Source organism: Pinus tabuliformis, chromosome J (assembly GCF_031772625.1).
Source record: "Pinus tabuliformis cultivar Carrire ecotype Pingquan chromosome J, CPIR1, whole genome shotgun sequence".
Lineage (NCBI taxonomy): Eukaryota > Viridiplantae > Streptophyta > Pinopsida > Pinales > Pinaceae > Pinus > Pinus tabuliformis.
Genome location: NC_142295.1, coordinates 1,483,129,061 through 1,483,273,239, shown reverse-complemented (window position 1 = coordinate 1,483,273,239; position 144,179 = coordinate 1,483,129,061). Strand labels below are relative to the sequence as shown.

Here is a 144,179-nt window from a genome sequence, read left to right as displayed (position 1 = left end):
GACAAAGGACATAACGCCAATGGTTCTCGCTGATGGTTACTTGGACAAGATTGGGGACAGAATTCAGGAAGCAACAATAGGATCATGGAATAAATTAGAATATTTCTACACCACACTTCTAACAGGTGCCAAGGAGCACATTGCAGAACTGAAGATATTGGCACAGACAGTCAGACATATAGTGTAGGTAGAGGAAAATCTTGGAGAAGAAATACCAATAGAGCTTACACTTGTGCAGATAACGCTGATACTTGTCGGATCCCTCTAGTTTGACTCCACCGAGGTATAGTAGCAGGCCAAAGAGTGGAGGTATGTGAACATGAAACTCACATCTTTACCACTTCAAGAATTACAAAAGATGCATATAGAGATCATAGATGAGTTGAAGTTATGTGAATAGCACACTTCACAGTTAAACATTCAGGTAGAGAGAGAGCAAGCTTCACTACAGCAGAAGCTCGACCAGGTGATGGAGGAGAGGGATCAAGCAGTACAACAACAACAAAAGATGGAGGTGTTTGAAGCAACATGCTACAAGATTTCAGACATTGAGGTTCAAGAAGAGGAACCAGTGGAGGATAAGGTCATGAATCTCAACCTTGAAGTAAAAGGGTACAAGGATAAGATTGTGGACATGTAATTTACATATGAGATGAAAATCAGTGAGCTTTAGATGGAGCTATAGCCAATGACACCAAAGAAAGTGCAAGAGTAGAGGGAGGCTAACTTGAAGGCTGCAATGGTCAACATCTCCACAGCAGTGGTAGATTGTGCAAAGCTGTTGGATGAGAGCTTACAGATTTGGTATTCTCTGCAGGAATGTCCAAATATCGAGAAACTACAAGAGGATATTTAGCATAAGCAACACAACTGGAGGAGATTCAGGCAACTATGAAGACCTTACTAATCTCACAGAAGATCGCAAAGATCAATGACGAAAATTCCCTCCACAAGAAGATAGAGAAGCTGAGGAAGGAAGAGTAGACTCTGGCAGAGAGAAATTGACCATGGAAGGATGAGGCTCTCCAGCTATCCCAAGCAATATATGAGAAGCTTCGACAGAGAGATAACATTGATGCAGAAGGCTATGGAACTAGTGATATAAGCACTGTTGGAGGAAGTGTGGAGCAAAGAGAAGCAAGTCACAGACATTCTGCAACAGTTCAATAGCACCTACAACAACATTGTACTGAATATTAGAGGCAAATCGGCTGTGTGAATTGGGACGCGTGACATATGAGCGTTGGGGGCTTGCTGGGCACAACGCAACTTGTCCTAGATTTTGGCAAAGTTTCCTTATTTTTTGGGGTGGAGCACACAATGAAGCGCGAAGATGATCACGCAGTAGAGAATTTTGAATATAGTGCGCGGTGTTGTAACTCAACCCAAGATGTTATAGGGCTTCCAGAGCATTTTTCCAACTAGGGCTTCGAGGACTAGTAACTCAACCCAAGCCGTTACAGGGCTTCCAGAGCGTTTGTCCAACCAAGGATTCCTGGAACTAACAACTTGTTGTAGCGGCTATAGCCACCCTCCAAAATTTCGCTTTAGCTTCATTTTAGAGCCTCCCTACAAACCTTTCACAACATCATGTCTTGCTTCATCAAGTACACAAGCTTCACTGATTTTCTTACAAAAAGACAACTCGTTGATCAAATCTTGTTGTGTTTCCCTCACAGGTTGTTTCTCCAGACTTGGTCTAGCTGCAGGCTGAGCAACTTCCCCAAGAAATTGCATAATTCTGGAGGGAAACCAACCTTCCCTCCAACAATTGCACAATTTCGTCTGGCAGCCTACTGGGCTCCAGAATTTGGCAAATCTACTAATCAAGCTTTATTTAGAAAATTACACAATTCCTCCCAGCATGACTGCTCATCCTAGGAATTGCACAATCTTGGGCAGCAGTCAGCTGCTTTGCCTAGAAATTGTGCAAATATCTTGGGCAACAGACCCATATCCCTTCCATAAATGCATTTTTTTCCAACAGTTGAGCAGGCTCTTGCGTGTGCATTTGGGCTGACCAGTTCCACCCGGGACCAAGGAAACTTGACTTGCATGCATGGCCTGCCTTTTTTTAGAATACAAAAAGGAAATATGTAAAAAGAATCCCTTGATTTAGGGAGGTATTTTTGGAAATTGGAGGTTAGATGCAAAGATCATTTTAGAATCTTTCCCCTAAGTGTCTCTCTTTCCTATATTTGTGGCATGTGCGTCATGAGCTTCAAACTTATTTATTCGACGCTTCAAAGCTCATTTCTTCACATCGATCTTGTAAATCTGACATCCCACAACACATCCAAGACTCCTCGACACATCCATATCAACTATTCATGAGTAAGTGGTCTCAACTTGTCTTTTGCAGCATTTCTGTTTCTTTTTGTGTTTTCTCTTGTGTGAGAGTTGTTTTCTTCACTTGTGAGTGTGGGATCACATGTGCGTGCACCACAACATCCATACTCTTGAATACATGTGCATGGGAAGCTTGTAGACTAGTGAGTGTTTTCGCTTGTGTGAGTGTTGCTTGCTTGACTTCAGTTTTTGTTAGCATCTCATTGTTGTCGCATGCATGAAACTACTTTGCACGAACAGTCGCTGATTCGACGACTCGCTTCACCCACATGAAAGTTGTTCCATTGTCTCAGTCTTTCATTCATTGTTTGCATGAACGATCATTTGCTTCTGCTTACACTCAGTATCAACATGTATTCACATTCACATTTGCTTTCAGTTTCCCATCAGTAGGTCTGGGCAACCTTGGCCTAGACTCTGCCTCACCAAGATAGCATTACGCAATCCTAAGAGGAAAGGCTCTATCTTCCTCTCAGGAAATGTGCATTTTCTACCTAGGAGATGTCCTTCAATATTGCATTGCGTAATTCAGAGGCACAATGATTGTTGGTCCAGAAAATTGCGCAATACAGTCACTGAGCCCGCACCCATTTCCAGTTGAAATTGCACATTGCGCAATTCTAGCTATCAACAGTCAACCTAGATTGCACATTGTGAAATTCCAATAGCTAGTCATGCCTCCCAGACAACCCATACTACTTTTTTGTAGATCTGGAAGCCAGATTCCCAGCCTCCCAAAATAAATTGCGCAATCCTTGCCAGTCAATCCCCAGGTATGTCTTATGTCGTTCCCGAATTTGCTTTGGTTTTCCCTGACAGATTTCTTTCCATGCATGTCACTTTATCTCTAGATCTAGGAGGTTTTCTTCCACCTCTTAGTAGTTCAGGATCAATGGCCTCTAAGAGAGCAGGATCAAAGAACATTGATGAAAGTTCAACTAGAGAAGCAATTGAGCGAGTGTCCACAAGTCTACTGATCTATGAAGATACCAAGCTAATTCTAGCTAAGGACATCAAGATGAAATGGCAGGAGGCCAATGATGCATTTGTAGGCAAATTTTGGGAAGACTTCGAAGACTGCCAAGTATACGTGAACGAGTGATCATGTCTGACGTGCGCAAACATCCAACAGCCTTGGCAAATGCTATTAGAGCATATTCCAAAGCCACTAGCTCAAGTTTCCGCTTTCTGATAGTTGAGAATGAGCGAATGGCTAAGGAGCTATAGACAGCCAAGCAAGGAGGAGATTTTTTGATAGGGTCTGCCCGAGAAGAACTGAAGAAGGCAATACTGGATGAAGTATTGTCCTTGACACAGTTATGTGGGCGTTGTATTCCAAGTTTTGTACCATGCATAAGGAAGTCGTCCATCTCAACAAATGGCAGCAACAATGTGCTAGAAGAGCACATATCTTGTTGAACGTACATGGTGTTGTTAATTACATGCAAACATGGATGATGAGATACAAGGGAGCCCCACTTCACTTGCCTAAGATGATGAAGGACAAAGCGGTCGACTTGAAGGCACACATCCGGAGATATATCTGGAACTGTGAAGAGATCCTGTCGTTCATCAGTAGTCTACAAGCTTCCCATGCACGTGTATTCAAGAGTATAGATGTTGTGGTGCGTGCACATGTGATCCCATCTATTGGGACTCTCACCCAGGCGAAGACAAAGCCATAGGTCTGACTAGAGCTTGAATCATACTTTGACGAGTTGATGTGCATATCCACCATCCCAAAGTAGCCAATTAGTGCAAACACCATGCACAAGTATGTTGTTGGTCTGGTTGCGTTGAAGGCAATGATGTGCATGCCTTCAGACGAGTTGGACAGAGGAGCCCAAGCAGTGCACCCGGATGCTATGGAGGCAAGAGTCAAGTTCTAGAAAGATGTCACCTTGGAGTACACAGGCACCATCACGGACTACCGATCTTGGCATCAGTTTACTACTATTGATCATCACAAGGATGTTGAAGGGTTGGGCTTCCCATGGTCGTCTGAGTCATAGTGATGTCTTGCATGGCTTGCTCAAGCCATTTTGTCTCACGTGGGTACATATGGATTATAATGTAGCATCTTGTCAAGTGTAAGTTCAAGTGTCAATAGTTGGATATAACAGTCATAGATTAGATGAAGAGTCATGAGGGTAGATGAATTGTCACAAAGGGGAATGTCAAGGGTCACCCCACCCTTTTCTATAAATAGTCCCTCATAACTCATTGTGTATGATTTTGGTCAGCCAAGCTTCCGATAGGACTATCTTAGAGAGAGCTTGGATAGTATTGTAATGAGTGTTGGCTTCTCCACTGTGTAGAGCTAGTACATCTCTTTGGAGGAGCAGGTAGTTGTGGCTATAACGTTCCACTGTCGGAACTAGTTGTTGGACATGGATGTATTGTATGATTGGAACTTACACTTCTTAATATAACAAGAGCCAACAATTTTCATGCATATGTTGTATTGTATTTCAGCTATCTTTTTACTCTAAATGATATATGTATTTGTTTGCTTACGCATGCATGTATAGCTATTTCTGTGTATGTATGTATGAATCTTTCTGAAATGCGTTGTTGGTTTAACCATCACTTTTGATTACTAGCTAACTTGCCTTCCATGTTTTGATGCATCCTTGCTCGTGTGTTCCCTTCTTAACTCTGTCCTATCACAGGTTTCCAAGGGGAGCACTCATCTCAACCCCCATGTGTTAGAACTGCTCATGAACTTTCCTTGGCTTACCACATATGTCACACCCTTGCTACCAACAGAGTTATCTTACTTGCCTCTGTGCGAAATCATGGTCAAGTCATTACCGTACAACCCACTGCTGGGACTCCTACACCAAATGGTCTAAGGTCTAATTGGGACTTTTTACCGGGGAGATCCCCTGACATGTGGGCGGGTTCAGCACCATCAACATAAATCAACCCAAGCTATGGAAACATGAGAACCAACTAGAAACAAAGAAAATAAACCCACAACACCATGGCTATCTAGAAAATGGAAAGGCTAGGCAAATCCACTATCAATAAAGGAAATCCTCCATGCCAATGAAAAATCATGACCAAGAAATCACATGCATATTCCATGCATGCAAAAGCTAGTGAAGAAATCATACATGCAACTCGATACTTGCAAGAAAATGTGATGTAGTTGTTGATCTCGATGCCCTCTTACGCTTTCCTTCTCTTACTTTTTGTTCTTTCTCAAAAAATCCAAGTATGCCACACCCTCCAAGAGTGCTCCAAGAAAACTCTTTGTCTCCAAGAGTATGAGAGAGAGAGAGAACTCCAACACTGAACTGACCAAGTCCTTTAACACTGACTAAGCTTGCATACTAATCCTCATAACCCTTTTTATTAAATGAGGTCTCTATTTTCTTCAGTTTCCATTATTTTCCTTCATTTTACTCCTCACATGCAACCTATGACCTTTCACCTTCCATTTCTCCTAATTCCCATTATTTTTATAAATAAATGTGCCACAATACCTTTTTTCCTCTTTAATTCCTTAGCCATTGCCTTTTCCAATTCCCTTAGCCATAAACAACTAAATGAACACCGACTAGGATGTCCTTCCCACCATTCATCTTGGAATATGTGTACCATCACCGTGGCCTTATATATCTTTACATGGAATTTTCACAAGGGTTGTTACCTTTTCATAATTTAATTTGATACAAAGAAAGATATGGAGTATGTTGTAAATGAAGGGCCATGGTTTTGGGATAGAGTTGGGACATTAATTACTCCATGGTTCCTAAACTTTGATGGTACTAATATGGTGGTCCAATTTATGCTAGTATGGGTGAGACTCCCAAATCTCCTTTTTCCTTTCAGGCACTATAAGGTTCTAAGGGATGTTGGAAATACTTAGGGAAAATTCAAAAAGATGAACCTAGAAAGAACTAAGAGAAATGTATATTTTCCTTTGCCAGAATATGTGTGGCGATAGACTGCAACAAAGGTATACCTAATCACATTCAGCTTAAACACAAAAACGTTTAGTGGAACCAAGTTTTATATTATGACAATATGACATTCATATGATGAACACGCTTTCAAAAAGGACATTTTCAAAACACATGCCCTTATGCAAAAAAGAATCCAAAAAATATAAATAGGCAGGATCATAAGACAAAAGGATGGAACATGTCATATCCTCACTTCTAAGAAGATGAAGAAGAACAAACCATGAAGATTCAACCAATCCATGTAGAAGCATATGTATAGAAACGACAAGGCAACCAAATAGAAGGGGGCACTAAGGAATGATATGAAAATGCAACCTACACATATAAGGGAACCGACTCAGTTGATATCTAAGGATTTAATGGGACAGTGGGCACAAAAGGAGCACATGTATATGAGAGTTCATACTCAGAAAAAGAAACCTCACAACAGAACCGAAAGAGAATTGACAATGGTTCTCTTTGAACCAAACACGAAGGGATGGCATAAAGTTCAAAAAAAGGAAAAGAAAACAAAAGAGGTTTAGTGATTATTTCCACATTTAATTCCAATATGTTTTCATTGTTCTCCAAAATGTGTCCATTATATGCAAAATGTAATTTTGTTCTTTATTTCATGATGAATAAAATTACAAGTGCCTTTTCCTTGGAATATATATATATATGACATCTTAATAAAACATGGTTAGCTATGATTGGTATTGATTGATTATGATTAAAAATTGTTGACGAAAATTGACCGTGATTAATAATGGTTAACTACGGTAGGTGATGGGTTCTTGATGGTTAACTAGGTTTCAAAAAAGTTAACCAAATTAACATCAATTGAAAATGTTTACTATAACTGATATTTTTTTAAATCACCTTGATCACAACCTAGTAGAGTTTGATAACCCCGTTTTTCATCCGTGATATGGATACATATCTTTTGAAAATAGTAAAATCAATAATCATCTAAATTACTTAGTAATAAATATATAAGTTGTAGAATTCATTTGAAAAAATTAAAAGCAGCCTAGATCTATGTTAACTCTCTTTTCATTACGAATTTTGGCTTACAAATTCAACTTTGTTTTAATATTAATATTAATATTTAAATCAATTTATGATTTAAAATATCATTGGTTTAAGTTATAAAATTTTATTATTGTAAATATTTTTTTAATTGCTATGATTACAATTCGATGGAGTTTGATATCTCTTTTTTAATTTGGGATATGGATATATATTTTTTAATACACTAAAATAGGCACACTCATATCAATAAATTAGTTGAAATATATAGATTAATCTAGGACATTTTGGGATAACATGGTTAACTATGATCCATATTGTTTGATTATGATTAAAAATTGTTGACAAGAATTGACTATTATTGATAATGGTTAAACATGGTAGTTGAGGAGTGGTTTATGGTTAAATAGGTTTCAAAAGCGTTAACCAAATTAACATCAATTGACAAAGTTGACTATATTTGATCTTTTTAAATCACCTTGATCACAACTTTTTAGAGTTTGATAACCCTGTTTTTCATCCGGGATATGGATACACATATTTTGAAAATAGTAAAATTAGTAATCATCTAAATTACTTAGTATTAATCATATAAGTTGCATAATTCATTTGAAATAAGTAAAACCATCCTAGATACATCTTAACTATAGATATACCAAGCACCGAGGGGGATTAAATCTCTTGGGGTGCAAACCTCTTTTAGGGTGAAAAGAGCTTTGATCCCCCTGAGCACTTAGTATATATGGATTTAAGATGGACCTAGAATGGTTCTGCCTTCATCTCAATATGTATAATAATTAGATTAGATCCATTTTAACTCCAGATCTATCAAGTTTTGAGAGACACCAAATTCCTTTTGCACTAAAAAAAAGGTTCGTATGTTGAAAGATTTGATCCCTCTAGATGCTTGATAAATTCAGAGTTAAGATGGATCTAGGCATAGGTATCAAAATTAGAATAATATTTGATCCGACAAGTAATTTAGAAAGAGAATATTTAATATTATGCAAAATCAATAGAAAAATGATATTTCCTTTCTACATGATACATTCACAATTATTTCCTTCTTCGTGTATCAAAATTTACTTATTGGAAATGTTTCTTAAATATTAAATTTTTTTCTTAGTTTGTATCAATTTCTATGAGGATGTGGGAAGCATAATAAAAAACACCCATATTTCACCCCATTTAAATACCAAATCATACCAAATTTATCTTCTCTGTTATGACTAATATGGAATATTAATAAAAAGGCTTATATATTGAGAGATTTGGTCCCTCTTAGTGATTGATAGATTTAGATTTAACATGGAACTATATTGGTTAATAAACTAAATTTCAATATAACTAGCCTAGATTCATATTAACTATAGATCTACTAAGGTCGAGAGGGATAAAATCTCTTTACACTATGAAAAATGTTTGCATCTCAAGAGATTTGATCCTCTCAACACTTTGATACATCTGAAGTTAAGATGGATCTAGATTTGTTTAATTATTAATTATAATTATAATTATAATTATTAATTTTATGTTATTTTTTTTTCTTAGTTTATGTAATTTGACCGAGTCAAAATGTTAAATAGGAAAATACAACATCTCTACCATACTAAACTAGAAACAGACTCTCATCCCAATAAATTTAATCGATATATATATATATATATATATATATATATATATATATATATATATATATATTATTTTTATTATTATATTTCATTATTTTTTATAAAAAAATTATTTATTTTTAATTGAAAAAAATTATATTTTGTTATTATTATTTTTGAATTTAACTATTTATTGAAATATCTCATTCATCTTAGTCATAGTTTGGAGAAATTCTCACTCATACCCTGTAAAGCATCTCTCCACACAAATAGTCAATTACCTAGTTGGTGCAATAAAAAACAATTCAATGATAAAAAACCACCAAAATTCTATTACGAAAAGTAGTTTACATATGCATCATAGTCATATTTAGATATGTCATATCTCATCTATGGTATATCAGGACATAACTATGCGTCTATGTAAAAATATTGTCATATCTTTATCTAAATATACACATTAGTTTATCTTTGTCCTCTTCTACATTCAAAAATATACATATCAACTATACCATGCATATACATGAGGTAGTCTATAGTCTTCCCTCATCCCCTAATTAAGAAAAAATACATTTTTCTAATATGTCACAAAAAAACTTCTTAAAAAATTGCCACACTATGCAATGTACATTTTCCCAGATCTTTATAAAGAATCATTGAGATTTTCTGAGAATTTTTTCTCCCTTGACAATTTTTTATAGACCTCCTTTGATCATGCATCAACAACATTATTCTTCTCCCCGTAAATATGAGAAAAAGTCATATCTTGAAAATAATTAATTAACAATTTTATATGTTTCATCCAGTTTAGGAGCTTCGACGGATCAAAATAAGATCACATCTTCACCCATTCTATGACCACTTTAGAGTCTCCATAGATATCCATGGACTCTATGGACAGCCACTTTGCACAATATAAGATCCCCAAAAGGTAGATGATCTCTACTCAGTTGTTGGAGCCAAAACCATTATTCTGACATATGTGATATGATGTGCCAGGCTCTAAAATAATATATGTTCCACTTACATATGCATAGTTACATGTTGCCCCATCAAATAAACCTACAAGATATCTAGACCAAATATCTAAGGAAGAATATTCCTCGTAGAAACCTTATTGGTAATAGGCCCAATTTCATTAAAATAGGCAACAATCTTCAAACTGGTGTTATGAATTTCTGTGGGTAGATCATAAAAATTAGAATATTTCAACATCTCCAAATGCCCCAGAAGACATAAAAAGGGAGTGAGTGATATTGCATATATTTGGAAATCCATTCCATTAAACATGCCTTAATTGAATTATGATTCCAATCACCTGATATATGTAAAAATTTCATAACAATAATCCCGATAAAGATCACAAAAGGAAAAACAAGAAAAAGATGTTCCACGCTTTCAAGCCCCAATTCGCACATAACGCATCTCCGAGGAACACTAAATTATTTTTTGTACAAATTATCCCATGTTAGAATATTGTTCTACCACAACAACCAAATGATGTATTTGAGTTTATTGGGATGATTCCACATCCAAATTTTATGATGCGAACTACAATCTACTATAGAATGACGCATATGAGATACGAAGATATATTATGTCTCCTTAACTAAAATATGTCCTCGGAAATTCTTGCCACCGTATGAGAAGACATCTTCAGAATCTATGAGAGAGACCTCTGCCATATGTAAATTGTGGGTATATTTATCCCATTCATTAGGCAACACTCCATTTATGCCAAGCTCCCCTTCTTGAACCACAGATTGAGTCACTACATCTTATGAAATATATAATTGATATACATAATAGAGCCCTTTGCCATGAATATGACTAATAAGTGCTTCAGAAAAAGTGTGATCCCCGGTGAACCCTTTTATGGGATCTAAATAGATCTCCACTTTTGTTCCTAAGGCTATCTCCCAACTTAGATTCCCTATTCCAGATATTTATAAGGAACCATTGAAAATTTCTGATAAAGTGATCTCCCTCGACAATTTTTTATAGACCTCCTTTGATAATGCATCAACAACATTATTCTTTTCCCCATAAATATGAGAAAAAGTCAGATCTTGAAAATAATCAATTAACAGATTTGTGTTTCATCCAGTTTATGAGCTTCGATGTATCAAAAGAATATCACATCTTTACCCATTCTATGGCCACTTTAGAGTCTCCATATACATCCATGAACTCTATTAACAACTAGTTTGCACAATATAAGAGCCTCCAAAGGTAAATGTTCTCTACTTGGTTGGTGGAGCCAAAACCATTATTCCAACAGAAATGATATGATGTGTTAGGCTCTAAAACAATATATGCTCCACTTACACATGCATAGTTACATGATGCTCCATAGAATAAACCAACCAGATATCTAGACCAAATATGTACACGAAGAATATGCCTTGTAGAAACCTTATGGGGGACAGGACCAATTTCATTCAAATATGCAACAATATTCAAATTTGTGTTACAAAGTTATACAGGTAGATCATAAAAAATTAGAATAATTTTGACATCTCAAAATGCCCCAAAAGACATAAAAAGGGAGTGAACGATATTGCATATATTTGGAAATCCATTCCATTAAACATGACTTAATTGAATTATGACTCCAATCAACTAATAGAGGGGAAATTTTCATAACAAAAATCTCGATAAAGATCACAAAAGGACAAACAAGAAAAAGATGGTCCACACTTTCAAGCCCCAATTTATACATGACGCATCTCCCAGGAACACTAAATCCTCTTTTGTATAAATTATCCCATGTTAGAATTTTGTTCTGCCACACCAACCAAATGCAGTACTTGAGCTTATTGGGATGATTTCATGTCCAAATTTTATGATACGAAGTGCAATCTACTATAGAATGATGTGTATGTGATATGAAGATATATTATGTCTCCTTGACCAAAATTTGTCCTTGGAAATCCTTGCCACTGCATGAGAAGACATCTTCGAAATCTATAAGAGAGACGTATGCCATATGCAAATTGTGTGTATACTTATCCCATTCATTAGCCAACACTCAATTTATGTCAAGCTCCCTTGCTTGAACCCAAGATGGAGTCGCTGCATCTTGTGAAATATATAATTGATATAAATAATATAGCCCTTTGCCATGAATGTCACTGATAAGTGCTTCAAAAAAAGTGTGATCCCTAGTGAACCCTCTTATGGGATCTAAACTAATCTCCACTTTTGTGCCTAAGGCTATCTCCCAACTTAGATTCCCTATTCTATATATTTGTAAGGAATCATTGAAAATTTTTGAGAAAGTGATCTCCCCCGACAATTTTTTATAGACCTCCTTTGATAATGCATCAACAAAATTATTCTTCTCCCCGTAAATATGAGAAAAATCCGAATCTTGAAAATAATCAATTAATGAGTTTATATGTTTCATCGATTTTATGATTTTTGGCATATCAAAAGTAGATCACATCTTCACCCATTCTATGACTGCTTTAGAGTCTCCATAGACATCCACAAGCTCTATGGACAACTAATTTGCACAATATAAGAGTCCCCAAAGGTAAATGATCTCTACCTGGTTGTTGGAGCCAAAACCATTATTCCAACAGAAATGATATGATGTGCCAATCTCTAAAACAATATATGCTCCACTTACACATGCATAGTTACATGATGCCCCATCAAATAAACCTACAAGATATCTAAACCAAATATCTACGTGAAGAATATGCCTCGTAGAAACCTTATTGGGAATAGACCCAATTTCATTAAAATATGCAACAATCTTCAAACTGGTGTTATGAATCTCTGCAGGTAGATCATAAAAAATTAGAATATTTTGACATCTCCAAATGCCCCAAAAGATATAAAAAGGGAGTGAGTAATATTACATATATTTGGAAATCCATTCCATTAAAATTTCTTAATTGAATTATGATTCCAATCGGCTGATATATGTAAAATTTGCATAGCAACAATCTTGATAAAGATCACAAAAGGACAAACACAAAAAATATGTTGCATGCTTTCAAGCCACAATTTGCACATGACGCATCTCTTAGGAGCACTAAATCGTCTTTTGTACAAATTATCCCATGTTAGAATATTTTTCTACCACACCAACCAAATGAAGTATTTGAGCTTATTGGGATGATTCCACATCCAAAATTTTAGATGCAAACTGCAATCTGTTGTAGAATGACGCATATGAGATATGAAGATATATTATGTCTCCTTAACTGAAATCTATCATTGGAAATCCTTGCCACCGCATGAGAAGACATCTTCAGAATCTATAAGAGAGGCGTCTGCAATATGTAAATTGTGGGTATACTTATCCTATTCATTAACCAACACTTCATTTATGCCAAGCTCCCCTACTTGAACCCAAGATGGAGTCACTGCATCTTGTGAAATATATAATTGATATAAATAATAGAGCCCTTTTCTATGAATGTGACTATTAAGTGCTTCAAAAAAAGTGTGATCCCCGATGAACCATTTTATGGGATCTAAACTAATCTACACTTTTGTGCCTAAGCCTATCTCCCAACTTAAATTCCCTATTACCTAGTCATTGATTTTCATCATGCTATTTTAGATATATGAAACTGAAAAAAAGCACCAATCCCCTTTCTTAATGTATGATATTAAAGACTTGTTCCACAAATATTTTTCTCTACCGATCATCTTTCATATACTTATACCATTTTTCATATACTTATACCATTTAAAGCCTTCCCCAAGCTCTTTATCAACCATGCCCACCTAAATTTCTTTTTTTTTAATCGAGACTCCCCTACTTCCTTCGCTAAAAGCCTTCCCCAAGCTATTTATCAACGATGCCCACCTAAATTTCTCTTTTTTTTAATTCTCAAATCCCCTACTTCCTTCGCTAAAGAAATTTCTTCAAGTCGCACGAGATGTATCTTTTTGTCTTCGATTGTTCTTAACCATAAAAATCTAGAAATATATGCATTAAACCTTTCGTACTTTTTGGCATGATGTATAATTTAATTTAAGTAGTAATTTTTTAATTATAGAATCAAAATATATGGTATCGTTCAAACAGACAAATCATTTCAATGCGCATTAAGTAGGACTTGTCGATACTGAAGAGAAAATTTGCAAAGAATCGAAAGTTACTGCCATGAAAACCATACCTGCGAAATTTATGGGTCGAAAGTTACTTTCATGAAAACTATACCAGCGATGGGTGAGCGGGCAGCACATTGTTTGCGATGCTTATAATAAAAGCAAATGAAATACCATGATTGTATAAGTTATTTATGGGTATGGCCGACCGGCCGGGAGATAAGGCGTAGTGCGAGTTATCGTGGACTTGACCAGTGTGATGCTGGACTAAATACTCTTTGTCGACCGATTCGCCGAATGGTTGGACCGTGAAGCGTTTCACATTTACTCTGTCAGCAGTACACCACTTAGGATTCACATATTCTAGGGTATACATTATGTACGGATTTGCCAAAAAGTAGCTGGAATTTATGGAAAAGATTTTCAAAAAAATTTATAGAGGTAATGTTTGAATAGTATTTTTGATGGTGAAAATGGATTCAGCATCATCAAAAATAGCTAGAACATTTAAAATTTTGAATTTTAACAACTATAACTTGAATTTACAAAAATCTTTACAGGATTTTCTCTAAATATAACCGAAACTTCCATAATTTTCCAAACAACTTCACCTGGTTAGACTAAACACATTATGTATCTCTTGGGATTTACATATTCTAGATATACAGATGTTCAGTGGTAATATATAATATATAACTTTATATCCATTAAGTCTAGTTTTACTAGATTACTTCATATTCCACTTCACATGGAATCTGGACACCATCACATATCATTTCAACCTCAATCTAATCTTTAACTAGAACATACAAATAATTTCATTCCACAGCGACTAGGGTTTGTCGACAGTGAAGAGAAATTCTGCCAAGAGTCCGAAGTTGATATGATGCAGATCCCCGTGACAACTATTCCAGCAACATCTAAGGACGGCAAGTGGCAGATGGTTTTCAATAATGATTATAAAACTAGCATTTGCACCTTATGTTGCAAAGGAAACGCCGTAAGGCATAGAGTGGTAAGGCATAGAGTGGGGAAGAATAGCGACATGTGAATGGGCATTGTTGAAAGCAAGGGTGGACGATAATGTGTATTTTGAAAATGGATATTTTGTTATGGTCAACCTAATGCATTCATTAATTAGATGACAACAAAAAAGTTTCGAGCCCAGGTTGAACCAACACAAATCTTTTCTACAAGACTGAAATTGCCTAAATGATTCCTCAATTAATGGAAATAACCATTTCCCTCCTCTAATACCTAAAATACATTGTAGGAGACCGATTTTTCAAGTAACTTAATATAACTAGCAATTGCCCCAAAAAGTGCAAAGAGAGGTCGATTACAAACAAGTTTTTTTTTGTATAAAGTGTTGAGAATGGAGGATCTCGGATTAGACTTTAGTTGGACTCTGTTGGTTTGGGAGATGTATCATGTGTTACCATTTGTGCATATTATGGGCATAAAGTTGGTTATGATGATGGAGATTATTTTCAACCAATTGTGTGTTGGCAACAACTTTTGTGAATTCCTTGGGTAAGATTCGATCTTCTGGATAACGGAAATTCCAGTGTCCATTTAGTCTATACTAGAGTACAATGATTGTTGGCAAAGCTAAAGAAACTGCCATCAATGTATAGAGCCAATGTAACTAGTAGTCATCATTTTTATCCATACAGGGCTATGATTATAGGTACCAACCATTTGAGCAGGCAGGGGGTGTATTTGCTAAATAGGGATCATGTTATCCTCGTGGAGTTATTGGTTGCACTTAGAAAATATAAAGTAGGATTGAGCATCGACTATTTGGCTGGATGGAATTTTTGATAAGCGCTGGCCAATTTTATCTATTGTGTAATCATTTCCCTGATTTAAAGGCTGCTCTGAGTTACTAATAGAGACGGTTCTAAAAGATAAGGCTTCGAGAACCTTACTTTAGTTGGTGGAGGCTTAGTACATTTTCTTCTGAAGCTTTGGCCTCAAACTCGAAAGCTACTTGTAAAGCATTCTCCAAAGAATTTATACTAAGCAGGTCCATTTTTCTTTGGATATTTTGGTTGAGAGTCCTCTGAGAAGTGAGTCGAGGAACTTCCAATTCGTCACCATGGACTTGAAGCCATCAAAAATATTGTTTGATGCCTTTGACTAGGTACTTGCCTTACATGAATCCACTACTTCATGATTTCCTCTGCTTTCCCCTTTAGGTATAACCTATCTTGTATTTCTTGCTTGAAGCATATCAAAGTTTGTGTAGGAGGTGAATTTGAGTTGACTAAGTCTCGTACAAGAGCCCACCGCCATGTTAAGGGTTGGTCGCTCCATACTGACTTCTTTTAGTATCAACTTCTATGCATCATTCAGTTGTTATATTTGAAAGAAGGCTTCTCGTACAAGAGCCCACCACCATGTTATGGGTTGGTCACTCCATACGGACTTCTATTAGCATCAACTTATGTGCATCATCCAATTGTTACATTTGAAAGAAGACTTCTAGGCTTTGTAATGAAGCATCCATCACTTATATTTTAGGATTAAAAGCTTGATATATAGTTCATATATCAGTGATGTTATTGTCCCATAATACCATAAGACTGAAAGATTCATATCTGGTTGGAATTTCGATGATAATGACGGCCTCACATTCTGCTAGACTCCACATTTTCTGAAAGGCCGTGAACATATTTTTCATTTTAGATGCAATTGTTGGTTGTCAAATATGTCTTATACGTTATTTTTATTGGACTTCATGCCTGTAGAGATATTTACTCTTGGCTACTTCCCCAGCCATGATAGAGAAAAGGAGCCCAAACACTTGTGAAGCTTCTTCCTCTGCATAGGTGGTGTGTCAAAATGGGTTCTCTTTTTGGCAGACATTTGAGTAACGGTCTTCCGCCAATATAAGATTCTGGTATGCAAGTATAATTTCAACATAGAATTGCCTACATGAACTTAGACCTGAACATTGCCTGAGAATAGAGACTTCAAAGCTAGTTCTTCAAGCGCATGTAATGTAGATTCATTTAGAAAAAGGATGCGTGAAGACAATTGTAATGTTGAAGACAGACTTTGATCACCATATTGAGGAACTAACATTGTGCCCGAGCCCTACTGGCTTGAGAGTTTTGACAGGGTTTGTGTTCGACTAATATAGTCAACCAAGGTGAGTATTGAATAGGTTCTGATTGGACCACAAAACCATGATGAGTCTCAATGATTCCTCAGCAAGGCATCAACCAAAACAAAGCAGGAATTACACAAGCCTTTCGGGATGCTCTCTAAAGAAGCATGAAACTTCTCATTGTGTTCAGCAACATTTCTATTGAAGGTCAAGTTGGCTCATGTAAAGCAAGGGAAGTTTTGCATCTTCCACAACTTCACATTGTCAAAGATAGTCGTATTCTCTTGTCCAATGTAAGAAGAGAGAACACTTACAATGCAATATATTCATAAAAACATACTAAGAAATGATAGTTATCAAGATAGAATTTGAATTCAAATGTGGATACCGTACAATACAGAAAACAATTGGCCCACAAAACTACAGTTCAGAAAATTTTAGGAGTACTCAGTATACATATTATTAAAGCAAAAACATGCACTTCTTCAAATTTATTGAAAAAAATAGGCATGTGGATAGTCCAGACTAATTTTATCAAAAATTTTAATGATTGTATAACATAAACCCCTACAAAAATGCTCAAAGGTCTGTTGAGCCTTCTGATGCAATCCCTTCAAGAAATGTATTTCCTTATGATACACTATAAACTGTACGAAACCCAACAAAAACTAGAGTAGCAGGTCTTCTCTAAAGAACATTAGATTTATTATTGAGATTATTACAAGTTTGATTTAAAAAAGTTGATAGCCATCACACTATTTTCTTGTGCTTGGTGGGTGTATGTATTTGTTTGCGTGTGTTGTGATTCTACTTTTGATAATGCAAATGATGTAACCTATTCTAGGTGTTCTGGAAGTAAGAAGGATATGCACAGACATTAGGTACACCCTTTCAAGTTGAAAAATAAAAAATAAATAAGCACATATCAAACAGAGAATATATGACTAAATACCTAGTGGAAGCTACTTATTTAGTATGTTGGCTCGGTTGGCATGCTTCATTTGAATGTAACTTTGTTTATGAAGGTCTAAGCAGGCCTTTAAGGTGCAGGCAACAGTGTCCCAACTACAAATGCAGTCTCCTCGAGACTTCACACATGAACAAAATAGACAAACCTCTCTAGGCATCAGCAGCAGCATAGTCTTCTGAAATCTCCCATGGCTAGCTCCTAAAACGTCGTTAAACCATGCACTGAATCATTGTAAACGCTCACTGTATCTTAAAAAATTATTATTACTTGTAAAATTTGTCATTGAAAACAGAATTTTTGTGCGACAGGATAAACAAATTAGTGCAGCACGGACAATCAAGTGAGGATCCGCAGGTTGTTAAAAGGCGAGCCCGTTCGAAAATGCACCTCCCCTTTGAACTTTCTCATTAAATAATTTTAGGTCGAGGGGACCCATGTGAAGGCTTCATAGCAGCACGGATTAAGAGCATATGGATGCTGGTTATATGGATCTTTCAATTTTTGTAACATGTCAAAGGCTGTACTTGAATGGAGTGGTGTTCATTTTTTATGAAATGAAATAAAGTGCGAGGTTGAACTGCAGGGAAAATGGACACCATTTTTTCCAATAGAATTAATTTAGATTTATTTTAAATATAAATCTAACATGAGTTTAGAGGGATTTAATTTATTTAACAAATATTATTTTAATGTTTTGTGTGGTTATTTTTTTTATTTTTGTTTTTGTAAAGTTTTATTTTTTATTTTATTTTGGTGGATATGAGCAAAATTTCAACTTTGATGATGGAGGGACACCCTTACACATCATACTCGATCGGTTTAATGAGACAAGTAAGAAACTTGCAAACTAATGACACTAAGTAAGTTAAAAGACAGGAGAATGGAAAAAAGGGATGCATGGAAGGTGTTGAGTATGAAATGATATAGCCACTCTATTTTAATTTATTTAGGCTTATTATTCTTAATGAGGTTGGACAAGTCCCTATATGGTTACACTTCACTAGAAGGAGGATATAACCACAAAAATGAAATAATGCAACAAGTATAAGTTCCAAGCATCATGATTCATTTCCAACTTCAACCCACAATCTTTACATCCCAATATACTAAATGAAAAATATTCTTATGAATAAATGACTAATGTACCTCATGCGTGTTGAGTCTCCATCATTGGATGAGTACACTTATTTCAAAAAATGACCTGAGCATATGAGAAAGATGCATCACAAGAGTTGTGTATGTGGATAATGTCAATTATTATTTCTATAATGTGAATCATGGAGGGATGATGATTATTATCTCATGATGCCCATGGCTTCTTTCAGCCTGCCCTTCACCAGGTATCACCGCGGGGACTCCCAAACGAATGGCAGAACGAAGATGCAATACACGGCCGAGGGGATCGAACCCGCGACGTACATATATCTCCAGTTGCTGGAAAAGTAGGACAGAGCCGGCAGCACTGCTATGCCGAGAGAAAAGAAGTAGAAAGTCGACATGCCAACCGGTGCTCTCTTGGACGGTCCGACGGCTTCCGTCGCCAAGACAAACGACGACAACCCCAGGCCACCATTGCTAATTCCCGTCAATAGACGGAGAATTAAATAAACCCAGAAATGCGGCGACATTGCCGTCAAGAAACCAAAAAATGGCATTGCAGATGCAGACCAACTTCAGGACACCCTCACGCCCCAGCGAAGAATCCGATAGATGCCCAGATATCCCTGCACCTGTATCAAAAAATAAATCAGAAACTGAAAGAAAATCTTAATGGCGATAAGCCGTCAGATATAAAAGCGCACAGGAGCTGAAAATATCAATTACCGAGCAAACACCCGACAAAGAACGCAGACTGCAAAAACCCAACTTTGTATTTCTGGCCGCAGACGAGATCCCATCCGCAGACCGTCGAAACCCCGGGGCCTCCGTCCCAGTCCCATGAGGCCGGGTCCATGGAGCATATAGATCCCGTCGGGCTGCAGGATTCGAACCTTGGCTTCACGGAAAGGAAATCCTCTGGAGTTTTCCCTCCATTGCAATGCCAATGGGGTTCATAGTCGGCGAAAATCATGACCATTGTAGGAAAGGCCTCCAGTGTCCGTGCGAGGCTCGACAGCAAGAAATGCTTAATCTGCCACCGCCCGAACAATAACTCAGAAGACACAGAGGCCATTGGGTTGGGAGACAAAAGGACAGTGTGAGGATCAACGACCAAACTTCCTTCAATCGTCTAACACCACAAATCTACGGTCAACAATAAGACACGACATCGGCTGGGGCAATTCATTTCAAAGGGAAATGCCTTACGGCGTAATGAATTGAATTTTGTATCCCAAACTCGGTCAACAATAAGACACGGCATCGGCTGGGGCAATTCATTTCAAAGGGAAACGCCTTACGGCGTAATGAATTGAATTTTGTATCCCAAACTGTTTTCGAAATTATATCCATATGGATTAACTGTTAATAGTTGTTGTGAAGATCTATGATAAACACTTCACTGTTTTTGTGGAGATCTATGATAAAGATCTATGATAAACACTTCACTGTTTTTGTGGAGATCTATGATAAACACTTGCACTAGTGGATCACTTTGAAGAATACCTGCAACCAGGGCAAAGCCATGTCCAAATGACTTGGTCAGCTAGCCAAATAATGCTAGAACATAAATTATAAACTAATGAATATATTCTCTATTCTCAGGAATCCTCTACTTTTTATATTCGGATCATATAGATAATGAGATCAACATATATGAATCAGAATAAGTGATTAATAAACCAACACAAATCCACAATACAACGAAAGTCACCTTCCTGATCTTAAAATGACCTTGCATTCTGCCACCAACCAACATTTTCTATTAATTAATTTAACAAGAGTTCTCTCTTGTTTATTTAAACTGCATGACTCCATTCCATTAGGCCTGCACAAAATTTAATTTGAATATTATTAAATGCAGGCCCGCTAATGGTGATGGAGTAGTTGATGGCCACCATTTCCAAATCTTATATTAAGTCGTAGAGATGGAAATCGTGCTATAAATATATATATATATATAGTTAGTCACATTAGCAATTATAATTCAATGGTGCTCACAGGACCAGAAAGTCAGGGATTAGTGAATATGAGACAGAGGAGGAATCCTTACAGATGAGGACTAACGAAAACATGTTAGTGAATAGAAGCTTGAGTCAAAAGTACAGTCCCAAGTCTTTCGAGGAACTGGTTGGGCAGAGCATTATTGCTCAAGCTCTTTCCAGTGCAATTAACAAAGATAAGATTGCACCCTCTTATCTTTTTCATGGGCCCAGAGGTACAGGGAAGACATCTGCTGCAAGAATATTTGGTTTTTCTTTGAATTGCATGGCTGATTGCAATGCAAAGCCCTGTGGAAATTGCAACGGGGGAAAGAATAAGAATAAAGAATAAGAAAGCTTTCGCCAACAGAGAACGAGAATGCCGAGGAGCCCTGAAATGAGTGACCACAAAGTAGAGCGATCAAGTGAAGAACTGGTGTGAACTGGTGTGAATATTCGGCTCACTGTGTACCATGGGTTTTCTGTCACCTTCTTCACCGCCGAATGGATGGACGGCTCTCCTCACCACACCCTGCCATCTTCGTCAAGGGACATGATCCGCTTCATAGAGCTCCCTGATGTTCAGATCGAAGGGGATCGAGGCGCCTCAGATTGCTGTCCTCTCTCATCCATCCACAGACGCTTGGCCTCTCTTCGGTGACGCTTGGTTTCTAAAAAGGCCGATGATCTAATGGTTGGAGTTTATTCCATCGTCTAACAATCGATCTAAGGGCCCATAACCAGACACCGCGGCACGGAGGGGAGTTCCTCTCAGAGGGAACGCCTTACGGCGTAATTACGGTATTCCAACCACTATTTTCTGCCATTTTGGCTCCGAAAAATGACATTTCCTAAATTTAAGATCAATTTTCTTTCCTGATTAAAAAATTGAATGATATAAATCAAGTACATTGTTGTAATAATTATTTGCCATTGGTATAAATTTAAATAGTCTAAAAGGTTTGGAGACTAATTGAATCCTATGAACTTGGAGTTTGACTATTAAAGATAACACATGAATGAACTGCCAATGAACTGTGTTCAGAATCTTCCTTTTAACCTCTGAAAAGTAAAGAAACTTTACACTGCCAGGAAACAACACGGGTCCCAAGAGATTTCGAAATTTCCAAAAAGAATAAAATGATAACTCTATAATATGACATTTGGCTGTCAGCGACCTGAAGTTGAAAAAAAAATGTTATTTAAAATGCATTTATGTTACAAATATCCATCAAAGACGCTAAGCGAGATGAATATGCTAACATTACAGATAAAATTAACAAGATCCAACCATCCGCCAAAATGTAGAGAGACCAAAAATACAATTCTCAATATTTTAGTATATATTTCAGTTGTGCTGTAGGGATCTCCCCTCAATACATAAAGAACCAGCCCAGAGATGCTGCATAAAGCTACACTCGCTTAACAAGTTGATATTCCAGATTCTCCTGTAATGTACACTTTTGAGAAAAGCACAGCCTTTCTCTAAAATCTATATACAGCTTCTAGCCATCACAACTTGACGACATGGCTCTCTAAAACTGATAAACTGAGATCTTCTCTTGATTGTGATCGTCGACTCTGCAACCGCATTTGACCTCTGTGAGGCGTCCACAAGGGTCCAGTATCAGTTTGTATTTGCCCCAAATTGCTTGGAAAACACAATCCAACTGACACAGTCGACTGGTGCTTGAGAGAATCAGCATGTTGCACACTTCCACCCGCAAGGCTTTGCGCAAGTCCAAATGGTTGCTGACACCCTGAATTTGAAGGGCTAAGTGGTATCTTTGCTCTTCCATCCCCTGAAAATAATGAAGAAAAATAATTCCAGTTACATTACAGAATATGATGCTTGGGAAAACACAGACAGAAATCATATACAATTTGCAACATCATGATTCATAACTGTTTTAATTTCATTTCAAGGAAGAATAAACAACATTATTAGAATTACATGACAAATGAATTTGGAAGGTTTCCTGTGATGAGATCAATAAAGTAGATACAAAATCCTTCTTGTAAAGTAAAACTAAACAATAGAAATCTTAATGGCGACCACATGAATTTCTATCCCATCCAATCAGGATTAGTAGACTGAGCATGTTATTAAAAGAAGCAAAGCTTCTCCCCCGAACCACTTATAGGGAAGGCAGTTTCACAACACATGAGACAGAATAAAATGGGGGAAACTAGTTGAAGGATCAAAGCACCAAAGACAATAGAAACAGATCTACAAACTGTAGTCCTGGACTTAAATTTCAGTTCAATGATAATACATGAGAAGAGTAGAACATGCAGCCTACCTCCTACAATGGATGTCAGCCCATCCCCTAGAATTGCCTTATTTGATCCTTTTTTAGTTTTTTATAGTAGCTTCAACCACACCAGTTAGCAATTCTGGAAATGAGTTCAAACAACTTTAGGAAAATGGAAAAGAAGAGATGAAATTCCTCATTGTAAATAAATGTCAGTTGCATCAGAACCAAGCCCATAAAAAAAGAAATCCAATCAGATCCAAAACGTATCCATGTTTACAGTATGTGTAAACAAAGCTAAAGCTTTTGGAGAGATGCAAAAGTGGTGAACTTCTATTCGATCCTTGCTAATTCTGTCCATGATATGAACAACTTCCCCATATAACTCCGTTTGTCAAGAATAACTTAGAGCAATGCCTTTGGAGAAAAAAGGAAATGATAAGCAAATAATGAGCATGTAAGAGGTTGGGGAAAGTTAAGCCTAGATCACACGGGAAACACATTCAACTTGAGTTTGTCACCATGTTGATGGTTATCCCCTGGATTAACTACCTACGAAGGTGCACTGTCTTCGATATCTCTTGCATGTAAAATTTTCCCTCAATTTCCAGGATCGAAGAAGTATGCATTGTATTAAATTATAACCAAAATTGGAATCAAACTATTCTAATGTTAAAAACTTCTTCTGAATGTCACTCATCAGAAAAGGAATGCATTGCCATGGATCAGTGGCCAATGAAGAGGAGCATAAAAAAAATAGTGACAAGCATGATCTGCAATGTTACAATTGATGTTATAGCTCAGATCTTTTTGACACATTTCACAAGCAGGGAACAAGGAAAGAATCCTGAGCATATGACCAGAAACAAGGGTCAACTAAGATGCCCTAAGGCACATGCCAAGAAACGTGTTGGTGTGAAAACAGAACTAGAGAGGACACTCCTTTGTGACCAGATGCTGAAAAGAGTCATGGCTATGCAGGTTAGCCCAGTAGCAAATTTAGGCACTATGGATCTGGTCTTGAATAGAAAAAACGAAATAACTAATTGCTAGATTCCTGTTTGCATATTAAATACAAGGGGTGAAAAACATATCATTAATAATTTCTCAGTACTACAAGGTACCTCCAGGGAAATACACTTGCTGTTTCTTCAATTTGGTCGCTTCTTTAACATAGTTACGACACATACTAATGACCACACAACATTTCAAATTCAAGTTAGCCTCTTTTCCTAAATGACTATCTCGTCCGTAGAAAAGATCAGCTCTATAAACTCTATTATAAGGTTTATTAAGGAACACACACATGGTATGACTTCTACATTTGAGAAATATATGTGTTTTATAATTAAACAAGCTTTGGGAAGTATCCTGTGTACAGTGTTAAATCTTTTATATTTGCTTTAAGGAAGGCATGCTTTTTGAAATTCATGGAATCTCCAAATGTTTCATTGTCCACTTTGACTGTTTGACATAATCCAACAACGTCAACAATATCATGTAGAATGTCATCGAGTATCCCATTCTTCATATCCACAGTTCTTGACTCACGCAAATGGTGCATCAAAGGCACTTGGTTTCATCCTTGTGAACAAAGCATCCAGGAAGGGAGGCACCTCAGCTCACTTGGAATCCCAGAAACCTGATTATGAGGAAACATTAGATGCAGCCACAATGCCACATTATAATATACCCATTTTCCACACAATACTGCCATAGGTGTTCCCAATCATCTGAAACACTTCATAGACTTTAAACCTGTTCTGCATTTAATTGTGTAGTAATCACAAAAATGAAAAATGTGGAACAACAATAGCCAAACATATCAAGAGCCCATGAGCTTTTAGTCTTGAACAGCTCATGACCTGAGGATGCCTCTTCTGTGGTTTTACCCTTGTTGAGATTAGTGGAACATGAGAAAATTAATTGACATCCTCAACGGGAGTGAGCTGACTTTATTCCACATACTACAGGTTCACATGTACAGATCCTTTGTTGTGTGTTATTTTTTCATGGAACAAATCATCATCATGAGTATAGTTACAGAAATTATAAACTATTGCTAATACTCAGCTGAGCACTAGTCCAAACTAATCGTATTAATCTTCTCAAAACCTTTGGCAAACCAAAGACAACCAAGCATGGCACTCAAGCAACAAACACTTGTAAATTCAATAAGAAACTTAAGTGAAAATTTTATGCAAAAACAGGGGAATCAACATTTCTGTAACCACGGAGGTTAAAAACTTGACATAAGCATAAGATGCAGCGAAGAGTAATAAATGCATAGCCTCTGAAAGAAAAGAGAATTAAAAGGCAACATAAACACAAACATATAGAGGCAGATTGTCAAGTGAGTGAAGGAAAAGAAAAATGATCAATTAAGATTATTCAATTGGTAAAATAAGTTTTTTCTGAGTTAAGGATTCTGTGATGTGAATAACTTTGATTAATTTTTTTTGGATCCATCACACTGAGTTTTTTGAGTTGATATTTGGAGGCTTCGAGCCAGCAAGTGTTTTTTGAGTCCTGATGGTGAGCCACTCTGGCTGGATCAAAATGTCAACTCAAAAAACTCACTGTGATGGATCTGGAAGAATTTAATCAAAATGGCAAAAAAACTGTTGAAGATGAATAATTTAAAGTTTCAGTTACAGAGCTTACCAGAACGACTTGGAGAAATTCCATTACCGATGGAACAATGCAGCACCTAAAGTCCAAGTAATGCTACCAGACCCCACAACTACTTGTTGCTCCTTCAATTGCAAACCATCTCTCAGGAGTGATACTATATATGGAGCACGAAAACAATATTGTTCTATAAAAGGCTGTGGAACAACACTCCGCTCAGCATCTTGCCAAGTTTTAGTGCAGAACTCCCGACCCTTCTCTAGAACATCATTAAATGAAGCAGCAGCAGATAGATTAAAAAACTTGAACACAACAAAGAAACCTGACATAGCATAGAATTGCCCTTGAGATTGTTGCTGCTGATCACTGATAGCACAAGGATGTTGTTTGCAGTCTGTCCCTGCCCCCGAATGTGACCATTCAGAGGCATTTATGGTTGATTTCGCTAGAGCTTCACATTCTTCCCAGTTGGGCTCACCAATCAACTCAAGCCCTACTCGAGATTCTTCTTTACTTATGTCTCTTCCACCAACCAGAGGACTTCCATTCTGGAGTAAGAAAGAACACTGAGAACATGAGTATTGCTGTCTATAACCAGCATGTATGCAAGGATGATTGAGATGCAACTGACCACCAGAGAATTTCCCACTGTCAGTTTTTAAATTTTTTCTGAGTAGAAGTACAACGGACTTTTCAAAGGCATCATTTAGGCCATAACCTGTAAGAGAATATGCATTTAGATGGCGTTCCATTGTTCCAATGGTCAGATTCAAGCCATATTTAGATTCAAATGTCACCTGTAATGAGGAACCCCCTAAGTCAAGTGCACCAAACGTCTCCAGAATCGGCATATTCTGCAATCTACCCATCATATAATTAAGAGCTACCCATCCATAGTAAGCCTCTTCTACCCCAGTAATTATCCTAACCCAGTTTCTTCGACACATAAATGGAGATTCTTCTAGAATTGACCATGCCTTGTCCAGGATCCATTCTGAATCTGAACTTGGCATCCTGCGAAGCCCTGCTGTGGCCAAAAGGAAAAGAGGGCTATTTTTATGAGCATGAGCCGGTATTTGCTTTTCAGCCCACTGGAGCAGTGGTTCCATGGCTGACCTCAACCCTGATTCATTGTGTAAAAGTTTATCAAAACCAGGTTCAGTTTCCATGCGATGATAAGCTCGACCATTCTGTTGCCTTGACTTGCCATCAGTACCTTCAGGAAATGGGCGCAGCACCATTGGAAGACTCCCTTGATGCTTGCCATCATTCCGCACCCACTCATACACATAAACTCGGGTACCAGTGCTCCCACAGTCCAAAACTATAGAAAAATGTGATGCCTCTGTACTCCGATAAAATTTTAACCAACCAAATCCCGCAATGATCAGAATTAAAAGCATTAAGAGAAGTAAAAACCCAACAGCCACCTTTAACCAGCATTGTTTTCTCAATGGTGTTGAAGGTAGGCCCTTCTCCTTTGAAAAGCTAGTGCCTCCTCCTGTGCCCTCCCTTATCGATGAAGGTTTTGTTCGAAGAATACCAGCACCGCTCAAGGCTAAATCCCCTTCTTCAGAACCAACCTTGCGGTATGTTGAGAAGTCTTGGAGAGACGATGAAAGCCACAGGCCACCTGTCTTTCCATAACCTGCCCATGCAGACCTGAAGGGTGAAGCTAAGGGCGGCAATGCAGAAGATGAAACAGAAGAGCCAGAAGCTGATGAAGATGCAGAGAAATGACTCGCCGATGATCTAATGGTTGGAGTTTATTTCATCGTCTAACAATCGATCTAAGGGCCCATAACGAGACACCGCGGCACGGAGGGGAGTTCCTCTCAGAGGGAACGCCTTACGGCGTAATTACAATAAAATATCAAGAAGCAATGCTGATTATAAAATTAAAATAAAATATCATGAAGTATAAGAGCATGGATCAGAGTAGGGCTAACCAACATCCTTATATCCCGGGATAAGACATAAGTGCGCGTCATCATGGACTTGGCCATCTTTGTCGGCCCATTGGTTTGAATTATGTTTGTTGTTTGAAGTTGGTTTGAATTATGTTTGTTGTTTGAAGTTTTGTTGTATATTCGATATAAAAAATATTGAATAAGATTTGTATGAGTGGAGATTTATTTTTGTTTATTATGAATATTTTTAATTTATACGTTTTGTTATAATATTATGGGTCAATATTACATTATTATGTGTTAAAAACTATAATTTTAACATTTGTTTATATTATATTTTTTAATTAATTAATTTAATTAAATGACAAAAAAATATTCTACAAATATTAAAATACTACTATTCATCTTATAATTATTAAAAATAAACTAAAATTTTAAAAACGCGTCAAAATAAATACATCTATCTACATAATTATATAATTTAAGTTAATTTTATTTTATATAAATTAATTTTTTAAATGGTATTTTCTTTTTCTTTTTTTGTATTTTCAATCATTATAGATACTATTAAATTTTAGTAACATTTATTTATATCTTTTCTTAATGTAAAGCAATGTTCCAGGCCGTGTGGACTTTATGTGCAAAAATTAGTTTTGAATAGTTATAGTTACCATTAAATTTTTTGTGGCATTTATGCAATATATATATAAAGCAATGTTTTAGGACGTGTGGATTTTATGTGCAAAATGTTTTGTGCTAATTTGTTTGTATGGTTGAACCCTTTTACTAGACACGTAATTTTGTGAGGTGTTGTAGAAGATGAGATTGTGTTATGTGATAATATAGATATTGTATAATGTTTATGGAAAATTTTAGTGGTGAATATTTATAGATGGGCTAATTTTTTATGTTTTTTTCTAAAAAAGAGATTTTCCAATTTTTTATTTTTTCTAAAAATTATTTTACATTAAAAATCACCCAAATTTTATAGACTATATAAAATTATTATAAATTTGAATATTTTTTAGAAATATTGCCAAACTTTTTATAGTTTGCACATTAGGAACTAGTAAGATTCACAATGTTTCTAAACTTTAAGATAAATTTCCATCCTTCAAAATTTTTTAGACAATGTTGCTTTTGCTAATGTAAGTCCATTTTCTTTTTATGTCTTATTGAACACGATAATAATAAAATGGATAATATTTGCAGGAAAAAAATTTAGTGATGGATGACATTATTTGAATGGAAAATTATAGTAGGGAAAAGTTTTGGTGAAGGATGGTATGTTTTTGTTAATGTGATGAATATGAGAAGTTATGTGCCTTATATAGTAAGGTAGCTATTTTGATAAGTGCATTAAAGATGCTTATATATTTAATGAAATAGGGACATGATTTTCATGAACTATCATATATTGGTTGAGATGGGTAATAGAATTATTTACATTGGACATGATCTTCATAAAATATTATGAATTTACTAGGATGGATGACAACATTATCTCATATTGGATAGTGAATTGTTAAGGTATGCTTGAATAAGTTTCCTATAGTTGGGTGGCGATGATGTAGCATCACTTGCGATGTCATGAGGATTATAACTTGGGTTCCATTAGCACATGTCCATTAAGGGTATTCCATGTGTAGATAAAAGGAGAGTATAATTATTTTTTTTAATTAAAGTATTTATTGATAGAAAATCAAAATGTAATTGATATCATCTTGGTTCGCCTTGGTTTTCCACTAGGAAAGCCAACCAATGGAAAAACCTTAAATTTTCCAAAATACATATATGAGTGTTCAAAAACCATGAATATGCACTTAAAGTTTCAAGCTAATCCCTTTGCTACTTATCCTAGGACCTATGGTAGCCAACTTCACATAACATCTAGAGATGAAACCAAAATTTAACTAGCAAATCATGTCGAAGGATAAGAGTCAAAGGGGGGAATTTCAATGTGATCCTTGCCTCTCTTTGGATAATATATTTAGTTTAGAGTGAGGTGTAGCTGATATTCAATGTGCTATATATGATGATCCATGGATTTCATTGATAGAATAATTTCATCTAACACTAAAACACTTTCCTCCTTCACTTCATTGTAGTCCAATAGAACTATGTCTACCAATGTCTTCATTTGATAGTACAACTCAATCATTTAAATATATTATTTATGTTTACATTGGGAGTTCACTATATGAGGGACCCAAGTAGCCACTTCACGCACTACATCTATGGATAATAAACAATTATGATGAACTCTTACTTTTCTCTCTACCTCCTCTATATTCACTTCCCTACAAGCTTAACAATCATCATTGATACCACTTTGTCACAGACCCAATTCCCTCATTGACTTCTAGAAGTTATGAGGAACCCACTCTTTTTTTTTTGTTTTAGTATATTGACAATAAGCTATGATACAACTTTGTCACATATCCCTACTAAATTTATCCAAACCACACTTGCAAAAACTTCATTTGCATCTATAAATAGTTTTTATATAAACCTTTCTTTTAATATTTTGTATGCAACCAATTAAGTAGTCTTTTTCTTGAAAGCATTTTGTGAAGCATGTTGTATGAAATGAAATAAGAAATATTTCTATGATTCCACTTGTAATATACAAATTGAAATACACCACTCAATTATGCAACTTTTGATTTTTGTCTTTGAGGTATTTTATCAAATAGTTTGTATGCAAATTGTAATAAAACACATTTAAAACATTTCTTCAAATTTATTTCATAAAAATAGGAAAATATGAGCTACAATAGTATTATCATAAAAAATTCTATCATACAAAAATATTATCCCTACCCACAAAACAACATTTTCATTGGGGGTTTCATAAAAAAAATTGTATGCAATGAACCATTAAACCATATAAGCATTTCTTCAAACACTTTGCATACAAACTTATCTAGAAACTTCCTCAAGGAATATATCCTAAATTAGAGAAGTCCAAGTTCTGAAAATTGAGCCAAATGATGAATGATGTTTTCCCTCACTATGGTCCAAATTTCAACTTCTGGAACCTCCCATAAGAAACATTATAGTCGAAATTCCACACGGCATGTTTGATGCATGATTTTATGATCGTCAAGAAAGCTCGATGTCCTCTAATCATATATCCTAAAATATTCTGACCCATGATTTGAAATTTAGTCTAGATGATTAGCAAGATTTCCCCTCACTATGGTCCAAGTTTCAGCTTCTAAAAACCCGGAGGAAAAAATGACAAAAAGAAGTTATAATAAAACTTCCAACATGGCCTATTTTATGCATGATTTTAGGAGCTTCAAGTGAGTTTGAATTCCTTCGATCATATATCCTAAAATATCATGACCCAATATCCGAAAGTTGGATGAGATTATCAATGGGCTTTCCCCTTACTATGATCCAAGTTTTGGCCTCTAAAACCTCCCAATACAAAAGTTAAAGTAGAAATTCCAACATGGCCTATTTAAATATTAATTTAGGAAGCCCAACTTCCTATACATATTTCCTAAAAGATTTTGACCCAAGATAAAAAAATAAAAAAATAAATAAGTAATAAAAAATAAAAAATAAAAAAAAAATTGGACAAAAGGATTAACAAAATTTCCCCTCACTATGACCCAAGTTTCAACTTTTGGACCCTCCAAGAATAAAAGTTATAGAAAAAATGGAAACATGAACTATCTAAAGAAGAATTGAGGAATCCTATCTTCCTCAACCAGTGTTGTTACAAGAATTTAATACATACAAAAAGCTACAACAAAATAGTATAACATCTACAACCATGATATATTCGTTGAATGGCAAATGCATGTACACATAAACGTTTTCAAAAGAGTAATTAAATAATCATGCATATCACTAGCCCATGTATTCCAAAAATATCATTAACATGTAAAAAAATATTTATCTATTGTTGAAAATTGGCAATAAGAAATTGCTAAAAATAGAAGTTCTAAAAATAGCAGTTTGGGCATCAGTGCTGGATTGGGCAATAGGGAATGAAAAATGGAAGTGTTAAAAATAGAAGTTCTATTTTTAGAAGTTTAAGTTGGATTCTTATTTTTAGACAGTCCCTGGTCTAAAATAGGAAGTAAAATTCGAATTTGGTCTTACCAGTAGTTTGAATATTAATTAATTAATTCTCCATGAGTTAATTAGTTAAGAAAAATCAAACTTGCAGTCTTTGTGAGAACATGAAATAATTTCTCCACTAATTGGGGAATGTGTCCTTGATTTGCTCCACTCATTGAGGAATTAAGGATGAGTTCTATATTAATAGGACCAATTGGCTTAGTTTAACATAGTCAAGTTCAGTTAGATTAATTTAACAAGTTGTTAAATTAATGAGATACAATTTGTTAATGCTTGCATGCATGTGACAATTGTTATTTTCAGATAACTATGTATTCACTCATGGATAACTGATGCATGTCAGTTCAGACAGAGACCAAGTTGAGATTAGAGAAGGGACAGTGTACTATCAGTTGGATGAATATTTTTCCTATAAAGGAAGCTCATCTATGATGAGGATTTATCTCCTTCAAGTTTGTGCAGTTAGATCAGAGGCTAGTGAGTGTGTGAAGAGGCCAATTCACATAGGTGGCAGCATTGGACGCCAAGGAAACTTCACAAGGAATAAGGGGGCTTGGAGGGCAGAGGAGAATGTTTGTGAGAAGCCTTTGGCTGTCTATGAGCAGTAGAGGGATTGTACTGAGAGCTAGATAGCTTCCAAGCTAAGGCTTTGTGTAATCCGGACTATATTTCCACTTGTATGATAATACAAAGATGGGATTTTAGGCAGGTGCTTTCCCCAGGTAAATTCTTTTGTGTTATGTGTGATTGATTCCTTCTTATCAGTTATACGTGTTCTTATTGATGATGCTCATGGTTGATTAAGCTTTCTCTAAATTGTTTGTAGAAGTATATCAAGTGTTTTGCTATAGTACATTGCATTACCAAGTTGATCTACAGGTGGGAAATGTCTACATGGTATCAGAGCTAGTTGATTTGTAGAAAAGTTTATACATGGTATCAAAGCTAGCTGATTTGTAGGAAAAATTCTACAAAATTCTACATGGTATCGGAGCATAGGTGATCAAGGAAGAACAATATACTGAGAGGAGATTTTGAAAGTTTTGAGTTTTGGGCCGAGAGTTTGCAGACAAGATCTGAAAATTTTTGTACAAAATTTTCAGAAATAAATAGCAGCTTTGGATTCCTTGCGGAAAAATACCCAAAATCAAAAATATTTTTCAAAGTTCAATATTTTGATAAATTTTAGAAGATGCATGCAAAGCCTTGAGGAGCAAGGCAAAGGTTAGAGACTTGGTGGTTGAGAGGGAGAGTATATTACCTCTCAACATGCAGCACCAGAAGAAGTCTCAGAAAATTGTGGAGGAGCCACGATTGGTCCAGAAGCTTCAGTAGGTTGTGGAGCAACCACAACAAGGGAAGATGAGAGGAGATTGAGTAGAGACATCTACTCATGCAGAGACCTCCAGTAGGGGGAAACTTCAAGCCAGGTCGGTAGAGGGATCACATGCAGCCATACCTCTAGGTAGGAGGTGGGGCGATTGTTTAGTCAATTTAGTGTTGTCTAAATTGCTATCATAAATTGTCAACCCGAGGCTCGTAAGATGATGAAGTGAAGTGTACAATATATACTTAAGCAGCCTTTCCTAGTTCTTTTTGTCGTTTTTAGTTTGTGTTTGACTTATCTTTCTAATATGATGTGATGAAGTTATAAACAAGTGAGTGAATGTGTGTGTATGTGGTGATTTCTAAATGCTTCTTGAACTTTTTAAAGAGAAATCTTGAAAAGTGACTTGCAATGGAATTGAAAGTTCAAATGAAAGCAAAGCATTAAACAAAGTGACTAATGGCACTAGTCCACTATCTATGCTGCTGATAAGAACAAAAATAGCATCTATGTTAACTCAATGGAAAGTGAAAAACACTACTTTAACTGCAAAACTTAAATGACAAATCATAACACTTCATTTTTCCTTAACATTCTGCCTCTAGCTGAAATTGTTCATGTGAAAAATAGTTAAGAAGGAATCAGTAATATGAGTCCAAAAGCTAATCAAACCAAGCTGCCACTCAATGATATTTTGGTCCAATAAAGGTTAGTCAATTATGATGAGAAGACCATCAAAAGGTTAGTAAGCAACTTGTCAAAAACTTGATAAAGTAAACTAGCAATGAAACTAAGTAAGCAAGGTAAAAATCAGCAGCTAAGACAAGACAACTTCAAATACCATCAGTGATAAAAAGAAATAAAAACACACTATCCCGGGCTCCTAACACACCTGCATAAACAAACTGATCAGTTTTGAAAAGTGCTGGAAATGTAAAGGCATGAAATCAAACTGTACATTATTATACATGTGAAAATGAAAACAAAGAAAGGCAGGAAAATAAAGTTAAATGCTACTGTACATAGGTTGTGGCAGATGGGGGCCTTCCATCCACTCAACCAGCTAAAGATTAGCTACGTAGAGATGAACAGGAACAATCTTCTTATATTAAATCAGCATGTCAAAATACAGTGAAAAAGTGCTGTAAAAACAGTCTTTAAAACAGAGTTTGGTAACCAAAATAATTACAGCAATTACAATATTAAAAAGCTAATCTCTAAGCGTTGGCAAACGCTTTATTTATAGGTACAGGGACAAACTGTCCTCTGCGTAAACTAAGCAACTACAGTCTTGACTAATTAACTATGCAGCAACACGCAGGCAACTCCGTGCACGTTTGGAGGAAACGGTCATCATGGGGAGTAAATCTATGGTTAGATCCTGTCCCTTGCTGTCTTCGTGGCGTGGAGGAAGTGCCAGCTGTGGTTCCGTGTCTCATTTGCTCATGCAGAGCCGTGCCACCATTTGGAACTTTGCTGTTTGACCGTGGTTACATCTGCATTGACCTGGGGTATATATGAGCGAGTTGGCGTAGCTGATAGCACACGAACCATGTACACAGTCATACCAACTTGCCCATGTGGCCCTTTCCTTTGGAGGACACGTGGAACATAGCAAACAAGAAAATGGCTGCGGAATCTCTGATCAGCTGCGGAAACGCTGTATTAGCTGCGGAATTGCAGCACTTGTACCAAAATTATAAACCAACTGTCAATCATTAGCACAGTCAACAAATCATGTTAAAAAGACATATAATGCAATGAATTGAACAAGTTGATGGAGGAAATGATGACAGAAGAGAGGAGTAGGAAAAAGCTGTTGGGAGGATAGGTAAATGAGTGCAGGTTTGAGGCTCAACAGCGATGTGGAGTGATCGTCCAATGGAGGAGGGGTAGGATCCTTGAGGTACCCAACCTCTTGGATGAGACCTTTCTACGGGAGCCCTGATGTGGAGTAGGAGGAACTGACTGATTGTGTAGAGACAGATGCGGATGGAGCGGTAGAGAGAGCTACAGTGCAGGGAATCCGAGGATAACGCAGAGCATGCAGGTTGCAGCAATGTGAGAGGCACAAGTGTGTTGCACTGTGCAGGGCAACACAGAGAAGGGTTCAACGGTGCGATATGCATGGAGATGTTGCAGTAGCGCAGAGATTAGAGAGGGAGCACATGTCAGTAGCAGTTAGAGCTTCAGCATCAGAGTATATTTTTAGCCCAACAGAGTGGTTAGTTGGGAGTTTTCTTGTTCCGAGAGTTGCTGGAGCAACCACACTTGGTAGATGTGTTGCATGCAGAACATTCCAAAGGTACAAAATCAATTTTGAGAGGAAGCCTTTCTTGTTGAGAAGGAGTGTTGAAAATTGGCAACAATAAATTGCTAAAAATAGAAGTTCTAAAAATAGCACTGCTAAAAATAGCAATTTGGGCATCAGTGCTGGATTGGGCAATAGGGAATGAAAAATGGAAGTGCTAAAAATAGAAGTTCTATTTTTAGCAGTTCAAGTTGGATTCCTATTTTTAGAAAGTCCGTAGTCTAAAATAGGAAGTAAAATTCGAATTTGGTCTTACCAGCAGTTTGAATATTAATTAATTAATTCTCCATGAGCTAATTAGTTAAGGAAAATCAAACTTGAAGTATTTGTGATAACATGCAATAATTTCTCCACTGATTGGAGAATGTGTCCTTGATTTACTCCACTGATTGAGGAATTAAGGATGAGTTCTATATTGAGAGAATCAGCTGACTTAGTTTAACTTAGTCAAGTTCAGTTAGATTAATTTAACAAGTTGTTAAATTAATGAGATACAGTTTGCTAATGCTTGCATGCATGTGACAACTATTATTTTCAGATAACTGTGTATTCACTCATGGATAACTGATGCATGTCAGTATAAATAGAGACCCATTTGAGATTAGAGAAGGGATAGTGTACTATCAGTTGGATGAATATTTTTCCTATAAAGGAAGCTCATCCATGATGAGGATCTCCTTCAAGTTTGTGCAGTTAGATCAGAGGTTAGTGAGTGTGTGAAGAGGCCAATTCACATAGGTGGCAACACTGGACCCCAAGGAAACTGCACAAGGAAATAGGAGGTTTGGAGGGCAAAGGAGAAGGTTTGTGAGAAGTCTCTAACTTTCTATGAGCAATAGAGGGATTGAACTGAGAGCTGGATAGCTTCTGAGCTAAGGCTTTTTGTAATCCAGACTATATTTCCACTTGTATGATAATACAGAGATGGGGTTTTAGGCAGGTGCTTTCCCCGGGTAAATTCTTCTATGTTATGTATGATTGATTCCTTCTTATCAATTATGTGTGTTCTTATTGATGTTGCTCATGGTTGATTAAGATTCCGCTAAATTGTTTGTAGAAGTAGATCAAGTGTTTTGCTTTAGTACATAGCATTACTAGGTTGATCTACAAGTGGGAAATTTCTACATGGTATCTGAGCTAGCTAATTTGTAGAAAAAGTTCTACATGGTATCAAAGCTAGCTGATGTGTAGGAAAAATTCTACAAAATTTCTACATGGTTTGTGAGAAGCCTTTGACTCTCTATGAGCAGTAGAGGGATTGTACTGAGAGCTGGATAGCTTTCGAGCCAAGGCTTTGTGTAATCCGGATTATATCTCCACTTGTATGATAATACAGAGATGGGGTTTTAGGTAGGTGCTTTCCCCGGGTAAATTCTTCTATGTTATGTGTGATTGATTCCTTCTTATCAGTTATATGTGTTCTTATTGATGATGCTCATGGTTGATTAAGCTTCCGCTAAATTGTTTGTAGAAGTAGATCAAGTATTTTTCTTTAGTACATTGCATTACTAGGTTGATCTATAGGTGGGATATTTCTACATGGTATCCGACCTAGCTGATTTGTAGAAAAAATTCTACATGGTATCAAAGCTAGTTGATTTGTAGGAAAAATTCTACAAAATTCTACATCTATTACTAGAAAGAAAGAAAAATAAAAAAACATCTACAACCATGATATATTCATTGAATGGCAAATGCACGTACACATAAACTTTTTGAAAAGAGTAATTAAATAACCATGCATATCACTAAGCCATGTATTCCAAAAATATGATTAACACATATTTTTTTTTTTAATCTATTATTGAAGAAAAAAAGAAAAAGAAATAAATAAATAAATAAATAATGGGAATTAAGGTATGGTAAGCCATGTTCCTCCCCACCATATGGTTAGTTGTGCTACAATTTTCCTCATACCTGACCACCTATTTTAGTAGCTACAACAACCCTAAATTGGTTCTCACAGGAGCCAAATTTAAGGTAACCTAAGAAATTTATGCAACCTAGGCCCTACAACCATTATTCAACCCTAGAGCAGAAATGCATGTCAATAGCATAACTTGGAAAATTTATGAAATATGAAGGGCACATCACATTTTTGCATTGAATCGCATCACAAACCTTTAGAACATCACAACCTTGTATCACAAATTTCCATCAAAAACATGTTGAGAAATCTAGGGCACGAGGAGTTAAAAGATTTTTCTTCTTGATAATTCCTTGTGATATACTTTTACTTCTTATCTTATAGTCTTCTCTTTGTTATATTATTATTATGTTCTTTTCATCAAGGCAATTACCAATGTGCATAATAGAAGGCAAGTGACACAGTATGTAGGTTAGTGAGGCAGGGCCAAAACCTCTCACCTCTTGAGAGGAAAACCTGATCAATATTATTCTTATAGGTATTCAATTAACGAATACCAATAAAATGGCAAAGACCCTTGAATATAGTATCCTCCCAAGAACCTTGTCACTAACCTTGATGTTCTGCCTCTTCTCTTCCTTGACCTCCTTCTAGATGTCAAACTAATCTCCCCAACTTCTAGAGAAACTAGGTGTCTTTCCTTCACACTGCCTCTTCTCAGCACCCCCTAAAGAAACTTGGTCTCTAGGATTTTACTAGTCTCTTCTAGAGAATATTGGTCTCTATCTCAGTCACCTAGAGAATCTCGGTCTCTTAGGTTTACCCTAGAACAAAAACCCTAGTCACCTTAATGCATCAATAAGTTCTTCCTGTGATCTTCTTGTGATGTCTTCATCTCTTATTTCTTCGCATGAGAGAAAGTATATAACCCAAGACAAGTCCTAGAAGAATCCTTCATTAATTGATCCCATAAGAATCATGTCTTTGATATCCCTATAATAATCCTTTCTTCGTTATCCTAGAAGAATCCTTTCTTTGCTATCCCTGGAAGAAACCTTCTTTGCACTTCTTGTTGCTTGACTCTACTTTGCACTTCTTCTTGATCGAATTCTTGTTGAGTTTGTTGCCTCTAAGTGAGGCCAAGTTTGGCTACTTATACACCTCTTCTCCTATCCCTTCGCTGACATGATCTTAAGTAGGTAGGCCGACATCTTCTAGCAAGTTCTTCCTTCGTTGTAGGCAGAATTGAAGAGAATAAGTGAGAAGGTCTTGGAGGATACTTTACATAGACAAATTTGACCTTTTACAATGTGTAACATGACTTCATTATATGAGAATGACTCTGTTATTTTATGACTAGATGACAAATAATTCCTAAAGACTCTCAATGGGAGTCTTGACTCAAAAATGAAATCTCTTGCTTATGAAACCCATGAAGCAAGAAATATGATAATTTTTATTTTTCTTATTTACATCTCATTACATAAAATCATAATTACATGTCATTATGAAGACCGAACATATTTACACTTTTCAACACTCCCTCTTAACTAGAGAGGTATTCATAATGGTACTTGGACATTCTCAGTCTGAAGAATTTCTGATAAGAATAATTTGGATTGGTAACTCATTTGTATAGCATCATATCAACCAACATTGTGAAATAGAAAGGCCTTGACTAAAAGATCCATCTCTCCACAATATCTGGGCTCAATGATGGCGAGACCAATGATTTATAGACACTCTCATCATTGTCTCTCTCAGAAAATCCCCTACCCGAGTACTCAGGGTGTGTTCCATGAGGACTATTCCTATTTTGGACTCCCCAATCCTCAAACAATATCGGTCCTCCATGATTGTTGTTCTATTGGATGCCCTATCTCATCCTCAAAGAGTATCAAATGCCAAATAATTACCCAATCCTCCATTCTGTCTTCCCAGGTGAAGAACTGAATGATGTGTCTATCTCTCCCTCTCAGATAGGGCGGACATATTCCAATAAAGGAATGTATTCATTCCTATAAAAGAAATGTACCTAAGCTCCCTCTTGGCTTACGAATTTCCAATTTTCTTCCAAGTAAGAAACTTCTTTCCAGGCTCCCTTATAACTAGGGAACTACAACAACTCCTCATGTGGAGATCATGGAACAACCAACCTCTTGAAGATCTCCTTCCCTTGATGTCATGAATTTAATCTTCATCATGGAGTCATCATCTTTTGGGACTTCTTCATAGGGTATAGACTATCCATCACTTTCATTCACGACCCAGTCATGTCTTCATTACTTTCATCAGAAAGTGATTCATCCTTTTTTCCATATGGATTTGCTTCATGTCATGTTTCTTTCTTTATGCCATATTTTCAGGAAGGATCCTACACCCTTCTATATTGTTTCTTTGGAAGTCATCCACAGATATCCCCTTTTCCAGTCTCATATAATCCCATACATATATTAGTTTGAACTGAACAATTGAATTAAAATTACCTTTGTGATGGTCTCTTATCATGACATCTTCCTGTAGGTATCAACATCTTGCATGCATGTTGACACATCTCATAAAGATATTCATTGTTAAGGATTTCTATCTTTTTCTAACTCTTATTAGAGTCTTCATATCATTCGGGGAGATATTCCAGTCAACTCTTCTCGGTCTTTGATGTTGAATTCCTTCTACCTTTGTTGCATATTTTACAATCTCTTCCTTTCTTTTCACACACTTCGTTCCAGGAGCTTCCAATCAGAGTTCCTTAAATGTAGTCAACTTCCTCATGATTCATATATTATGTTGATTTCATCTAGCGTGACTTATGCTTTTCTACAATCTTTTGGAGGAGGATATACCTTTTTTTTTATCATGTTTCCCAAGATGGAAATAGTGATCCATATTATCTGCAACCATATGAGATGACTTTCATAATAGTATATGTAAGCATACATAGTTCGTCTTTCCTTTGGGTCATCCAGACTTCCTGCAATAGCTTCCTTTGAGTGAAGGATCTTTATCCTATAGACCTGCTTCATTGTTATTTCATCATACAACCATCCCTTGAATCCCACGAGTTGGAATTCTTGATGAAACATTTTCTTCCTTTCTAGATCGGTGAATCCTTTGATAAGGATTCCATCAAAGAAACATGAGGATCTTTCATATCCTCACCCATCATATGTTTCCTTATTGACTATAGTATGATGATCCCAATCGATGATGGCCTCTACTTCTTTCTATAAGTATCATTAAGATTTCAATGAGGTTTTCAAGAGCGCTTATTCAATATAATTTATTCCAAATATTCTTTTTTCCTTCCCACTATTGAGTCATGAAATGGGTATGTAATTACTATTAATATCATCATTCTTTTCCTTTATTATTATCTTTTCTATATCCTAATGTGTTAATATATTAAAGAATTATGGTAAGAAATGAAGGAATTATTTGCAGTTACGACTTAGCTAATTATTACCCTTCTTTATGCAGGAAAACAACAGAAGGGACAAATGTTGTTCCCTAATGAAGGAACAACGAAAATCAACAAGCCAAGGAAGGAAACTGACAGTTACGGTCAAGGCTAAAGACGAATCAAGGAGATTAGCGCGAGAAAGGGAAGGATGTCCAAAGTTGGAAATTAGTTGTGAATCCCTCAGGGTCGGGAGATCATGAGGGATCGCATTTACCATTTATCTTTTACCCTTTCTGATTATAAAAGGAGACAATTGTAAAAAGAAAGGGGAAGCTCTGTTGTTATTGAATTTGTAATTTTAATTATAGACTCTCACTGTTGAGAGAACACAGTCATATTGTAATGCTACTTACATTTGATGATTAATACATAAGTGTTTTTGTTGTTCCCTCGAGCTATCTGAAGTAACTTAACAGTATTCGTTGGCGGCTAAGGGCCTGACCTCTGTTGGATTCAACTGCTTTCTTTGTATCATGCATTTCCAATTCTCGCAAGCGTGATGGTTTGATAGTATTATTTCTTTCTGTGATTTTATTTCCTTCGTTGTTTATTATTTTCGTGTGTTGATAGAATATCTCTGCTTTATACGATTTACAACATTATCATTTAATTCAGTTCATCTTTAGATTGCGTTACTTAGATAAATATTCAGCTTGATGTAACCAACTGTAAAGAGTTTAGCTATCGCTGCCGGACTCTCAGATTGATACTATTGCTATTTGGATTATTTACAAGAGATTTGGTTTTGATTTAGATTAAATCAATTAAGAAGAGAAGAGTTATTACTATTGTACTCTCAGCTGATCCCATTTCGAATTTCTTGAGTCAGGATTGATTACACTTTCGGTAGAAGTTTGAAGTTCAGTTGTTATATTCCCTTTAATAATTGCTATTAGAAGTTATTAGATGCATCCATTTACTCTTGTATTTAAAGACCTATACTACAATTTAGGAAACATTACTCTCTGAACTAAATAGCAGCCACATATTGTGTACACTCTTGAAAGAAGAAGACTTTCCTGGGTTGATAATTAATGTGAGGATAATTAGGAGTTTTAAAAGGCATCTGTTATCACCCAACATTTTGGCGTTGTTTCCGGGGAGAGTGTAGCCATTTCTAAAGAATGATGTACATTTGATGCTTGTCTGTTGAGAGAGAACTTGGTATTAAAAATGGAAGGTAAGAACCTGCGTACAGAGCACGTAAAATGCATGCTCCCCCGCCCACTTTCTAGCAAAATTGTTAGGAACTTAGGGTAGAGATAAACATTTGAATTGTTTGCACGAATGACTAAGAAGAAAAGACCCAAAAACAATCCAATTCCACTACCCAAACCTGAAAAATCTAAGGGGTCGGTGGACCTTGGACGATCAACTTTCATAGACGACATCTTAAAGAAAGCTGAATCTCAGCCATCAGTAGGTCCTCGAACAGTTGCTTCCAGACAACCTACTATCTCCCTTCAGGCCACAGGCTCACCATCTGTAGCCTACACTGAGGTCCATAGTAAAACAGAAGGAACTGAGCAGAGTTTTCAAGATATTGAAAATTTGCGCCCAGGTCCCTCACAAGAAGGGAATTCTTGTAATATTCGTGAAGGAGGAGGAGAAACAGGGGAAATAGAGGAACCAAGATCCCCTCAAAGAATAATTGAACAAGGAACACTCAGTATCCCAGATCGAGGGAGTGTTGTTAAGATCAATCCCACCCCTAGTCACCCTAGGAATAACTCTCCAGAGATTCCAGAAGGGTACTAGCATATATTTGATCAAATGGCCAACCACCCACAAGCACCCCAGATCTCTACATTATAGTATCCCATTGTTGACACAATTGTCAACGCACCCATGAAAGCTATTCCTCTCCAAAATATTCCTACCCTTCATGGACTTACATCAAAGGATCTAGATGCATTTCTATTTGAATTTGATGTATTATGTCAGGGTTATGATTATACCACCGACCCCCAGAAACTAAAATTGTTTCCCTCTATGTTAAAAGGAGCAGCCCTGCATTGGTTTATGGGGCTAGGTTGGGGTATAATAAATGATTGAGATCAAATGAAAACCACTTTCGTTAAAAAATATCAGGACTATTACAGATCTAGGGAATTGAAAGAAGAAATATTCCAAATGGTAGCAAGACCTATGAAACATTGGAAGAATATGTGGAACATTTTCAATATAACCTCCAGCGGTCTCCCTATGCAACTCTACCTTTGCCTGATAATGTGTTAAAAACTACATTGATTAAAGGAATAAAAGACCACTAGGTAGAGACGTTAAACATTATGGGTAAAGGTGATATGTATCAGGAAGATTATGCTAATATTATTAATTTGTGTATTAGGTCCTCAAGAGGCAGTACAAGATTGAAACCAGCAGAACGCGACATGACCACCAGGGACATCAAAATCTCTAGCGGGAACATTACTCGTGCAGAAATTGGAAACCTACTAGAGGATTTCAAAACAGATATCGTGGGAACTTTGACGACACAATTGGACATCATGCAAGCCAAGTAGAAGCAGGCTGAAGCATAATGAAACTTGGTGATATTTTTTCCTAGACATAGGAAAAATCATAGTCATAAAGAGTGTCAGCTGGATATGCTACAAACTTGTGCCATATGTACCAAAGATCATGCAACAGAAATCTTCCCATCACTCCCAGGGTTAAAAGCAGTCTATAAGGAGGCATAAGAAGAAACATAACCATTCTACCTACTAAATCATCGTTGCCAATGGCAACCACGATAAATAGGTACGCCTACTGAACCATCTTCTTTCTTGCAATCCTCGCAATTCAATTCACAACAATACCGAGGATCTATGTGGCATAACCAACCATGTTTTCCCAATTGGTCACAGCAACCATTCCCTATGCCACCTTGGGCCAACCTATCAAATCAAAACAACAATTGGCCAAATTCCTCTTACTTTCCACCATTCTGGCAAAATAATGCATATCCATCTCAATGGCCACCCTCCACCTCACAAAACCATAGTTAGTAGTCAAGCTGGCAAAAACCTACAAACCAGCCAGCAAGAACAATCACCCTACCTCAACCTACACTGCCAGCACCCTACACATTGCAACAGAACCCTTAGACCAACCTACGCCCATAGCTCCGAGCCTAGCCCAACCCGAACCCCAATAATAGACCAGTCCACTCTATGCAACTTATTGAAGGACCGGAGCTAGAAATTGAGTTGAGGGAGTGTAATGAGCTTAAATTAAGGTATGGACGGATAATAGAGTCAGAGGGGGATAAAAATATACAAATTGAAGATCTGTTACTTGTAGAACAAGTACCACAAGTGGAGAATACGGTTAAACAGAAAACTCACGATCAAACTATCACCTCTTCTCCACCATTCCCAAAGAGGTTAATTATACCCCACTCAATCGAATATCCCGATTTTGATCTTCTGGGAGAATTGAAAAATTTGTGTGTAAAAATACCTCTCCCCCAGGCTATTCAAGACATTCCAATTTATGCAAAAACTATTAAGGAATTGTGTACGAAAAAGCCGAAGAGGAAAATAAAAACTACCCCAACTATCCATGTAGTCGGTACTTTGTCTGATTTATTATCAGGCAGAGAAACACCGGTAAAATATGAGGACCGAGGAAATCCTATAGTCATGGCACAAATAAATGGATGCTCCTTCCCCAATGCATTAGTTGACCTACGAGAAGCCATCAATCTTCTTACAACAACGACCTGTCAAAAACTTGGCATTACATCCTTGGATCCAACCACAACCTTGCTGGAACTGGCTGACCGATTGGTCGACAAACTGAAAGGCACATTACAGGATGTAATGGTGTCTGTAGATTCCTAGGAATACCCAGCAGATTGTTTGATCATCAATCCTAGAAAATGGCTAGACGGACACCCCCTAATTCTAGGAATACCTTGGTTAGCACCAACAGATGCTTACATAAGCTATTGAATAGGCAACATGACTATAGCAAGAGGAAGTAATGTGAAGAATTTAGACTTATGTCCTCCAACTCAGCCAAGTTTAACAATAATAAAAACTAGAAGACAACTTGTATCATATCTAATTGAAAACATTAGATCACCACTAACTATAGAAGATGCTCTCAAATTCAAGGATCAACTAGAAGATGACATCATTAACACTTACATTAACCAACCAGATGTCGTATCCCATCCAAAATGTCACATGATCGAAGCAGCCCTGGATAACGAAATTGAAAAAGATCCCTTAAAGGATATTAATGACTAGTCAATACCAACAACTTATGTTTATAATAGAAAAACCATAGAAACTAAGCCAAGGAAAACCTTAAATATCATCAAAAACCTAACCAATGATCAGGAGCAAAGGCTTGTTCAACTTCTAAGAAAATATAAAGAGGTCTTCGCATCGATTTACCCAGACATGAAAGGGATTGATCCCCAATTATGCATGCACCAAATCTATACAGAGAAAGATGCCAGGCCCATTCGACAACCTCAACGGAGGTTAAACCCTCACCTTAAAGATATTGTTAAAGATGAACTACAAAAATTGTTAGATGTAAATTTCATCTATCCCATATCTGATAGCAAATGGGTTTCTCCATTAGTAGTGGTGCGGAAAAAGAATGGAAAGTGGTGTATATGTGTTGACTATAGAAAGCTTAATAAAGCAACCCAAAAAGACCATTTTCCCCTTCCGTTCATTGACTAGGTCTTAAACACATTGGCAGAAAGAAGTTATTTTCTTTCCTAGACGGCTTCAGAGGCTACAATCAAAATCAAATTTCCCCTGAAGACTAGGATAAGATGACCTTTACCTGCCCTTAGGGAACATTTGCCTATAGGGTCTTACCTTTTGGACTATGCAACGCACCTGCCACATTCCAGAGGGCTATACTCAACATGTTTTCAGACTTGATAAATGAGGGGCTCGAAGTGTATATGGATGACTTTACACCTTACGGAGATGACTTCGAGCCAGCATTACAAACGCTAGAGAAAGTTCTGCAAAGATGCATTGCCACCAGGCTCTGTTTAAGCCATGAAAAATGCCACATGATGATGACTGAGGGCCTCATCCTGGGTCACTACATCTCAACAACTAGAATTCAAGTAGATCCAACAAAAATTTAGATCATTCTTTTAATACCTACCCCTTCCACACAAATTGAGGAACATAGTTTCTTGGGATTTTTTGGTTACTATAGAAGATTTATAAAGAATTTCTCTCAAATTGTTGCACCATTATATTCATTAACAGGAAATATCGATTTCATGTGGACTGAAAAATGTGACACTACTTTTGAAAATTTAAAGCGACTAGTATCAATAGCCATAGTATTACGGGGCCCAAATTGGGATTTTCCATTCCAGACTTCATCTGATGCATCAGATACGACCATTGGAGTAGTTCTCGGCTAGGAGGAAGATAAAAAACCGTATGCAATATATTATATCAGAAAGAATCTGTCTCTGACTAAGTTGAGCTACACTCTAACCAAAAAGGAGTTTTTGGCCATAATCTATGCTATTAATAAATTTGGATATTATATAACAGGATACCCTATGGTTTTGTTCATTCATCAATATGCTATTCAATATCTAGCTAATAAATCTGTTACAAATGGGAGAGTGACTAGATGGTTGATCCTTTTGCAGGAATTCGACATAACAATCAAAGATCGACTAGGAAAGGAAAATCCAGTAATAGAATTCCTTTCACGTATGCCAAAGATAGATAACTCGGCAGTAGTAGAAGACCAGTTTCCTGATGAACGCTTATTTGTTGTCACCGTGAAGACACCATGATACATGGATGTCGCAAACTACCTAGCAGTGGGAAAATAACCCAAGCACCTGATGCCCCATGAAAGAAAACAAATAGCATAATGTAGCACTTGGCTCTCTTGGATCGGAGGATATTTATTTCATACAGGAGCCAATATGCACATTCAAATATGTGTCAGGGAAGACGAAGTCTTCGACGTCCTGAAATCTTGCCATGATGGGCCTTGCGGTGGACATTTTGCAGACCGCAGAACTGGTCACAAAGTCTTACATATGTGCTATTATTGGCCCACCATTTTTAAAGATACCAAGAAGTTTGTCCAGGCATGTGATAGTTAAGAATGGGATGCCCCAGGCAGTCTAATGAGATGTCCCTCCATCCGCGGTTAGTCATTCAACCTTTTGTGTGATGGGCGCTAGATTTCATTGGTCTAATAAACCCATCATTTAATAAAAAGATGTACATACTAGTTGCAATAGAATATGTGACTAAATGGGTGGAGGCAGAAGCGTTACCGAGGGCAACGGAAGACTCAGTAATCCACTTTCTTTTCCAATTGTTTGTGTGATATGGCTTGCCTAGAGAAATAATCACAGATGGAGGGCCACAATTTATAGGCCATAAGATCGCTACAACATTTAAAAATCATCATACCAGGCACAAAATCATAACTTCATACCACCCGCAGGCAAATGGCCAGGTAAAAAGCACCAATAAAGTAATCGAGGCAATACTCACAAAAATAGTCGCACCGCATAGACGTGATTGGGCTACCTGATTGCCAAAAGCCTTGTGGGCATACCGCATTACATGGAGAAATACCATGGGATATTCCCCATATCAGCTAGTGTTTGGCAAAGAACCTATCTTCCCAATCAAATTTGAAATTCAGACATTGAGGATAGCATAGGAGGTAGGCTTGGACTTAAATGAAGCACAAATTAATAAGCTACATCAAATCAATGAATTGGATGAAATCCAGCTATCAGCTCTTCAGCATACTGCAATGATCCAACAACAAAGAGCGAAATGGCATGATGCCCTTATCAAGAAGAAGATCTTTCATGAAGGTGATTGAGCACTTCTTTATGATTCTAAGTTCTAGGATTTCTTGGGAAAACTCTAGACAAGATGGTTAGGCCCCTAGGAGATACAAGAGGTGCATGATAACGACACCCTCACATTAGCCACCATTGATGGATCTGGCTACTCTTTTAAAGCGAATGGACATCGAGTATGCCTCTATCATAAACAGCTTACCAGGGAGTCATTTTGCCAACAGTTATGGGAAGATTCCACTATACAAATTCTTGTTATGGAGGGAAACCCATCCACAACATCGGTCCACTGAAGAATTTATTTGTTACTGAAAATTGTACATAACTTTCCCTTTCTGTTTGATTGAAATTCCTGTATATAAGTTTGTTTTCTTTCTCTATTTTTCCTTTGTTGTTCCCTCTAAGGAACAACTGTTGTTCCCTCTAAGGAATAGCAATGTTCGTATGGATATTATTTTTGTTGTTCCCTCTAAGGAACAACAATTACAAGTAATATTTTTTACTTCTTGTTTCCCTCTAAGGAACAGCAATCTCGTGTGCAAAATTTTTCGTTCTTTTTCTTCTTGTTGTTCCCTCTAAGGAACAACCATTGTTCCCTCTAAGGAACATCAATTTCATGTGCAAAATTTTTCGTTTGTTTCTTCTTGTTGTTCCCTTTAAGGAACAACTGTTGTCCCTTCTAAGGAACAGTCGCTGTTCCCTCTGAGGAACAACAATTTCGTGTCCACTATTTCATTTATTTTTCTTCTTGTTTTTCCCTCTAAGGAACAGCCACTGTTCCCTCTAAGGAACAAGAATTTCGTGTGCAATTTTTTTTTCCTTGTTGTTCCCTTTAAAGAACAGTTGTTGTTCCCTCTAAGGAACAGCTGATGTCCCCTTTAAGGAACAACTGTTGTTCCCTCTAAGGAACAACAATTTCACATCCAATTTTTTCTTTTTTTGTTGTTCCCTCTAAGGAACAGTCGTTGTTCCCTCTAAGGAACAGTCGTTGTTCCCTCTAAGGAACAACAATTTCGGTATGTAATTTTTTTTTCTTCACGTTGTTTCCTACAAGGAACAACTGTTATTCCCTCTAAGGGACAGCTATTGTTCCCTCTAAGGATGTTATAGCTCTAATACCACTTATTATAGATCTGATATACAAATATATGATAATGCAAATAAACCCAAGAAAAACAAGATCCGAATATAGAAATGCTTCTTTATTAATATCAAACCCTTAAGGTAGGGCAATACCATACATTCACTCCTTAAGGAAGGAGAACACTCCACAAGCCATATGCCTGTTCATATAATAATCCTTGACCTCTCTCAATGGGGAGTCTCTAGCCTCTATATAGGCCTCATACACACAATACCATGGGTCATTACCATGGTTCCCTTAATACCATCTATCTAATACCATGGGCCCATTACATTATTACTAACTACTTGTGGTCCCTTACATGATACAGGTTAAGCACCTTATTTATTACTATGGCCCATCCCATTATTACATTATTCCCTTGGGTACCTCCATTTGTACCCCATATTATCCCTCCTAGATATACTACATTCCACCCCCCCTTAACATGTTTCATCCCCGAAACATGGGAAGAACTAAAATAATAAGATCTACTCAAAAGAGTAGTCCACTGGTACCATGCACGTGCATCTAGCCATCCAAGAGAAAGGTGAACCCTCGATCTCGTTGGTGCCTCGCTCGCTTGAGATGGAAGTTGACCTTGGCAACTCTTCGGTGTTGATGTGTAGTAGGTGTATCTTTGCTCCTCTCTATCTGTCATGCAGGGGTTGTTGTCCTTGTGGCTAATTCGTTGCCATCTTTTTGGTTGTTTTCTTGCGGGGTGATGTGGGTGGTGTTATGTTGAAGTGTTAACCAACAATGTATCTTTATTTAATTCACTACCTAATGGAACCTGATGGGTATCTGGTACCTGTTGTTGTTTCTTATCTTTCAATATTACTTCAACCACTGAGTCCCTCTCTGATGTAACATTTTCTGCTTTAGCCTCTACCTGTTTTTCTGGTACCTGGTTTGATGTTTGTGTGTGGTTGTTGACCATCAATGGCTAATCATCTGATATGTCAGTCCTTGGAACATCTTCTTTCTTCAGCCTTCGTGGACTCTACCTGTTTATTGATGGAAATATCCTGTAATGTAGTTTTCTTCTTTTTATACCAGAGCTTCAGGAATTTCTTCGGCACATTAATATTGATAGTACCCACGGATTCCATCCAAGGATATCCCAAAACAACATCCATGTTATCCAGATCTGAAGTATAAAAATCACCATGCAACACATACTTATCCATATAAATCTTCAAATCCTTATAAACTTGAACATCCTCATCATCAACCTGTGTGTTTTCAATGTGTTTTGCTGGAACTTGCAATTTTTTTGCCAAATTAACATTGATAAAATTATGCTGACAACTAGGATTTATAGGCACAACAATCTTCTCCTTCTGAATGAATCCATGAAGCTGCAATAATGATATACCAGTATAAAATAACCCCTTACGTGTCTCATTCTTCTGTTTTCTAGCATGAGACCATTTGTCTAAAATGACTCTTTCAAATTCTTCATCTGACAGTTTGGTCCACTGCTTGTTGTCAAATGAACACAACCATTTGGATGCCTCATCTTGGAAATTAAGCGGTACCATATCCCTCCAAAATTTCCCATATTTGAACTTTTGTCTCTGTATGAATTCTTCAATAGTAGGGCTATCATCTTTTCCTATAAAATATAGCATCTCCATGAAGAGGGTTTGGGAAAAACTCACTTACTTGGAGAAATTGTAAATGGCCATAATTCCATCAATATTGCTCAGAATCCCTATTATGACCTGTTTTTGGAAATGGAACAACCATTCTGCATCTTCCCATGTGGTAGAAATCCTGATCTAGGTACTGGAATTTCAGATCCACGCTGCAACTATCCCACCATCACAAAAAATTTCTGAAAAAAAGAGTTGATTTTAAATCAGCGATATCTCCCTCATCCGGACTCTGATTTGACTAATTTTTTTTCTTTTTTAACTTGGATATTTTTTCACAAACAATCCAGATCTGCAATTATATTCTGCAGATTTTGCACCAGAACGTACAGATCTGCTCTGTAAACTCGCTGCCCTGAAAAATTTCTGCCACCCAACTGATTTTTAAATCAACAATATCTCCCTCATCTGGACTCCGATTTGGGCCGATTTTTTTTTCAAACTGTGCATTTTTTCACCAAAAACCCAGATCTGCAATTAGATTTCACATATTTTTGACCAAAACGTACAGATCTGATCTGCAAACTCGTCATCCCAAAAAATTCCTACAAAAATAACAAAAAAAATATTCTCCACTTTGCCAAAGAAAGTGCTATGATACCACTTGTTATAGCTCTGATACCACTTGTTATAGATATGATCTACAAATATATGATAATGCAAATAAATCCAAGAAAAACAAGATCTGAATATAGAAATGCTTCTTTATTAATATCAAACCCTTAAGGTAGGGCAACACCATACATTCACTCCTTAAGGAAGGAGAACACTCCACAAGCCATATGCCTATTCATACAATAATCCTTGACCTCTCTCAATGGGGAGTCTCTAGCCTCTATATAGGCCTCATACATACAATACCATGGGTCATTACCATGGTTCCCTCAATACCATCTATCTAATACCATGGGCCCATTACATTATTACTAACTACTTGTGGTCCCTTACATGATACAGGTTAACCACCTTATATGTTACTATGGCCCATCCCATTATTACATTATTCCCTTGGATACCTCCCTTTGTACCCCATATTCCCCCTAGGTATACTACAAAGGGAGGTACCCCATATTATCCCCCCTAGGTATACTACAAAGGAGTAGCCGCTATTCCCTCTAAGGAACAACAATTTCAGCATGCATTTTGTTTTGATGTTCCCTACAAGGAACATCTGTTGTTCCCTATAAGGAACAACAATGTTTGTGTGCATTTTTTCGTTGTTCCCCACAAGTAACGACAAATTTTTGGCGTGTATTTCCCTTGCTATTCCTTACAGGGAACAGCTGTTGTTCCCTCTAAGGAACAACAATTTTTGGATGTATTTTCTTTGATGTTCCCTACAGCTGTTGTTCCCTCTAAGGAACAACACCTGCTTTTTTGTTTTGCATGTTTTTCCTTGTTGTTCCCTATAAGGAACAACATTTTTTGTGTGAGGTTTTCTTTTGTTGTTTTATAGCACCTTCTAAATATTTGTTAGAGAACACCCTTTCTTTCCTTTGCTCACTTGTTATGATCCCCTATAGAGTTCAAGTGTACAAATATATATGTAAGGATATAAATTTGAAGTACTGGAACAAACAAATATAGTGAATATTATCATCTTTAACAAGATTGCTTTGTATTGATCGAAAAAGGAAGGACACAACCATCTATATCACTTCACTATCCTCATTTCCACTATAAATCGAATTGATTGATTATTTCTACCATGCTGGTTCTCCCCTAACCCCTATAATTCTCTCTGTTCATTATCATCAGATAAGGTTAAGGGCATACTTTTTATTTATTTTTTTCTATTGATATGTTCAGACTTCTTCCACCATCCCTACTCCTAAGGAGTGTTGAACCACCCTCTATATATAAATAGGAAGTGTTGTTGTTCCATATATATATATATATATATATATATATATATATATATATATATGTATATGTATATGTATATGTATATGTATATGTATATGTATATGTATATGTATATGTATATGTATATATATCTATATATATATATATATATATATATATATATAGATATATATATATATATATACATATGTTTACTAACAATTCTATGATTTTTATAGATGGAGGATAGGGAGTCTCATCACGAGCCAGCCTACCATGATCGTAAGGAAGTAGCGAATTGGTATTCCCACTATGGCAACTACAACAGGGATATGATCCAATGGATGTATAAAGAAATAAAGTCCTTGGAGCAGGAGGTCTCATTACGAGCCGGCCTACCCACCTTTCGCTCCTTCCTAGTGAATGGAAATGTGTTCATCTAGTTACCATGCCAGTACATTGGTCTCTACTCTGATATTATAATGCACTTTCTCAGCTATACATAGAGGATCATGGTTCCAAAGGGTGAGAAAGAAACTCTGTCGAGGCTATAAATGCCTGCAGGAAACAGAAGCTCTACTGATGGTATTGGAGTCGTATTTTCAAAATCAATAGTTATTATAATATTCTTTCCTTATTTTTATCTTTGCTACAGAGAGATTACATTCCTAATTTATTTTGAACTTTTATGCATGCAAGATATTTTAAATCAATCATAATAGCTTTAAGTGGAATAATCAGTTGTCCTTTTTCCTTTTCGAATCACCTCACGACATCTCCTCACTTATTGATAATTCTCGTTATATGCATTGATTTCAGCACTCCGATATCTTTTGGGATCCTTGCATTAATATGCATACCTTGCTACTTTCATCATCCCTGTACTTTGCTACTAGCATGTTATCCCTTCACTCATTCTGTCGAAGGCAACCCATTATTTCAAAGGGGGGCGAGAATCAACCTCCAGTGTGCTATGCATGCGTGTCAACTCTTTATTTGATTTTGTAGGGCAATACGACATTCCATGATTACAAAGTATGTGGTATAATAGCAAGTCCTAGATAACGGTATTTATGCTTGTAAAGTATCATCCGATATAACCATTATAACAAATTATTCTTCCATCAATCGGCTTTGTTTATTGTTGTGCTATTACACTAACCGTTTGAAGAATTCAAGCACTTTTTGTAGAATTCAGTGTTGGCATTATGATACATATGTTGTACTTGATGGCAACCCACTCATATCAGATGATAAATTATAGTGCAGAAAAGTTCACGCACTTTTATGCAGAGAAACGTTTATTTCATGTAGAGAAACGTTCACGCACTTTCATGCAGATAAAAGTTTCTTTCATGTAGAGAAAAGTTCACGCACTTTTATGCAGAGAAAATTTTATTTCATGTAGAGAAAAGTTCACGCACTTTTATGCAGAGAAAAGTTTATTTCATGTAGAGAAAATTTCACGCACTTTCATGCAGAGAAAAGTTCCTTTCATGAAGAGAAAAGTTCACGCACTTTCATGGTTGGCTCATGGTATTAGTCCGACAGTTTTTGATGCTATGGTTTTGGTCTGTGGTATTGCATCCAAAAGTGTTGATCTCACGCACTTTCATGGTTGGTTCATGGTATTAGTCCGATAGTTTTTGATCCTATGGTTTTGGTCCGTGGTATTGCATCCAAAAATTTTGATCTCAAGCACTTTCATGGTTGATTCATGGTATTAGTCCGACAGTTTTTGATCCTATGGTTTTGGTCCGTGGTATTGCATCCAAAAGTGTTGATCCCAAGTATTGGGTCCGTGGTATTGTGTTATTATGGTTTTGGACCGTGGTATTGTGAAAGGCCTAAGACTATATAAGAGGAAGAAGATCATTTGGCAAAGCATCATCGAATGAATTGAATATCTAATAAGTGCTAGATCTGAAATATTTGTGATTGGGTTATGGTGCAGATCTGGATCTGAATGAAGGAGGAACCTTAGCGCATAAAGAAGGATAAGTTCTATTGATGGGTCATAATCTTTATGCTTGAATAATAGTATCTTTGTATGATTTTGATCTGTTATATGAGGCGCATGCTTGATCTATAAATCTGACAATCTGGGTTAATTAGTGTCTGAATATTTGAAAGAAGGAATTATCCTTTATAGATCTGCACGCAGGTTTCAGGTTGTTCAAGTAGCGTATATCTTTAAATTATGATCTAGCTGCCTCTGTCTATTGCTGCAGTATTCTGGGTTCAGAATTTGGTGTGTGGTTACTGTTACTGTGTTCTGGGTACAGCTGTCAGAGAAGTGTTTACTTGATTCAGTGCTAATTGGGAAAAGGAGATTGTTTGATGCAGATATACTTGATGATTGATTGATGTTCATGGATCCAGTCTGAAAATTTATGAAAAGTGGTCCTTGAAAGAAAAGAAGTAGGGGGTTGTAACTCCCTTCCAGGAGAGAGAGTTGTAGCTCTCTGCAGGTTGCAGCGTGCGTACTGGTAAAGGACTGCACCAGTACAAAATCATTGTAAAAGGAGTTTCTAATTGAAAGAATATAGAGACATATTGTAGCAGGTGGTTTTCACCCACATTGGGTTTCCACCTTATATCTGGTGTTCTTTGGTGTGACTATCTGTTTTTCTTGTTCATGCTCATTATTTTATGGTACTGACATACAATAATTCAAAGTATAAATATATTGAAAAAGAATTAGATAATACTGATTCACCCCCCCTCTCAGTATTATTTCCAACAATTGGTATCAGAGCAGGTCCTTCTGAAGGAGCTTGATCGCTTGAAGGAAGATCTATCATCATGAGCAACTACGAGAGGGAAGCATCAATCAGGCCACCGATTTTTGATGGGACAAACTTCGTGTATTGGAAGGTAAGAGTTACTGCCTATCTTCAATCTTTGGGTACAGAAGTCTGGGACATCGTAGAAACAGGGTATACTTTTCCATCAGCTACTCCTACAGATCTAGCTGAGAAGAAGAAATATGAAACAAATGCAAAGGCAGTCAATACTCTTCTAGGATGTCTATCTCAATCAGAATTTGTGAAAGTTATGCAGTATAAATCCGCAAAAGAAATATGGGACAAGATTGTTCTGAGCTATGAAGGAGATGATCAGGTAAAACGTGCAAAACTTCAAACCCTCAGGATTCAATATGAAAATCTCAAGATGTATAATGATGAAAGTGTGGCTAACTATTTTCTTCGTGTGGATGAGATTGTTAATTGTATGAAAAATTTGGGTGAAGAAATAAAAGAGGCTGTTGTGGTTGAAAAAGTTCTAATATCTTTGTCACCTAGGTTTGAATCTAAAGTTTCTGCTATAGAAGAAAAGGAGAATCTACAACATCTTAAAATGTCACAACTACATGGAATTCTAACTGCTTATGAAATGAGAAAAGGAGGTCCATCTGACAGGAAAGAAGCTGCCTTCAAGGCTTCAGGTAAAGGAGAGTACTATGAATCAGGACATGGGTCAGAAGAAGAAGAAGAATCAAATTTTGTCAGAAATCTTCAACGGGGTGCTGGACGGTTCAGAGGTAAATTACCCTTCAAATGCTTTGCTTGTGGAAGAGTAGGTCACTATGCTGCCAAATGTCCTCATAAGGATAAGATCGACAAGGGAAAGGAACCTATTAGATGGAACAAGAAACAAAATGCAAATAAGAAAAGCTACTACACTCATGAAGACAGTGATGGTCTATCAAATAGTGATGAAGATGAACGAGGTAATGACTATAAACTTTTAATGGCCTTTGAAGATGATGATTACATGGATGCTATAGATGTGGATAGCTTTTATGAAGAGATTTCTAGACTCAAGACATGTATAGAAGAAAAGAATGTGATCATTGATACTCTACAATTTCAAATTGATGAAAAAGAAAAATTTCTTGAAAAGTTAGAATGTGAAATTTTTGGCCTTAGAAAAGAAATTGAGAAAACAAAGACTATTAATCTTAAGTTTGTCAAAGGATCTGAAACTCTGGATGAGATCATCAATGTACAACGTTCTCCGCTAAACAAGACAGGTCTGGGTTATAATGGAGAAACATCTCAAGCATCCACCTCAAAGAGTTGTTTTGATGCAGCAAGAAGGAATGAGCAAAAGCACAATGGAGATCACCAGGTAAAGCAGGGACGAATTACATCAAGAACTAACAAAGACTACCAGGTAAACCAGAGGCAATCTATCTTTAGGGTGAACAAAAGCTACAACCAGCCATAGGTAAAATCTTCTCAATTTGCTTCAAGAATGGATGACAATAAGAATTACAATCATTTGGGTGGTAGATTTGATAACCGCAGAAGTTTCTTCAATGGCCAATGTTTCTCTTGCCATAACTTTGGTCACAAAGGAGTTCAATGTGTTGCATATAAAACAATCATGACTAGAGAAGCTCAAAAACAAAGAAGTATGACTGGGATTACAAAAAGGACCTATAACAACTTTTCGGCTCTTGAAAATGAAATTGAATGTTATATTTGTAATAACTTCGGCCATGAAGATTCTGAATGCAGGAGCAGATTTCAGCAGACAAAGGAACAAGCCTCAAGCACCAGAACATGGAGAATAAAGGAACCACAATCAGAAAGATGTGGGATAGCCTTTTATGCAGAGGGACAGGAAAATCTATGGTACATCGATAGTGGATGTTCGAAGCATATGACAGGTGATAAAGAAAAACTTGAATCATATTCTGCTTTATAAAATGGAAAGAAAGTTTCTTTTGGAAATGATACTCCAGCAGCTATAAAAGGAAAAGGAACAGCCAGTTAAAAGAAAAGGTCAAAGCTGGAAACGTTTTGTATGTTGATGGCTTGAAGCATAACCTTTTGAGTTTCAGTCAGATGTGCGATCAAGGAACCGAGGTAATATTTCGATCAAATGGATGTAGCGTTCGTGATCTTGATACAGGGAAAACAGTGATCAAAGGTAGAAGAACTCCAAACAATCTATACATATTTGAAGAAGGACAACAACAATGCTATTTGAGCAAGGATGATGAACATTGGTTATGGCACCGGAGGTTGGGGCATCTAATCTTTTCAAAAGTAAGGAAGGCATGCAAATATCAAGCAGTTCGTGGTCTTCCAGATATCAAAATTCCAGACAACACTATATGCAAATCATGTCAGTTTGGTAAGCAAACCAGAACCAACTTCCCGGAGAAGGAAGGATCAGCCAGCAGGCCTCTTGAACTAGTCCATACAGATGTATGTGGTCCTTTCAGGACGAGGTCACCTCGAGGAGAAGAATACTTGATATTATTCATTGACGATTTCTCCAGGTTTGTTTGGTTAGGAATTTTGAAGCACAAAGACGAAGCATTCGAAAAATTCAAATCCTTCAAAGCCTTGGTTGAAAATGAGTCAGGTTACAAAATTAAGTGCCTCAGGTCTGACAGAGGTGGGTAGTTTACCTCAAATGAATTTTTCGATTTCTGTGAAGAACATGGGATAAGAAGGGAATTCTCTACAGCTAGAACTCCTCAGCAAAATGGAGTGGTGGAAAGGATGAACAGAACAGTCCAACAAATGGCTTGTGCTATGCTTGATGAGTCTGGAACTCCCGCAACTTTCTGGGGTGAAGCTGCATATGCTGCGGTTGTTGTTCTCAATAAAACAAATGTCTGAGTGAACAACACTCAAACTCCTCATGAACTCTGGTATGGTGAGACTCCTTTGATAAAACACTTCAAAATCTTTGGGAGCAAATGCTATATTAAGAATACTGATGAGCAACTTGGCAAACTTGAACCTAGAGCAGATGAAGGCATTCTTCTTGGTTATTCTCCACACAGCAAAGCATATAAGTGCTACAATAAAAGACTTGGAAGAATTGTTGACAACATTGATGTAGTGGTTGATGAGAAAGGGTACATTCCTAGGCAAGTAAATCATGAAAATATCGAAGAAGATGAAGACTACCCTCAAAGACAGAATGATGAAGAAGAAGAACCTCAAGAAGCACTAGAGGAACAGATAAGGGTAGAAGAAAAGACTCCATCCAGGTACGTTCAGAAGAATCATCCAGAATCTCAGATTTTGGGGCAAAAAGAAGTAGGTGTACAAACAAGAAGAACAATTGCAGAAGCTTCAAGCTATTTGGCATTACTCTCATCCACTGAACCAAAAAATGTAAAAGAGGCATGCAAAGATGAATGTTGGGTCAAAGCAATGGATGAATAACTTGAGCAGATCGAAAAGAACAACACTTGGGAGTTGGTTCCTAGACCAAAGGATAAGAATGTTATAGGGACAAAATGGGTCTTCAAAAATAAGTTGAATGAAAATGGGGAAGTAATTAGAAACAAGGCCAGACTTGTTTGTAAAGGGTATGCGCAGCAAGAAGGAATATATTTTGTAGAAACTTTTGCTCCTGTTGCAAGACTTGAGGCCATCCGAATGTTCCTTGCTCTCTCAAGCTTTCAAAAGTTCAAAGTACTTCAAATGGACGTGAAATCAGCCTTTCTGAATGGAGACATAGAAGAAGAAGTATACATTGAGCAGCCAGATGGTTTCATTCTTGGAAATGATCCAAATCTTGTATGCAGATTGAAACATGCTCTCTATGGTCTTAAACAAGCTCCAAGGGCTTGGTACTATCGTTTGGAAAAATATCTTCATCAACAAGGTTTTTCAAAAGGATCAGCAGATAGCAATCTTTATATAAAAATTGAAAATGACAAATTGCTAATACTTGTTGTGTATGTAGATGACATTATCTTTGGCAGCAATGAAGAATCTATGAGTCAAAGCTTTGCCTTGGTGATGCAGAAAGAATTCGAAATGTCCTTGCTTGGAGAATTGACATATTTTCTTGGTTTGCAAATCCAACAAAATGAAGGAGGGATCTTCTTGTCTCAAACCAAGTATCTCAAGCAGATTTTGAAGAAATATGGTATGGAAGAAGCACAACCAGTATGTACACCCATGGTCACAGGATGTAACCTCAGTGAAAATGATGAATCAGCAGCAGTGCATCAACCAACTTACAGATCTATGATTGGAAGTCTACTTTATTTGACAGGTACCCGACCAGACATCATGCATGCAGTGGGAATAGTTGGAAGATTTCAAGCAAATCCAAAAGAAACTCATCTTCAGGCAGTGAAGAGAATCTTCAAATATCTTCAAGGGACTCAAAACTATGGCTTATGGTATCCTAGAGATACAGATCTCACACATCATGCTTATACAGATGCAGATTGGGCCAGAAGTGTAGATGACAGGAAGAGTTCAAGTGGTGGTGCATTCTTTATGGGTTCCCGATTAGTATCTTGGTTCAGCAAGAAACAGAGTTCAATTGCTTTGTCTACAGCTGAAGCGGAATATGTGGTTGCTGCATCTTGCTACACTCAACTCCTTTGGATGATGCAGACCTTGCAAGATTTTCAAATCACTTGTACACCACCTATCTCCATCTTATGTGATAATACAAGTGCAATCAGCATTTCAAAGAACCCAGTCATGCATTCAAAGACCAAGCACATACCAATCAAATATCACTTTCTCCGAGAACAAGTGCTTGAACAAAAGGTCAAGTTGGAGTATGTTCCTTCTAAGGAACAAGTTGCTGATATACTCACCAAACCATTGCCCAGGGAGACCTTTGAATACCTCAGGCAAAAGCTGGGGGTTGTTGATGCATCATCTTGTTGTTGACTCTCTTCTGATTGTTGGTTGTACGCAAGGTTCATCTGGGGTATATGCATACATTTGCTGAGTTGCGGATTGGTCAAAGATCGAATGGCACAAGTTCAGGGGGAGCATATAATGCATTGTTGGCATTATGGAGGAAGGACAGAAGGAATATTGCTGCAATATGTCTCTATCTCTTTCATGGTCATTTATGGTGATTATCAGATGCTGCTGCTATCAGTTATTGACCTTGCTTATAGTCAGGGGGAGCATGAATAGCACACTTCAGTAGAGCAGAGACTTCAGCATGTACTCAGAGGAAGCATGGACAGAGTGGTACACCTTGGCATATACAAAGGGGGAGCTCTTTCAGAGATGTCAGCAGATACTCAGGGGGAGTATGGGCAGCAGAATGTTTCTCTAGGAAAGAGATTATCTTGGTTTGCCCTTTGCCCTTGATGTCAAAGGGGGAGAGTGATTGGTTGTTGTTGCCATCAAGTCCAAAGGGGGAGATTGCTGGCATTATGATACATATGTTGTACTTGATGGCAACCCACTCATCTCAGATGATAAATTATAGAGTGATTGGTTGTTGTTGCCATCAAGTCCAAAGGGGGAGATTGTTGGCATTATGATACATATGTTGTACTTGATGGCAACCCACTCATCTCAGATGATAAATTATAGTGCAGAAAAGTTCACGCACTTTTATGCAGAGAAACGTTTATTTCATGTAGAGAAAAGTTCACGCACTTTTATGCAGATAAAAGTTTCTTTCATGTAGAGAAAAGTTCACGCACTTTTATGCAGAGAAAAGTTTATTTCATGTAGAGAAAAGTTCACGCACTTTTATGCAGAGAAAAGTTTATTTCATGTAGAGAAAAGTTCACGCACTTTTATGCAGAGAAAAGTTTATTTCATGTAGAGAAATGTTCACACACTTTTATGCAGAGAAAAGTTTATTTCATGTAGAGAAAAGTTCACGCACTTTCATGCAGAGAAAAGTTCCTTTCATGAAGAGAAAAGTTCATGCACTTTCATGGTTGGCTCATGGTATTAGTCCGACAGTTTTTGATGCTATGGTTTTGGTCCGTGGTATTGCATCCAAAAGTGTTGATCTCACGCACTTTCATGGTTGGTTCATGGTATTAGTCCGACAGTTTTTGATCCTATGGTTTTGGTCCGTGGTATTGCATCCAAAAGTGTTGATCCCAAGTATTGGGTCCATGGTATTGTGTTATTATGGTTTTGGACCGTGGTATTGTGAAAGGCCTAAGACTATATAAGAGGAAGAAGATCATTTGGCAAAGCATCATCGAATGAATTGAATCTCTAATAAGTGCTAGATCTGAAATATTTGTGATTGGGTTATGGTGTAGATCTGGATCTGAATGAAGGAGGAACCTTAGCGCATAAAGAAGGATAAGTTCTATTGATGGGTCATAATCTTTATGCTTGAATAATAGTATCTTTGTATGATTTTGATCTGTTATATGAGGCGCATGCTTGATCTATAAATCTGACAATCTGGGTTAATTAGTGTCTGAATATTTGAAAGAAGGAATTATCCTTTATAGATATGCATGCAGGTTTCAGGTTGTTGAAGTAGCGTATATCTTTAAATTATGATCTAGCTGCCTCTGTCTATTGCTGCAGTATTCTGGGTTCAGAATATGGTGTGTGGTTACTATTATTGTGTTCTGGGTACAACTGTCAGAGAAGTGTTTACTTGATTCAGTGCTAATTGGGAAAAGGAGATTGTTTGATGCAGATATACTTGATGATTGATTGATGTTCATGGATCCAGTCTGAAAATTTATGAAAAGTGGTCCTTGAAAGAAAAGAAGTAGGGGTTTGTAACTCCCTTCCAGGAGAGAGAGTTGTAGCTCTCTGCAGGTTGCAGCCTACGTACTGGTAAAGGACTGCACCAGTACAAAATCATTGTAAAAGGAGTTTCTGATTGAAAGAATATAGAGACATATTGCAGCAGGTGGTTTTCACCCACATTGGGTTTCCACCTTATATCTGGTGTTCTTTGGTGTGACTATCTGTTTTTCTTGTTCATTCTCATTGTTTTATGGTACTGACATACAATAATTCAAAGTATAAATATATTGAAAAAGAATTAGATAATACTAATTCACCCCCCCTACCAGTATTATTTCCAACATTCAGGTAGTATGGGAGGAAGAACAGTGCGCAGGGAGCCGCTAATACTAGCTGTTTCTGATGCAGCCAAAAAAATTTTAGCCCGAGCTGGGTGGACTACATACTTCACGTGATTTCAGCCTCCGAACGAAGAAGTTTCCATTGAATTCCTACAAAATTTAAAGAACGAACAATCCATGATAAGGGGCAGACAAATCACAGTATTAGACACTATGATAGGAGAAGTATCTGGGTTGCCAGCCGAAGGACCATTATGGGCTAACAAACGATTGAAGTTGCAAGATTCCATCGAAGCCTTTAAGGATGAAGGACAAGATGTCATCAAAAAAGGCAAAGGCGTTTAGCCATCCTCGCTTAGAGAACCATGGGGAGAATTCGCAAGGATCGTTCAGAATTACATCACATGCGATGGACGCAAAGACATGGTAAGGTTGCATCAACTTAAACTCTTAGCGGTTATGAAACAAAAATGCTCTGTAAATTTACCTTCATTATTAAACTTTTTATTCCATGACTCCACTGAGAGGCTCAGACGGTCCCAACATATAGAAACCGTAGTAAGCCATCACTGTTTGATTAGTGTGATAGTTAGCTACAACCTTGCCCAGTAGCAATCACGCTGGGAGGAATTAATATTCAATATTGAACGAGGGTTAGCTCTGCCTACACCTAATCATGTTCCGAAAAGGAAGAGGACTACCCTTGCAGCAAACATTCCCCAAAAGTGCAGAGATTCTGCCAGGCTGAGGGCAAACTTAGAAGCGGCCGAAAATCTCCAGTGCAGTATCAGCCAACCCATAGAACTATCCAGTCCAAGATGTGAGCAATATTTGCAGTTAGAAGGACGGGATGACCCTGAGACTGACTGTGAGGAAGAAATAGGACATTCTGGAGAGGAGGAAAGAAATGAATCAGGACTCCCCTCAACATCAAATACAAGTCCCATAGGAGATTTATTACACGATATCGAATTGGCCCAAATTCTGGCCAATATGAATGAGTACATACAACCTGAAAGCCCGCTTAATTTGGGAACAACTCAATCTATGGAGAATTCTGGCCATGATAGAATTCTATCAGAAAATGCAAGTCGCGAAACAGGAACAGGCGCAGAGGCCATTCAAGAAGAGGTAAACCAGCCTGGTGACATGCCTCCAGGAGAACCCAGCCAGGTAGGCCTAAACACGGAGAATACAGGCCAAACAGAAGGGGTAGAAATAAACCAGGAAGACGACTACCAATCTGGGGACACAGTTCTTGTAGAATAGAGTCAGGATGAGCAACCGGGTTCGTTAGGAGTAGAGACTATTAACAGAACAGTTGCTCCCCCAAAAAAGTACAGAGCCAAAATTAAAAAGCTTAGGAAGGAACAACAAAGGCTCCAGAAAATGGTAAAAAGGCTCAAGAGAAAGATAAAAGAAATATCAGTGGGGAAGGTTCTAGACAAAACCCCGGAGACAGTAAATGCAGCAGTGCAAAATGAATTTTGTGAAAGAAGAACTACAAGGACTGAAACGGAGCCCATACTCACTAAGGAACAACATGCAATTCTTGCAGAAGTAGCTACCCAAACAGAGGTTGTACCCTATTGTAACATAGCTATTCAGACGGAGATGGTACCCTCCTACAGCATGGCCACCCAAATGGAGGTTTTGACCTCCCATCATAAAAGAACACAGACAGTAGGCATTTCTTCTCATAACAGAAGTACTTAGACAAACATTCATTGCAAGAAGATTAGCACAGGCTCAGCTTGTTGTAGAACAATTTGAGCAAGAAACGATCTCCTAGCAAAAATACCAAGAATTACAAAGGAATCTTCAGGACATGAATATATTAGAGAGCGAGACCTTTGAAAAATACCGAAAAGCAAAAGAGAGAATTGAGAAAAGGAAGTCCAGATTAGAAAAGGTCACGAGTCAAATAGACACTATCTGCTCTCTATACACTGATGTCTTGGCATGTAGATCTCCTGCCAATAATTATGCCTTATTTTGGGTAGAACGATATTTGTTGTTAAAAATTAAAGCTGTGAGAGCTCGAAAACCTATAGAATCAAAAATAATTGAGGATTTTATAAATTGTTGTAAACAACATGGGGTAAAAGTTCAAAGGTTGCTTTGTGAATTCTACTTACACAATTGTATTAGAGGAAGAAGTGGAAAAGAGCCCCAACCCTTTTGGGGGGATGTTCAGTTCCAAGCCTTTATCTCATTTGCTTTCAATCAACTGAAGTGGTTCAAGGCTCATAACGCGTTCCAAAGAAAAGAGCATGGCCTAGATCTTTGGGTTAAAAGTGAACCCAAAAATCCTTTACAAATGTTGGCCAATCACAAGAGTTTGATGACAAGGGAAGGAGTGATCAAAATTTTGGGGTCTATTCAGAAGGATATTGTATAGAAGGGAGTAGAATACCTCCTCTCCATTCAGGAAAGCTCCTTGGCTATAGCCAAGCTCAGGTGGACAGTCTCCACTAGTAATGTACAGAATAGAGAGCCATTTAATTATAAAAATTTTAAGCTAGTTGCAGACCGTTTTGTCACATATAGCAATCTCATTATGAGAGAAGGTCCTTATTGGATAGGATATCGATTCCGCAGCCCTATCATTTGGTATCCTGATAAAGGTTATCAAGCTATATATGAATTGGCTGAAGGACACGTAGGGCCCATCTTTGAGCTCTTAGCTAAGAACCATGGTTTTAGACCACTTTACAAAATTCCTTCTCCGGCTTATTCTTTAACTACTCTGCATACAAACTACTTGCTTTTCATGAGGACATGAAATAGGGTAAGCACCGGAGTATGTTGAGTCGTGAAATTGGTATGTAATTACTATTAATCTCAACATTCTTTTCCTTTATTCTTATCTTTTCTATATCCTAATGTGTTAATATATTAAATAATTATGGTAAGAAATGAATAAATTATTTGCAGTTACAACTTAGCTAATTATTACCCTTCTTTATGCAGGAAAACAACAAAAGGGACAAATGTTGTTCCCTAACGAAGGAACAACGAAAATCAACGAGCCAAGGAAGGAATGCGGCAGTTACTGTCAAGGGTAAAGACGAAGCAGGGAGATCAGCGTGAGAAAGGAGAGGATGTCTGAAGTTGGAAATTAGTTGTGAATCCCTCAGGATCAGGAGATCCTGAGGGATCACATTTACCATTTATCTTTTACCCTTTCTGATTATAAAAGGAGATGATTGTAAAAAGAAAGGGGAAGCTCTGTTGCTATTGAATTTGTAATTTTAATTACAGTGTCTCGTTATTGAGAGAACACAATCATATTGTAATGCTACTTACATTCGATGATTAATACATAAGTGTTATTAATGTTCCCTTGAGCTATCTAATGTAACTTAGCAGTGTTCACTGGTGGCTAAGGGCCTGACCTCTAGTGGATTCAACTGATTTCTTTATATCATGCATTTCCAATTCTCGCAAGCATGACAGTCTGATAGTATTATTTCTTTCTGTGATTTTATTTCCTTCATTGTTTATTATTCTCCTGTGTTGACAGAATATATCTGCTTTATACGATTTATAGCATTATCGTTTAATTCAGCTCATCTTCAGATTGCGTTTCTTAGATAAATATTCAGCTTGATGTAATCAACTGTAAAGAGTTTAACTATCACTGCCGGACTCTCAAATTGATACTATTGTTGTTTGGATTATTTACTGGAGATTGGGTTTTGATTTAGATTAAATCATTTAAGAAGAGAAGAGTTATTACTACTGTACTCTCAGTTGATCCCATTTCGAATTGCTTGAGTCAGGATTGATTACACTTTCGGTAGAAGTTTGAAGTTCAGTTGTTATATTCCCTTTAATGATTGTTGTTGGAATTTATTAGATGCATTCATTTACTCTTGTATTTAAAGATCTATACTGCAATTTAGGAAACATTACTCTCTGAATTAAATAGCAGCCACATACTGTGTACACTCTTGAAATAAGAAGACTTGCCTGGGTTGATAATTAATGTGAGGATAATTAGGAGTTTTAAAAGGCATTTGTTATAACCCAACACCCACATCAAGAGCTCTTACTTATAATGCTTCTATCATGATGGTATTTTCTAATATGATGCATCCTATATTATTTACATTGCCTCCTATCCATAAATTACAAGTGGAAAGTAGCTTCTAGTGAAGAAGATCATCTCATTCATAGTAGATACCTTTTACTTCTTCCTTCTTAAGCTTCTTTGTCTCAGGTTCTTTCATTTACTCAATAATATGGAATTCTTCCCTGACCCTCTTGTCCTTCTTTTGTTTAGGACAATATCTTCTATAGTGCCCAAGTTCCTGACATCCATAGCATCTTACCTTAGCGATGTTCTTCCTTTTATTTTGAGGACCAAATTTTCCTTTTCTTCTTGTCATAGCAGCATATGCTTCACTCTTCTCATTTGGTCCTACATCAACCTTCGCGTTCAGTCGAGTTTATTTGATCTTACAAAGTGACCATAGATATTGAAATGGAGTAATCTATTTATTCCCATATAAACTTGAAGTGAAGCTACACCATTCTTTCGGTGGTGCATTTAGTACTATTGTGGCCATCTCTATGTTAGATATGACTTCTCCTAGCTCTTGCAGTTGATCTCAAATTTCTGATATCCTCATTAAGTATGAGGTTATTCCATCTTCCTTGGACATATTCAGTTTGTAGAGTTCTTTCCTTAATCAGATTACTTCTCCTGCACTACTTACAAAAAAAAAAAAAATCTACCAAATTGTCATATATATCTTTTGCAGCCTCCAACCTTGTTACATATGTGATTACAGAGTCTTTTATAGATTCTATAAGAATCCTCTGGGCTCTCACTCCTCCCTTCATGAATCTAACATGTTATTGAGTATGTTCTTTTAGAGGCCGAGTTATCAACCCCTTGATGTGATCCATGACCTCATCCTCAATAAGATTTAGGTATGTCATTTTCCTTCCATGCAAGGTAATTTGTAACCCCAACCAATTTATTGCTTTCCTTCGAAAGAGTTATTTTGTTATTATCAGATATAGTCATAGACTTACTTGAGAAATTGATGCTTTCTTCCTCCTTAATCTTGACGATGAAAGAGACCCAAGCTAGGATGTCAAGAATTGGATCTCATAAATTAGTCTCTAGTAGATATAATAACACTCGTGGTGGCATGGTTAGTGAATATTTTTGTCTATTATTTTTCTATTTTAGGGAAAATAACCATGGTCACATTCAGTTAATTGTATCTTATTAGTTATTATACCTTATAAATATGATTATCTTTATTAATGTAGGTTCACCAATTTCAAAAGGAAGCTTCAGAGGAAGACTTAAAATATGCTTTATTACATGGTTCCCAAGGTCTTCGAGAACACATGATAGATCGAGGGGGAAAGTTAATTACTAGTTATGAATCTGAGGTTAGTTGTTTACAATATTTTGTGAATTATGAAATAATTTAATTGGGGGTATAATATTATTTTAACATGATCTAAACTTAAGCAAGAACACAACAAATTACATATATAACCATCGATACAGATATTCAACAGTGGTAACACTTCATTTCATCAATATCAAATATTGAAATATGCTTACAAACATAATGGAAATAAAAATAGATCAAGCGATGGTATCTTATCTCTAAGAAGAGATGTGACGGCTACATGCCTCTGAACTATGTTACAATGAGGCTCAAGGGCCTACTTATCATTGGGCAACAAGGGAAAACCCTAACCCTAGGAGATGGAACGCCAAGAGTTTGTGGGCCCCGTTGGGCTTAGTTGGGCGACCAACTTCCCGAGGTCATAACTTGGTAATATTATCTCCGTTTAGTATGTACGATACCTTTTTGGAAAAATATATTCAAGTACTATAGGATTACATATGGTCCCGAGCCTATTAAAAACCTCAAAAAAACGTCTTTTCAGGGGTCAAAAATGCTCCTGATGTTTGGGACCCGAAAAACTGCTAAAAATAGTAAATGCTACAATAAATAAGGAAACAAATGAAACCAACTGGAGTTCTATGTAGAATAGGTGGGTAACCAAAAAAAACTACCTAGATCAGTCTTCCTTCCTTAGGAAACAATGGTTCCCATTACGTGTAGAGCCTCCATGAGGTGAGTAAATATTTGTTGCACTTGGTCCCTGGTGAAGGAGTTGGCCTGCTTTGACAACTCAATATAGCTGGATCCTCCATTGGTGAGTTTTCTTGATCTACATGTCAATGATTTGATCAGTTGTGGAAATTTCCACACAATTTGGCTTTAACTCTATTGGTGTGAGTTGTTCTGCAATGTCAGATGTGTCCAGCAATGGCAGAAAGTATGGTTGAAGGCGATCTACATTGAACACTTGGTGCAAACCAAGGAAGGGTGGAATGTTGAGCTTGAAGGCATTGTCCCATACATCCTTGGTGATGGTGTAAGGCCAATATTAGAGTGGGAAAGCTTGCGGTAGGGTCCAACGAGCCGCTCCTTCTGTAAATGTAGCCAAACCTTGTCACCCACCTGGAATTTGTGTAGCACCTGTTGTTGATAATAGCAATGCTTGTACTTAGCATTGGCTCTATCCAATATATCATGGACCTACTGGTGGATGTGCTGAATTCATTCAAAGAAGTTGTTAGCCCTATCGGGTTCAGACTAGACATGAGTCAAAGCTATATGAGTGGTTGTAAATGGTATGGCCACATCAATGGGACATAATGGTTGAAATCCCAGCCCTAAATGAAAGGGGATGTGGCTTGTTGAGGTATGGATAGCTTTGTTGTAGTTGTGTTAAACATAAGGGAGGCTTTCATCCCATGTGTGTGGATGGTTTGAGTTGTACGTGCGCAGAATGTGCATGATCATCCTATTGGTGACCTCTGTTTGGCCATCAATTTGGGGGTGGAAAGTCGTGGAATTAATAAGTTTGGTATCCAACATCGACCAGAGACATGACCAAAATGCACTGAGGAATCTATTGTCCCAATTTGAGACAATGGATTGTGGGATCCCAAAGTGTACCCACACATACTCAAAGAATATCTTAGCAGTGTCCTTTGTTGTGATACTCTTCTTGTAGGCCGCCATAATGGTCATCTTAAAGAATTTGTCGACGACCACAAAAACACAGTCATTTCCATGGTTAGTAGAAGGAAGGCCTAACATGTAATCCATGGAGATGGATTCCCAAGGTCGACTAGGAGTATGTAAAGGAGTATATAGGCCTTGCTTCTTGATGGTTTCTTTGGCAATGACGTAGGCAGTGCATGATCAAATGTACTTCCCAACATCCTAATGAAGGTTCTGCTAATAAAAGTACTTATGCAGTACTGCCACTGTTTTCTCTACTCTGAAATGTCTAGCAACCCGACTGAAGTGCCCCTCCAAAATCATCTTGGCATGCTCGCTTAAAGGAACATATATATGTCCCAAGTGGCATAACAATGCATCATGGAGGTGAAATTTTTTAACTTTATTACCTTCCAGGAGTGTCTGGTATGTGCTGTGGAATTCTAGATCGCACTTGTAAAGATGTGACCACCCCGAAGTCTCATGCCCACGTGAGTCGAGCACAATGATCAACACCACGACTAGTGGTCGGTTGAGGCAAATTTGCCACATATTGGTGCTTCCCTTCTTGTACTTAATGTTCAAATGGAACTATTGTAGGTATGTGGAGCATTTATGATGGCAATCATTCTGCAACTTCTCTTGTGTCTCTATGAAATGTAGGGGTTGGTGGTCTGCGTGGATGGTTGTTTCCTTCCCCATAATGTAATGCTTCCATTGACAGCAAGCCTGCACAATGGAATACATTTCTTTATCATATGTGGTATACTTTCAGACCATGTCTAAAAGTGTCTCACTATGGTAAGCCATTGGATGCCCTTGCTGAGTGATGCTAGACTAAATACTCTTTGGGGACTGACTCGCTGAATGGTTGGACCGTGTGTTTGGTCAATTTGGTGTCCTAAATTTCTCTACATAAATTATCAATCTGGGTATCATAATTTGTTGAAGTGTAGTGCACTATTTTTGCTATCTAACCCTTCTTACTTCATTTTTTTTATGTTTTATGCTGTTTTGGGGGTTTTTGGTCTTTTAATTCCTCATGATTTACAATGTAAATTATCAAAACTAAATCTAACTTTCTTAAAGACTTCTCAAAATCTAAAAAATGAAAAGAGAGCTAAGAAAGAAATGAAAACAGAGCTAAGAAAGATATGGAAACAAAGCTAAGAAAGAAATGAAAACAAAGTTTCTATTCTTATTTTACCATTATTTCTGAATCATGAATTAAAACTGAAAGTGGGATTTTCAATTGATGTCTAACTGATTACAAAAATAAAACTAAGTGAAATACTTGCTTACTCTGCCTCTCAATTTTGGGAGAAAGTCTCCTTGGGATGACATTTAAGTAATTTTGTACTTCATTAATCTAAGAGAAAGCAAATATAAAGATGTAGAAATAACTCATTGCATAGATGAAATGTTCAACCACTTAGTTAAGGATGAATTATCAACTTGAAGGGTTCTCCATAAGCATTCATTAACACCATGAGTTAGTATTTTAAACTAAAAATGAAATAACAAAAATATTAAATGACACTGACCAGTTTAATTGAGAATTTAAATTAGCAAAACAGTGAATGAAGTAAAGTATCCATCAGTGTAACCTTATCATTCTTCAATCCTACTCTCATCCTAAAACAAGGTTATTTTTTAATTGAGGAAACAATATTACACTATTGAGTTCTATCTTCTAAACTACTGATAAGAACTAAAAAGAAATCAAGCTAATGGAAACTGCTCTAAATTATAAACATTGTTCGTAAGAAAATGATGGAAATTGCATTATAAACATTGTTAGTAAGAAAATTTTTATAAAAACGTTTTTAGAAAGAAAATGATGAATTTACAGTTTAAGAAGAAGAATAAAAATAAATAAAATGAAATGAAACCTTCTTCGATGCGGGGGCCCTCTACAACTGATTAGGATATGCTTGCTCAATCAACTCCAAGAAAACTCCTTCAAATGTTCATAAAAACATGCAGTCTTTTCATATTAAAACAGGGACACAAAACGCCCAAAAATTACAGAGTCTAGAACTTCGGTTTCATATTAAAACTATTACTAACTTCTTCAGTCCCTTACACAGGTATTGATAAGAAAAATCATATAATTGTTTGTGGAGAAAAGAATGCTACAGTCAAACACGTAGAAGACAGATATGCGGAATTTCTTCCTCGGCTGCTAGAGAAATAAATCCAAGACATGGTGGTTGTTGGATTAGTTTATAAAGGTGGCTATTGGAGTCCGTAGGTACAGTTAGTTGCCCTGGATAACGCTTCCCATCACTGTGAAACACATTAATTAGCCACGAAACATAGTCCTATTACCCTTTGTCTCTTTGTGTTTGACTTATCCATTGACCGTAATCTTATGCCATCTTCTTTGTCAACCTGGGTTGAATGAATAGGACAGGGTCCATGTCATGATGATTTCAGAGTTGCCCATGTGGCTAGTTTCTCCTTCTGACACCTGGAACCTGTTAGAGCATGGAGGTAGCTGTGGAACAGTTGGTTAGCTACAGAATAGGCTATGTTCTGTAGCTAATATACAAAAATTTATTCAAACAAAAAAACATAAAAATCATAACATGTAAATCACTAAATGTCCTCCTCAAGACAGTATATACTAGTTATTAGTGATGGGAATGCATCTTTCTTATGGAAAAACAAAGAAAATGAATGAGAAGAATTGCTAGGGAAAGAGTAATTTTGAGACTCAACATACCCCCACTGCAAAATCATTGCCTGTCCCCATGCAATTTTAAAAAATGTGATCTTCTTTCTCCTATTGCATCTATGCTAACACTTCTACCAGCACAACCAACTTCCTTTTCTTACTTCTCCTTGCACTAACTGCCATCCTGGGCTTGTTCATAAGAAGTCTGTTTTTGAGGTTGATAAGTGTTCTCCTCAAATTCCTATTTTTTCTCTTTAGCTTCCTATTTTTCTTGTACCATAATCCTAGGTGCAACATTGTGTTGTCATGAATGGCTTTATCCCGCTTGTTCTGTTCCCTCAATGTTTCATTTTCCTTTTGAATATGCCTGTTCAAAATCTCTAACTCAAAGATTTCTTGTTTGAGAGAGCTAGTTAGAGGTTCTTGTGGATTGACAGGCTGCTCTAGATTGGTTCAGGATCCTGGATCCATTGAGGTATCCTTTCTCTCTAATGACTCTATGTAGTCATATATTTACTACTGTACTGGATCTATGCTAGGAGAAGCTCTACTTGGGTTACCTTCAAAATTCTGTGGAGGAGAGTTTTGTGGGCTATGTTTAGGTGGAATACTATCAGGAGATTGAACTAGGGTTTCTTCCTCTAAGTTTATGAACTGGGCTTCCTTTGATGTTACCTTCCTCACCTTACCTCGGAGTCTAGAGCTCCTTCTCAAGTTTTGGAAGCTTATGGTTTCTTTTCTTGTGTCCTTCTTCCTCTTCCCTATACCCTTCTTTTTCTTGATTTGCTCCCTAATCTTGGTCAGCCTTTAGAGAGTAATTGTTCATCTTCTTGTGGTAATGAAGGTTAAGGAATTTCTTCATTGATTTCTTCAGATCTCTCTTGCATTTTTCTTTTCTGATTAGTCTGCTTTCTAACCTCTGCTTTAGAAGTTGTGTCTGCATCATTCTTTTGTGAGGATGTTCCAGATTTGTTTTGAATGTTAATGCTAATCTTTCTCCTCCTACTTTTCTTAACATGACTCTCCTCAGGTGACTCTGGAGCATCCTGGAAAAAATTTCTTACTAAGAAATCTTCCCAGGTATCCCCTATACTTTTCAAATGGAATCAACTAGTATTTTCACTAATCCATGATGATAATAGCTATTTCTATGGATTCAATTTTCTTTTGGACATTTGTAGCCATCCTTCTCAGACTGTTTAGAAGGAATAAGGGAAGGTTGATGGTTCCATTTTCTAAGAAATTCATTAATAAGCATATATGGTAAACATACATAAACCCAAATATTCCTTTACATGTAATGAATGTTTGCAATATCAACAACACATTACCCCATTTTTTTTTGAGTGCTGAAATAGGAATTCCCTTCCTAAATACTGTAACATCCATAACTGGGTTTCTGAGGATCACTTTCCAAGATTCGCCATGAAATTCCTTGTTTTTAAACCATCTTTCTCCTTGTCTCGGCAACTCTGTTGCTTCTGCTATGAAGGATTCTGTGACTACAAATTTAATATCTCCTATCTCCACTTCTGTGCCATCAAATGACCTTGCAAAAGACTTGGTAATTTCCTGTGGTAGCCATCAAATTTCTCAATAAAATTTAACCATCCAGCCTTCTGTAGCATCCCTTTAAGCTATGGATACCACTACATATACTTTACCCCTACAGGCTTTGTCCTAACAATAAGCCCCATATCCCCTATTTTCGGTTAACCTTCAAAATTACTCTTACTGTCTATAAAAAGAGTGCTATTTAAGAAGTGGAATGACTGTGTGTATGGAAATGGAATGACTGCGTATATATGAAAATGGGAAGACTGTGTGTATATGAAAAATGGAATGACCATGTATATAGAAAATGGAAAGGCTATGTATATGAAATGACTGCGTGTATATGAGAGATAAACTTAAGGGTTTGCATGTAATGAATAGATAGTAAGGGCTTAGAGAGTCATAGATAGGTAGGTCACACCATCATCTTGACCATTAACAGGTAGAGTTGTGGAAGACCATTTGAGTACAAGTTATAGAGTTTGAAGCGGAGATTTGTTATGAAAGAATCATTGAGACCGTTTGTCATTAAAGATGGAAGATATGGTGAAGATATAGTGGTGGTCAAATCTAATGATGGTCGATTAAGGAGACATGTGATTATACATACTATACAAACTTATGTTTTCAAAATGCTTTTTGAAATAAATTTGTGCATTTACCTTTGGAACCTTTACCTTTCGCTTGCTAATTTTTTTTATGTTGATCCACAGGTACCTTGAGCATGCTTGGTCTTCAAAAATTGATTTTTTTTTTCAATACCCCGCATACATGATTTTATTATGAGATGTACACTTGTGCCTGAACTGATAAACAAATTGTATCTGTAGAACAGAATCAGCTACAGAACGTGAAAAAGAAAGTGAAATATGGCTGATGGATCATTAATTAAATGGAAGCGCTTATGTAAGTGAAATGAAATGAGATGTAAGACAAGATGATAAATTAAATGAAAATGGAATGAAAGATGTAAAAAGAAAAATTGAAAAATTTATTGATGAAATATGACAATGAGATGAAGTGAAACTACAAAAATAAAACGGAGTGAGGTGAGATGAGATGATGAATTTTCAGAATCTAAACTGCAAAGTGACAGTAACTTTTTGTCACCACTTATTACAGAAAGAAAATGGAAAATATAGGGTGTCAGAAATCTCTGATTTTCACCCTGTATTTTCTGTATAAGTATGCCAATCAATGATTGGTCTTCAACCGTATACAATTTTTTTTTTCTTTTTTTTTCTTTTTTTAGGAAAAATAAAGATTAAGTTACTGGAGAAGAAGAATTCTTCTTCACTAGCTTCATTTCAGTATTATCTTGGAAAATCTTAATGAACTCCTCTTTTGAAATTGGTTTTTAATATATCCTTAATCTATGACCATTCACAAGAAGAGGAGTTTTACTTTCATCTATTGTTCTTATCCTCACTACTCCATTACTAAAGACTTTTTCAATCTCATATGGCCCAAGCCAATGAGTTTGAAACTTCCCTTGAAAATATTTAAACTTTGAATCAAACAATAGCGCCCAATATCCCACTTGAAACCTCTTGTCCTTGATATATTTGTCATGCCATTTAGCCCTCTGTTGTTGAACTATACTAGTCCTTTAAATTACCTATTGCGTGATTTCATCAAGTTCATTTAATTGCTCTAGCCTATGCTTTTGTGCCTCTAATAAATCTAGTCCCAGTTGGACTGTCATCTTGAAAGTCCTGATTTGGAACTCTATAGGGAACAGGACTTGTTTCCCATAAACAAGTTCATAGGGTGTGTGCCCCGTGTGTTTCTCCATGTGGTTCTATAGGCCCATAAGGCTTTAGGAAGCCTTTCTGCCCAATCTCTTCTATGTAGATGCACAATCTTTGTGAGGATTCGTTCAATCACTTTATTTGTAGATTCCACTTGACCATTTGCTTGTGGATGATAGGGAGTAGATTTCCTATGTTTGATCTTGTAATTTTCCACAAGCCCTTCCACCATGTTAGATGTAAATTGAGATCCCTAATTGTTAGAAATAATACTGAGAGGGGGGGGGGGGGGTGAATCAGTATTATCAATTTAACAATCTTTCATTTCAACAATCAAATTGTTATAAGCTACTTCAGTTAATTAAACCAGCGTATATACGCAATTGTGTTTTAAGAAAACCACGTATATCTTGAAGACTTCTAATTTAGTTAGATGATCTTAATCTGTGTATCAGAACCTTAAAACAGTAATCAAGTGCAGTAAACAGTATAGGGAATCACACACATGAACACACGATATAAGGTGGAAACCCAATGTGGGTGAAAACCACCTGCTGCAATTTGTCTCTATCTTCTTTTAATAAGAAACTTCTTTTTACAATGGTTTTGTACTGGTGCAGTCTTATACCAGTATGCAAGCTTCTACCTGCAGAAGGCTACAACCTTCTCTCATTCTCCAGACTCTCCTGGAAGGGAGCTACAACCCCCTTAGATCTTGTACTAGTTGATGTACTAGTACGTAGGTGTTGGCCTAGAGAAGGCTACAACCTTCTCTTTTCTTCCAAGGACCATGTTTCATAAATTTTAAAACTGGATCCATCAATCAAACATCAAAAGTATCTGCATCAACCAATCTCCTTTGCACCAAAACATAACTGAATCAAACAATCACTTCTCTGAATGTTGTAACCAGAATACAGTAACAGTAACCAAAAACCAATCCTGAACCCAGAACACTGCAGCAATAAACAGAAGTAGCTAAAACATATCTTATGAGATGTACACTACTTCAATATGTGTAACCCGCATGCATACATTGTTATATTAAAGAAAACCTATGTATACGAAGTTTTGATATACTGAACCTGCGTGCATACGTGCCTTTTCTATGTGGAACCCGCGTACAGATCTATAAAAGATAATTTACCCTTTTTCAAATATTCAGGCATCAGTTATACCCAAATCATCATATTTATAGATTAAGTCATGCACGAAATATAACAGATCAAAATCACACAAAGTACTTCTCTTCAAGCCTTGAGATCTTGACCCATCAATAGAACTTATCCTTCTTCCAGTGCTCAGGTTACTCCTTGATTCAAATCTAGTTATGCACCATTACCCAATGACTAGTATTCTCAATCTTGTTTTTCATAAGATATCCAATACTTGAGTGCCTTTGCCTAATGATCTCCTTCCCCTTTTATAGTCTGAGGCCTTACTCAATACCATGGTCCAAAACCACTTAGAACCAATACTTGGGACCCAATACCTAGGTTCAACACTTCAGACGAGATACCATGGTCCAAAACCATAGGTCCAAATACCAAGGACTAAATACCATGGACTAAAAAATAAGTTTTCCCACATGTACACGCTTTTTCTTGCATGAAAGTGTGTGCATACGTATACGCGCCTTTTGATCAGTGATACCACATGTATACGTGACTTGGTTAAGAGGAACCTGCGTATATCTCTTTTTCCTTGATTCAGAGAGCTTGAACTCTGATCTGTCATTTGAGTGAGTTTCCATCAAGGACAACAACTATTTCATAGCACCAAACCTGTGTCATAATGCCAACAATCTCCCCCTTTGGACTTGATGGCAACCCCAAGTCACTCAAAATCATTCTCCCCCTTTGTCATCAAGGGCAAAGGATTATGCTCCCCCTGAGTACGTGCTGAAGTCTCTGCTCTGCTGTGTTGTCCATGCTCCTCCTGGCTGTAGGCAAGGTCTACAAAAATATGTTCTACAAGAAAGAACATGGATCTATACATCATAAATTACCTTCCTATCGCCAAAGACTCATACATACATCTATCTCCCAACCAAGTGGGGATTTACTCATCCACCCAACCAAGTTGGGATACACCAAAAGTTTACACATGATAAACAAGAGCATTACGTCATTGATCCTAGGCATAGTGGGGAAACCAAAATAGGTCATTACATGACCTTGATAATAAAAGAAATACATGACATAGAGACTAAATATTTCAGACAAGACTATGATAGTCATCAGCAACATCTCTTAATCATCATTCAGACCCACAACCATGATCTCCCTCTGCACCTGTTCCACCTGGAACAAAAACAATTGTGAAAGTGAACCAAGATCTTCTAAGATAATGCCAACAATGCATTATTAGAAGTATATGCTCCCCCTGAACCTGTGCTAGAGGGTCTCTGTCAGACCCATATTAGACTCTTTTCATCCTGAGTCTAACCCACTGTTTGTCTTCAAACCAACATATACGCGATTGTATCCACAAAAACCGGTGTATGTACGCGGATACGCTTCATGAAACTCACGTACAACCATTGTTCTCTTAAACAGATAAGTTTCAATAGCAAGATGATGCATCAACTACTCCCAGCTTCTGCTTGAGGTATTCAAATGTCTCCCTAGGTAGTGGTTTGGTGAATATATCAGCAACCTGTTCCTTGGAGGGAACATACTCCAATTTGACCTTTTGTTCAAGCACTTGTTCTCGAAGAAAATGATATTTGATAGGTATATGCTTGGTCTTTGAATGCATGACTGGATTCTTTAAAATACTGATTGCACTTGTATTATCACAAAAAATGGAGATAGGTGGAGTACAAGTGATTTGAATGTCCTGCAAAGTTTGCATCATCCAAAGGTGTTGTGTGCAGCAAGGTGCAGTAGCCAAATATTCTACTTCAGTTGTAGATAATGCAATTGAGCTTTGTTTCTTGCTGAACCAAGATACTAATCTGGAACCCATAAATAATGCACCACCACTAGTGATTTTTCTGTCATCCACGCTTCCTACCCAATCTGCATCTGTAGATGCATGAAGTGTGAAATCTGTATCTCTAGGATACCATAAGCCATAATTTTGTGTTCCTTGAAGATATTTGAAAATCATTTTAACCACCTGAAGGTGTGCTTCTTTTGGATTAGCCTGGAATCTTCTAGCTATTCCCACTGCATGCATGATGTCTAGTCGGGTACCTGTCAGATAGAGTAGACTTCCAATCATGGATCTATAGGTTGGTTGATGTATTGCTACTGATTCATCATTTGCACTGAGGCTGCATCCTATTACCATAGGGGTACATATTGGTTTTGAATCTTCCATGCCATATTTCTTCAAGATCTACTTGAGGTACTTGGTTTGTGATAGAAAGATACCATATTTGTTTTGTTGGACTTGTAAACCAAGAAAATATGTGAGCTCACCAAGGAGGGACATTTCAAATTATTTCTGCATTACCAAGGCAAAGTTTTGACTCATGGCTTCTTCATTGCTACCAAAGATGATATCATCAACATACACAACAAGTATTAGTAATTTATCATTGTTAATATATATATATATATATATATATTGCTATCTGTTGATCCTTTTGAAAAACCTTGTTGATGGAGTTACTTGTCCAAACGATAATACCAAGCCCTTGGAGCCTGTTTAAGGGCATAGAGAGCCTTTTTGAGTCTGCATACAAGTTTTGGATCATTCCCAAGGATGAATCCATCTAGTTTCTCAATATACACTTCTTCTTCTAAGTCTTTAGAAAGGCAAATTTCACATCCATTTGATATAATTTGAACTCCTGAAAGCTAGAAAGAGCAAGGAACATTCTTATGGCATCAAGTCTAGCAACTGGTGCAAAAGTTTCTTCAAAGTATACACCTTCTTGTTGAGCATACCCTTTACAAACAAGTCTGGCCTTGTTTCTAATAACATCTCCATTTTCATTAAGCTTGTTTTTGAATATCCATTTGGTCCCTATGAAATTATTATCATTAGGTCTAGGAACCAATTCCCAAGTGTTATTCTTTTCAATCTGCTCAAGTTCTTCATTCATGGCCTTGACCCAGCATTCATCTTTGCATGCTTCACTTACATTTCGTCGTTCAATGGAGGAGAGCAATGATAGATAGCTTGAAGCTTCTAAAATAGTTCTTCTTGTTTGTACACCTACCTCTTTCTATCCCAAAATTTGAGTCTTTGGATGATTCTTCTAGACGTACCTGGATGGAGTCTTTTCTTCTACCTTTATCTGTTCTTCTGGTGCCTCATAGGTTTCTTCTTCATCATTAGTATGATTTGATGTTGAAGGATAGTCCTCATCATCTTCGAAATCTTTGGATTTTACCTGCCTTGGATTGTTTACTTTGGGAAGAGTAACCAAGGAGAATGCCTTCATCTGCTCTAGGTTCAAACTTGCCAAGGTTTTCATCAGTCCCTTTGATGTAACATTTGCTTCCAAAAATTTTGAAGTATTTTACCGTAGGAGTCTTACCATACCAAAGTTCATGAGGAGTTTGAGTGTTGTTCACCTGGATGTTTGTTTTGTTGACAATAGTAACGACAGCAAATACAGATTCACCCCAGAAGGTTGCGGGAGTTCCAGACTCATCAAGCATAGCACGAGCCATTTGTTGAACCTTTCTTTTCATCCTTTCCACTATTCCATTTTGCGAAGGAGTTCTTGAAGTAGAGAATTCCCTTCTTATTCCATGTTCTTCACAAAAGTGAAAAAATTCATCCGAGGTAAATTCCCCTCCTCGATCAGACCTAAGGCTTTTGATTCTGCGATCTGATTCATTTTCAACCAAGGCTTTGAAAGCTTTGAACTTTTCGAAAGCTTCGTCTTTATGCTTCAAAAGTCCTATCCAACACATCCTGGAAAATTCATCAATGAACAATATAAAGTATTCTTCTCCACGAGGTGAATTTTTCCTTGATGGACCACAAGTTCAAGTGAGTTACTAGCTGAGCCTTCCTTCTCAGGGAAGTGTGTTCTAGTTTGCTTACCAAACTAACATGACTTGCATATTGTATTTTCTAGATTTTTGATGTCGGGAAGATCACGAACAGCGTGATATTTGCATGCTTTCCTTATCTGAGGGAAGCTTAGATGCCCCAATCTTCTGTGCCATAGCCAATGTTCATCATTCTTGCTTAGATAGCATTGTTTTTTTCCTCCCTTGAGTATGTATAAATTATTTGGAGTTCTTATGCCTTTGATCACTATTTCTCCTGTATCAAGCTCACGAACAATACATCCATTTGATCTAAATATTACCTCATTTCCTTGATCACACATTTGTCTAACACTCAATAGATTATGCTTTAAGCCATCAACATACATAACATTTCCAGCTTTGACTTTTTCTTTCAAAATAACAGAACCTTTACCTTTTATGAGTGTAGGAGTGTCATTTCCAAATGAGACCTTCCTTTCCTTTTCTAAGGCACGATATGACTAAAGTTTTTCTTTATCACCTGTCATATGTTTCGAGCATCCACTGTCGATGTACCACTAATTTTCTTGTCCTTCCGCATATAAGTCTATACCACATCTTTCTGGTTGCAGTCCTTTCTTTCTACATGTTTTGGGACCCAATGCAGCTTGCTCCTTTTGAGATGTTTGCCGAAACCTACTCCTGCATTCAGAATCTTCATGACCGAAGTTGTTACAAATATAACATTCTATTTCATTATCAAGAGCAAAAAAGTTATTGTAGGTCCTATTCATGATCCCAGTCATACTCCTTTTATTTTGTGCTTCTTGAGTCATGATCGTCTTTTAGGCAACACATTGAGCAGATTTGTGTCCAAAGTTATGACATGAAAAACATTGGCCATTAATGAAATTCCTGCGACTATCAAATCTACCGACTAGGTGATTGCAGTTTCCATTGACATTAATTCTTGAGGCAAATTGAGAATGATTTACTTGCAGTTGGTTGTAGCTTCTGTTAATCCTTGAAGTAGATTGACCTCGATTTACTTGGTCATCTATTCATCCTTGAAGTAGATTGACCCTGATGTACCTGGTGATCTACTTTATGCCTTTGCTGACGATTGTCAACCTATTCACTTCTCCTTGCTACATCAAGATAACTTTTGGAGGTGGATGGCTTCTGTGCTTGATATGCTTCTTCAGTATATCCAAGACCTGTCTTGATTAGAGGAGAACGCTGCACTTTGATAATCTCATCTAAAGTTTTATATCCTTTAGCAAATCTAAGATTAAGAGCTTTTGTTCGCTCAATATCTTTTCTAAGTCCCACAATTTCACATTCTAACTTTTCATTGTGCTTTTCCCTTTCAACAAGTTGGAATGTCAGAGTATCTAGAATCATATTCTTTTCTTCTAAACAAATTTTAAGTTTAGAAATCTCTTCATAAAGACCTTCTTCATCTATAGCATCCAAGAAATCATCATCTTCAAAATCCATAAAAATTCTATAATCATTACATTGTTCATCTTCATCACTATTTGAAAATCCATCACTGTCTTCATGTGTATAATAGCTCTTCTTACTTACATTCTGTTTTCTATTCCATCTAACTGGTTCCTTAACTTTGTCAAGCTTATCTTTATGAGGACACTTGGCTTCATAGTGACCAACTCTTCCACAAGCAAAGCATTTGAAAGGTAGCTTACCTTTGAATCTTCTAGAACCCTGTTGAAGGTTCTTGACAAAGTTTGATTCTTCCTCTTCTTCTGACATATGTCCTGACTCATTGTATTCTCCTTTTCCTGAAGCTTTCAATTTGACTTCTCTCATGTCCGATGGACCCCCTTTTCTCATTTCGAATGTAGTTAGGATTTCGTGCAGCTGTGACATGGTAATACTCTGAAGATTCTGCTTTTCTTCTATGGCAGAAACCTTTGATTCAAACTTAGAGGACAACGACCTTAGAACTTTTTCAACAAAAGTGACTTCTTTTATTTCTTCACCCAAGTTTTTGATGTGATTAACAATCTCATTTATACGTAAGAAATAATTAACCACACTTTCATCATTTTGCATTCTGAGAGTTTCATATTGAATTCTGAGAAAGTGTAGTTTTGCACGTTTTACCTAATCGTCTCCTTCATAGCTTAGAACGATCTTGTCCCATATTTCTTTGGTGGTTTTGAGCTGCATAACCTTGATGAATTCTCATTGAGATAGACTCCCCAATAGGGTATTGACAGCCTTTGCATTTGTTTCATACTGCTTTTTACCAGCCGTATCTGTAGGAGTTGCTGATGGAAATATGTATCGTCCTTCCACGATATCCCAAACTTCTGTACCAAGATATTGAAGATAGGCTGTGATTCTTACCTTCCAATAGATGAAGTCGCTCCCATCAAAGATTGGTGGCCTGATAGATGCCTCCTTTTCGTAGTTGCTCAGGATGATAGATCTTCCTTCAAGCGATCAAGCTTCTTCTGAAGGACCTGCTCTAATACCAATTGTTGGAAATAATATTGAGAGGGGGGGGTGAATCAGTATTATCAATTTAACAATATTTCATTTCCATAAACAAATTGTTATACGCTACTTCAATTAATTAAACCAGCGCATATACACAATTGTGTTTTGAGAAAACTGCGTATATCTTTAAGACTTCTAATTTAGTTAGCTGATATTAATTTGTGTATCAGAAGCATAAAACAGTAATCAAGTGTAATAAACAGTATGGGAAATCACACACATGAACACAAGATATAAGGTGGAAAACCAATGTGGGTGAAAAACACTTGCTGCAATTTGTCTCTATCTTCTTTTAATAAGAAACTCCTTTTTACAATGGTTCTGTACTGGTGCAGTCTTATACTAGTACACAGGCTTCTACCTACAGAAGGCTACAACCTTCTCTCGTTCTCCAGACTCTCCTGGAAGGGAGCTGCAACCCCCTTAGTTCTTGTATTAGCTGATGTACTAGTACGTAGGTGCTAGCCTACAGAAGGCTACAACCTTCTCTTTTCTTCCAGGGACCACGTTTCATAAATTTTCAGACTGGATCCATCAATAACGTTAATCAAACATCAAAAGTATCTGCATCAACCAATCTCCTTTGCACCAAAACAAAACTGAATCAAACAATCACTTCTCTGAATGTTGTAACCAGAATACAGTAACAATAACCAGAAACCAATCCTGAACCTAGAACACTGCAGCAATAAACATAAGTAGCTAAAACATATTTCATGAGACGTACGCTACTTTAATATGTGTAACCCGCATGCATACGCTGTTATATTAAGGCAAACCTGTGTATACGCAATTTTGATATACCGAACCTGCGTGCATACACATCTTTTCTATACGGAACTTGCGTACAGAGCTATAAAAGATAATTTACCCTTTTTCAAATATTTAGACATCCATTATAGCTAGATCATCAAATTTATAGATCAATTCATGCACCAAATATAACAGATCAAAATCACACAAAGATACTTCTCTTCAAGCCTTGAGATCTTGACCCATCAATAGAACTTATCCTTCTTCTAGTGCTCAGGTTCCTCCTTGATTCAGATCCTGCTATGCACCATTACCTAATGACCAGTATTCTCGATCTTTTTTTCATAAGATATCCAATACTTGAGTGCCTTTTCCTAATGATCTCCTTCCCCTTTTATAGTCTTAAGCCTTACTCAATACCATGGTCCAAAACCACTTAGAACCAATACTTGGGACCCAATACCTGGGTTCAACACTTCGGATGAGATACCATGGTCCAAAACCATAGGTCCAAATACCAAGGACTAAATACCATGGACTAAAAAATAAGTTTTCCCACATGTACGCGGTTTCCTTGCATGAAAGTGCGTGCATACGTATACGCGCCTTTTGATCGGAGACCCCGCATGTATACGCGACTTGGTTAAGAGGAACCTGCATATATCTCTTTTTCCTTCATTCTGAGAGCCTGAACTGTGATCTGTCATTTGTGTGAGTTTCCATCAAGGACAACACCTGTGTCATAGCGCCAAAACTGTGTCATAATGCCAACACTGATCTGTCACAATTTCTCTTGGAACACCAAAACGAGTGAAGATGTCCTCAAAAAGAAAATTAACTACAGATTTTTTTCTAGCAAAAGGTAATTCTTTGGCTTCTACCCATTTAGTGACATAATCAGTGCATAAAAATATATACTTCTTTTGCGTAGATGGAGGATTAATTGGCCCAATAAAATCTAAGGCCCACTTTTCAAAAGGTTCGATGAGTACCTGAATTTGTAATGGCATTTCATTTGAGGGAGCAGGTTTCCCTACCCTTTGGCAGCTGTCACATCTCCTGACATATTCTTTAGCATCTTTGAAGATGGATGGAAAATAATATCCGAAAGAAAGGATTTTATAGGTTTTCCTCTTGTCAGCAAATTGTCCACCACATGGGTCATCATGACATGCCTTAAGAATCTCGAGAATTTCATCTTCCCTGACACACCTTCTGATCATAAGATATGGGCCCATTTTATGAAATTCGTTAGTGATCCATGAATATCTTTCACTTACCTGAATAATTTCTCTTTTCTCTCGAGGAAACAAATGTGAAGGTAACTTTCCTGTGACCAAATAGTTAGCAATATCTGCAAACCAAGGAGTTTGAGTAGTTACTACAAAAAGATATTCATCAAGAAACTTATCTTCAACCAAAGAATCTTCTTTGATAATTTGAATCCTGGACAAGAAATCAGCAACTGTGCTTTGTTTTCCAGGTCTATCTAGCACAGTAATCTTGAATTCTTGCAAAAGTAACATCCATCTTGTAACTCTTCCATTAGTAATAGGTTTATTCAGTAAATATCTAATTGCAGATTGATCTGTATGAACAAAGGTTTCATAGCCTATTATATAGTGTCTGAACTTGTTAATTGCATGAAAACCAGCTAAAAATTCCTTTTCAGTCATAGTATAATTTAACTCAGTGGGATTCAAATGCTTACTTGTATAGTAAATGGCATAAGGAATCAAATCTTTTTGTCCCAATACAGCTCCCAGAGCTGTATCTGAAGCATCTGTTGAAATATGGAAAGGGAGTTTCCAATTTGGACCTCTTAAAATGGGTGCTTCAGAAATTTTTGTTTTTAAGGTTTCAAATGCCAACTGGCAATCAGAATTCCAATTGAATTCACAATATTTGGTAAGAAATTTGAAGAGTGGGGATGCTATTTTAGTGAAATTTTCTATAAACCTTCTATAGTATCCTATAAATCCTAGAAAACTTCTAACATCCTTTTGGCAATTTGGAATTGATAATTTAGAGATGACTTCAACTTTAGATTTTTCAACTTTAATCCCATCTCTTGAAATGTGATGCCCTAAAACAATACTTTCTATAAACATCATAAAACATTTTTTCATGGCTTAGTGAAAGGTTTGCTTCTTTACATCTTTTAGGAACTTTTTCCAGATTTTCCAAAGCTTCTTCAAATGTATTCCCATAGACTGTAAAATCATCCATGTATAACTCTACACAATCATGTATTAGATTAGAAAAAATATCTAGTACTTCTCTTTGCAATGTTGCAGGTGCATTACATAACCCAAAAGGAAGTACTCGGAAGGCATAAGTTCCCCATGGACAAGTAAATGTGGTTTTATCCTGATCTTTAGGTGCTACCTGAGTTTGATTATAGCCACCAAAACCATCCAAGAATGAGAAATACTTCTTACCTGCTAATGTATCTAACACTTGATCTATAAAAGGAAAAGGAAAATGATCTTTAAGGGTCGCCTTATTCAGTTCTCGATAATCAATGCACACCCTCCATTTACCATTCTTTTTAGGCACAGTTACCAAAGGAGAAACCCAATCGCTATCTGAAATTGGGTAAATGAAGTTTACATTCAGTAATTTTTGGAGCTCTTCTTTCACAATCTCTCTAAGATTTGGATTCATCCTTCTCTAAGGTTGTATGATAGGTCTAAAATTTTCCTCAATGTAGATGTGATGGATACAAGTCTTAGGATTAATGCCTTTAATGTCGATGTACTCCCATGCAAATGCAGCAGAATGTTTTGGTAATGTTTTGATTAGCTCTTCTTATTGTAGTTTCTCCAGGTTTTTGTTTATGTTCAATGTCCTACCTAGAAAAATTTCAATTGTAGAGCTACCAAAATCTTCCATAGAATAGAGAGACATCTACCTAGATGACAAATATTCAACATTAGATTTTTCTTGAATTTGCTCATGGTCATATTCTGAAGATGACTCAAAATTTTCCAATGTATTTAAAATTTGACTATCTTCACTAATATCTGAAATAGTAAAGAGAGGTTGAATATCATATTCATCATCAATCCATTCTTTGTCATCTATTTCTGTGATTTCTTTTGCTGGAGGATATAGAGTAAATTTTTTTGTTGAATTACCATTAGAAATATACATGTCACCAGATCTACAGCTAATAAAAGCATCAACTGTGGCCAGCCAAGGTCTTCCTAATACGAGTGGATTTCCTCCTACATTGTTCTTGAGAGTTAAGATCATGAAATCAACAATATTCCCAGGAATTTAAGGATACTGAAATATCTTCTAACACTCCATCTGGTTTGATTACTGATCTATCTACTAGTTGCAGTAAGGTAGGTGTGTAAAGAAGATTAGGAAGCTTGAGTTGCTCCATAGTTTGTTTGCTCATGATGTTTATTGTTGCCCCTAAGACAATCAACATATTTGAAATTTCAACTCCATTAATATGTTTTTTCACAATTGGACTTCTTGGATCCACATATTTTTGTATGGAAATTTTTCTCATCATTATGTCTACTATTTTTCCTACCAGGTGAATTCTTTTTGTTTCCTTTGTTTTTCTTCCTGGTTTCTTTATGCTCAACTCCCTTATTGTTTTGGCTAGAATTGGAATTTCTTTAATGGCTTGTAGCAAAGGGATTTTGATACAGACATTCTTCAATTCATCTAGAAAATCATAATTGGGAAACATAATCTGCTTTTATACTCCTCTATCAATTTGTAATCTTTCAGGAAAAGGAGGTGTAGAAGTAGATGTTGGTTGCTCAATGATAGGAGTTGTGTTCACTGATTCTTTTTTGTTTATCTTTTTCAATGTTTTGGTTTTGGAGAGATGTTCCCTCAAAACTTTTATTGACCTTTAGAGAATCTTCCTCAGAACTATCTTGTTCCTAAATAACTACAGAAGGACTTTCCTTTTCTAATATCCTACTAGATCTCAATCGAACATCATTAAGATCTAGAGGAGTGATCATATAAGTTGGAAATTGTTGTCCTTATACCATGTAAGCATTCAAGGGATTTTTATTGTTGGGGTTTGGTAATGGTTGGGCAGGTAGCTAATTTGGTTTCTGCTGAAATGGCAGTAAGAGTTGAGGATTTTGGTTTTCTTGTGGAGATTGTTGTGGAAATGGTAATGAAAGTTGAGGGTTCTGATTTTGATGTTGTGGATGTTGATTTTGTTGTGGAATGTGTGTGGGGGGGGATAATTCTAATATGATGGAGGATATTGATAATATTGAGAAAATTTCCCATAAGGATTTTGTACTCCTTGTGCCCACTATTGATATTGAGATTGAGGTTGAGGCCAAGTTTGAGATTGAGATTGAGGTTGAGGCCAAGGTTGCTACCAAGAATTCCAATTTGGTGGGGGCTAAAGATACATTTGATTGTTAAATCCCTGATTTTGTGGCCCCTGCCAAGGTCTTCTAGCAACAAAACAAAGAGGTTCTACAGAATTTGGGACTATTTCTTCTTGAAAAACAGCCTTAAGGCCTGGAATCGAAGGACAACCCTTGGTTTCATGATTCTCTGAGAAAATCATACAAGTCTCTATAATTTTTGCATCTAAAGGGCATTCTCTTAGTGCATGTTTTTTTCTACATTTTGGACGAAAAATGGCTAAAGCATCAGCCTTGGTTTTCTGCTTGTTTTGTAATTTAAGGGCATCTATTTGCTCACTAAGACTCCCTAGAATGTCAGTTTTAAATTCTTCAAGCATATTACCAATTTTTGCCCTACTTACAGATCCAATTGTAGATTTGTTTACTCTAATAAGAGAAGGATCTCTTGGACCTTTCCCAGTTTTAGATTTCCCTCTTGATAGATGAACACATAATTCTCCTATATCGATCCCCGGCAACAACGCCAAAATGTTTGGTCAATTTAGTGTCCTAAATTCCTCTACATAAATTATCAATCCGAGTATCGTAAACTGATGAAGTGTAGTGCACTGTGTATACTAGATAACCCCTCTTACTTCGTTGTTTTTATGTTTTATGTTGTTTTGGGGGTTTTTGGTCTTTTAATTCCTAATGATTTACAATGTAAATTATCAAAACTAAATCTAAATTTCTTAAAGACTGCTCAAAATCTAAAAAATAAAAGTAGAGCTAAGAAAGAAATGAAAACAAAGTTTATATTCTTATTTGACCATTATTTCCGAAACATGAATTAAAAATGAAAGTGAAATTTGCAATTGATGTTTAACTAATTACGGAAATAAAACTAAATGAAATACTTGGTTACTCTCCCCCTTAATTTTGGGAGAAAGTCTCCTTGGGATGACATTTAAGTAATTCTGTACTTCATTAATCTAAGAGAAAGAAAATACAAAGATGTAAAAATAACTCATTGCATAGATGAAATGTTCAACCACTTAGTTAAGGATGAATTATCAACTTGAAGGGTTCTCCATAAACATTCATTAACACCATGAGTTAGTATTTTAAACTAAAAATGAAATGGCAAAGACAGTAAATGACACTGATCAGTTTAATTGAGAATTTAAACTAGCAAAACAGTGAATGAAGTAAACTATCCAACAGTGCATCCTTATCATTCTTCAATTCTACTCATCCTGAAACAAGGTTAGTTTTTAATTGAAGAAACAAGATTACACTATTGAGTTATATCTTCTAAACTACTGATAGGAACTAAAAAGAAATCAAGCAAATGGAAATTGCTCTAAATTATAAAAACTGTTAGTAAGAAAATGATGTAAATTGCATTATAGGCATTGTTAGTAAGAAAATGATTATAAACACTGTTTTAGAAAGAAAATGATGAATTTACAGTTTAACAAGAAGAAGGAAAATAAATAAAATGAAATGAAACCTTCTTCAGTGCAGGGGCCCTCTGCAACTGATTAGGCTACGCTTGCTCAATCAACTCCAAGAAAACTCCTTTAGATGTTCATAAAAACATGCGGTCTTATCATATTAAAACAACGACACAAAACGCCCAAAAATTACAGAGTCTAGAACTTTGATTTCACATTAAAATTATTACTAACATCTTCAGTCCTTTACACAGGTATTTATAAGAAAAATCATATAACTATTTGTGGATAAAGGCATGCTACAACCAAACACATAGAAGATAGATATGCAGAATTTCTTCCACGGCTGTTGGAAAAATAATTCCAAGACATGGTGGCTATTGTATTTGTTTATACAGGTAGCTGTTGGAGTCCATAGATACAGGTAGTTGCTCCAGATAACACTTCCCATCACTGTGAAATGCATTACTTAACCACGAAATAGAGTCCTATTACCCTCGGTCTCTTTGTGTTTAACTTATCCATTGACCGTAGTCTTATGCCATCTTCTTTGTCGACCTGGGCTGAATGAATAGGACAGGGTCCATGTCATGAGGATTTCAAAGCTGCCCATGTGGCTAGTTTCTCCTTCTGACACCTGGAACCTGTTAGAGCATGGAGGTAGCTATGGAATAGCAGGTTCGCTGCAGAATAGGCTGTGTTCCGTAGCTAATATACAAAAATTTATTCAAACATAAAAACATAAAAAGCATAACATGAAAATCACTAAATTTCCTCTTCAAGATAGTATATACCAGTTATTAGTGATGGGAATGCATCTTTCTTATGGAAAAACAAAGAAAATGAATGAGAAGAGTTGCTAGGGAAAGAGTAATTTTGAGGCTCACCACCGTGAAGCGTTTCACATTTACTCTGTGAGTAGTACACCTCTTAGGATTCAAATATTCTAGGGTATACAGATGTAAAATGGTAATGTAGTAATATATTTGAGCATAATAGTATGTATATTGAAATATATAATTGTATATCTGTTAACTCTAGTTTTACTACATTACTTCAAATTCCACTTCACATGGAATCTGGACACCATCACACATCATTTCAACCTCAATCTAATCTCTGACAAGAACATACAAATAATTTCATTCCACATTGACTAGGGTTTGTCGATAGTGAAGAGAAATTATGCTAAGAGTCTGAAGTTAGTAAGATACAGATCAGATGCGGATCCTTGTAACAACTATTCGAGCAAAATCTAAGGACGACAACCGACAAATGGTTTCGAATACTGAATATAAAATTAAAATAAAATATGAAGAAGAAATAATGATTATAAAATTAAAAAAAAATATCATGAAGTACAACAGCATAGATTAGAGTAGGGCTAACCAACACCCTTATATCTTGGGATAAGACATAAGTGCACTTCATCAAGGACTTGGCCAGGTTGGTTTCTTGACTAAATCCTCTTTGTCGACTAAGTGGTTTGAATTAGGTTTGAAATTTGATGTTGTGTTGTATATTTGGTATAAAAAATATTGAACAAGATTTTTATACGTGGAGATTTATCTTTGTTTTATCATGAATATTCTTAATCGGAATGTTTTGTTACAATATTATGGGTCAATACAATGGCCTATGAATACAACATATTTAAAAAACTATAACTTTGGCATTTGTTCATATCATATTTTTTAATTAATCAATTTAATTAAATGGAAAAAAAATACTCCACAAATATTAAAACCCTACCATTCATCTCATAATTATAAAAACTAAATTAAAATTTTGAAAGTGCTTTAAAAAAGCACATATATCTACATGATTATATGATTTAAGTTAGTTTCATTTTATACTAATTATTTTTTTTAAAGGTATTTTCAATCATTATAGCTACCATTAAATTTTAGTGACATTTATACTTTTTGATGTAAAATATTGTTCCAGGTCGTGTGGACTTTATGTGCAAACATTAATTTTTTAAAAGGTATTTTCAATAGTTATAGTTACCATTAAATTTTAGTGACATTTATATTTTTTTTTATCTAAAGCAATGTTCCAAGTCGTGTGGACTTTATGTGAAAAATGCTTTGTGATAACTTGTTTGTATGGTCAAACTCTTTTACTAGACACACAATTCTATGAGGTGTTGTAGAAGATGATATTGTGCTATGCTATTATATATAGAGAGAGAATGTTTATGGAAAATTTTAGGGGTGAATATTTACAGATGGGCTAATTTTCTATGTTTTTTTCCAAAAAAAAATATTTGCCAATTTTTGTATTTTCTAGAAATCATTTTACATTAAAAATCACCCAAAATTTATAGACTATATAATTTTTTTTTAAATTTGAATATTTTTTAGAAATATTGCCAAACATTTTACAGTTTGCATATTAGGAACTAGTAAGATTCACAAGGTTTCTAAATTTTAAGATAAATTTCCATCCTTCAAATTTTATCTGGCAATGTTGTTTTTACTAATGTAAGTTCAATTTTTTTGATGTCTTATTGAACAGTATAATAATAAGATGGATAATATTTGTAGGAAAAAGATTTAGTGATGGATGGCGTTAATTGAATGGAAAATTATAGTAGGGAAAAGTTTTGGTGAATGATGGTATGTTTTTGTTAATGTGATGAATATGAGAAGTTATGTGATTTATATAGTAAGGTAGTTATTTTGATAAGTTCATTAAAGATGTTTATATATTTAATGAAATAGGGACATGATTTTCATGGACTATCATATATTCGTTGAGATGGATAATAGGATTATTTTACATTGGACATTAGCATTATCATACATTGGACATGATCTTCATAAAATATTGTGAATTTACTAGGATGGATGACAACATTATCTCATATTGGATAGTGAATTGTTAAAGTATGCTTGAATAAGTTCCCTATAGTTGGGTGGCGATGATGTAGAATCACTTACGATGTCATGAGAATTGTAACTTGGTTTCCATTAGCACATGTCCATTAAGTTTATTCCATGTGTAGATAAAATGAGAGTAGATTTTTTTTTTGTTAATTAAAGTTTTTATTGATAGAAAATCAAAATTTAATTGATATCATCTTGGTTCGCCTTTGTTTTCCACTAGGAAAATCGATCAGTGGAAAAAGCTTAAATTTTCCAAAAGACATATATGAGTGTTCAAAAAACCATGAATATAAACTTAAAGTTTCAAGCTAATCCCTGTGCTACTTATCCTATAACCTATGGTAGACAACTTCACATAACATCTAGATATGAAACCAAAATTAAACTAGCAGATCATGTTGAAGGATAAGAGTCAAAGGGGACCATTTCAATGTGATCCTTGCCTCTCTTTGGAGAGTATGTTTGGTTCAGAGTGAGGTGTAGATGATATTCAATGTGCTACAGATGACTATCCATGTATTTCATTGATAGAAGAATTTCATCCAACACTAAAAGACTTTCCTCCTTCACTTCATTACAGTCCAACAGAACTATGTCTACCAATTTCTTCATTTGATAGTAAAATTCAATCATTTAAATATATTAGTTATGTTTACATTGGTATTTCCCTATATGAGGAACCTAAGTAGCCACTTCACCCACTACATCTATGTCCAATAGATAATTATGATGAACTCCTATTTTTCTCTCTACCTTCTCTATCTTCACTTGCCTACGATCTTAACAATTGTCATTGATACCACTTTGTCACATACCCAATTCCCTCATTGACTTCTAGAAGTTATGAGGAACCAACTTTTTTTTGTTGTTTTAGTAGCTTGACAATCAGCTATGGTACCACTTTGTCACATATCCCTACTAAATTTATCCAAACCACACTTGCAAAAACTTGATTTGCACCTTGTCATACATTTCGTGAAACAATTTGTATATAAACCTTTCTTCAAATATTTTGTATGCAACCAATTAAGTACCCTTTTTATTGAAAACATTTTGTCAATCATTTTCTATGAAATCAAATAAAAAATATTGCTATGATTTGACTTGTAATATACTAATTGAAATACAACACTCAGTTATGCAACTTTTGATTTTTGTCTTTGAGGTATTCTATCAAATAATTTGTATGCAAATTGTAATAAAACACATTTAACACATTCCTTCAAATGAATTTCATAAAAATAGAAAAATATGAGCTACAATAGTACTATCATAAAACAATGCTAGCGTACAAAAATATTATCCCTACCCACAAAACAACATTTTCATTGGGGCATTTCATAAAACAAATTGTATGAAATGGACCATTAAACCATATAGACATTTCTTCAAACACTTTGCATACAAATTTATCTAGAAAATTCCGCAGAGAATATATCCTAAATTATAGAAGTCCAAATTCTGAAAATTGAACCAAATGATGAATGATGTTTTCCCTCACTATGGTCCAAATATCAACTTCTAGAACCTCCCAGAAGAAACATCATAGTCAAAATTCCACATCACATGTTTGATGCATGATTTTATGATAATCGAGGAAGCTTGATGTCCTCTGATCATATATCCTAAAATATTATGATCCATGATTTTAAATTTATTCTAGATGATTAGCAAGATTTCCCCTCACTATGGTCCAAGTTTCAGCTTCTAAAACCCCGCATAAAAAAAAAAAAAAAAAAAAAAAAAAAAAAAGTACTTTCAACATGACCTATTTTATGCATGATTTTAGGAGCTTCTAGTGAGTTCGAATTCCTCCAATCATATATCCTAAAATATCGTGACCCAATATCTGAAAGTTGGATGAGATTATCAATGGGCTTTCCCCTTACTACGATCCAAGTTTTGGCATTTAAAACCTCCCAATAGAAAAAGTATAGTAGAAATTCCAACATGGCCTACTTAAATATGGATTTAGGAAGCCCAACTTCGTATACATATTTCCTAAAAGATTTTGACCCAAGATAATAAAAAATTGGACGAAAGGATTAGCAAATTTTCCCCTCACTATGATCCAAGTTTAACCTTTTAGACCCTCCAAGAATAAAAGTTATAGAAAAAATGGAAGCATGACCCGTCTAAAGAAGAATTGAGCAATCCTATCTTCCTCAACTAGTGTTGTTACAAAATTTAATACATACAAAAAGCTACAACAAAATATTATAACATCTACAACCATGATATATTCGTTGAATGGCAAATGCATGTACACATAAACTTTTTCAAAACAATAATTAAATAATGATGCATATCACTAAACCATGTATTCCAAAAATATCATTAACACATAAAACAATATTTATCTATTACTCAAAAAAAAAATTAAAAAAATAAAGTATAAAATAAAATAAAAGAAAAGAAAAATAAAAATAAAAAAAATAAATAAATAAATAAATACTGGGAATTAAGGTATGCTGAGCCATGTTCCTCTCCACCATATGGTTAGTTGTGCTACAATTCTCCTCACAACTGACTACCTATTTTAGTAGCTACAACAACCCTAAATTGTTTCTCATAAGAGCCAAATTTAAGGTCCCCTCATTCAAAAACCTAAGAAATTTATGCAACCTAGGCCCTAAGACCATTCTTCATACCCTAAAGCTGAAATGCATGTCAATACCATAACTTGGAAAATTTATGAAATATTAAGGGAACATCACATTTTTGCATTGAATCACATCACAAACCTTTAGCACATCACAACCTTGTATCACGAATTTCCATCAAAAACAAGTTGAGAAATCTAGGGTATAAGGGGTTAGAAGATTTTTTTGCTTGATAATTTCTTGTGATATACTTTTACTTATTAACTTATAGTCTTCTCTTTGTTATATTATTATTATGTTATTTTCATCAATACAATTACCAATATGCATAATAGAAGGAAAGTGACACAGTATGTACATTAGTCAGTGAGGGCCAAAACCTCTCACCTCTTGAGAGGAAAACCCGATCAAAATTCTTCATATAGATATTCAATTAATGAATACCAAGAAGATGGCAAAGACCCTTGACTATAGTATCCTCCCAAGAACCTTGTCACTAACCTTGATGTTCTGCCTCTTCTTTGCCTTGACTTCCTTCTAGATCTCAAACTACTCTCCTTAGCTTCTAGAGAAACTTAGCCTTTATCCTTCACATTGCCTCTTCTCAGTGTCCCCTAAAGAAACTCAGTCTCTAGGCTTTTACTAGTCTCTTCTAGAGAATCTCGGTCTCTATCTTAGTCGCCTAGAGAATCTCAATCTCTTAGGTTTACCCTAGAACAAAAACCCTAGTCTCATTAATGCAGCAATAGGTTCTTCCTTCGATCTTCTTGTGATGCCTTCATTTCTTCTTTATTTGCACGAGAGAGAGTATATAACCCATCACAATTCCTAGAAGAATCCTTCCTTCATTGATCCCAAAAGAATCATGTCTTCGCTATCTCCAGAAGATTCCTTTCTTTGTTATCCCAAAAGAATTCTTTCTTGGTTATCCCTAGAAGAAACCTTCTTTGCACTTGTTCTTGATCGAATTCTTGTCAAGTTTCTTACCTCTAAGTGAGGCCGAGTTTGGCTACTTATACACCTCTTCTCCTATCCCTTAGGCCGACATGATCTCAAGTAGGTAGGCCGACATCTTCTAGCAAATTCTTCCTTCGTTGTAGGCCGACTTGAAGAGGTTAAGTGACAAGGTCTTGGAGGATACACTACATAGACAAATTTGACCTTTTATAATGTGTAACATGACTTCATTATATGACAATGACTCTATTATTTTATGACTAGATGACAAATAATTCATAAACACTCTCAATGGAAGTCTTGACTCAAAAATCAAATCTCTTGCTCATAAAACCCATGAAGCAAGTGATGCGGTAATTTTTATTTTTCTTCTTTACATATCACTACATAAAAACATAATTACATGTCATTATGAAGACCGAACCTATTTACATTTTTCAACACTGCCTCTTAACTAGAGAGGTTTTCATAATGGTACTTTGACATTCTCAATCTAAATAATTTCTCATAAGAAGAATTTGGATTGGTAACTCATGTGTATAGCATCATATCAACCAACATTGTCACATAGAAAGGCCTTGACGAAAAGCTCCATATCTCCACAATATCTAAGCTCAATGATGTCGAGGCCAATGATTTATAGACACTATCATCATTGTCTCTCTTAGAACATCCCCTACCCGAGTACTCAGGGTGTGTTCCATGAGGACTATTCTTATCTTGGACTCCCCAATCCTCAAATAATATCGGTCCTCCATGACTACTCTTCTATTGGATGCCCTATCTCATCCTCAAAGACTATCAAATGCCAAATAATTACCCAATCCTCCATTCTGTCTTCCCAAGTGAAGACCAGAATGATGTGTCTATCTCTCCCTCTCAGATAGGGAGGACATATTCTAATAAAGGAATGTATTCATTCCTACAAAAGGAATGTACCTAAGCTCCCTCTTGGCTTAGGAATTTCCAAGTTTCTTCCAAGTAAGAAACTTCTTTCCATGCTCCCTCTTAACTAGAGAACTACAACAACTCCTCGATTGACATCATGGAACAACCAACTTCTTGAAGAGCTCCTTCCCTTGATGTCATGAATTTATTCTTCGTCATGGAGTCTTCATCTTTTGAGACCTCTTCATAGGGAATAGAACATCCATCACTTTTGTTCATGAGTCACTCATGTCTTCATTACTTTCATGAGAAAGTGATTCATCAATTTTTGCATCTGGATTTGCTTCATGTCATGATGCTTTCTTTATGCCATATTTTCTGGAAGGATCTTACACCCTTCTATATGATTTTCCTGGAAGTCATCCATAGATATCCCCTTTGGCAGTCCTACATAATCCCATACAAATATTAGTTCGAAATGAACACTTAAATCAAAATTATCTTTGTGATGGTCTCTAATCATGACATATTCATTTAGGTATCAACATCCTGTATGCATGTTAACAAATCTCTTAAATATATTCGTTTTTAAGGGTTTCTATCTTTTTCTAACTCTTATCAGAGTCTTCATATCTTTCTTGGAGATATTCCAGTCAACTCTTCCTGGTCTTGGATATTGAATTCCTTCTACCGTTGTTTCATATTTTACAATCTCTTCCTTTTTTTTCACACACTTCGTTCCCAAGAACTTCCAATCAGAATTCCTTAATTGTAGTTAGCTTCCTCATGATTCATATATTATGTTGATTTCATCTCGCGTGACTTATGTTTTTCTGTAATCTTGCGAATGATGAGATACCATTTCCTTTGATCATGTTTCCCAAGATGGAAATAATGATCCCTATTATGTGAAACCATATGAAATGAATTTCATAATAGTCTATGTAAGCATACATACTTCTTCTTTCCTTTGGGTCATCCAAACTTCCTGCAATAGCTTCCTTTGAGAAAAGGAGATTTATCCTATAGATCTGCTTCATTTCTATGTCATCATACCACCATCCGTTGAATCCCACAAGTTTGAATTCTTAATGAATCATTTTCTTCCTTTCTAGATCGGTGAATCCTTTGATAAGGATTCCATCAAAGAAACTTGAGGATCTTTCATATCCTCACCCATCAGATGTTTCCTTATTGACTATAGTATGATGATCCTAGTCGATGATTACCTCTACTCTTTCTATAAGTATCATTTGAGATTTCAATGAGGTTTCCAAGAGCTCTTATTCAATATAATATATTCCAAACATTCTTTTTGCTTCCCACATCAAGAGCTCTTACTTATAATGCTTCTATCATAAACCTATTTTCTAATATGATGCATCTTATCTTATTTACATTGCTTCCTATCTATAAATTACAAGTGGAAAGTAACTTCTAGTGAAGAAGATCATCTCATTCATAGTAGAGACCTTTTACGTCTTCCCTCTTAAGGTTTTTTGTCTCAAGTTCTTTCACTTCCTTAGTAATATGGACTTCTTCCCTATCCCTCTTGTCCTTCTTATGTTTAGGAAAATATCTTCTATAGTGCCCAAGTTCCTGACCTCCATAGAATTTACCTTAGCCATTTTCTTCCTTGTCTTTTGAGGACCAAACTTTACTTTTCTTCTTGTCATATCAGCATATGCTTGATTCCTCTCATTTGGTCCTACATCAAACTTCACCTTCAGTCTGGTTTCTTTGATCTTACAAAGTGACCATAGATCTTGAAATGGAGTAGTATATTTCTTCCCATAGAAACTTGAAGTGAGGCTACCCCATTCTTCCAGTAGTGTATTTAGTACTACTGTGGTCATCTCTCTATCAGACATGACTCCTCCTGGCTCTTGTAGTTGATCTCAAATTTCTGATATCCTCATTAAGTCTAAGGATATTCAATCTTCCTTGGTCATATTTAGTTTGTAGAGTTATTTCCCTAATGAGATTACTTCTCCTGCAGTACTTATAGAGAAAAACTCTACCAATTTGTCATATATAGCTTTTACAGTCACCAACTTTGTTACATATGGGATTAGAGAGTCTTTTATAGAATCTATAAGAATCCTTTGGGCTCTCACTCATCCCTTCATGAATCTAGCATGTTATTGAGTATGTTATTTTGGAGGCTTAGTTCTTGACCCCTTTATGTGATCCCTGACCTCATCCTCGATAAGATTTAGGTCTGTCCTTTTTCTTCTATGCAAGGTAATTTTTAGCCCCAACCAATTTACTGCTTTCATTGCAAAACGTTTTTTTTCTATTATCAGATATAATCATTGACTTACTTAAGAAACTGATGTTTTCTTCCTCCTTAATCTTGATGTTGATAGAGGATTTTCTTCATGAGAGATTGATGAGGGAGAGCTTGATTCACGATCCTTCTTGAATTTTTTAGTCTTCCTTCTTCCTTGACGATGGTTTCAAGACTCTTGTTGGTGTAGATTTATTCGATCTAGGGTTCTGAAGATCTTGACCTTGGTAGTCCTTGATACGATCCTTATTTGAGGCTTGATGTATTCTTGATTGAATGCCCCTTCTTGACTTCAGCACCTAAGCTCTAATACCATGTTGATAAATCTAGGGCATAAGGAGTTAAAATATTCCTCTGCTTGGAAATTGCTTGTGATATACTTTTACTTCTTAGATTATAGTCTTCTCTTCATTATATTATTATTATGTTCTTTTCATCAAGAAAACTACCAATATGCACAATAGAAGACAAGTGACAAAGTATGTAGGCTAGTCAGGCAGGGCCAAAACCTCTTACCTCTTGAGAGAAAAACTCTATCAAAATTCTTCTTATAGATCTTCAATTAACAAATACCAAGACCATGAAAAATACCCTTGACTCTAGTATCCTCCCATGAACCCTTTCACTAACCTTGACATTCTTCCTCTTTTGTACCTTGACTTCCTTCTAGATCTCGAACTTCTCTCCTTGGCTTCTAGAGAAACTCGGTCTTTATCCTTCACACTACCTCTTCTCAGCTTCCCCTAGAGAAACTCGACTCTAGGATTTTACTGGTCCCTTATAGAAAATATCGGTCTCTTATTTTTACCCTAGAATAGAAACTTGAGTCTCCTTAATGCAAGAATAGGTTCTTCCTTCGATATTCTTGTGATGTCTTCATTTATTCTTTCTTCACACGAGAGAGAGAGTATATAAGCCAAGAAAATTCCTAGAAGAATCCTTCCTTAGCTAACCCCAAAAGAATCTTGTCTTTGTTATCTCCAGAAGAATCCCTTCTTCGCTATCCCAGAAGAATCGTTTCTTCTCTATCCCCACAAAAAACCTTCTTCGCACTTCTTGCTGCTGGATGCTACTTCACACTTCTTCGTGATCAAATGATTTTCAAGTTGCTTTCTTCTAAGTTAGGATGAGTGTGGCTACTTATACACCTCTTCTCATGTCACTTACGCAAACATGATGTCAAGTAGGTAGATCGACATCTTCTAGCAATTTATTCCTTCATTGTAGGACGACATGAAGAGGATAAGTGACAAGGTCTTGGAGGATACTTTACACAGACAAATTTGACCTTTTACAATGTGTAACATGAATTCATTACATGACAATGAATCTATTATTTTATGACTAGATGATAAATAATCCCTAAAGACTCTCAATGGCAGTTTTGACTCAAAAATAAAATCTCTTGCTCATGAAACCCATGAAGCAAGCAATACAATAATTTTTTTTTCTTCTTTACATCTCATTACATAAAATCATAATTACATGTCATTATGAAAACTGAACCTAGTTACCATTTTCAACAAAACCCCCTTCCATTCATTTTTACTAGTGTCAGCTTATCACAAGCCTTTTTTGTTTTCTTGTATTGTGCAATTTGATAGTGTATCCTTGTCTTCTGTGATTTTTCCACACCACCTAGATTCATAATTTGCGTGACACATTTCAAGTCAATATTGTGCATTTTCGTTCTCTTATATATTTTTTCAATAGGTTGTAGGTGTTACCTATTTTCACGTGACCGTTCACCCAACCATCCCTTTGCCTTCCAACTTGTACATATAAGCATGAAAAAACCATTATAGGATACAAGAATTAGTCATTTTTCAATTCCCATACCATCACATTATGATGCCTTATTGCACCATGATTGCACTTCAAATATATACACTATCACCTTGTAGAGAGTGAGGCTTTTGCATATTAATGATCACCCCTCTTTACCATGTCACAATTTTGTTGGCACATTGGTGCACTACTACCTTGTGTAGTTCATAGGATGAATGACACTAATGATTCATCATTAAATAATGTTTCATGATGTGCCCATATATTTATAGCAAGCCATCCTTTTGTCACATCAAAATCGTTCTTTCCAACATATTTATTGCATTTTCCACAATGCATTCCCCATCCTCGGATTAAACAATGGTTTTGCACAGTACCTCGTGTCACTTTTATCTTTATGATCTATTTTCCCTAATGAATACCTTTGATCTTCTAGGTTTAGTTGACTTGCAATAATTTAGTATATCATCATTTGAAGATTTGGTTCCTCCTAGGAGAAGACCTAAAAAAAACCTTGTAGAGGAGGAATATGAAGAAAGTCCCATCATATCAGTACCCACTTATATTGATACAAAGTGTTATATCAACAAGTCTATTTCTATGGGATAGTCAAAGATCTATCATTTTTTCACAACGAAAGAATATCTCGATGGAGAGGAAGAAATCACAGTATATCAAAATGTTAGAAAATCATGGATGTACAAACTAGATTTTCATCCAACTATGTTTCCATGCATGTAAACTATAGAATGGATAGTCAAGTGCATTGATACAAGAAATATAATCATCTGAGACTGTCATGGTAATGATATTGTTGCACTTAAATATCTTAGAATTTCTTAATATTACAAGCTTCCAAAACAATGTATTGCATTCTCAGTGGCCTAGTACAAAAAGGTTAATCTAAAGAGCAAGGAAAGATTCAGAAGTTGGTAAAAAGGCCCCATAAAGTTCAGAAGCAAGCCAGATAGTACACAGAAACAAATTCACTCAAGAAGACATATGAAATGGTTGTAGTTGTGTGTCACAGACTGTATGGTAAGAAAAAAATGGATCTCTTCAAGGAGAGTTGGGTTCCACCTATGTATACATTCTCACATGATGGGGTAATCTTCCATTGGGATGGAATTACATATGCATCCATCCAATATAATGTAACATATTCTCAAAATATAGAAAAAGGAAAACAACTTGAATTTTACATGGATTTTTACCTACTTACTTACATATTTGCTAGATGCGAGTTCAAAATGATGAGGTGGATGTGGAACCTCTCTTTAGATATTCAGTCAGCATTGTGGGATAGCCAAAATACAACATCACACATGAATATAGTTAGAGGATTTATTTCACCACTATTCCATATTTTATTTAATCATGATTCCTTGCATGTCATATCATGTCAAGGAAGCATTATAGGAAGACACTAACTAGTTCATTCCACCATAATTGACATATATTAGAGAATTTGACACATGGAAAAAACCACACAAACTTCCATGGTTCATCACTGATAAGATAAATTTATAAGAAATTTCATATCAAGTAACCACAGGAGTTGGTGGAAGGCTAGCAAGGTTGAAAAAGGCACCAGGGCCTACATACCCCTTCTATGTAGCTATGTATGGTATAAAAAACTATAAGGAATCATAGGTAGAAGTTGCCGACCTAGATCAATTTAAATTTGAATAACTATACTTCCATATATATGATCCAAGAGACATGGTCTGAACACATTGTTCCAAATTAGAATTCAAATGGTCATACTCATCACAAGCCAAGAAATATAAAGAAAACAATAAAATTTGTTACAATTTTGTAGAACCCTTGGAAAACACGAATGGATCTGATCCTACAACAAGAGAATCTTCCAAACCAAAGAATGTTAAAGATAATAAAGTTGCACAAAAAAGGGAAAGATAAAAGGAAGCTACTAAGAAAGAAAATGAAAAGAAACTAAAGGAAGATCTCAGGGGAAGGAAAGAGAAAGGGAAAAAAGAAAAGGAAGAGGAAGAAGAAAAGACAAGGGAAAAAAAGAGTAATATTACAAATGGAGGAAGACTAAAAGAAAAGATAGGAAGAAGAGCACCTTCAAAGAGAAAGGTTGGAAAAACAAGCTCAAGAAGAAGTGAGTTTGAAAGAACAACAAGACCAAGAAGTTCAAAATGTAGGAAATGATGGTTTTCCTCGCATGAATATCTATCTGACATCCTGAGAGTCCACACCATTAATAGAAGGCCATTTTATGATTGGTGAAATTGGAGTCATCTTAATTGATGATAATCGTGTTATGAACGTAGAAATTTTCCACTTTGGCAGAGCCACCAATCGCATTGTCTAAGAAATAAGGAAATTTTTGGCCCGTGAGGCAAAGGCAATATCAATGACCACATAGAGAAACATAGTTTCCAACACTTTAGATAACCAGTTTGACATAGCCTCAGTCATAACATCCTATTCATTGGCTACAAAGAAGAATATTGAACATTTGATGGAAAATGTGAAAGAGAAAGATAAGTGATTGAAGAAATCACACCAAGAAATCAATATTCTACGGAAGGAAAACCATGTTTCTTTGGCTTTAATATCATACAATAAATATTATTAAATTTCAACAACAGAGGTGAATAAATCATTGGAAGACATTATGAAACAACTATTTTAGGAGCTTGAGAAACTCCAAAGGATGGTCGCCATACCCATCTCAGTTTAGGATGTGGTTACATGGAAATGTGTACAAATCAAGGACACCTTTTCAACCATTGATATGATGCATGCATGGAGCATTGAACACCATGTTTCACCATAAGCATTACCAAGGAAAAATGAGCTCATTCAAGGGAGAGATAAAGTTGAAATCAAACTAGCCATGCAGGCACAACAAAAGCTTGAAAAAGATCTAGTGAAAATAATAAGTACCTATAAACAACATCACATCAACATGTAGAGACTAAATAAATTTCAAAATTTAGTCTCCATTGAAGCTGAAGGAGAGGTGAACCTTGAGAAAGAAATTGAGCATGAAATACAAAGCCAACCAAAGATGCATTAACATAAAATGTAGTCGAGCCCACTAAGTTGTGCACCATGCTTCATTTTTTCATGGGATTCAAGTCAACTTGAAGAAAATTATGCCTAATACAAGTGAATATGAAGTTATCAATGAAGGCTTAATTTCAAGAAAGGTTATATCTATTATAGTAGACTAGAATTCATGTCACTCTCATATCACCCAAGAGTTAAAAATCATTGTACAAGACTTATCAATTTTGGAGTTGAGTTCAAATTATGGTCTATTTTACTCAAAAGGTTACTTTGGCATTTTAGTGTAATTATGTAACAATAAAAAAAAAACTAAAAAATAAAGTGAATTAGAAATTAGATATGAGGGTAGATGGGAAGTCATGGAAGGTAAAAAACCACCTCACATTATATATACAATCCTCTAGTAAATATATATGGATCTTATTTTTTGGACTCTCAGAGGATTTGTGAAAGGGAGAATCTTGTAATTACCTTGAGGATTAAGTTTCAACATTATGTAATCCCACTATTGTGATTCTTGAAGAAGCTTTGTGACTTGGCATTGAATGGTTAGCTCTAAGATCCATGACAAGGATTTTCGTATCATGTGTTATTGCAAATTGCAAGACCTTTCTTTATTTCTGTTTGCTAATATATGATTTCCACATATGTGTTGTAAGTTAATGAACTACTTTGTTAGTTGTAAACTCTCATCATTCTAAGAATTTCTTGTTGTTTTTACATGTATTCATGCTAGTTGTTAATTGTAAATTGTTTCACAATTAATAGCTAGTATGATTTAGCTGTCATGTCTCTTGATTAAAGGTTTATATCACTATTTCTTTGATATGTGTTTCTTATAAATTTGTTGTAGCATTTCGAGGAAAAACCCAAAGTATTTTCACTAAAGCCGACTTCACTTGCATTCCATCAAGGGCTTGGCAAAGGTTTCTCTTTCATACCTCACTCATCCAAAATTACAATATTCACAAAAGAATAAAATTGTAGTCGAGCAAAAAACAAAATGGGACTCTTATCCTAAACAATGTGAAGCCTGATTGGGGTCTCATACCAAAGAGGTCCCCTTAAGACTGTAAGTGGTGCATTCAACCCTCTAATCACCATCCCCATGCCAAATCTTGATGCCTTAAGTAGAACCTAACTCAAGGGTATTTCACACACTTACATTCTTACCATATTTTAACATGAAAAGTGAAGGCCATTCTCCTTTACACGCAAACATAGGAAAAATCAATGATCAACCTTTCCATCTTTAATTAGTCTCGCATTGAAAAAACTACCATGCAGATCTGCACAACACAATGGATTCTTTTATTCATCTCTATAGTCTCTTGTCCCTCCCCTCTTTACTGTTGTATGTGACAAACATAATCATGACCATTTCTAGTCCTCAAATCCATCTAGTCTAAAGAAAATTGTCATTCACATCCCTTAAGTAGTCATACGGTTTAAAATTCTTTGGTTTTGTCACCAATCATTTTTCTAATTTTTTTTTCTAAGTGAGAGATATAGATATGTATGAGAGATTAATAGAAGAGAATATCTAGAAAACTAAGAACTAAGAGGAAGAGCCCCTTGATTGCTCCACCCTCTTATTTTTATCAACACACCTTGATCCTTCATCTTCCCAACCTTTCATATTCTTGGGAATACTAACCATCACATAAAGCGGAAATATTCCACGAAGGTATACTTTTCCTCTTAAGTCAAGTTTTTCCCCTCCTCGGGGCATCATAATCAGTTGATTGTTCCCTTCATTTAGCTCTAGATTTTTTATTAATAAAAATAAAGATTACATCAAATAATAAAGCTTCACATCACAAAATCAAAGCAGACACCCAAGCACTTTTTTTCTTTATTACATTATAAAATTTTGGGTAATGAGAGTGCTATCACAATCCCCTCCCCCTTTAAGGAACATTGTCCTCCATGTTCTACTATATGTAGAACCATTATAATTAGAAGAATGGATATGCCACTTTCATACTAAGAACATTTTCCATGTCCTTACTTTACACTTTGAGCAATGTCATTTATTTTTTCACAGTCTAGTTATCTCCAAACCTCCTGCCATTCCAACACATTGCTACATTTTTGTATGTTACTTCAAAAGGCTTCCATAGGGAAGAATTTTAGCTCATTATTTTCTTGGACACACCCAATGCATTCATCGGACCAATGAGTATGTACATGAATATTTCAAAACCAATTCATTCAAGTCTTGTTATGAAACCAACTCAAGAAAAGATAGAAATGATAGATCAACGCCTTAGAATTCAGCCTCTTCGAGGGGGAAACCTCCTTGACATTACATAAATGAACAATTCTTGGATGATACAAATGACAAAACCTCCTTTCTATATATAGGAGTCTAAGGAGTCACAATATAATCCAGCCGACCTGACAATAATAATATAAATCCACAAAAATAACAATAGAGGGATTCTCTGGGGCACAGAAATAACAATATGGGGGTAATAGGGGTACAACAATATAAATAAGGGGTATAACTACAATAGTAATGGGGTAATAACTAGTATTATAGGGACCCAACATGCCCCTCTCCTTCAAAAAAGTGTTGTCCTCAACGCTTGAGTAGTTCTGGATACTTCTGCATAAAATTCTCATCCTCCCACGTGGAATCTTCAGTGGATAAGTTCTTCCACTTGATAAGATACTCTGATATTGATCGATTTCGTAGCTGTCGAGTTCTTGTTTCTGTGACTGCTTCCGGTTCCAATATAATTTTTCCTTCCTTGTCAAGTTCTTCCAATATTGTTTGAATTGGGAGCTTGTCACCTATAACCTTCTTTAAACATGAAACATGGAAAACTGCATGCAATTGAGAAGCTGCAGGAAGCTCCAATTTGTATGCCATAGTACCAATCTTTTGCAACACCTTGTATGGACCATAACACTTTGGTGATAATTTATTATCCTTCTTAGCTTGTTTTAGGGACATTTTCTTATATGGTTTTAGCCGTAGGAATACCCAATCACCTACATCAAAACTTCTTTCACTGCGATGTTAATCTGCCTGTTGTTTCATTCTATTTTGTGCCAACACGAGGTTATCCTTTAAGAGTTGGAGGACTTGTTGTTGATGTTCGATGTGATGTTCCACTGCCTGAACCTTAGAATTTTCTCTTAAATATGATGTGATGGATGGTGGTTGATACCCATAAAGTGCCATAAATGGGGTCATTTTTGTTGTTGTATGGAAGGAAGTGTTATACCACCATTCAGCCAGAGGCAACCATTTGACCCATTGTGTCTGTTTATCAGATACAAAGCAACGAAGATATCCTTCCAAACATCTTTTTACTATCTCAGTTTGCCCATCAGATTGAGGATGATAAGAGGAGCTATGAGCTAACTGAGTACCAAGACAAGAAAATAATTCTGTCCAAAAATTTCCAATGAAAATGGGATCTCTGTCACCTACAATAATCTTTGGGTTTCCATGTAGCTTTTGAACTGTTTCCATAAATGCAGTAGAAACTGTACTGGCTTTAAATGGATGTGATAATGCACAAAAGTGCGCATACTTGGTAAGTCTGTCAACTACCACCATTATGACACTCTTTCCCTCAGACTTGGGTAAACTTGTGATAAAATCCATTGAAACCTCCTCCCAACGTTGGCTTGGAATGGATAAAGGTTGTAATAGACCCGGTGTCTTAATTGTTTCAACTTTATTTTGCTGGCAAACCAAACATTCCGCCACAAACTTTTGAATATCTGATTTAAGGCCATCCCAAAAAAATTCCTTCTTAACCTTGTGGTAAGTTTTTAAAAATCTTGAGTGCCCTTCTAAGGGAGAAGTGTGCAATTCCATAAGAATCTTTTGTTTTAGCTGGGAATTCTTACAGAGGTATAAGCGATCTTTGTACCATAGCGAATCATTTTTCCAGCTAAATGTATCAGAAGTAGCGGAATCTTGTTGTAGCTTTTGAATAAGTGCCCACACTTCTTCGTCATTCTTCCATTCCTCCCTTGCTTCGTTTATCCAATCTGGTTGGATAATAGAAATGGCACACAACAATGCTTCCACATCCTCATCCTTTCTTGAGAGTGCATCTGCCACCACATTTTGCTTCCCTTTTTTGTAGATGATTTCAAAGTCATAACCCAACATCTTTGTGACCCACTTTTGTTTCTCTTAAGAGGATAATATTTGTTCTAAAAAGTATTTAAGGCTATCATGATCCGTTTTTACCTTGAAGTGTCTTCCCATTAGGTAGGGTTGCCATTTCTTAAGTGCATGGAGTATTGCCAACATTTCCTTCTCATAAATAGCTTTGCTTAAAAACTTTCCCTTGATTGGACGACTTTCAAAAGAAATGGGTCTTTCATCTTGCATTAGAACAACACCAATTCCATTTCCTGAAGCATCACATTCCACAATAAAGGTTTTTGTGAAGTCTGGTGTAGCTAAGACCGGTGCTTGGCACATTGCCTCTTTAAGATGTTCAAAGGCCTTTGTTGCTTCCGGAGTCCATGAAAATGAATCTTTCTTCAATAATGTTGTTAGAGGTGCTGCTATTCTCCCATAATTCTTAACAAACTTGCGATAATACCCTGTCAACCCAAGAAATCCTCGCAGATGCTTTATGGATGTGGGGATTTTCCATTCCTTAATGGCTTTAATTTTCCTAGGGTCTACCTTAACTCCTTCATGAGATACAATATGACCCAAATATTCCACCTCCTGGACTCCAAAGAAACATTTGGATCTTTTTGCATATAATTGTTTCTCCTCCAATAGTTGTAGCACCCTGTCAACATGTTCAACATGATCCTTCCAAGACTTGTTGTAGATTAGTATATCATAAAAAAATACTAACACAAATTTTCTAAGAAATGGTTTGAAAATTGAATTCATCAAGCCTTGAAATGTTGAAGGTGCATTGGTAAGGCCAAAAGGCATGACCAAAAATTCATAATGACCCTCATGAGTTCTAAATTCTGTTTTCGGAATGTCTTCAATCTTCATTCTAATTTGATGATATCCCGAACGAAGATCCAACTTGGTGAAGTAAATTGATCCATGCAATTCATCCAGTAATTCATCAATGGCAAGAATGGGGAACTTATCTTTAATAGTGAGCTTGTTGAGCTCCCTATAATCCGGACACATGCGCCATCATCCATCCTTCTTGTGCACCAATACTACTGGAGTTGAGAAAGAACTTTGACTCGGTTGAATTATACCAGCCTCTAGCATTTCTGCAACCATACGTTCAATTTCACTTTTTTGGACATAGGGATATCTGTACGGCCTGATGTTTGGAGGAACACTTCCTGGAATCAGATGAATAGAATGATCATGATCACGCATAGGTGGGAGACCTTTTGGAGTCTCAAATACCTTGGAATGATTGTCCAAGACTTTTTGGAGATCTAGAGAAATAGATGATTCCAATGTGGAAACATCTAGCGAACATAATTGTGCAATTACAACTCTTTACTCCTTTTTTAGAAGCTTTGTCATGCCATTAGAGCTGATTATCTTTCCTGGTTTCCCTGCAATACCCCTTAATTCAACTTCCTTTCCTTCCGTAGAAAATTTGATGAAAAGTTCTTGAAAATTAAAAGCTATTGTACCCAAGGATTGTAGCCATTGGACTCCTAGTACAACATCAGCACCTCCCATTGGAATGGAAAGTATTGGGCTAGTCAATACATATTCTCCCATGGATAGCTTGATATTATGGCACTTTCCAGAGCAATTTATTGCCCCTCCATTTGCAATCATCACTTGACACTCTGGTGCTAGATATAGGAAGCAATTCAACTCTTTTGCTACCATACAATGAATAAAATTGTGGGTGCTTCCTGAATCGATCAACACTATTACCTTTTTCTTCTTGATTTGTCCTTCTATCTTGATGGTTTGAGGAGTGGTAATTCACGCCAATGCATTACAAGATATGGTTGGATTTATTTTTTCTTCATCCAGGCTTTGTTCCTGGAGTATATCTTCTTCTTTTGACCTTTCATGCTCTTTTTCTTCTTCCTCTTCACAATCTATGTAGAATAATTTATTCTCAGCACACTTATGACCTTTAGTGTATTTGCTATCACAACTGTAACAAAGCCCTTTTTCTCTTTTTTCTTCCAATTGTTGTGGTGTCAACCTTATAGGTTGTGGAAGACTAGGGGCAACAACACTTTCGTCTTTATAGTTGTGAGTGGTATGCTTCCTGGTTGCCATAATTTTGCTTTCCATTTTTCTTGCTAACCTGAATGCCTTCTCTAATGAATCAGGTTCCCAAAGGCGAACATCATGTTGGATATTATCCTTTAAAGACCCTATGAACACATCAATCCTATGCTCCTCTGGAATATCTTTTACCCTTATGTTCAATTTTTGGAACTCCTCAATGTGCTCCATTACTGAACCCTTTTGTTTGAGACTTATCAATTGGCTAAAAAAAGTGTTGCTTTTTGTATCTTCATAATGTGCTATCAATTCTTCCGTAAAAATTGCCCAAGTGCTAAATTGTTTATGAGAGCAAAGCCATTGATACCATACAAACTGATTTGGTTCCAAATATACAGTTGCCATACGTACCTTTTGTGTGTTTTGCACATTATTGAGATCGAAGAATTGCTCCATCTGTAATATCCATGTGGCGGGTTCCTTGCCATCAAACTTCCTCATATCGATTTTTGGAATATGGTGATTCTTCGATCCAACATTAGCATCTATGGAATCATGATTAACATTTCTTTTGTTCTCATCACGAGTTTCCTTTACTACCTTTTCACCATTAGTGACCCTTTCTTGTAGCAACTTCTTCAATTCTTCCATGTCTGTCTTCAAATCTATCTTCAAATCTGCCATGTCTCTCTTCAAATCTATCTTCGAATCATCCATCTTAGCTTCCATGCCCTTTATCTTAGATTCCACGCCACTTATCTTATCTTCTGTTAGCTTTTGTGAGTTTGACATTTGTTGCACTTGTTCTTGTAATTTTGATATATCATGTAGCATTTCTTCCTCTTCTTCATGAGTCATGCTAGAGCTTTCAGGTTCCTTACTAGGTGTTTGCATTTTCTTTCCTCAGGGCATCAGTTACTGATAATAATGCTTTACTATGCCCTTTGAATTCCGTTAAACCAAGCTTACACAAAAATTTAAAAAAAACTACACACCTTTTTTCACTTTATAGAAGCCTAATATTGAATCTGATGTATCTATGTAATTTTGGATCATCCAGTTCTGAAATTCCTACTTGTAGTAGCCCTCTGCATCCTCTTTCCAATGCCACGAGTCTGAGCCAAATTGGATTCTCCAAGGAAGAGTTATGTGAAATCTCCCACAGTGACTTGCTTTTAGATTGGTTCAGTAGAGCGAACTTGTACGACATGCCACGAGTCACTTTTTCAACCTTTGAATCTAAAACACACACACAAGAAACCACAGCCCGTCCTCTTTCTGTACCTTCTTACGAAATTTCAATCTGATCCCCAGAGAGAAAGTTACGACGATTTTCCCCAGGTCACCAGGTTTGAATGTAATTCAGGAGTCTGCAAAATGACCAACTTCCTCAGATCATATCTCCGAAAATATCACACGATAAGCTCTAAAATTTGGATCCAAGGTTCAGCGCGATTTCTTCTCAAATGGGTTTTTTTTCGACTTCTGAAATGTCACAGAAAAAAAAGTTATAGCAAAAATGCCACGATGACCTGTTTGGAGCAGCGAAACCCTAGAATCCAAAGCTCTGATACCAAATGTTATGAAACCAGCTCAAGAAAAGATAGAAAAGATAGATCAACGCCTTAGAATTCAACCTCTTCGAGAGGGCAACCTCCTTGAAATTACATAAATGAACAATTATTGGATGATACAAATGACGAAACCTCCTTTCTATATATAAGAGTCTAAGGAGTCACAATATAATCCAGCCGACCTAACAATAATAATATAAATCCACAAAAATAACAATAGAGGGATTCTATGGGGCACAGAAATTACAATATGGGGGTAATAGGGGCACAAAAATATAAATAAGGGGTATAAATACAATAGTAATGAGGTAATCACTAGTATTATAGGGACCCAACAAGTCTCCTCATCCTTGCATTCACACAAATTCCAATTTCTACCATCCCCTTCTCTTCCTCCCTAGTCCCTTAAGTGATCCATTCCTTAGCAAGGCCTCCTTGCATAGGAATATTCTCATGACTTATGGATTCTTATAGCCAAGGCATCTATTAGGTCCATATAATACTAGTGATTCCCCCATTACTATTGTCATTGTAGTCCTTATTGTTATTAGTGTGCCCCTATTTTCCCCATATTGTTATTAGTGTTCCCCATAGAAACCCACTATTGTTATTATTGTGCCCTTATGTTATTACTGTTATGTCGGCATGATTATATTGTGACCCTTTAGACTCCTATATATAGAAGGGAGGTTTAGTCATTTGCATCATCCACAAATTGTTTATTTGTATAATGTAAAGGAGGTTGCCCCCTCGAAGAGGATGAATTATAAGGCGTTGATCTATCTTTCCTATCTTTTTGTGAGCCAGTTTCATAACATTTGGTATCAAAGCTTTGGATTTCATGGTTTCGCTGCTCCAAACAGGCCATCATGGAATTTTTGCTATAACTTTTTTTCTGTGACATTTCAGAAGCTAAAAAAAAGAACCCATTTGAGCTGAAATCATTATGAACTTCGAGTCCAAATTTCAGAGCTTGCCTTGCTATATTTTGGGAGATATGATCTGAGGAAGTTAGGGTTTTTGCAGACTCCCAAATTACATTCCAAACAGGTGACCTGGGGAAAATCGTCGTAACTTTGTTCTGAGCATCAGATTGAAATTTCATAAGACGTTTCAGAAAGAGGATGGCATGTAGTTTTATATAAATCTGTTTCAAGTACAAAGGTTGAAACAGTGACACATGGCACTTCGTACAAGTTCGCTCTACTAAACTAGTCTATAATCAGGTCACCGTGGGATATTTTGCCTAACTCTTCCTTGGAGAATCCAATATTGATCAAACTTGTGGGGTTAGAAAGAGGAATCAAAGGGCTACTACAGGACATGATTTTAGATATTTGAGATCTGTAATTACAAAGATACAACAGATTCAATATTGAGCTCTTACAAAGTTAAAAAAAGGTGTGTAGTTTTTTTTTTAATTTTTCATAAGATTGGTTTGAAAAATTAGTTTGAAGGAATTTGAAGGGAATAGTGAATAATTATTAGCATTAATTGATTCCTCGAAGAAATCAAATGGAAACACCTAGTAAGAAACATGGAAGCTCTAGCATGACTCGCGAAGAAGACGAAGAAATGCAACATGATATATCAAAATTACAAGACCAAGTACAACAAATTTCACTCTCACAAAAGGTAACTAAAGCCAAGATGGATGGCATGGAAGCTAAGATGAATGGCATGGATTCTAAGATGAATGACATGGACGCTAATATGGAAGAACTGAAGATAAATTTGAATAAGTTGCTACAAGAAATGGTTACTAATGGTGAAAGGGTAGTAAACGAAAATTATGATGAGAACAAAAGAAATGTTAATCATGATTTCATAGACTCTCATTTTGGATTTAAGACCCATCATGTTCCAAAAATCGATATGAGGAATTTTGTTAAGAATTATGGGAGAATAGCAGCACCTCTAACAACATTATTGAAGAAAGATGCAATTTCATGGACTCTAGAAGCAACAAAGGCCTTAAAACATCTTAAAGAGGCAATGTGCCAAGCACCGGTCTTAGCTACGCCAGACTTCACAAAAACCTTTATTGTGGAATGTGATGCTTCGGGAAATGGAATTGGTGTTGTTTTAATGCAAGCTGAAAGACCCATTTCTTTCGAATTCGTCCAATCAAAGGAAAGTATTTAGACAAATCTATTTATGAGAATGAAATGTTGGCAGTACTACATGCACTTAAGAAATAGCAACCCTACCTAATGGGAAGACACTTCAAGGTAAAAACGGATCATGATAGTCTTAAATACTTTTTAGAACAAAGATTATCCTCTGAAGAGCAACAAAAATGGGTCACAAAGATGTTGGGTTATGACTTTGAAATCATCTATAAAAAAGGGAAGCAAAATGTTGTGGCAGATGCACTCTCAAGAAAGGATGAGGATGTGGAAGCATTGTTGTGCACCATTTCTATATCCAACCAGATTGGATAAATGAAGTAAGGGATGAATAGAAGAATGAAAAATAATTGTGGGCACTCATTCAAAATTTACAACAAGATCCAAGTACATATGATACATTTAGCTGGAAAAATGATCCGTTATTGTACAAAGATTCCTTATACCTATGTAAGAATTCCCAACTCAAACAAAAGCTTCTTATGGAATTGCACACTTCTCCCTTAGGAGGGCACTCAGGATTTTTAAAAACTTACCACAGGGTTAAGAAGGAAATTTTTTGGGATGCCCTCAAATCGGATATTCAAAAGTTTGTGGCGGAATGTTTCGTTTGCCAACAAAATAAAGTTGAAACAATTAAGACCCCAGGTCTATTACAACCTTTGTCCATTCCAAGCCAACATTGGGAGGAGGTTTCAATGGATTTTATCACTAGTTTACCCAAGTCCGAAGGAAAGAGTGCCATCATGGTGGTAGTTCACAGACTTACCAAGTATGCACACTTTTTTGCATTATCACATCCATTTATAGCCAGTACAGTTTCTACTACATTTATGGAAACAATTCAAAATCTACATGGAAACCCAAAGATTATTGTAAGCGACAGAGATCCCATTTTCATTGGAAATTTTTGGACAGAATTATTTTCTTGTCTCGGTACTCAGTTAGCTCATACCTCATCTTATCATCCTCAATCGGATGGGAAGACTGAGATAGTAAACAAGTGTTTGGAAGGATATCTTCGTTGCTTTGTATCTGATAAACAAACACAATGGGTCAAATGGTTGCCTCTGGCTAAATGGTGGTATAACACTTCCTTCCATACTGCGGCAAAAATGACCCCATTTATGGCACTTTATGGATATCATCCACCATCCATCACATCATATTTAAGAGAAAATCCTAAGGTTCAACCAGTGGAACATCACATCGAGCATCAACAACAAGTTCTCCAACTCTTAAAGGATAACCTCACGTTGGCGCAGAATAGAATGAAACAACAGGAAAATCAACATCGCAACGAAGGAAGTTTTGATGTATGTGACTGGTTATTCCTACGGCTACAACCATATAAAAAAATGTCCCTCAAGCAAGCTAAGAAGGATAATAAATTATCACCAAAGTATTATGATCCGTACAAGGTGTTGCAAAAGATTGGTACTATGGCATACAAATTGCAGCTTCCTGCACCTTCCCGGGTGCACCCAGTTTTCCATGTTTCATGTTTAAAGAAGGTTATAGGTGACAAGCTCCCATTTCAAACAATACTACCAGAACTTGACGAGGAAGGAAAATCATATTGGAACCAGGAGCAGTCACAGAAACAAGAACTCGACAGCTACGAAATCGATCAATTTTGAAGTATCTCATCAAGTGGAAGAACTTATCCACTGAAGATTCCACATGGGAGGATGATAATTTTATACAGAAGCATCCAGAACTACTCAAGCATTGAGGACAATGCTTTTTAGAAGGAGAGGGGCATGTTAGGTCCCCATAATACTAGTGATTCCCCCATGATTATTGTCATTGTAGCCCTTATTGTTATTATTGTGCCCCTATTGTCCCCATATTGTTATTAGCATGCCCCATAGAAACCCACTATTGTTATTGTTGTGCACTTATGTTATTACCGTTATGCCGTCTTGATTATATTGTGACCCCTTAGACTCCTATATATAGAAGGGAGGTTTAGTCATTTGTATCATCCAAGAATTGTTCATTTGTGTAATGTAAAGGAGGTTTCCCCCTTGAAGAGGCTGAATTCTAAGGTGTTGATCTATCTTTTCTATCTTTTTGTGAGCTAGTTTCATAACAGCATCTCATTGGCTTTCTCTAAATAGAACAACGCATTTTTCATAACATAAATCGTGGGCATAAATGTATTTCAGGTTCCATTGTCACCCAAAGACCTTGTCCCTAGGATTTTTAGTGTCACAACCATCATCTAACCTTCCTGGATAGATAATATTCTCACCTATATCACAAGCATACAATGTCCATGAGATTAATCATAAGAATTTAAATCAAATTTTCTTGCTTTTTCTTTTCTTTTCCAAATCTTCTTCCCATAGGAATAAAATTTCATAAATATGAAATTATTCTCACAATGTTTGACTTTTTCATATGGTATTACTCAACCTTAATTATAATAAACAAAACCATTTCAAGCACAATATTTACTTTCAATCAACCAAATTGTGGTAAATGCTCATACATAAAATATTTTCATTACAAGATTTATAACATATCCTTAAGTGATGTCAGAATTATTATACACATAATAGTTTAATTACTTCCAACTGTTTTAAAAATATATTGAAATGAAGATATAATTGCATTATTTATTTCCATTACTCATTCCAATCATTCCATAATGCATTTAAACATTTATTCCAACAACCAAATGGTCAAAACAAAAGTGTACATATCTCTAAATTCATGAATAATTAGATTCCACTTTGTTTTGTAGGATGAGGGATTCATGCCACTCATTCCACTACTCAACAATTCCTAAAAATCATTAGAATCTATTTCTTTTCATGACATTCAATCATGAAAATTTTGATTGTCTTATACAAGCATGCATGTTCTCAATACACCAAGCATATGTACCATCATGATTCATAATGAAAGTGTCATGACCAAATCATGTCATGGTAACTCATCGATGCATCCCAAAGATTCTATCTATATTTATAGACTAAAGGCTTCTTTTGTTTGTCATAACCCACTAGGTATTAATGACAAACATACTTTCATGTACCAACGATTCCATACAATCTCACATTAATTAGGAAAAATTACTCCAATTACATGTTCCATACCAAAAAACTCAACATTATATGACAAAATCACTTGTATCAAGCTTTGAAACTATTGGGCCAATACTTCTCCACTCATTAACACAATTGCAATCCCTACATTTGATTCATACTTCCCAAATTTTCATGCTTTATCTCAATGCATTAACAAAACTATTTTATTGCATGAGCTTATTATTCATTAATTTATTTTTAGTTCGAAAACATCTTAATGCATGCACACATGTTAATATTTTACCAAAAAAAAATGTACTAACATTTTTTTGCCTTAACCATAGCCCTTCTTGGGCATCCTTGCAATACATGCATTAAATTGAAAAACAAATATATCAAATTCAGTTGAAAAGAAACCTTTTTACCTTTCTTGATACTTTCCCTACTTATTTAGCTACCGTCATATTCATTGTCAAGTAAGATATTTTCAAGGAGTTTAGCTAGCTTCTTAACAAATGTGATATTGCAACATTTAGCAACCCCTGGAATGTTCTCTACATCACATATTAGTGAAAACTCTATGATTTCATCTACTTACGCACAAGTTTCAATGAATTTTCATAAAGGGAATTTGGACTAAGTATCAAATTTATGAATTCAAACATTTCCTTCAATCATGCACTCAAACATGTGCATATACATATGGTCATGCATGTTGCATACTTGTACATATTCCATGATATTCATACACATTTGTTTTTAAATTTAATTTTTAGTCTCTCTTGCTTTCAATCATTCACATGACAATTCTCATAAGCATACGCATAAGCACACCACTTTCTTGCATGTGGTGGTTGACAAAAAGAGATCACTCTTGCACACTTGCTATATGAACATTCCATGTGACGTGGAATTCATTAGGTAAACTTAATGTATTACACAAAACATAGAGAGTACCAATTTCTATTTGCCTTCCATTCACACATTCATATTATTTTCATAAATAAATTGTATCAGCCAAGCACAATTTTCATTTGAGGGAAACATCCTTCTTAAATGACTTCCATAGTTGTGAATTTAGTATACATTTGGTTCATATTGACTTATTCAATCCCTCCTTGACTAATCCTTTATCCATATCTTCCTTCTAATGCAACTATGTAAGGCAAGCTTCGAAGCTCATTAGAAATTCACACTAAAGGCTTGGTTGCACTTAGAATATGGATCCCACTGTCCAAGTGGTTTAAAAATTGTCCTCTAACATCATGCACCAAATTGGCTTATCAACTATACCTATAGCAACATCCATGGTAGTTTATTTATTATTTCTTACAATAAGTACCATAGTGACTCACTCTTTCCTGTAAGTTCATTTGCAAGGATTCACCAAAGGTTTATGTGGGGTATTTCTTAGTCTCAGGAATTGGACCACTATCTAGGTGGTTAATCAACTAAATTTTCATAGAAAACACCAAAATCTTAGACAAAACAGTGTATTGGCAGCACACATAATGTAGGTTTTAACCCCATACAAAAATTACCTACATACGAATTCTAAAAAATAGAAAATAAAAAATGGCGAGAGCATAACACATAAAACAGTTATACACGGAGATTTTCCCCTAGATCCAAAAACTGAGACTACTTGATTGATTTTTCATTATGTTCCTTTCAATGTTACAATACATATACATACATTCTGAAGCATCCATAAACCCTAGATTAGAACCTAACCATAGTTCCCTTGATCGGATCTACAAAATACCATGGACTAAAAACCATCGCACCCAAAACCATGTGCAAAATCCATGCACAAAACCATTGGTAGGTCCGCCCACCTAATATAGGGTCCAAAAACAATTTCCCCGAGGCGTTGTCCCACAACCCATAGAGGCCTGGCGTAACAAAAGGGGGACCCTGCCCCCCCTCTCAACCCCCGGTTTGACTACTGGGGCTAATCATGGAAAGAATATAACCAACCCAACATTATCCCACTTGTTGTTTTCTTTCCATAGGAGAGCTTAGTCATTGATCCAACCTTGCAACACTTATTTTTTCTCTACATCAAGGGAACTTCTCAAAGCTCATAGATTTGGTCAATACATCTGCAATATTCTTCAAAGTGTCGACCTTTACAAGAAACACCTTTTTGTCTTCTACCATATCCCTCATAAAGTGATACTGAACATCAATGTGCTTTGTTCTTGAATGATAAGCAGGGTTCTTTGCCAATAAAATTGCACTTTGGCTTTCACAGTGTATCCTTATAGCTCACTATACTAACCCCATACTTGAACACAATCTCTGCAACCAAAATGCTTCCTTACTTGCATGAGTGGCTTCCATGTATTCGTCCTCCGTAGTTGACAGTGCCACTACATATTGTCTCTTACTCATCCAAGTGACTGCACCTCCAAATAGGTTAAACACACACCCACTTGTAAACTTCTATGATCTAGATCTCCAGTCCAGTCTGCATCAACAAAGCCACGGATATCCAAAACTCTGTCCAATCTTGGTCTTCCTTGGTAGCGCAAACCATAATCACTAGTGCCACGCAAATACCTAAAAACCCGCTTCATTGTTGTCCAATGTTCCTTCCCTAGTTTTGACATAAACCTATTCAATACTCCCACTTCATGTGCAATGTCTGGTCTAGTACAGACCATCACATACATCAGGCTACTGACTACACTTTAATATGGAACACGGGACATGTCCTCTTCCTCTTCTTGTGTCTTGGGACACTATTCAGCAGATAACTTTACACCTACATGAATAGGAACCTTCATCGATTTACTATCCTGCATATTAAATCTCTACAATATTGTCTCAACGTACTTCTTCTGGTTTAACCAGGGCTTCCTTTTTTTCCGATCTCGTTTAATTTCCATGCCCAAAATATAGTTTGCAACACCAAGATCTTTCATCTTGAATTTGGAGGACAATTGGGTCTTCAAATCCTGGAAAATTTATTTGTCATTTCGAACCAGCAACATATCATCCACATACAAGACCAGATAAATAACATGATCACCATTTAATTTAAAATATACACAGTGATATGATTTTCTTCTGGTGAAGCTAAGTCCCCGTATAAATGTATCAAATTTTTGATACCACATCCTTGGTGATTGTTTTAACCCATATAGAGAATTTTTTAACTTGCATACCAATTCTCTCTTACCCTTCACCGCAAAGCCTTGAGGTTGCTTCATGTATATCTCTTCTTCCAAATCCCCACGAAGAAAATTTGTCTTCACATCCATCTGTTCTACCTCAAAATCAAAAGAAGAAGCAACAAATAAAATTAATTTAATAGAAACTACCATGGCAACAAGAGAAAAAAATATCACGAAAATAAATTCCCAACACCTGGGAATAAACGTTTTCTACCGACCAAGCTTTGTATTTCTCCACCTTTCATTCTGCATCCATCTTCTTCTTGAACACCCATTTTCTACCAATGGGTTTCCTTCCAGCCAAAAAGTCCACCAAATCCCAAGCCTCATTTTTTTGCAAAGATGCAATTTCATCAACCATGGCCTCTTTCTAGAGTTTGTCATCATCTGAATCTAGTGCTTCCTTCATAGTTCTGGGATCATCATCAGTAATAGATAAAGAAAAATTTGAACAGAAAGAAGATGGACTATACATTTCTAGTTGCCCTCTTTCTTGAACTGATCTTCTCCCAACCGGAGTTTGTGGCTCTCCATATTCTGATTCCTTTAGCTCAAACTCTATCTTATCAGGTTCCTTTGGTAGGACTTCATGTTTAATAACATATTTCACCTCTATAAACACCACATCTTTGTTTTACACAACCTTTCTTATTATTAGGTTCCAAAGTTTATAACTTTTTAAACCATCGTTATACCCAATAAAGAAGCACTTTTCAGATTTACTATCCAACTTTGTTCTTTTCTCATTTAGAAAATGTACATATGCATCACATCCAAATACCCTCATATGTGAAAGAGAAGGTTTCTTACTAGTCTATACCTCTTTTGGAGTCTTATCCTCCAATGCTGATGAAGGTGATCTATTCACCAGGTAACATGCAGTCTCCACTACCTCTGCCCAGACTTCTTGTCCTAACTCGGCACCACTGAGCATGCTTCTTGCCCTTTCCATCAACGTCTTGTTCATTATTTTTGCAACTCCATTTTTATCAGGTGTGTATGGCGTAGTCTTCTTTCGTGCTATACCACACTTCTTACAAAACTCTCCACTGTTATTTTTCCTCGACACCTTTATCTTCTTCTCTATCTGGTTTTCCACCAGGGCCTTAAATTCTTTAAACCTATCAAAGACATCAGATTTATTCTTAAGGAAATATATCCATGTATTCCTTGAGAAGTCATCTATAAATGGTACATAGTACACATACTTACCCAATGATGGAACAGACATAGGTCCAAATACATCACTGTGCACAAGCTCTAATATATGTTTCATCCTGACGATGAACCACACCGGTTGGTTCGAAACGCATCGACAAAAATTTCTCCATGTGATTTTCGCCGAAGAATTCTTCAAAAATGTTTCATCCTCTTACTGCCAGAGGGGAAACTCACCTGTTTTTGCCTCCCATATACACAATTTTCACAGAAATCAAAATCTATAGTGATATTAAACATACCTTCTAACATACCTTTACCATGAAGTATTCGAAGGCCCTTCTCTCCAATATGTCCAAGCCTTTGATGCCATAGCATTGTCTTTTCTCCAGAGACAACTAGATTTTCTACTCCACTTTCAGGAACCACAAAACTGTTGCACCCATCAATAACAGTGCTACCTTGTAGCTTGTATAGAGTTCCAATCTGAACTCCCCGCATCAATACTGGTGCTCCCGAAACCATTTTGCAGGTATCTTTCTCGAACACTATTTTTACACCTGCATCATCCAACTTGCTTACAAAAATCAGATTTTTGGCTAATGCAAGAATATGCAGAACACCCAAAAGTGTTCTAATCCTTCCACCTTGCAACTTCAACTTGAATTTTCCATGACCAATGATTCTAGCCTTCCTGTCATCCCCTAAGAAGACATCACCACCATCATATTTCTCATACTCGTAGAACCACTCTCTATGGGGAGTGAAGTGAAAGGATGCACCTAAGTCAATCAACCTTGCATCATGATCTATATGTGTAGTTGAAGAAGAAGCCAAGTACACATCCCCACCTTCATCTGAGGTAGTTTTCGCCTCTGCAAAAGGAGCATCATCAGATCCCTTTCCTTTCCCAGGAGATTTAGATTACAATCCCTTTTGTACTGCCCTTCCTTTCCGAACTTCCAGCACACCTTTATAGGTTTTCTTGGAGATTTAGATCTCCCTCTAGATTTAGATCTCCCACTCGAGGACTTATTTTTGTTTATGTTCTAGGACTGTCCTCGTATAGGTAAGGCATCACCATTATGGCTCTCCATATTTTTCCGTCTCATCTTCTTCATCAACAAGGATGAGACTATTTCATCAAACTGCAAGGCAGTTGCATTGCTACCTATTGCAACAACCAGACTATCCCATGAATATGGTAGAGAACACAACAAACTGATGCACTTATCTTCACATAAAATTTTAATATCAACAAATAATCACTGACTTACAATAGTATTAAATGCATTCAGATGCTCTGTCACCGAGTCACCATCTTTCATCCTCATGTTATACAACTTTTTCTGTAGGAATAGTTTATTCACCAAAGGCAGATTGGTACAAATTCCCTAACTTGTCCCACAAAGCCTTCGCCATAGCTTCCCCTGCTACATTCAGCAATACTTAATCTGAGACACACAATCGTATTGTGCTTTTTTTTGTTTCGATCCAACTTCTTCCAGTCTTCATCGAACATTGTGGTTGGTTTAGTACTAGGATCTACTGTGATCTACTGATCTTTATCCCCCAAAAAATCCTCCATCTTGAGTTTCCACAACTCAAAACTCTAACCATTAAATTTCTTGATCTCTATCTTTCTGTTGTAGGGAAAAGTATCCGACTCGGATGACCCTAACCCACTCTAAGGGTGACAGTTCCTTAGCAACAACTGTAAAACAAACTACTGAAGGTTTACTTCTTTATGAAAGCAAAAGAGAATGGAGGAAGCACTAACCGTTGCCTTGCGCTTAATGTCGAATCCAAACTCTCCTCTTTGGCTGCTTGCTCCTAGCTCTTTGTCCTTCTGCTCGCCCAGCTGCAATGAGATCCTGCAAAACAACAAAGAAGGAAACTACAAGAGGCATGCAATCATAACTGGTTCATGGATTAGTGTAAACCAAACATGCAATCATCACAATACATAATTGAAACAAGAGCACATAGAAGAACCTCAATAGCTTTTATTAATGAAGAAATAAAGGTTCTGAGAGGATTACAACCATTGCAGGCTCCAACCCAGCAACACCTCCCAGTAGAAAGAATTGCTCTTCTTCACCTCTCTCAAACAATCACCCAATAACTCAAGAATGAAACCAACAACATATCATTACTTTGCACAAAATTCCAGCCTCTTGAGCTCATAGGAGAGAGCTCAATATATAGATGAATTGAGAAAGGATGAGTCAGCTTGCAACTGATGTGTAGCTGCCTTGTGTCCTCTCTCTCTTCAGTTAATCTTTAGTTGATCTTCAGTTCTTGAGTCCACTTGGTGAACCTTGCTTCCACTTGGAGAAACAAAGCCTCTGACTCATCACAAGGCGAAATACCTGATCCAAGTGTCATTTTTGGAAGATTCCAAAGCAATGACTCACTGTGCCACATGTCCAAACTTGCCCAACGCAGGTGGGCTTTGTTCTGCCTGCTTTGCAACGCAGGTACACCATGGAGCAGTTGTGTTTCAGCGCAGAAGCCTAGTGGAGCACCTGCTTTGATTTCAGGATTGCTTGTTTTTGAGTGTTTTCAGGTGGAGAACTGATCTGAGAGCTGTTGGTTTGCTGACCTTGTTCCTCTAGGGGTAGGATCATCATGTTTAGGGAACTTTGGATCCCTTGGATTATTGACAATTCATGCTTATTGCTGTAAGGCACAAAATTGTCTATAACAGATGCCCCCTAAAGTATGAGGTCGTTTATCGGGTGAAATGCTTTATTGAGAGGATCTGAAGTTCATTCAATCTGCTGAGAAGTGTCCTATAATAAGATACAATACAATACATTATTTTTCATACATTTTTCATGATCTAGCTGAGGCGGGCATTCCCATGCTCAGCTTTATAAATACATTTTGGTACATAGAACAGACGATCGTCTGATGTAGACTGATATTCCTCTGCCGAAATTATCATCCTTTGAGAAGGATGATCATCTGTTGTAATGATGTACATATCAAATGTCTTTATGTCCTGAATATATATCGCAGCCCGGATGGATGAAACTAGATCCGGGGTCTTCAAACTCTTCCGATCTTCACTCGATGTACAAGTCGATCCATGTGAGAATTTCTTGAAGTCGAACATGGAAAGACATCGCTTGATTACCGGTCAATGATGTAAACCGTTAACAAGCGCGAGAGGAATCACCGATAAGGATGATGACCCTCAAGGTACGGCATTACAATCTACATGGTGGGAATAAAGGACTTGGCGTCGACCACCATGCAAAATCTTCTGGTCGAAGGTCATTGATGTATACCTGTCGCCGGAAGTGAGAAACTTGCCATTGAGGCATGCAAGCTTCAAAGTACTGAGGGGGGTGTTCCTAGATCAACTCCTTGGATAATGAGCTGATGTCAACAAGGAGCGATCCGTCAAAGGAGGGCCTTAATGAATCCCACATCAGTGACACGGAACGGAGCTAGTGATTATGATGAGGTGAAAACAAACTGTGATGTATGATTCAGGGTGGCGGTCATGAAGTGGATGAAGGATAATGTATGGCAGTGGGTGGAACACGGTTGACTCTTTACAGAACCACATCTCTTGAACATATAACGACACTGATGTGATGGATTGGTAGCATTACCCCAATGGTGGATGGTGTGGCGAGGACCATGATTCTGCGATCGGTGAATGAAACAACCCAACCCGATGTGCTACGGAGGACAAAGTGTCATGTTCAAGAGCGACTTGCTACCATTAATGCTGTGAGGTTCTCCCAATTTTTCCCCAGTCATTGCTGACCAGTACCTCTTTATTTTTGTCAAGCTTGAGGAGGATAACATATGCTTGTTCTATAACCTGCCCTTCGGGCAAGCCCATCGCTATGTTTTAACGAGCCTAGCGATAGGGAAACTCGTTCTCGTCTAAAGACAAGTTTGTCGCTATTTAATCATTTTAACGAGTCTAACAACAAGGAAAACTCGGTCCTTTTCATTTTTAGAGAGTCTGAAAAGGTACGAAAAGTTAACTCCAAAATTCCTTTTTCTTCATCTAATCCCTTAAGTCCGAAAAAGTTTAAAACAATACAGAAGGGATGAATTTTCAGTTGCTTTAACGAGCCGAACAAACAAGCGCTCGATCTTTTTGTGCAATAATCCCTCAGGTCCAAAAAGATTAAAATCTAGAGGAGGGATAGCTTTCCGGTCGCTTTAACGAGCTGGAAGGCCAAAACTCGGCAAACTTTTCATATTTTACGAGTCAGTGAAAAGATCTCAAAGAAGACTCGTCTTTTGAGGAACGAGTGATGAACAGGGATAGCAGCAGATTCCAGGTACAGGTTGGAATTCTCCAATCACGGCAGTGTCACAAGGATGGCTAAGTGAAATCACTCTTCGCAGTTGTTCCTCAAAATGGGTAAACAAACATATGGAGGTGAACGATTGGCCAAATGAACAGATGGAGGTGATGGCATATAAACACGACCAAGGGCTTTTAATATGGCTTTCAAAGGTTACATTTCTCGAGGTTGTTTACCGGTTCATTTTTCTGGATGAGCTTGAACTGCTAGGGAAAGATTGCTCACAATTTACGTTTATTTTTTAACGAGCATGAACTTCTGCACAAAAACTGCTCGATGATTACTTTTATTTTTTAACGAGCATGAACATTGCTAAAACTACTCGAATTATACCAGTCTTAATACAAGGAATGCTTTAGGTGAGGTAATCTTATTTAAGGAGCGATACCTCACTAATTACTCCAAATTGGCAGGTTTTAACTTTTGCCCTTCATCCTTTCTTTATGCAAGCTAGAAACGGCTAATCCTACGAGTTTAACGGGTTAGACCTACAGGTTTAAAGGGAGGACCTAAAAATTTAAAAAAATAAATAGTCGTCCCGTGCTTGCACTCCAAAAGGTTTGCATGCCCCCAGGTATAAAGTATAATTTCGAGATTCTGCCATCTCTTACTTATTATCCGAAAAAATGGTTTTGTTTGCTGCCGCAAACTAAACTCTCTTTTCGGCGATGTCTATCATTAGGTTGCTAAGGATGGTGACTACTTGTTGCAGCAATTTCATCTCTTTCTTTGAAGACTGCCCCTACTTATCCTTCAAAACAGCTTGTTTTAACGGGTGAGGCTTGACATTCAAAGATGGTGGCTTCTTGCTGCCACAAATAGACCCCCTCCTTAGGAGAGCCCACTTCTTTAGACAAAGGGAGCGATTGCTTCGCTCACATAACTTTGACAAAAGAATTTTATCCTAGAACAACCCTCTCTTCCTCTGCCGGACGGGGTACGGACTAGTCCATCCTTCTGCGGAAATTAACTTTATACCTAAGGTTTTCTCTGCCCGAGGCAGGCCAGGGTGCATGCCCCCTGGGTCCCAGTTCTTTCTTTCCGAATTACTCGCATTCATCGGGAAGTAGAACCAGGGGCGGTGGCATTCCTTGAGCGAATAAACCGTTAAGGGATGGTATTTGACTATTTGCAATGCGTGATCCTGGAAATGAAAGTTGGTCTACTAGCTGGACCATTCTTCCTTCGTGCGGAAAACACATGACTCTAAAGAGTGAGGACACTATTGCCTCCATGCAATATATATAGTCTCGTCCAAGGAGTAAGTTATATGCCAAGGGTCCCTGGACGACCATGATGTTCATGCGAACTGTTTTCCCTTTCAATGTAACCGGAACATTGGGGAGAATCCCTAACGGGTGACTGGTTCCTTTATCAAAACCTGATAGATTTCTCATCTCAGGTAAAAGCGTCGGGCAACCCAGTGCTTTCCAAGCAACAGAGGAAAGGATACTCACAGATGCCCCTTCATCAATGATAGTTCCAGCCATCACCATTCTGTAGATTTGGACTATGATTCTGAATGGGATACTGGCTGGTAACCGGGGTCTGCCTAGTTGATTCCAATCAAAGGATACAACTAGGTTGCTTGGTGGTGGGACCGAATATACGGCCGGATACGACCCTGACGATGTTCCTTCCTGCGATAAAGGAATGGGCGCATTGCCCTGATGCTCATCAGAGTCTGTGTTGATGAAAAGAATATGGACGGTGTCATCCTTATCCTCTTCAGTGAGGGTGTCATTTGAAGATGGGTCTTCAATGACGGAGTCATTGGACGATGAAACCTCTGAAGGAAGAACCGGGTCAACTGCCGTTTCGACCTTTAGACTTTCGTCTGGTCTGGATTCAGTAGGTTCATTCTCAATGACCGACACTTCAGCTGACCACTTGGGCGGGTCAGCTGGATTTTCAACTATCGAGGGATTAGGCGCGAGTTTTTGGTATCCAGGAGGAAGTCGTAACGGCGAAACCGGACGATCTTCCAAAACTCTCTTTGCCTCATCTAAGAATGGACATCTGTGGATGGCATGCTCACCTTCACACAATATACAGGGTGATCTTGGTCTCCCTCTTCGTCCTTCACTCTCGCTAGTTGACGGACTGCAATCAACATGACTGCCAGAGGTTGATGCTACCGGATTGTGCAATCTTGGGGACCAGTCCCTTAGTATCCGGGGAATACAAGGACAATCACGATGGAAGTGGGCCCCTTCGCAAATGACACACGGCGATTTAGGCCCGGTCGGTGCAGTGTGTGGGTTTTTGTCAGCTGTCTTTTGCTTGCCCCCAGTCGCCTTCGCCATAGGCTCCTTCTGCTTCTTTTCTCTCTTCTTCCTTTCCTTCTTCTCCTTGGGAGGCCGACTTTTGCCAGCTCTACCTTGCGAAGATGAAGGATCAGAGGAAGTATTGTAAGAAGTGGAAGGCTGGTGGGTAGTCCTAGACTGGTCTGGCTGTTGATTCGACTGCTCAGGATTAGTGGCGATCTGGACTACATTAGTTGAAAAGAGCCATACAGGTAGGCCAATTGTCAATCCTGGAAGTGACAATGTTGCCATATGAGGCGCACCAACATCTCCCCAAGAGGAGAAGGGATTTGGACTTCCGCCAAGGTTGCCTCCTTGGTTGGTGGGCTCCATACTTTTCAACTGAAAGATCAACGTGGGAATAACAGGTGATTTTGTTCCGCTTAAAATAAATTTTATTAACGACGCTTTTAGACACAAACTTGCTTTTTCATGTTTTAAGAGTCGAGAAAAAGCTAAAGATGACTCTAGTCGCCTTCGATGTTTTAACGAGCCCGAAGTGACAAATGCTCGGCTGGACTTTTTCAGTTATAGAGTTTGAAAAAGGCCAAAAGAAACTGCTCTGGAGTTCTAGGCAGAGGGTGTGCCAAACTTTTCGCGAAACCACAGAATACGTTTTACGGTACGGGTGGTCGATCTTCGTGAATGCTGTGTTCACTGCATCGCGATCAGTAGGGCGGTCGACACGGCTTCCTATGGATAAAGGATAATTGCCTATAGGGGTCTCCCAATATATACGCGACGGTACGTGGGAGCACAAGTCCGTATTAGTGCCACCGACTCTCAGGAGGAATCACCCACCTTCGTAGAGATCGACAGTCACTATGTTTAACGACGCCGGAACATGTCTCTACCTAGACCTCTATGTGTTTGCGTTATGTTACAAAGCGTTGTTATGTAAATTGGATTTATTTTAATGTTGATCTTGCTTATCAGTTTGCCTTTAAGGATCACCACGAGATGTATATAACAAATTCCTGAATGCAGTCTAAGATGAGAAGCAAACTTTTCAATCTTTCAACTTTGAAAACCTTAACTACTGAGGGAAAAGAAAGGCAAATCTTTTCACACAGATCATAGAGCACACACTAAAATGCAAATTTTTCTAAATCGTCAAGCACACAGTCAAATGCAAAATGCACAATGTATGTATTTTCTTTTTCCTTTCTTAATGTGGATGGATACAAAAAGAAAGTGGTTATATAACTTTGATTTCGATTTAAAGCGAAAGTAAACAAGCTTGTCCAAAATCAAAAGACACCTTAAGATTCACTTGCTTAATCACTGGAAATACATGAAATCAAACCATACGAACGAAAGTAAAACGACTAACCAGCTATGGACAGCAAACAAGCTAACTCCTTAGACCAGCAAAACGCCTAACACAGGTTCAGATCTAAGAGGCCAAAAGCATGACTAGTTTACTTTTCGTTATGGGAAATTGTAAATGAGTAAGAAATACAAAGAACAAGTACAATTTCGTTATATAACAGAGGCAGAATGATGGCAAGTAATATTGGTTTCAAAACAGGCACAAGACTGACACCTAGCAGCAAAACTAAGTGAAAACAGGCAAGAGAAAGGAGGAAACCCCAAATGCACTAAGCAAATTTGGGTCAACGCAGGCTCTGCACAGTCAAACTGGCTCTCAACGCAGGTAGCTAGTTCGGGACCTGCGTTGCAAAGCAGGTAGCCTGTGTACTACCTGCTTTGGAAAACGAGAGTTGCGTTTTCACAGTTTCCGGGTCATAATTTTCTCAAAAATGCACGGTTTTTGCTCAAATCAGAAGCATTCAGTCAAGCATACTCAAAGGGATGATTTAGAAGGTACAAAGCTATCACTAAGAGCTTACAAGGATCTTTGTAGACCAGCTCTTCAAATCATGAATCTGCTTAGACAATGAGCAAGAGTAGCAGCCCCTCTACTTCGCTTTTGATATAGTCAAAAGCTTTTCGATTTGGTACTCTTTTGTTCAGGAAATGAATAGCAAAATACTACAAACACAATCAAACGGATACGATCCCCAGTGGAGTCGCCATTTTGTTGTAGGGAAAAGTATCCGACTCGGATGACCCTAACCCACTCTAAGGGTGACAGTTCCTTAGCAACAACTGTAAAACAAACTACTGAAGGTTTACTTCTTTATGAAAGCAAAAGAGAATGGAGGAAGCACTAACCGTTGCCTTGCACTTAATGTCGAATCCAAACTCTCCTCTTTGGCCGCTTGCTCCTAGCTCTTTGTCCTTCTGCTCACCCAGCTGCAATGAGATCCTGCAAAACAACAAAGAAGGAAACTACAAGAGGCATGCAATCATAACTGGTTCATGGATTAGTGTAAACCAAACATGCAATCATCACAATACATAATTGAAACAAGAGCACATAGAAGAACCTCAATAGCTTTTATTAATGAAGAAATAAAGGTTCTGAGAGGATTACAACCATTGCAGGCTCCAACCCAGCAACACCTCCCAGCAGAAAGAATTGCTCTTCTTCACCTCTCTCAAACAATCACCCAATAACTCAAGAATGAAACCAACAGCATATCATTACTTTGCACAAAATTCCAACCCCCTTGAGCTCATAGGAGAGAGCTCAATATATAGATGAATTGAGAAAGGATGAGTCAGCTTGCAACTGATGTGTAGCTGCCTTGTGTCCTCTCTCTCTTCAGTTAATCTTTAGTTGATCTTCAGTTCTTGAGTCCACTTGGTGAACCTTGCTTCCACTTGGAGAAACAAAGCCTCTGACTCATCACAAGGCGAAATACCTGATCCAAGTGTCATTTTTGGAAGATTCCAAAGCAATGACTCACTGTGCCACATATCCAAACTCGCCCAACGCAGGTGGGCTTTGTTCTGCCTGCTTTGCAACGCAGGTACACCATGGAGCAGTTGTGTTTCAGCGCAGAAGCCTAGTGGAGCACCTGCTTTGATTTCAGGATTGCTTGTTTTTGAGTGTTTTCAGGTGGAGAACTGATCTGAGAGCTGTTGGTTTGCTGACCTTGTTCCTCTAGGGGTAGGAACATCATGTTTAGGGAACTTTGGATCCCTTGGATTATTGATAATTCATGCTTATTGTTGTAAGGCACAAAATTGTCTATAACACTTTCCAATGCTCGCCATCTTCTTTCACCACAAGAATCGATCCCACCGATCTCCCATTGAATAGGATCAACCATAGGCCCAAACAAAACCCCTCAGCAACAAAGGTGTCCCCTTGAAGCCAAAAAACCTCTGATACCAAATGTAGGTTTTAACCCTGTATGGAAATTACCTTCATATGAATTCTAAAAAACAAAAAATAAGCAATGGCGAGAGCATAATACATAAAACATTTATACACAGAGATTTCCCCTTGATCCCAAAATAGGGACTACCAGATTGATTTTTCATTATGTTCCTTTCAATGTTACAATACATATATATACATGTCGAAGCATCCATAAACCCTAATCTATTAACCCTGGATTAGAACATAACCGTAGTTCAACACTTAATTTTTCAACCCGGGGCTACGTAAGCTTAGAGGCGTATCACAGGAAATTCCAAGAAGTGATATGAACCTTCACTAAATATGTTCCTATATTTTCTAATTACAGTTTTTAGAATCAAAAAGATCACACGACAAATAATGCCAAGAGAATTCTGGAGTTGGAATGAGAAAGAAAGTACTTTGTAGAAACTCAATAAAAGGAACTTCAAATCAATCTTGATCAACGAAAGGTAAATATATGAGATTAAGTTCAGTGCAGCCATAAGACAAGGAAATAGTTAAAATTTTAAGAACATTTGTCTTCGTTAAATATTTTCCTTCCTGCAATGGACCATCGTTCCTACACCACAACAACGTTCCTGCACTGGAATGATGTTCCTGTAATAAAGCGATGTTCATGCATTGGAAGTATGTATTGTGCCTGCACTAAAGATTTCAACCTTTATACAAGAGTTCTGGATTCCTATACTAGAGCACTCTTTTCCTATACCAAGATATCGATTCCTGTACTGAAACACAGGTTCTTGTACCAAGAAATCAACGTTCCTATACTAGGTTTCCAAACCACTTGTAGAAAATGAAAATGGTGTTAACTAAGAAAAAATTGCAAGGTGAATAGAGATAAGAAAGTAAACACTCATAATAAAAAGACCGTTTAACTAATCATGCATTCAAAAATGAGAGATACTTTGAAGGTTAAAGAGAAAATCCTTGCGGGAACATGGAAATTATTGTATGTAAAAAATAACTATTTGATTCGAATACCAACAAGCTTCTTCCTAAGATGACTTTTATTATGTAAATTAGATTTGCAGTTATTATGAATAAAAGTTTTAGCTTAAAGGTCCCTTTAATAATTTCAATGTTGAACTGAGTTACTTTCACAAGGGAAACAAGTGCAAGTAGAGATATTTATAATACAAACAATGTTTCATTAGAGGTCAATGATAAAGATAAATTCATTCTAATATGAACCTTCATGCTGAGAATGCTTGGAAACTCACTCAAAAATAAAACATAATTTGCAAAAGAAAGTAAATAAATCTTGCAGAAGTAAACTAAGCAACCTTCACTTGCACAAATGGAAACACATCAATGTAAGCAACCAAAATGCACTCGTTTTGCGGAAAGGAAATTAATCATGCATCAAAGGAAAGCAGGGTTAACCCAAAAAAATGGGAATTAAACACACCCAAGCCTACACACTTCGGATCCGAATCACGCAATTTACATAGAAGTCAAAGCATGTTAACTATGAAAGGACGAAATACAATCTGCTCAAACCTTGCATAAAAATAAAATTAACACACCTTACAAAAAAGGGAGAACGAGTTGGGTTAGCAGGACCCTAGTCAACCAGCTCGTTTTCCTGCCATGAGATCGGGAAGTTCAGGTACTTGAATAACACATTACAAATACATTAAAACAAGAAAATTCATAACTCGCGCAGTCTCTTGCATTAAACTTCAATAATTGCAAATATACATCGTGGATTCTAGATCCAGCCCATAAGATATGTCGACAAAAAGATTATAATGTCTATCAAAAATTCCCCCTCATATTGCTCCCTATCTTCCACTGGAAACCCTATTAAATATATAGTCTCAGATCAAGCCCACAACAGAAATTAAAACAAGAGTTTAACTTGGGCCTCTCGACCATTAACAAAAGACTAAACAAGGGTTTTCAGTTGAAACCATGGTCTTCACATCCCGCGTATTCCTCTATTCTCTGAGCCTAGCAAAGATGATTGATCTTTTGGAAAAGAATTTGCATAGTTTTTGAAGCTAACTTGGTTGTAAGTGGTGAACCAAGTTGAAGTTGAATACTGCCTCGGAAATGCAAGAATGACAGATGGTACAAGAATCATTCTTGCACCAACCCATCTTCTGCATTGATTAATACTTTCGCCTTATCAAATTACCTTAGGAAAGAGAATATATAAGTTAAAAAGTAAAATAAGATAGTAAATCTATTTAATTAATAATTAAGTTCATATATAACAATTAATACGAAAAACCATGAAAGAAGTGCAAGAAGGAGTACAAGTTTATGTGAAATGCAAGAACAAATAGGCTTCCAAGGTTAAAATAGAGGCTTAGGTAGTGTGTTTAAGATAGGAGAGAGGTTAAAAATAGGACAATTCTACTAACCAACATTCTCTCATCCCCATCTTGTTGTGTGTCCTCACACAACCTTACCTTCTACAAAAAAACAGCTTGGAGAACTCCCTTTAATCCTATATCGGAATACTACTACCTATCTTCCTTGACCACATTCCTAAGGTGACCATAGCATTTCAATGCTCAAAATTTCCACACATTTTCCTATCGTTTTCTCTCTCCTTAACCACTTTCCTAAGGTGACCATAACATTGTGCTTTGTTCCTTCATATCCTGGTTTAATATCTCAAGTCCATAAATACATTGTTTCAATTCCTTAACCTAGATATGCATGTAGAGAGCAGGATCTTCCTTATTAGACTCCTCGTATGTTGAAATTATTTTAGTAGTTGACTCATAACAAGTCTCGGTTTCATCAAGGGCAACGTCACCTTGATCCACTGTTGGTTCCTTCCTGCACTCAGATCAGGTGTCTCCAAGGTCTTCCTTTTCTTAATTTAACCAACCAGAACTGATAGAGGTGTGTTATCATGCTTCTCCATATAACTTGCAATAAACACCGAATGAACTGCAACCTCTACAAGAAGAGAGATATTATTTTCATTTGGCAAACTGGGCTATGGATCATCTATATTTATTGGAGAGGTTGATATAGTATGGCTTCCCTTTGAGGAAGAAAACCTCTTTTTGACATAGCTCCTGGTTATTCTTTTTGAAGGGTCTGGGGCTTCAATTATGGGTTCTTTCTTTTCCTCCATTACTAGTTTCTTGGACAGGGTTTTCTTCTCCTTGGTCTTACTAGTCTACGAGGTTAAGGTTTCACCCTTTCAGTCAAGTTTCCCTTTAGTGAACTTTCCCTTCTTTCCTGATGACTTCACTGTTCTCCCCTATTGAAATTCTTTCATGAAGTCTTCCCAAGTCATATTCTGCCCCTCTAACGCCTTTTAACCAGAATTGCAATCAACCCATAATGACATAATTTGTACCCAGTTCGGTTTTCCCAACTTTTTTGGACACTTTTAGACATCTTTTTTAAACTCTTCAACAAGAAATATGGGAAGTTAATTAACTTACCCGATTCTAAATGCAATAGAAATCAAATGTGGTACAAGAAGGTTAATGAATACAGCCTTCACAAGTGAGAAACTTTTGCAATATATATAGAAAATGCTTACACTTCTCTATAATTGCATTTCACTATAACCAAACCTTCAAGTCCACCTTTTGATTCTTATCAACTACGAATCGGCGTCAAACTCCTTTCTTGAGTTTTTACTTTTTGAACCGCTGCTCCCTCGTGGCCACTAATCATGTAGCTTACAAAATGGATTGCTCAGTTACTTCGAACTCCAAGGATCCCACCTTAGCTCTTCTTCCATCAAAGGTCTGGGAAAATTCAAGTGCAACAACCAAATCAAAACCATTGAACAAACTATCCTTGTATTCATATGTATGCTCTAATTCTCTTCAAACTTTACTTGATTTCTCAAAATTCTGAAAAGTACTCAGCAAGAGATTTAGGACTAACACAATGTCTGAAATAATTCGCAATTATCGAATTAGCTATGTATTAGAATTTTTCAATGGTCACACTCTCATCATTGGAATTTCAGTCTTGAACAAGATGCAATACGACAACGTGCATGTAGAAATGATGATTGCTAGAGGGAGACAGTCATGGAGAGGATTTGTTCAATAAACAATGAAAGGTGTCATATAGGATAAGGTCATCATTAATTATCGACAAGGCTCAAAGGTGAACGTTAGATTATGAGAAGATTTCACACACACACCCAATCAAATCATGATCTTGCATAGGGTAGATATGATACTTATATAGAGATAAGATTTCATAACTAAATGCCTTTGTAGTTCTAAAAAATTCTTTCCTAATTAGGAATGATAAAACAAATTCTAATCAAATGTAGGAAAAATTAATGCATACTATAGTTTAAAATAGTGCATCCATTTATGCTTGAACAAGATCCCTGTACTAAATGAAGTTAAAATTGCCCTCTTCTTGGGCTGAACTCGTGTTCCAAGCATGAATTCCTGTACCGGACATTACTGCACTGCAATGCACATTCTTGCACTCAGGAGTCTTTGGTTCCTGCATTAAGACACACATTCATGTACCAAGGACTACCATCATTCCTATACCGGAACACATGTTCTTGCACCCGAGAGCACACAACAGCGTGTGTTCCTGCACCAGAAATTCCAAAATTCTTGCGTTGAAGCACATATTCATGTACTGAGGAATATCATTGTTCCTGCACTCGAAAGTTTTACAGCATATATGAAGAAAGAGGTTTCTATAAAAAATACAATATATAGGTCGAATCTTTAAAAAATTGCAGAGTTTTTTAAAGGAGGTTTTATTCTCTAGTTCTTGGTATTATCATGTGCCTTCAGATATAATCCATGAATTCTTATCAGATCCTATAATGCAGTCCATCAAGGAAATAAAGAAGCGAGAAAGGGGTAAATTTCAGAATGGGAAGGAGATCAATCAGGGAATTCAAGAGTGAGACCAATCCATGAGGGATATACAGAAAAAGGGAGAGGGAAAAAAATTTCAAGGAAATGAGGGAAAAAATGAAATCGGATAGGGACAATCTCTTTTGAAGAAAGGGATGGTCAATCTCAATAGGAAAAAAGAAGAAGAATTATAGGGACATTAACAAAAAAGGAATAGAAGAAGGGAAGAGTTTGACCTAAAAAATTTCCTGAATAGTGCTAAACCAAAAAAATAACTGAAGCGGTAATTGTGTGTTGCTTGCATAACAATTCATGTGTCAGTTGTCCCGAACACAGCTAATGGCTCAGTTCCTGCACTTAAAAACCTGCTTCTTCTTGGTGAAAGTTAGCACATATAAAGGTCAAGAAACATTCCCATTTTATTAAAATTTGATCCTCCTGCCAGCATGCTAGTTTTTAGGCTGATCCTTCTCTGATCATGTCAGTAAACTGATTTTCACAACCACATGAATTTTTTTTCTTTTAATAAATAATTTTTTTCCCAATTTTTTTATTTTATTTCTAGAAAAGAAATAATCAGATTTGGAATAGGTTGGAACAACCACCTATCATCTTTAGTTCAAATTGTTGCTACACTTGCTGCATGAAATCTACCTTTGTGAGAGGCTGAAAATAAACTTTAAGTCTATGCCCATTCACAAGGAATACTAACTATCACCCATCAATAGTTTTGATTTCTACAGCCTCATTTTCAAAAACTCTAACCACTTCATAAGGTCCCATCCAGCATGTATGAAATTTCCCTTTAAAATGTTTAAATATAGAGTCATGAAGAAGTAACCAATCACCTAGTTGGAACTGCTTATTTCTGATCACCTTATCATGCCACTTCCTACGTTGTTGATGCACTAACACATTTTGTTGAACAAAATCTCTACGAAATTCATCTAACTCATTTAATTGCAATAGACGTTGTTGTTGTGCTTCTCAGATATCTAAACCCAATTGAGCTGAGGTTCAGAAAGTTTTTATCTAGAACTCGATCGGCAAAAGGACTTCTTTCCTGTATACCAGTGCATATGGTGTATGCCTCATGTTGTTCCTCCAAGTGGTCTGCTAAGCCCATAAGGCTTCAGGTAACCAACTGGCCCAATCCTTTGTATGAAGGTTCACTGTTTTTTGTAAGGATTTATTCGATCACCCTGTTGGTAGATTCCTCCTCGCCATTTTCTTATGGGTGATACGGTGTGGTCTTCTTGTGCCAAATTTTGTATTAATCCATAACTCCCTGCACCAGATTAGAAACAAACTATGGTCCATTGTTAGAAACAATATCTCTAAGAACACCAAATCTCGTAAAAATTTCACTAAACAAAAGTTCAACGACGAATTTTTGAGTAGCAAAAGAAACAACTTTAGCCTCTACCCATTTTGTAACAAAATCTGTACAAACAAAGATATGATTTTTATTAAAAGATGTTGGATTTATAGGTCCTAAAAAACCAATAGCCCATTTTTCAAAGGGCTCAATCATAACCTTAGGAAATAAAGGCATTTTATTGTCTTGGAAAGATTGACCCATTCGTTGACAATTATCACATCACTTGACATACTATTTGGCATCCTTAAACAAGGAGGGCCAAAAATATCCAGCTCGTAAAATTTTAGATGGAGTTCTCTTATCAGCAAAATGGCCACCACAAGGTTCATCATGGGAACATTTCACAATGTCAACCACTTCTTCCTCTCTTACACATCTACAAATAATTAGATTTGGTCTGGTGTAAAAGAGGTCTCCATGAATCTAGGAATATGCAACACTTTTCTATATGATATCTCACTTTTCAAGAGCAGATAAGTGAAGCGGTGTTTTTCAGTGACTAAATAATTAGCGATGGAAAAAAATATGGGGATTTTGTTGACACAGAAAAAATATGCTCGTCAAGAGAATCATCATCAACAAGAACTACTTCATCGAGATTATTTAATCTAGAAAGATAATCAGCAAGAAAATTATATTTTCCTGGTCTATCAACAATAGTAACATTAAATTCCTGTAAAAAAAGTAACCACCTAGTCAATCTACCAGTAGTCAATGGTTTATCTATTAAATATTTTATAGAAGAATGATCAGTGTGCAAAAAGGCTTCATATCCTGTAATATAGTGTCTAAATTTATTTATAGCAAAAATAACAGCTAAATACTGCTTCTCAATTATTGTGTAGTTTAATTCGGCAGATGACAAGTTTTTACTGATGAAGTAAATAACATAGGACTGTTTGTTCTCTTCTTGTCCTAGAGTTGCGCCAATGGTGGTATCTGAGGCATCAGAGGAAATATGAAATGGTAGGGACCAGTTAGGCCCCCGCAAAACTGGTGTTTGTACTAGTTTTTCCTTTAATATCTCGAAAGACTATTGGCAACCTTTGCACCAAGAGAACTCGCTATATTTAGCTAGTAATCAGAAAAGGAGGGTAGATATCCTAGAAAAAATCTCAATGAATATCCGGTAATAACCCGCATGTCCCAGGAATCCTCTCACTTCACTTTGTGTTTTGGGTGCAGGAATACGCAAAATAACTTCTATTTTAGCCGAGTCTACCTGGATACCTTTGTCAGAAATCAAATGACCAAGAACTATCCCTTATTTGCACATTAATCTGCATTTTTTATCACTCAAAGCAAGGTGAGCTTCTTAGCAACGAAAAAGAACTTTTTCTAAGTTTTTGAGGGCTTCTTGGAATGAGTCGCCAAACACGGAAAAATCATCCATGTAAATCTCAACACACTCGAGATAACCAAAAATAGACAACACTTTCCTTCGATAGGTGGTTGGGGTATTACATAGCCCAAAGGGAAGCACTCGGTAGGCGAATGTCTCCCATGGGCATGTAAAGGTTGTTTTGTCTTGATCTTCGAGTGCGATTTGGATTTGGTTATATCCACTAAAGCTATCTAGAAATGAAAAGTACTTTTTATTGGCAAGGGTATCTAGCACCTGATCGATAAAAGGAATAGGAAAATAGTCCTTAAGAGTGGATTTATTCAATTCTCTGTAATCAATGCAAATGTGCTATCTCTCATCTTTTTCGGGACCATCACCAATGGAGAGACCCATTGGCTATCAGATATAGGATAAATGAAATCAGCGTCTAAGATTTTTTGTAATTATTCTTTCACAACTTCTTTTAGTGCAGGGTTCATGTGCCTTTGGGGTTATCAAACAGGTTGGGCCCCCTCCTGAATATAGATATGATGAGTACATGTTTCATGAGGTATGCCTTTCATATCATTGTAACTCCACGCAAATGCATCAAGGTGATATCACAACAAGCTAACAAGATGATCTTGTTGGGATGGATCCAAGTCTGAGTTGATGTAAGGATTTTCCTGAACTAATCACAACAAGAGTACAGGAAGATGCTGCTAGAATGTGTGATGAGGGAGGTTGAGAACTATAACTTTCTTGAAAATATAGACTAAATATTTGACGAACCATGTCAAAATTTGGCATTGTGTCTTGATTGTTCAATAAGTCCCGTAACTCATCCTCGTGGGTGGAACCGGTATGATGATGGATGAAAGACATAGATCAAGTCTACTCATCACTACTGTCGTAATCTAGCCATAAAGTATCTTTGAGCTCCTGAATGGATCTAGTAGGTGGGTACATGGTGACTTTCTTCCTATTGTCTCTAGGGGAAATGTACATATCACTACAACGGAATCCAATGTAAGCATCAGCTATGGTAAGACATGGTCATCGCAGGAATAAGTGATGTCCACCCACAATATTTTTAGGTTGAAGCACAATAAAATCTGCAGGGTATTCCCATGAATCAATAGAAACAACCACATCATCCAACACACTTTCTTCCTTGATTTTGGATCTATCTGTAAGTTCAAGCATAGTAGGGGTAGGACAAATATGGACCAACCCAAGTTGATCCATGGTCTGCCTTTTCCCCACAATAATGGATGCCCCTAGGTATATTAATACATTGGGGACAAGGATATCACCTATTTGGACAGAAACAACTGGGTTTCCAAGATCAGTATATTTCTTCATTTGTGCACATCTTGTCATCAACTCGGTTGCTCTGCGAATAAACTGGATGATCTGGGGTTCTACTCTTTTCCTTCCTGGCTTCTTAAGACAGAGTTCCCTAATGACTTTTGTACATATGGGGATATCTTTAATAGCTTGTGTAAAAGGGACCTTTATGCAAAGATTCCTAATCTCGGAAGCCATACTAGACTCAAGAGTGGGGTCATTTTTCTCCATAACTAGCCTCTCTGGATAGGGAGGTTGTTTTTAATAAGATGGAAACTGTGAATGTGAGAGAATGAGTTGAACACTGACATATTCTTTCAAACAATCAAGAGTTTTCTCCTCATATCTCTCCTCGATAATCACCGTGGATTGTTTTTGTTTTTTTGGTTGTACTACCCTTCCCGATCTCAATTGAAGCTCATGAATCCCAACTGGAAAGGTATGATAAATGGGAGAAGGGAGTAATCCAATAGAATGAATCAATTGTACCACTTTATTATTAGGATTCGGTACCGGTTGAGCAGGTAGTTGGGGTGGTCGAAAGGGTGGTGGTAAAGGTAATGTTGGCATTGGTTGACTTTGCTGAGGTAAGGAGGGTAAAGATGGTTGTGGCATGGGATAAGGTGTATATGCAGGAGTATATGATTGCATAGGTGTAGGATGGGAATAGTGAGAATGATTTGACCCCTTCCCTCCTTGTTGCCAAGGTTGAGTAGGTTTTCCATATTCAAAGTGATTCCCATGCTGCCAAGGTTGAGAGTGATTTGCATTATGATATGAATATGGTGTTGCATTATACCCATAAAAATGTGGTGGAATTTCAGGAACCATACCTACACCTACCTGAGGCCAATTTCTTCATGCTCCCATAGCATGTAATGGCTTAGGCTTGGATTTCTCTCCTTCCAATGCTGCTTTCAATCTTGGTATAGAAGGGAACTCCTCGGTGGCATGTTTTCCTACAAAAGTCACACATTTATTACCACCTTTAACATTAGTGGGACATTCTCTTAAAATATATTTTTTCCTACACTTTGGGAAATAAATAGACAATGACTCTTGTTCTTCTACGAATTTCTGATGAAATTTCAAAGAGTCTATTTATTTTCTAACAATATTCATAATTTCAATTTTCATGTTGTCCATTTTATTTTCCAAAAAACTAATCATAGCATCTATAGATCCAAGTTTATTAGTTCTACTTCGATTTCCTCTACCTTATCTAAATTGGTTCTGTGAGAGCTTCCTGCACAAGTCATAGATTTGATCAAAAAAAATTGAGCAATATCGCCTTGTCCTAATAAATTCAAATTATGTCTAGAATCTTAAGTAAGCCCACGTAAGAACAAGGTTATAATAGTACTTATGTCAAATTTATGTTTTGACCTTTGGAGGATGTCTATAAACCTCTCTAAATAATCCTTCAAGGTCTCATCATCACCTTTCACAATAGTGAAGATCTCGTCTTGCATTTCTCTAATTTTACAATATTCCTGATATTTGGTCAAAAAGACTCTCTTCATTTGGTCCTAATAATTTATAGTATCACCTCCTAATCCCATGAACCAGCATAAAGTTGAATCCTTGAGAGTTGCAGGAAATAACTTTAATTTCTACACATCTGTAGAGTAATCATAGCTTCTAAATAAACTATCAAATTCAAATAGAAAAGAATCTAGATCCTCATGTACCTTACCATGGAAATGAGGAAGGGTTGATGGTGGAATATTCTTCATTTGTATAGTTGTTCCTGAATTCATGATTGGAAACCCAAAGGTGGGTTGTTCCTCATTTACCTGATTCTCGCAGTTCCTTCAACATGGTCCTCATTTTCTACCATTTTCGTACCTCCGATCGGACCACTCCTAACAGAATCAAAAGAATGAATCTGTTTTAAATTAGTCTTTTGATAAACACTAGTTTTCTTCTTCCCCTTTTTGGGTTGTGTCACACCTGAACTGTTGTTTCCAGAATCCAAGTGGATAGTTCTTGTGTGGTGGGTCTGTGTCTGTTTGGACTTTCTACCTGCAAAAGAAGACCCAAAATGAGAACAATATTCGGATTTATCAGTGTTTCTTTGGACCTTATTGGGGTTCAAACCCCTACCCTTTTTAGGCATTCATCTTAAAATGATTAACCAAAAGAATGACAAAACTTTTTAAAATTACAGAAAAGAGAAAAAAATCTCAAATCAAATGTTGCGAAGTAAAATATCAGCACTAAAAAATCCTTCAAGCAATAGAAGCACACTGCAGAAAAAATAATAACAGAATTACCCCTACTGCAAAAAAATAATAAAGTTCTTACCAATAATAAATGTTGTTGGCTTGTTGGGGCCTGACCTAGTTTCGGAAGAGTTATTAGCCAAACAAATCCCGCACTACCGGCTTTTTTGGCAACAATCTGCGGAGCGCGAACTAGAGTCTCACTCGAGGTAGTAGGGGGGTGCTAGAACCATGTTTCGCACCCTTGGGATGTCTTTGATGTGGTCTGGAGGGGTCGCGAACCCTTCTGCAACCTCGCGCCACTATGTACCGCTGTCGGGCTTCCGCGTAGATCCGTACAGATGCACTTTATTATTAATGAAATTATTACAGATTTGATCTTCTTCTTACAGTCTTTAAGCAAAAATTTAATAATAAAACCCAATTTGCGCAATCAAAATTCTTAAAGACAATGCATAAATTCAGATATAAACAACAGATAGATTTGCGATAAATCATACAATGATTTATAATTTCTTATCTTTATTTATCTTCTGTTAATACAACGAGATCCGCCCTACACAGATAGCTACAGGGGTCCGTGCACAGAGCTGCGGACTCTACCAGGTCTCTACACACATAGCTGCAAAGCCTCTATCTATCTACCAACACCCTTGACTCGGACTTACAGACGCAGAGAGAATATTTCCTTCACAAACCCATAACATTCAAGATCTTCTCCAAAAACTGACTTCTACCCTTAGAGCCTCGCTCTATTTATACATTCGGTAGGTTGACTCACTTCCTATTATTTTATATTATTTTTGGGCAGACAACCCTTTAACACGACCTATTACATTTCTCACTCTGCGCATTTCGTGGAGCTCTTCACAATATCATTACCTTAACTTCTAGGCTTTAAGCCCCCAAACCATTACACGGGACCTCCGCTACCCAACAAGACCCCAACACAATCATCGTGACTTTTCCCGAGTCACTCGTCAGTGTAGCGATACACACTGCCAAAGTTTCACGCGCCACCATCCCTATGAGTGACGCACTACGTTTTGTTGCTCCCTCTTTGTCTCCTGCAACTCTTCTTCGAGCTCCTGCTCCATTGCCTCCACTAATTTGCGCAACCGATGATGCTCATTCTGCTCTGCTCGGTTAACATAGAGCACCCCCTCATAGGATTTTAGCTCAAGCTAGGGTGCCACATATGGGAACTCTTCGTGCCAACGCAGCAAGTTTCCAATTTCTGGTCTACTATACGCACTGTCTGCTGCAGCTTGTGTTGCAATTTTGCAAGAAAATTGTTGTTGTCTACGAGATCCCAATCTTCAAGGTGCCTTAGAGATGAACTGTTAACTGCAATTCCATCATTTTTCTCCATATTCACAGTCTTTCCCTTATCTTTTATGGGTCGCCGGCCAGCCCATGGGTTAGGAAGTGGCATGCAAACCAATTCTGCTTCGTGTCTAAGAGTTTCCAGTACATCCCCTATCAGCGGTGTTGAACTCTGCACGATGCCTGCGACCATCGATACCACATTATCCAGAAAGTCCAGCATCTCCATTGGCCATATTACAACCCCTAGGCTTACTCTTTTAGAGTCAATAATGAATAGTTCCATACGGATGGAAAGGCCCAATAGCTTCTCTCGAAACCACGGATCATTCGGCAGATGCCCCCTTGTGATTTATAAGCATTTTGAAATTCAAATTCAGCGGATCCCTCCTTGTCTAGTGTCGTAACGTGATGCCTGCAACAGATCGTTCCAGATCTAGCTCATACCGCGTCTCTTAATTTCCCACTGCCCGCTCCCTTTCGCCATAACTCAGACATCTTGTCATGAACAGTGTCAGAAATGGTCACCTCCTAGGTTGTCCACGCAGCGGCGCAGCCCCTTCTGCACAACCGCGATCCTTGATACATACCAATGCTACGCGCTCCCTTGTTGTCACGCAGCTCCCTCACTCACTGCTTCATCGTCCCGTGCTCTCTTTCAAGTGCCTGGAGCGGTGAGACTGTCCTTCGGTCGGTTAGTCAAGCGGTCAGCCCATCCATGTAGAGCTTCA

General features: G+C 36.8%; 1 protein-coding gene across 1 annotated transcript; it reads right to left on the bottom strand.

Annotated features, from left to right (window-relative positions):
- Window positions 1–22,854: 22,854 nt before the first annotated feature.
- Window positions 22,855–143,677, bottom strand: LOC149232994 (putative apyrase 7). The gene is made up of 5 exons (XM_089382073.1): window positions 143,429–143,677; window positions 141,851–141,922; window positions 141,746–141,762; window positions 26,102–27,820; window positions 22,855–22,984 (listed from the first exon to the last, which is right to left on the bottom strand). Exons 1-4 carry the CDS (start codon window positions 143,675–143,677, stop codon window positions 26,125–26,127), a joined length of 2,034 nt encoding a protein of 677 aa, XP_089238199.1. The 3' UTR covers window positions 22,855–22,984; window positions 26,102–26,124.
- Between the last annotated feature and the right edge of the window lie 502 nt (window positions 143,678–144,179).

Coding starts and splice junctions, on each gene's coding strand:
- LOC149232994 (XM_089382073.1), bottom strand. CDS start 143,677: ATGGAGATGCTGGACTTTCTGGATAATGTGGTATCGATGGTCGCAGGC. Junction 141,923..143,428: donor ACCTTGAAGATTGGGATCTC/GTAGACAACAAC, acceptor CTTCTTTTGCAG/GTAGAAAGTCCAAACAGACA.